At 38.4% G+C, this 129,153-nt stretch overlaps 6 protein-coding genes and 2 non-coding genes across 10 annotated transcripts; 5 read left to right on the forward strand and 3 right to left on the reverse strand.

Moving 5' to 3' along the window:
- Window positions 1-21,841: 21,841 nt before the first annotated feature.
- On the reverse strand, window positions 21,842-24,138 carry LOC121507536 (zinc finger and SCAN domain-containing protein 22-like). The gene is made up of 2 exons (XM_041783950.1): window positions 23,898-24,138; window positions 21,842-23,071 (listed from the first exon to the last, which is right to left on the reverse strand). Exons 1-2 carry the CDS (start codon window positions 24,076-24,078, stop codon window positions 22,155-22,157), a joined length of 1,098 nt encoding a protein of 365 aa, XP_041639884.1. The 5' UTR covers window positions 24,079-24,138; the 3' UTR covers window positions 21,842-22,154.
- Window positions 24,139-25,274: 1,136 nt separating this feature from the next.
- gnl3 (guanine nucleotide binding protein-like 3 (nucleolar)) lies at window positions 25,275-31,236 on the forward strand. Its single transcript, XM_041815983.1, has 16 exons — window positions 25,275-25,372; window positions 25,582-25,640; window positions 25,774-25,914; window positions 26,129-26,248; window positions 26,332-26,412; window positions 26,505-26,640; window positions 26,741-26,844; window positions 28,726-28,876; window positions 28,991-29,078; window positions 29,173-29,350; window positions 29,440-29,582; window positions 29,783-29,919; window positions 30,254-30,402; window positions 30,610-30,679; window positions 30,769-30,865; window positions 31,102-31,236. The coding sequence occupies exons 1-16, from the start codon at window positions 25,360-25,362 to the stop codon at window positions 31,193-31,195; spliced, it is 1,761 nt and encodes a 586-aa protein (XP_041671917.1). The 5' UTR covers window positions 25,275-25,359; the 3' UTR covers window positions 31,196-31,236.
- LOC121507591 lies at window positions 27,052-27,183 on the forward strand. The gene has a single exon (XR_005991741.1). It is a non-coding gene; the product is annotated as a small nucleolar RNA SNORA47 (small nucleolar RNA).
- On the forward strand, window positions 29,634-29,707 carry LOC121507589. Its single transcript, XR_005991739.1, has one exon. It is a non-coding gene; the product is annotated as a small nucleolar RNA SNORD19 (small nucleolar RNA).
- A 186-nt stretch (window positions 31,237-31,422) lies between the features above and the next one.
- Window positions 31,423-35,927, reverse strand: glt8d1 (glycosyltransferase 8 domain containing 1). Its single transcript, XM_041782843.1, has 9 exons — window positions 35,510-35,927; window positions 35,153-35,251; window positions 34,844-35,054; window positions 34,582-34,699; window positions 34,389-34,473; window positions 34,088-34,200; window positions 33,800-33,966; window positions 33,599-33,711; window positions 31,423-32,666 (listed from the first exon to the last, which is right to left on the reverse strand). The coding sequence occupies exons 1-9, from the start codon at window positions 35,523-35,525 to the stop codon at window positions 32,488-32,490; spliced, it is 1,101 nt and encodes a 366-aa protein (XP_041638777.1). The 5' UTR covers window positions 35,526-35,927; the 3' UTR covers window positions 31,423-32,487.
- Window positions 35,928-36,158: 231 nt separating this feature from the next.
- spcs1 (signal peptidase complex subunit 1) lies at window positions 36,159-38,496 on the forward strand. The gene is made up of 4 exons (XM_041782844.1): window positions 36,159-36,330; window positions 36,711-36,770; window positions 36,885-36,971; window positions 38,215-38,496. The coding sequence occupies exons 1-4, from the start codon at window positions 36,295-36,297 to the stop codon at window positions 38,338-38,340; spliced, it is 309 nt and encodes a 102-aa protein (XP_041638778.1). The 5' UTR covers window positions 36,159-36,294; the 3' UTR covers window positions 38,341-38,496.
- A 104-nt stretch (window positions 38,497-38,600) lies between these two features.
- Window positions 38,601-52,223, reverse strand: nek4 (NIMA-related kinase 4). Of its 2 annotated transcripts, none has more exons than XM_041782842.1 (16): window positions 51,943-52,223; window positions 50,425-50,691; window positions 50,121-50,318; window positions 49,925-50,032; window positions 49,573-49,727; window positions 44,940-45,075; window positions 43,075-43,746; window positions 42,943-42,993; window positions 41,658-41,807; window positions 41,162-41,326; window positions 40,865-40,931; window positions 40,618-40,730; window positions 40,433-40,521; window positions 39,580-39,797; window positions 39,362-39,495; window positions 38,601-39,212 (listed from the first exon to the last, which is right to left on the reverse strand). In XM_041782842.1, exons 1-16 carry the CDS (start codon window positions 52,027-52,029, stop codon window positions 39,114-39,116), a joined length of 2,709 nt encoding a protein of 902 aa, XP_041638776.1. In that variant the 5' UTR covers window positions 52,030-52,223; the 3' UTR covers window positions 38,601-39,113. The 2 variants fall into 2 exon arrangements, with proteins under 2 accessions (XP_041638776.1, XP_041638775.1); XM_041782841.1 differs by having other exon boundaries at window positions 40,433-40,524.
- Window positions 52,224-59,266: 7,043 nt separating this feature from the next.
- Window positions 59,267-112,540, forward strand: camk1b (calcium/calmodulin-dependent protein kinase Ib). 2 transcript variants are annotated; one of them, XM_041783688.1, is made up of 12 exons: window positions 59,267-59,367; window positions 67,800-67,913; window positions 95,387-95,518; window positions 101,268-101,342; window positions 105,007-105,145; window positions 105,457-105,583; window positions 105,735-105,810; window positions 105,929-106,041; window positions 107,131-107,209; window positions 108,396-108,483; window positions 109,329-109,398; window positions 109,501-112,540. In XM_041783688.1, exons 2-12 carry the CDS (start codon window positions 67,828-67,830, stop codon window positions 109,593-109,595), a joined length of 1,080 nt encoding a protein of 359 aa, XP_041639622.1. In that variant the 5' UTR covers window positions 59,267-59,367; window positions 67,800-67,827; the 3' UTR covers window positions 109,596-112,540. The 2 variants fall into 2 exon arrangements, with proteins under 2 accessions (XP_041639622.1, XP_041639621.1); XM_041783687.1 differs by having other exon boundaries at window positions 109,329-112,540.
- Window positions 112,541-129,153: the final 16,613 nt, after the last annotated feature.

Consider the following 129,153-nt stretch of genomic DNA (forward strand, 5'->3'; position numbering starts at 1 on the left):
AGAGGTCATGTCTGGACCATACTCTTTGTTGTATTATTTATAGGGAAAGGGTTTAAGAGCTAACCTGACACACCAGATGGATTTGTTTCACACATCCACCTGGAAAACCTCTCATATGCAGCGTTTGGAAAAGGGCAGAGCCTTTGAAAAAAAAACTCAGAGGGTGATTGGATGAACGTTCTGTTTGTCACATCTTCACGAGCCAATCAGAGTAGCAAAACACATGATATCGTAGCTGTTCTTTGTTCTTTCAACGAAGAAATGTTGTCAAGTTCTGATAAAAGTGGCACTTTAGCAGCTCCCACGCTAATGTCTTCCGCCTTAATTGCCTCTTCTTGCTGCTTGCATACATCACTCATGACTCCGTTTCATCTGAAAGTACTGCCCCTCAATGCTGATTGGTCCTGTCACTCTCTAACCGGGCCCAAACGGTTCAGATGGGAGCTTATCAAGATGGATTTGTCAGTAAGAAACAAGGAAACAAGCGAATCCATCTGCTTTGCAAGGTTATTGAAGAGCCCTTTTAGCCAAAATAAATTACACGACAACCAGAAAACAGTGACCTTTGGCTGTTCATTTGGCATGATTATGGTGTTCAGGGTGCCTGAAAACAGATTTTTTTCAAACAGGGTTCCAGAGTCTAAACTGGCAATGGGAAGTTCCCACTGCACATGGCGGGACCAGTCAACAGTCAGGCAAAGGTGTACTACGACAGTGGCTTACGCCTGAGTTCTGTCTGTGCTGCTCATTTTACATTTACATGTAAATGTAACAAACATTTACTCACTTTGTAGTTTAGGCCAAACCTCATCATCTGTCTGTACAGATGTTTGTGAGAAAACCACTTTTTACAGTGTTTCCAGTCAAATGTGCTCTGCCATTATTAAAGTGAATTGTTGTCATCGGAATGCCAAACATTTTGTTAAACTGAAAAATTAAGACAATTTTATTTTCACTTGATCTTTTCCATGTAAACGTGTCCTTATTCGTCAAAGACTATCACAGCTCAAGTTTGGAGGGAGTTTGGGGAAAGCAAACAATACAAATCAGATTAAACACATGACAAAGGCACTATAATTATTTAAAACTCTGTTACAGAAGTATATCAGCTTTCTGTTTATGGGTGAATACGCCTTGGAGCAAACACATTTACTCAGCCTGTTTACGCAGCCTCACATAAACAGTGACCGGCTCTTAGCTTTAACACCAGCTCTATTGTTAATAACAAGCTAGTCAGCCAGTATCCACTGTTTAATTCATCCCTGACTGTTTACCTCTCTGTTTTGTTGTTGTGAAAATGCCCTCTTGAAGTCCCCACAGGCACCGCTTCAACATCTGGAGAAACTCTAGGCCTGGCAGACCTGCTGTGCATGGTTACTGTTGCTAGGCTATGATTGGATAACTGCCATTTCCGCAGCAGGATTTAGCCAATTACATAAGTTTCATAATATATGTTCTATTAGAATTATGTTGCAAGTCTTTGTACATTTAGATAAATACCCATCAACCTTCACACCATTTGTTAATGTTGTGAGGTGTTTAATCACTGCTGTTAAACTGCAGATGCTTTTAGGAACAACATCATGTCATCTGGTGCCTTTTTGCCTTTTGCCTCCTGATTTGGTATCCCTTACAGCATCTTAAAGCTCTGAAGCTGGGTGATTTATCCAGCCACTTACAGGCAGTCACCAACCGTAGTCTGAAAACACACAGATTTCCTGTTTGCCTGGATAGAGGGATCAGAAATATGACATCATGTAATCCTGGAGATTTAAAGGGTTTAGACAGTGCAGGTTCAGCAGGAGGACATCAACATTAAAGAGCCGAGGTGAAAAATGACAGCAGGGTCAGAGGACAAATGAGCTGCAGGAGATAGAGTGAGAGTGGAGGAGGAAGATGCATGGAGAAGGAGGAAAAGGAATGAATAAAAAGGGCATAATTTTGTAAAGAGTATTGAGGAATAACAGCGTTAGATTGAGGGTCAGACTCAGCTTGGACTCAGTATGGTGTTAGGACCAGCTCGTTGTGGGTAAAGGAAGTAACATAAAACCAGATGTAGTTGGTAAATTAAAGGTATTTATTACAAAAGGAAAACTGTGCTTAACAAAAGTGAGGCAAAATGAAAGGGCCGATGAGTGCTGTTCAACTAATAACCAAATAAAACAGCGTCTAACTAGTGTTTTAAAACTAACTGGTGATACAAACTTAACATAACTCCTAACTAACTACACTAACTAAACAAATCTAATAACAAAAGAACAGCACCCCTAAACCTAGTGTGACTAAACAAATAACAAAACCTACATGTGAGTGTGTGCCTAACTAAACTACAACCTGGCCCAGTGCATCAAACGAGTGCCTCAAACAGAATCTTAACAGAAGTTCAAAACACTAAACAAATCAAACACAAAGAAGCACAGTTCAAAACTAAGGTGAAGCTGCGCCCGGACTGAAGGATGGCCAGGCTTTTATCAGGGATGGGCTGATTGGTGCTGTCTTCTCATTGGTTGATTGGTTTTGCTGCAGCTGTTCATTGATCACCTTAGCAGCAGCACAGGTGTCAGGAATCAACCTGGAGGAGCACAATCAGCAGCACCACTCTCACACACACAAACACTTCACAAATAAAATTAGTTGCACAAGGGGGGGGGGGATGAGGCTGTGGCCGTAACAATGGCATACAGCGTATGTAGCCATGCAGATGAAGAATGTCAAGCTACACATGGTTAAGGTAGAATGGGGTGGGGCAGAAACACTTGAAAATGCATTTGTCACTTGAGTCACAGATAGAGCAAGCATGGTGTGGTTTTTGTATGTGGGGGGTGTTATACTATCCTCAGTCCTTGTAATGATAATGTCAGGTTGCAGGATGTTTTAATACAGGTGCCCTTTATCATAACAAACTATATAAAATAGGTTTTAGTATTACATTTTAAAAAGTTCTTATAAAAACATTCACCACCTGGATGTTTTATTCTTAAGTTGAATTTATAAATCAATCCTGGTCAATTTAGCCTTTTGGCAAAAAAATACAAAAACCTTTTTAATATCAGCCTTTAAAGTGACTGACCTAATTCAACAGAGGTCCTGCCAATTGGTGCTAGTAGTCTCTCAATCTGGAAGGTCCAGTCACTGGTTAATCAGTATTCCTGACTACCATTACACCGTGGTGACAAAAAAAACACTCCAAGCAACTCAGAGAAAAGGTTTTTTGAAAAGTATTAGTCAAGGGATAGTACAGATCATCCCCCGGAGTTCAGTTAAATCCAGTTTTTCTCTTACTTTACTCAAAAATGTGTCTATCCTGCACAAATTATTCTCAAAATTCCTCTTAACCTTCATTGTACTATTAAGTGTCCCACTTCTGTTACCCTCTGAGCTGCATCCTCCCCAAAGTGGGCATTAAGAGGAGGAAACAAAAGGGTTCATTGCACTGTTGATGGTATTTCTGACTCAAGACTGTAATCCTATTATGGACAAATTAATTTCCAACAGTGCTTATCATGGATTTTCCGCAAGATTATTTATAGCCTTGTAATTAGTCCCCATGACAAATCATATTAGTGCAAAACCACAAGCCATTATGACATGGGAGACTGTGGCCTGACTTATTAAGGGAGGAAAAAATCAAAAGGAAGAGGGTACTTTGTAATCATTTGTTCTTGGCTTTAATCTATCTTATTTAAGAAAGGATTTTATAGACTTTGAAAGTATAATCTGTCATCATGTGTGTGTGGTTCAAATAAGACAATATTTTTAGTAATAACACTGCATGTGAAGGGTCAATCTCTGTCAGCTTCATCTAAATGGAAGGACTCCAAGTGAACTGGCTGAATACACAGTATTGTTGTAGGTCGTCCTGAGCGTGTCTACATGCCTGAATGCTGCTTTGTGATTGGCTATATATTTGTATTTATGAACAACTGAACAGGTATACCTAATTAACTGATTGGTGAGTGAATTTACATTTTTAATTCAGAGAGAACACTGTCTTATAGTTTGGGCATCAATAGCACATACAGGTGCATCTCCAAAAACAGAAATTTCAGGAAAAAATTCGTTTCTTTCCTGTGATTTGATTCAAGAAGTAAACTTTCATATATTCTAGATTCATCTCATACCAAATGAAATATTTCATGACCTTTTTGTTTTACTCTTGGTGATGCTTAAAACTCACAAAAATTAGCAATCCATTATCTCAAAATATAAAAATATAACAGTAATTGAAAGAGCTGAGTCTTAAGGCGAAGCTCTCAATTTAGTTGATCTACGTTCCTACCCTCACCAGTGGTCACTAACTGTGGGTTGTGACCGAAAGAACGAGATCACAGATACAGGCGGCCGAAATGAGTTTCCTCTGCAGGGTGTCTGGGCTCTCCCTTAGCGATAGGGTGAGAAGCTCAGCCATCTGGGAGAGGCTCGGAGTAGAGCCGCTGCTCCTCCGCGTTGAGAGGAGCCAGATGAGGTGGCTCGGGCATCTGGATGCCTCCTGGACACCTCCCTGGTGAGGTGTGGTGAGGCTTCCCTGCTTAGGCTGCTGCCCCCGTGACCTGACCTTGGATAAGTGGAAGAATATGGATGGATAACAGTAATTGGTTGGAGCTCTTTTTGCACAAATTACTGCATCTATACAGCATGGCAGGGAGTCAGTCAGTCTGTGACACTGCTGGGTGTTATGAAGCCCAGGTTGCTCTGACAGCGGCCTTTAGCTCCTCTATGTCATTGAGTCTGATGTCTCTCATCTTCCTCTTGACATTCTCTATGGTTTAGGTCAGGCCAGTTGGCTGATCAATCAAACACAGTAATACCACAGTCAGCAGACCAGTTGATCTGCTGGAAAAGGAATTCAGTATCTCCATGAATTTTCTCAGCAGATGGAAGCATAAAGTGCTCTAGATCAGTGGTTCTCAAATGGTGTGCTGTGGCACACTGGTGTGCCTTGAGACAAGTCTAGGTATGCCTTGAAAATTCGTCTGACTTTACATAAGTACTACAACTATGCAACAACTAAAGAGACTATAACAAATGTCCTTATTGCGTGCAAGTGTTACACGCTGCATTGCATCATATAGCATTACATGCTCACTGTCCATCTGTTATCTGTTAAACATGCAAATGTAAATTTACATGTAAAAATATGACATCTCATGCTTTTACTTAGAATATCGGAGGTATGGTGCCTCTAACTGCAGTGCCACATAGTTTTATCTCCATGTTAGCACAAGTCAGACCATAAAAATTCATAAATGGGTATGGAGAATATCCATGCAAAACACTCCTCTTTGTAAAACAAGCTAACAAGTTTTGGGAATGAGAAAAGTGGAAGAAAATTAAGAATATTCTCTGGCGGGACACTCCTGGTGTCTTGTCATCCTTTGTGCAACCTCTTCCCTTGTTACTTGTCCATCTTAATAGGAGCACCGAGAGAAAATAGGAACAGGGTGACTGGGGATAAACCTGGGGAGTTGCAGTGCATCACTTGCAGAGTGTCAGGTTGCTACTAAAGGAAACTGTAATCAAACTGATGTAGCTGGCACTTGCTCACATTGCATGCAGTTGGGACTGGGACATGTTGCTACTTGGTACACATGCTAAAGAGGCTATTTTGCAAGGACATTAATATGATGTGCCTTGGGACGTCAGCTTGCTTTTTGGTGTGCCTTTGGCAAAAAAAAGTTTGGAAACCATTGCTCTAGATAGATGACTGACTCTGGACTTGATAAAGTAGCAGATGGCATGGCAACCTAAACCATGACCAAGAACCTTGGATTATGTGCTTCTCTGATCTTCATCCAGGCCCTGGAGTCTTGATTTCCAAATAACATACTAAATTTATTTATATCTGAAAACAGGATTTTGGACCACTGAGCAACGGTCCAGTTCTTTTTCTTTTTAGCCCAGGTGAGAAGCTTATAACTGTGTCTGTGGTTTAGGATTGGCCCCATCTATGTGTGGTGGCTCTTGATCCACTGACTCAAGCCTCAGTCCACTCCTTGTGAAGCTCCCCTAAGTTCTTATATCTGCTTTGTTTGACAATCCACTACAGGTTGAGCTTACCCCTGTTGCTTGTGCACCTTTTCTTACCACACTTTTCTCCTCCAGTCAACTTTCCACGAATATGCTTTGATGCAGCCTCTGGGAACAGCCTGCCCTTTAAGTAATGACCTTCTGTGGATTACCCACCTTGTGAAGGGTGTCAGTGATTGTCCTCTGAGCATTTGTCAAGTCAGCAGTCTTCCCCATGATTGTGGTTGCGTGTACTGATCAGAGTGAGAGAATGAAGGTGCAGAATACATTTGCAAATTGGACTTTTCCACAATATTTGAACGGTGGATTTTTTATTTTCATGAGCTGTAAGCCATGATTACCCAGATTAAGCAAAAAAATGTTTTAAGACATTTTACTTTATACAGGATGAATGTAGAATTTATGAAAGTTTAACTATCTGAAGTTGATCACAGGGGAAAAAAAACCCTGCTTTGATAGGATATTCAATTTTTTTGTGATGTACCTGTTTACTGAAAGGGGACTAGAAAATGAACACATTAAAACTGCTGAGGAGACAAACACTTCCTTCAGGTTTTGTGGGGACAAAAACAGCTTAAGGGATTGAACATTGCACTTTAATTCATGAAGGAGTAAGACAGGTGGTTATGATTTCAGGTCTGCTCTGATGTCAAAATAAAAAAAACACATCCTTTTCAAAATCATGATTAGAAACAATGTGTAGCAGTGTATTAGGGCCACTCTAAAAGGTTTTTTAAATCTAGATGATTCATTAATTTTTTTACCAAAATTAAAAACATTCTGGGGGATTTTTGTGTTTGTTTCTGAGATTATAAAGTCTATGGTTCAAAGAAAACAAAATCATAATTTCAGGGTTTAAAAATGAGTACATTTACAAGAAAAACTCAACATGTCAGAGTTCTAAATTTTGACTTTAAAATCTAAAAAAAAAAAAGTAAATTAAAAATTTACAACAACTTAAAGTCAGAGTTTTACAAGAACCCAAACTGAAAACAGTGATAGGATTTTCAACTTCAAAATAAAAATGACATTTATTTCCTGTTTATGTTTTGTCTAGAGTAGCCCTAATAGACTGTCATAATACTGGATAGTTTATACATTTTCAAGTGCATGCAGGCCTGTTCTGACGGGACTTCGTCATTGAAAACACTTAACTAACCATGACTGATATACCCATAAGGACTTGTTCCAAGTCTGCAGCACATACTGTACAATAGTAGCATTAAAATAGAAATTAAAACTTTAAAGATATTGTTGTATATAGTTGTAGCAAAATTATTGCCAAATTATTTAATTATATAATGATTTTTTAGTTATGTTTGTGTACACACAGGGGTATATTTAACAAGGATAGAGCTTTTTAAACACAGTCCTCCATTCTTATAGGCTGTAGCCATCAGGAGCTAATTATCTGTCCTGCCAAGAGAGACTTCGACGTATAATGTGGTAAAACTGCAGAGCTTGTATAAATCATGCAGTGTAGGAAGCTGCATACACTAAGTATCATAATAATGCAGCCATCCCTGTCCCCACAGCCCGTATCTCTATGTATAGGTTAAATTTACATGGATGCATGTGATGACTGGGTCAATATATAAGGATTGCCCTTTCGATCTGTATAATCAGCAGTTCTTTTGTCTAAGGACTAGACAAAGACTTACTCATTGATTATTAGCCTTCTATTGTATTTCCATGCCTCTGTGCCAGCCAGAGCCACAGCTGGAGTCACTGTGTTTTCAGGTTGTCATCCATGCAGATGTATCTTTTCATACTTTCTTGTGATCCCTTTATAGCTTTGAGAGAGTTTCTTCAAAGTTTGCGTAAATTTCCGCTCTAAATCACGAAACAAACTGATTTTGGAGATGCAAGGTCAAGGTCACTATCACCTCACATTTCTCATCATAACTTCAGAATGCATTCAGAGATTAGATTTTGGTGCAGAGGTCATATTTTATGCATCAGTTTGACCCCCAGACATTTAACTAGATCTGTGGTTAAAAAAAAAAAAAAAGTGTGTTACAAAGCATGCTTCACCACTGAAGAAATAAGATTTCCACCTGTCATCAGCAGTTGTGTATCTCCTGGCAGTATCTGAGATCTAGTTTGTGTTGTGACTTTGGCAGTATTGTGTCACTGCTACATTCTTGCCAACAGAGTTTATTGAGCTGAGTTAAACTGACTGTAGTTGACTCCAACATTGGGTTACAAATGAATAAAATAATCTAAATCTTAATATCCATGCACACTTTATAGACTGTATGCATGTAACCAATGAGGATAAGCTTTATATTTCAAATCAGCCCTAAAATCAAAGCTCCTGCCAACAGACAATATACACTTTCATTTCCACAGAGCTCTGGAGGCTGTGCTGTATCCTGAGATAAAACAGGATCATACAGATACAGGCGTAATCTCACCGCCTCCTCTCTGTGAACAACGGATCAATGTGTCAGAGATCAGTCAGAGCAGAGCTGCAGGAGCTGTGAGGTGTGAGAAACTTATGGCTATTCATTAATTTCCTCAGCTGACACGTACGTGTCTGTGAGTGTGATAGTGGGAAGAATGAGAGCATCCCCAGAGGTATTATTTTTGCCAGAAGTTATTGGATCGATTTAATTTCAGGAGGAAAATCTCATCATCAGCACTGATGAAAACGTACTGATGTGTACCAGAGAAGTCCAAACACCAATCTCTACAACTCCTTTCCAATAATTTTTTTCTGTCAGGTGATATTAAAGTCATCCAGAAACTCCTGCAGCTCCATTTCTGGATGAGTTACAGAAACTATAAAACTAACAAATAAACCTGAATAAAAGCTGTTATGTTCTTTTTGATCATGGAGTTACACTTTTTATGTTTGCCACTCTGATAAAAGACTGACACACACACTTTAACCTTTGTTCCAACTCTTCAGTCAAGGCCGTACTGAGTCATCGGTCTCTAGCTCTAACTTTGAGAAGTGATTCAGTAAATCTAAAAAATGAATGAGCCAGCCAAATGTTAGTTTGAGCTACAATCATGAACAAAATCCAACTATCTGATATTTGTTACAGAGCCCTGACAACACTAAACAGACTCATTTTTGCACCAAATAATTACAGGCCATTTACCACTAATATAGATTTGTGAAAATGATGGTACGTTGGTATTTAGCTCAATGCTACTAATGAAGCATCACACAGTGGGAGATGACAGAGTATCATCTCACTTAAGGCTAATCAATACTGCATCATGAAAGAGTGTTAGCTCTATGATAAGCCACAATGAAAAAAATCATTATAAAACTAACTTACTCTGATGCCCTAATGGTGAACCAAATGTGTTAAATGTGCCCTCGAGGGCAGTGGTTCTCAACAAAGGGTTCGGGACCTCCTTGGGGGTCACCAGACACTGACAGGGGATTGCCTGATGTCCTCCAAAAAGCAAAGGATATTTTTAAATGATTTGAAATTTAATATTTTACCAATTTTTAAACAAATAAATGCATAAGATTAGTTAAATGTAACATAAAAACATGGTCATTTGGTGACATTTATGCTGAAAATAAATTAGTGTTTAAAAAATCCTTAAACTGTAGGTCTGGACATGACTATTTTTGAATGCACATGATGTGTTCAGCTGTGCATCTTCAGGTAGAGTGGGAGTTCCCAGGCTCAGGTACCTTTTTTATGTGGGTCACAGGATGAAAAGTTTGTGAACCCCTGCTCCTGGGCAGTGGTTCTCAACTGGTGGGTTGAGACCCTAAAGTGGATCACAGAGTAGTTTTAAGTGGGTCAAGACTAGGTGTAAAAAAAGAAAAAAAAAAAAAGGTGCTTAAGCCCTTATTGGACATGCATCAATATCTTTGGGGTTTTTTTTACCCAGTTTTAAGGCCTTTGGACACTGGGTTTGTTTATTTCGTCCAAATTTTTAGCACATTAAAAAATAAAATCAAGCTCATGTTGTTCAAATTACAATTGCACACTTAGGCCAAAATTTTTGTCCGTCATATATTTTTTCCACACAGGCTCGATTTTATGCAAAATTTCACATCGGTTAAAGTCATTTAAAGGGGTGACTGATGAATTGCTCACACCCGCCCAACCCTCCTCTCTTTCTTTGTCTCTCTTGCACCGAAACCTCACTTCAAACACCGTAGTTTGCCCGTGAATTATGTGGATGTCAACCATGCAAAAATGACAGATAAAGCCATAATTTGTAACCTACTCACAGGTCATAACAGAGACTGAATTATAAAGTTACTCTCCATTTCTCCAACTTGGATCAGCGCTATGATGCATGAGCAGGTGCTGTATGAAGCTCTCTGTCATGATGGATCCAGCAGGATTTTAAAGGAGTGACTGAGTCACAGGCTTGCAGTGTGAAACAATTTGGCACTTTTTATGAATTTTTGCAGTGAAGGCAAATAAAAACGTATTGGGCCCAGTGTGCAAGGTCCAAGTGTGTGACATTTTTTTCGGATTACTGATCTGAAAAAAATGCATCTGAAAATAACAGACCCAGTGTGTTAAGACCTTTACCGTGAAATTGGGTAAATTTAAATGTTTGATCGATATTAACAAATGTATCTCCTTTTCTTGCAATAAATGGCTACTTTTCCCATTATAGTGAAGTAATTTCACAAGTTCTCTGGAAAACTGGCAAAAATTGACACATAATGATGGGGAAATAGGATATGAAATTTGTCAGTCTTGTCCCTTTTCTTTTTTATATCAAGTATTTTAGTCCAATCGTGCTCCAAACTGCAATACAATTAACTAACTAACCATATATTGTTGAAAATGTTTCAGAAATTTGGGTCAGGATCTATCGTAAGACAGATTGGTGGGTCCTGAGGCCGTACCAGTTGAGAACCACTGCACTGTCCTGTGAGTGTATGAAATGGGATAAAATTACCTCTCGGGTATCCTCTTAGTGGACAGAATGCAATAAAACGCCCTGGGCTTCCCTCTTAATGGACAAGTGTGTTAAAGTGTACACTTAAATGCCCTCTATGTGGACAAAATTTGACAAATGCCCAACAGCGTGCCATGTCAAGGAGCCAGATCTGTTACATAAACACTGATGAAGACTCATTTGAGGTGAAATCCCTGTTCAATAAAGGATTTTAATACATCAGATGTGATTTACAGGGGTTGCTCAAAATCAACACAAACTTTTTGTTCCTCACAGAAGCTTTTATATACGGACTGAAAAATAAACCAAAAGTTTAACTATTTCTCCTTGTTGTCATAATAAACCAAGTGCTCTGTGGAATAAAACAGCTCTAGTTCCAATGGTAGGGTCTCATGTCCTATTGAGGCCCAGAGTGGCGTCCCACTGGGCAATGTGACAAAGAGAAAGCTTCAAGCTCCCTGCAGGCAGCGCTGAAGAAATTAATCCTGCTCCCTGGGAGCAGATGTCCTGATGACTTGTGTATCTGACAATCAAAAGCAACAAGTGAAACACGCAGTACATACACAACCACATCAGGTACACACCGTGCTGTACAATGACAAAGCTCAATGTCAAGCTTGTTAGTGGAGGACCTCCACTGGAGGTCCAGGGAATTTGCAGCTGCTCTGTCAGTCTGTATAATTCACAGTAGAAACCAAGTTCTTACGTCTACTTCTGTCAAAGGAATTTACTACAGAGGCCCTTAAAGGACATTGTAAAATGATTCATCTTGTATAGCTCTTTTCTAGTCATTCATAATCAAAGCCCTTTTACACTGCAGGTCACACTGTCCCATTCCTTTCACATTCACATGGTGGTGGGGGCTGCTAGGTGGTGGTCAGCAGCAGTAGCTAATTCCATTCAAACATCACACACCGCTGATGTGGGAGCAATTTTGGGTTTAGTGTCTCGCCCAAGGACACTTTGACATATGGCTGCAGGTAATGGGAGTCCCTGATCTTTTGGGTGAATGACAGCTGATAATCACCATCAATATTAATCATCAGGTGTGAACCTTTGTCTGTGAGCTCATTGAGAAGGGAAATTACACTGAAAGGGATGGTTCTGACATTCTGTGGGGTTCCACCTTTCTGACGTTAACTCTCTGCTATGTGAGTAATCAACTGAAGGTCGTAGGATTAAAATGCAAACCTCTTTATTCTCAGAAATGTCCGGCTGAAGTTTCACTTCTTGGTTTAACCCTATGCACCTTCTGTGCACATGGCCCTACAGTCGCATGCCCTTAAATGGGCAATAAATGTATTGCATGGGCATTCACCAATGTGGCAGTGGCATTTAAAAGGAACCCTGCATGATCAGCGAGTTTATCTTGTTGGATAGATATTTGTATCTGTAGTATGTATATTGAACTACAAAAATCACTTGATATCTGCATTTTAAAAAATTTGAGTATATAAACTCAACCAGGAGGCTGCCATGTTTTGGTCTGCGCTGGCGCTGTGACGTCACAGTTCTGCAGCGCTCCTCGCCATTCCTATGCAGTAACTGCTGTTTCAGATTGGCAGCCAGTATTAGGGCTGCATCTCAGAAGCGTAGCAATGAGAATTTTAAAATTTTAGGCCGCTCCTATTTTTTATTTGCACCACAAGCAGTTATCTGTATATCTAGACAAGAAAATGATAAATACAGAGCCATATTTACCCTGTGGTAGTAAATATTTACGTCCACAACAGTAGAATATGTTTGAAATCTGGGATCTTGATGAACCAGATGAAGGCCACAAGCTTTAATGCGTCTGTTTAATAAAGTCGTTTCCCAAACTTCTACTCTTTATGAAGCTTTCTGTTTCCACACGGTTCAGGTAAAGATAAACAGAACGAAAGCACTTATGATTTACGCTTTTCAAAGAAAAAGTCCACTTTAGCATTACTTTAGAGATACCCCCTTTGTATGTACATTCTGCTTTTATTTTGAAAAGCTCCCGGCACCTATACACTGAATCCAGTCACTTGTAGGAAGGTTTGTTGAGGTAAAACTTAGGAGGAATGACAGAGCTTTGACAGCAGGGAGACAAAACCAACGTGCAGCAAATTCGTGTCTGGTATGAAAGCTGTTATGGCAGCAACAGCTGCAGGCAGATAAACCTGCCAAAAAACGGTTACTGCATAGCAACGGTAGGAGCGCTGCCGCACTGTGACATCACACTACCAGCGCTGACCAAAACATGGCGGTCTCCTGGTGAGATTATGAGCTCAAATTTACTCAAAATACAGATATCTGGGATATTTAGGGAGTTTTGGTTCAATATACAGAGATACAAATATTTTCCCAACAAGATGAACTCATCTGATCATGCAGGGTTCCTTTAAAAAGCACAGGTATTAACAATCTAAAGGCTGGCTTAGACTTCAAGATTTTGTGATTGTTCACGACGGCACCATGTTAGACTAATTATCGCACGTGTTTGATATTTATGATTCCAGTCCAGGGAGGCTCCAATGCAATCAGGAGTAGTTAAATAATCACAAAGACACATAACACTAGAGGATTATTTGGGTTAATAATTGTTTGTGACGACCCTTGACTTGGGATGGATTAAAAATAAAATGTGTGGATATGTGTCCACTTCGGGCTTCCATACAATATTTCAACTTTCTTAAATTTGATAAAGCCTTGACTGCATGTAAAGTGAGTTACAACTGTTCTTACTCTGAATTGTATTGAGATCTATTTACAAGTGTAATGCAATTCCTTGTGGTGTTCCATCTGCATCCATGCTTGCTCAGACATCTTCCTTTTCAGCAATTTTTAGTGGCCTTTGCTTTAAAAATGTGTACAGCTATTGACCACAAACCAAGCCCATGAAACTGATTATTATGCCAGACTCAGTAGTTATGAACTGCCTTCTTCACTGAATTCTTAAACTGGGGCTCCATGAACATTTGAATGAGATCCCCAGAGAACAATCTCATCTCACTCCGACATTCAATCAATCAGCTGCTGTCAGATAATGAAGCCTGTGTAGTTCATACAATATTAATGCTAGCTTCTATTTTTACATAGAAGGGACACGGTGATTGATCAAGCCATCTCTTTCATTAGAGAAGCAGGAATGTATGCTATGTTTCTGTATTAATCTGGAATCATATTTATCAGACCTTTTTAAAAATGTTATTGCAAAGTATCCAATTATCTTCCCACAAAGAGAATTTTCTAAATCATTGTGTTCATTTTGTTAGTGAAATATCACAATTTAAGGTGAGATGAGAGATACTTCATACTGATAAGAGTAAAATGTATTTGTTTCCAGACTTTAATAAATGTGGGCAGCAAACAAAGGCACTCAAATGAATGCAAAGGATGTCCTAATAACTCCCTCCACCAGGCCTTCATCTGTTTTTAATGGCTGACAGCACTACAAGGATTTGATTATATTACAAGTGAAGGGGTGAAGTAATCATTCGACCACAGAGGAGTACTACACTCAAATAACTTCCAGTTTTATGGTTAATCAAATCTGATGTGAGAAAATGAAATGTAGTATATCAAATCCTGCATCTCCCTCAGTCTCCAGTCTTGTATTACAGAGCCATCCAGCAGAGGGATTCCAATACGTTCTGCCTGCCTGGACCTCAGGATGTGGTGCCTCTCTGCGTTCAAGGCTCCTCTGACGGTCTCCTTGATTTTTTAAATTAGCGTCAATGATATTCATTGCTGCAGGCTGGCATGGCTTTACTGTCAGCGCATAAAACAGAGAACATTTTTATGACTGAGATGAATACAGCGGAGATACAGGATCATCTTTCACATCTAAGGAGGCAAAAACCATGAAGTTGTTGTATACATATTGTAATGTTTCTTAAAGACTGACTTAAATGCATAGTATGTAAATTCCATATAAATATATATATATATATATATATATTAAATATATATGCAGTGGTGGCCAAAATTATTAGAACACTTGGCGTATTTAAGTGTTTTCAGTTGTATTTTTTTAATGGGCAATCAAAATACCCATAAAAACAAATGAAATATCTACGAAGTCACCATTATGCTCTATAAACCACAGAATAGAGCCACCATAAGGAGATTTTGGTAATTTTTCTTCCAAAAAACAAGCCAGGCCTACTTCACTGTCAATGTCACACAATCCTGTTCCTTCACAGGAGAAGCCAAATTACTTGTGTAATCATTGTTAGGTGTGCTTGTGGTTAAATTGGTGGTAATGCAAGAGTCTTAGGGCACAGCTGTTTGATTTTTTTGAATGTACAAGGCCTACCCTGCTCGTTAAGGGATTGGTAACATCAGGGTTTTGTCACTGAGGCCATACCACCAATTGGTATGAATTCAAAGCCTCTAGAAGTAGTCTTAAAACACATGTTGCTCTTTGAACATGGCTAAGGTGAAGAAGGAGCTAACGAGAGAGCAACTGGTTTGAATAAAGGCCCTTTTTGATGCTGGCTGGAGTTACCGCCGAATAGCCAAGGACTTGAGATGCAGCCCAAGCACTGTAAAGTACACTTTGGACCACCATGATGCCACCAATTCACACCAGAACCGAAAGGGGAGAGGTAGAAAAAAAACCTTTCAGACAGACAAGTGAAGCATCTCAAAATTCTCAGTCTTAAGGACCGAAGAAAGCCCTCACAAGAACTGCATGATGACATCAACACCACAATGACTATTGGTGCAACAGTGTCTTCAAGAACTGTGCGTCAGAAACTGGCAGAAGAAGGACTTGTTGGCAGAATAGCAGCAAAGAAACCATTACTGAAAGAAAAAAATAGATTGAAACGCCTGAAATTTGCGAAAGAACTCAAGAAATGGACAAAGGAAGACTGGTATAAAGTGTTGTGGACTGATGAGTCCAAGATTCAACAGTTTGGCAACATGCAAAGAGTATATGTTCGACAGAGAGAGGGGGAGAGAGATAAAAGTGAGTGTCTCTTGCCAATAGTTAAACATGGAGGTGGTAGAATTATGGTGTGGGGTGCCATTTCAGCCTCAGGAACAGGTGACTTAGTGAAAACTGATGGCATCATCGATAAGAAAGTATACCACAACATTCTGGTGAGGCACAGAGTACCATCTGGGATTCGTCTTATTGGGCCTGGATTTATTTTCCAAGAGGACAATGACCCTAAACATTCTTCTAACTATTGCTGGAACTACCTGCAACAGAGAGAATCTGCTGGAACATTGAAAATGATGGACTGAATGTCAGGAAATATATTGACACCATGCCAGAGAGATGTGCTGCTGTAATTGCTGCAAAAGATGGACATACCAAAGATTAAAATTAAAAGTTGATAAAAACAATATGACTTACTTCATCTGATATTTGTTGTGCTCAGAGCAACCATCTGCATGTTTCATGAACATTATAAAAGTAAATCATGTTTTGGATGCAAAAAAAACATCAATATTTTCAGATCTGTCAGGTGTTCTAATAATTTTGGCCACCACTGTATGTATACATTTTATATATATATATATATACAGTGGAAACCAGAAGTTTACATACACTATATAAAAAATTACTTAAATTATTTCTATTTGCTAAATGCCAGAATAATGAGAAAATGATTTTTTTAGACAATTTTTCTTACTTTTCTTCAAAGTCAGAAGTTTACATACACTAAGATTACTATGCCTTTAAACAATTTAGGAAAGCCCAGATGATGGTGTCATGTCTTTGGAAGCCTCTGATAGGTTTATTGACAATATTTGAGTTAATTAGAGGCACACCTGTGGATGTATTTTAAGGCATACCTGAAACACACTGCTTCTTTGTGCAGCATCACGGGGAAATCATAAGAAATCAGCCAAGATATCAGGAAGAGAATTGTGGACTTGCACAAGTCTGGTTCATCCTTAGGTGCAATTTCCAGATGCCTGAAGGTGCCACATTCATCTGTTCCAACAATTATACCCAAGTATAAACACCATGGGAATGTCCAGCCATCATACCGCTCAGGAAGGAGACCGGCTCTGTGTCCCAGAGATGAACTTGCTTTGGTCCTTAAAGTGCATCTCAACCCAAGAACAAAAGCAAAAGACCTAGTGAAGATGCTGGCTGAAGCTGGTAAGAGTGTGTCATTATCACCAGTCAAACGAGTCCTGTACCGACATGGGCTGAAAGGCCACTCTCCCAGGAAGAAGCCATTACTCCAAAAGAAACATAAAAAAGCCAGATTACAGTTTGCAAATGCACACAGGGACAAAGACCTTAATTTCTGGAGACATGTTCTGTGGTCTGACGAAACTAAAATTGAACTTTTTGGCCATAATGACCATCGTTACATTTGGAGAAAAAAGGGGGAAGCTTGCAAGCCTGAGAACACCATCCCAATTGTGAAACATGGGGGTGGCAGCATCATGTTGTGGGGTTGTTTTGCTGCAGGAGGGACTGGTGCACTTCACAAAATAGATGGCATCATGAGGAAAGACCATTATGTGGAAATACTGAAGCAACATCTCAAGACATCAGCCAGGAAGTTAAAGCTTGGGCGCAAATGGGTTTTCCAAATGGACAATGACCCTAAGCATACTGCCAAACTGGTTACAAAGTGGCTTAAGGATAACAAAATCAATGTTTTGGAGTGGCCATCACAAAGCCCTTATCTCAATCCCATTGAAAATTTATGGGCAGAGCTGAAAAGGCATGTGCGAGCAAGGCAGCCTACAAACTTGGCTCAGTTACACCAGTTCTGCCAGGAGGAATGGGCCAAAATTCCTGCAAACTATTGTGAGAAGCTTGTGGAAGCATATCCAAAACGTTTGACCCAAGTCATACAGTTTAAAGGCAATGCTACCAAATACAAATGAAATGTATGTAAATTTCTGACTCTCAAGAAAATAATTTAAAAAATTGTCTAAAAAATGATCTCTCTCATGATTCTGGCATTTAGCAAATAGAAATAATTTTGGTAATCCTAATTGAACAAAAACAGGAAAAGTTTAATCTGATTTAATGTTAGACGGTAAGAAAAAAAAGTTCATGTGCCTTTTTATATAGTGTATGTAAACTTCTGGTTTCAACTGTATATATATATATATATATATATATATATATAGAGAGAGAGAGAGAGAGAGAGAGAGAGAGAGAGAGAGAGATAGATAGATAGATAGATAGATAGATAGATAGATAGATAGATAGATAGATAGACAGACCCATCAACGTGCATGTGTGCAAGTTTAAGGGCCCAATGTCTAAGTGTCCTGAAATTAAGGTCTTGAAATGGTTCCTGCCTAGCTCTGCCTCCTCTGCTCCTTATTTCTCAGTTTTCACTAAGGACTCTGTTGAATAAAAAATGCCCTCCACACAGCCCACTGTTTTGGTTTTATGGATGAAATTCTCTCAATAAGGGGGAAAAATTGTCAACTGTGTCCTCCCTCTCAATGGTCCCAGAATGCTGCAGTTCTCAGCATTAACCAGGAAGACCACTTTTAATAGATTTTCCCCCTCATTATGTAAAATTAATCCAACCAAAGTGATACTTTTTGTAAGAACACCTGGAGTACATTCTTAAATTGAAAACAGGAAGTGAGCATCAGAGGTAAACGGGTGGAGCAGCATGTCCGGACTCTTCTCGGTCTGGAAACAGAGAGGCCTCAAGGTTACAAAGGCTGGTGAGTTCTGTGTTAAGGGCACAAGCTTGACAAAATTTGGCAGAGAATAATCATGGTCCATCATAAGTAAGAAGCATGAATTATATACAGCAACAGAAGGGTAGTTTCCAGTGGCACTTTAAATGTCCTGATGTAATGCTCTTTAGAGTAATATCTAGCATTTCCATGGCAAGAATAAATCATCTGTGTCTGTTGTGGCAGCTGCCATGGTGAGACGTCCCATTACTACTACAAAAATTAAGAATTTCTGGCTTTAAAAAATGTCAGAAATATTTGAGGTAATGTATGCACTCAACAAAAAAAATATACCTTACACAAGAGGGGTAATTTCTAATTAAGTATAGATATTTCAGTGTGAAAAAAAATCAATGTATTGTACCTTTAAACCTTGTTAGATTTCAGTGCCTGTCTCTCCATCTCTTTTTCTCTAAGGATAATGAACATGTTAGATGCCTTATGCAAATACAAGAACTTTTGAAAATATTAGATGTTTAATCTCAAGATGACGAGACCAGAAAAATCCAATATCCAGGTATTTTGATAGATAATCCCTTGTTTGCTTTTCACACAATCTAATTGTACTGAACCTGTAACTCAGAAAAATAAAATCTTGTCTGACAGTCTGAGTTTAAAAATTTCTCATGTGCCTGTTGTAAAATATTGAAATAGAAAGTGCCCCACCTTGTGTTGTATATCATTTACTACAAAGCTCAAACTGTGGACCCTTTACAACTGACATATAATTCAAGATTGCTCTTAATGTTCTTAAATGTTGGATTGATTTTTTTTTTATGCTCAGCTACAAGATTAAGGGTGATAGTCCTCATGCAATTTAAAAAAAACCTATATTCATTTCCTCAAATGTATTTTAAGATGTAAATTTTAAAAATAACTGCAAAAAATTCCAGGTGTAAATGCTGACAATACCATCTGTAAAGCGTCGTTACTCTCTCTATATATTTATATCATATTTTCATTCTTGTTTATTTTCCAGCCATCAGGATAAACCTGATTCTGAGGCTTAGGCATACACATTCTCCCCATAAGTCTTCAATAAAAACTTTATTTCTAGATACAAACAGATTTTCTTATCTCTTTATCCGATCTTGTCTTTTTCTTTGAACACATTTTCTACATTTGGTTTAATCCAATAGCTTTACACTGCTTTTACACTGAGCAATTAATTTTTTACTGCTATCAAGCTCTGAAGAATTATCTGTGTGTCTACATCAGTGGGAAATTACTGATTTTCTGCATCATTTCATGAAAAAAGAAAAAACAATTTCAATGGATATTTAATTTCTACTTTATTAAAAATAACATTTAATACGCAATGGTACAACACTGTACAGTGAGAGTGTGTGCAGAGGGAGAGAAGGTGTCCAAGAGAGAACAGTGAGTGAGGGGCTGCTGTGAGGACGTGCTGTGGTAATTTCAGGCTGCATTCATTGAACATAGAAGCAACACTAGTGTGCTTTTTCTGAGCTTTGACAAAATATGTGAACATATCTCTCTTTAGTTTTGTTTTTCAGTAGGATGCACGATATTATCAGCATGATATCAGTGTCAGCAATTAGCTCAGATATGAGTCTTTCTGTTGATATTTACAGCCAACATATGGGCTGTAAAATATTAGCTGTATGCACTAGTAGGTTTGTTGGGTTTTAGGTAGGACTAACAGACCTAAATCAGCTGGAGTTCTATTATTTGTCTTTCCTTAAACTTCCTTAAAGAAGTGGTTCTCAACTGGTGGGTCAGGAAGCTCCTTTCACTGGGTCACGGTGTAGTACCAAGACAAAAAGTGTCTAGGATGTTAATAAGATCTTGGCAGACATTTTCTCAGTTTATTATCATTTACTCTGTTTTACTGGACAATGAGTAAATTCCAGTTGTTTTTCTTGAGATTTTGACTTATTCATACAGTTATCTTGGATAGAAGCGACCTCAAGAAAGCTGTTTTTTCCATGAACAGGTCGTCATTTTTCTAGATCTTTATCAAAACAACCAAAATCTACATGATCATCACACAACAGAATGAAATAGCATGTTTGCATACGTGTCCTCCTGAAGTTTTGTCTATTATCTTTTTTTCCCAGTAATACAGTTTGCCCTGTCTGGGTTCAAAACCGCCACATCTTCGTGAATTTTTTTTCAGAAATTTGGGTCAAGAAAGCCAGAGCTGTTGAGAAACACTGCTTTCAAGTGTCGTCTACTGACTGAAAACAGCACTGAAATATCCATACCAATGGATCTATTGGCTAAAATTAATTTGTAAATGAAGGATATCGGACATCAGAAAATATCCAAAATTGTGCATCACTACCTCTGAGACATTCCGATGAAAAAAATTTTGTATTGATCTTCCTCTGCAACAAGTTGGGTGAATTTACACAGGAATACTCTCAAACCCTGAGTAAATGACTTTTATAACAGCCATGTAAGTCAGATGTTAATATTTCTGGTGTGGTCTGGTGTTATGAATGCAGCATTGGTCCTGAGAGGAGAAGGGTTCACTGAAGGGTCTACTGTTGGCAGAGGATATACCTGATTCCATGATAACTAACCACCTCTTCTTTTAATTACTGAGGCCACTCTGAAAGTAGCTCAGATGTTTATGACTATTGTGGCAAAGAACCCAGTTAACATAAATCTTTGCAGACCTCTGAAAAAACAGGAAGGTTCAGCTAATACTGAGTGGCTCAAGAATAAAGTGAATTTCTGGGTAATCTTAAACAGACATCATAGTGCATGTCATAAAGAGGACACTAAAAAAAAACTCCTGAATGGGTTTGGATCTAGATGAGTGGTATTTGACCGAGAATCACATCGTTCACAAAATAGTAGAATAGTCTCACAAAAAATTGGTCCATATTTCGTTGGACAACATGAAGCACTGACACAGTGAGATGGCAGTATTTAGCTCTGCAGCAGTGTTAAGAGAATAAATGAACTCAATGTAACTAAACTTAAGATAAGTACCTGGTCAGACTTAATCAAAGTCAAGTCCACAGTTTTTGGGGACATTTGTGAGGGTTAACCACTGCCAGTTCAAACTAAGACAAAACTGGCTTCTTATTCATGTGGTCAATTCACTAGATCATAAAAAAGTAGGTTTTGTGGATGCAGACTCCTCATTTTAGGTCTGAAGACAGTGACAACAACATGGATGTCAAATGTGCAGATTTGAACTCAAACATGGATATGAAGTGACAGGTTGGTACAAATCTAATGACTGTGCTGGACATTGTTGCATCTCAATTTCAAGGCATGTGTGGAAGACTTGATCATGCTAATAATGACTAAGGAGAGGCTAGATAATTCAGGAAGGCTCGCTATAACTAAAACTGTATCTTAGAAGTTTAATGCTCAGTGACAAGTACAAAATTAGGTAAATGACATACAAAACTGGCTAATACAAATTCTAATGAGGGACTATGGATTGGAGAAATATTAGAAAAGAAAATCTCTTAGATTAGCAGAATCCCTAATTCTTGGAAAGTAAAAAAAATCCTAATGGCAGCAATTTTAGCTTTTTGTAGCAAAGTTCCCAACATCATGATAATTCACCAGCTGGGTTGTCTAACAAAACACTGTCATCATTGCCCTGAGAAATAGGTTCCCTCGCGGCTGTGGGTCTGGAGATGTCTTTTAATTTTGTCCGAGCGGCTAAAGCATTTGCCACACACTGGACAACTGTACGGCTTCTCCCCTGTGTGGATCCTCATGTGAACCTTCAGGTGAGCCATCTGTGTGAAGCCCTTTCCACAAATCTGGCAGCGGAACGGTTTTTCTCCCGTGTGGCTACGCTGGTGCTCCTGAAGTCTGCCGGAGGAGCTGCAACATTTCCCACATACTCCACAGCGGTAAGGTTTTTCTCGGGTGTGCACCTGTACATGCACATGAAGGTGGCCAATGTGACTAAATGCCTCTCCACAAACTTTGCAGCAAAAGGATGACATGTGGCCCTGAAGAGGGGATTTTTGATGGGGGCAGTCCACAGCATTAGCAGCTTGGTTACGCATGTGAGAAGGCTGTCCTCTGTTTGCTCCATTCCCAGCTCCCTTTGCACCCATCTGTCCTCCGTTTTCCACCCCAATAATGTCAATGTTGTTCTCATTTGGACAGTTTGGGTTGACTGGTGCAAGGGGCTGGGCGCCACTGTTGGAGGAAGCAGAGCCCCTGTGGCCTCCTCCACTCTCTACCTTTACGTGTCTCGATGAACCTCGAGATCCAGGGTCCCTCTCCCTGTTCTCCACACCTTGACTCTGAGGGTGGTTGGACGTGTGGGGGCCATCCTGGGGGTACTCATTTCCAACACGTGGAGGAGTGAACATGTTCTCTGATGTGGCACATGAGCCATGACCACGGAGTTGATCGTCTCCTTGGTTGCCCCGCAGTTCTCTCTTGTCCTTAATCTGAATAGGGATACGCTCTTCATGCCCCATGCTGGGACTCCACTCACGCCGTGGATGTTCACCATCCTCCTCATCCAACAGTGCCATGGATGGGCGATCTGACAACATGACAAAAGGAAGAGGTACAGAGGAAAATCATAACTTAGGTGATGCTACCAAAATCGTCCCTAAGAACCAGAGGAATGCTATGTGGACAGCATCTGCTTTATGGCACTTGCAGCCCAGAAAATTCATACAACGTGCATGAGAGATAAGTATCAAAATGGGTTTAGACTTCAAATTAGTTAAACACAAGAGATAGAGATGCCAAAGGTGTGGCAGAACCAGAAGTGCAATGAAAATGGTACATGCACTCTATCTTGCATCACTCTTACCACCAACCTTCTTTCAAAAATCTTTGCAATTATAAAAATGAAGAAATCAAGTAAAACATCGGTCCAAATGAGTGCATGACGATTTGAGCTCTTTCCAAATAATGCTATCTTTTATAACACTGAAGAAACAGTCAATGTTGACAGAGTTTAAAAATAGAAGAAAAAAACGAAATTTGGTGCAGCCCATAACATTTTATTTTTATCTTCTTTTATGTTCCTGAGAAACAGACATTAATTTGGCATAATGACTTCATTCGGTGTTACGAATATAAATATAACTTGATCCATGTTAACCTGGCTAAATGCTGCTCGGCTAACGAACAAAGGTTGCTAACACGCTAGCCGCTGCACAACAACAGACCTTAACGTCAACTAGCCTGCTAACAGCTAAAGCTAACCAGTGAGAGTAGGGTCGTATTTTTAAGCCACAGCGTAGCAAAATCTTCTAACATGCAACAAACTCAGTCCCTCTTCCTAGCGCCAACCCACAGACCCAGTTTATAAGGCATAAAGAGGCGCAGCTGCACCGTTTGCCTTCAGCAGCGCTAACCTGGCCATATTTCAATTCCTGCGTCTCTCAGTCTGCGTCTCAGATGGTCGTTCTCCCGCTCTCTGATCGCTATCTCCTCCTGATACTCCAAAATCGTATCCTCGACAGATTTGTAAATCTCCTGCGCAGCAAGCATGAGCCGCTCAGTCAAAAAGACGTTTAAAAACTGCAGTTTGGTCATTTTCTTAGGTTGCACGGAGGTCTTGCTATCATCCAAAATGGACCAAAGAAGATGCTCGACCCTGTCACGTGACCCGCAGATGTTATTTCTTCTTCCTCCTCCTTCTCCTTCTTCTTCTTTACATTAACCCCAAGATTTCTTGAGATGCCAAAAATTCTTATACAGTTACAGCAAATGGGAAACACAATTAATTTCGTAAATTTTACAGAACCAGGGAGGTATCATGTGTATGTTTTCCTTTTTAAAACACGCGCGTTTTATATATTGCCTGCGCATTTAATTAGAAATAATTTGCACGCGGGATTCACATATATGCCTTGTGCCCGTACATAAATTACACAAACATTTTAGTAACCCGCATGCGCTCTTGATCAAATGATAATAATAATATACACACAACGCACGCATGCGATTTACAATAATAGGCGCGCTTAATAAAACACGCGCATTTTCAAAGTGTAAACATATATGTCCCCTCCAAGGCTCTGTATTTAACAGACTGTGACACCAGAAATAGTTGAATTACCTCATGCAATTCATTTTTACCCGGGCTGTCAAAAATACATTTTAATTAACAATCTTAGAATTTCTTTTGGTTAGTTTACTGCGATAATGATTTATCGCATTTAAAATTGCGCTATTTTACCTTAAAAACTGCTTTTTCACATTTTTTGTAATTTATCTTCTGTACAGACCGAGAACAGGCCTGCGTTTACATGTAAAATTAACATAATAACATAACCACGGAGAAAGGACATGAAATAAGGAGACAGTCAAATGGTGGATGTTTATTAACACAGGGTGCACATGGCATGTCTACTGAGCTGTCTTGTCCGCTTTTTTATTTTAAGAAAAATTAGACAAGCATTGTGAACTTATTTTGCATCACTGTGGCTGCAGAAAGACGCTGCTGTGGATCAATCAAAGTGTGTTGAAAGGCATGAGGTTGACGAAGAAAAATGTGGTGCCCTATGGACTCTAATGTGTCGCAGTTAATCTTGACAGCTCTATTTTTTTTACTGAAATTAAATCAGTTGTTTGCTGGCATTATAAATTATCTGATTTGACAGTCGATTTGATTTTTAGGAGAATGAGGATTTTAAATGAAGCTCAATAGAAAAAGTAAGCCTTTTAAACCCAAGCAGCATAAGAGCACTAAGTACTCCAGTTCAGCAGGGGGCGATACTTCACCGGCAAACCGGAAATGACAAAATATCTAGCCTTGCAGTACTCCACGTGCGAGATTGCCACAGTCACATTGGCAGCCCCACAGTCCCCACCATGAAACGACCAAGTAAGTGAACACCATTATGATGTGGAATTTAAAGTATCACAGGATACTTTAATGCGTCAGTAAAGTTTTTTTTGTCTCTTTTTGGTCTGTCTACCAAGATAAAAGTCAACTGTGTGCTTGAGAACGCTCATACACTGTAACCGGTTTGCCGTAGCTAATGCTAACTAATGGTCCTTCAATTTAACACAATTTTCTTCTGTCGTTTACAGAGCTTAAAAAAGCAAGCAAGCGTATGTCATGCGCCAAACGATATAAAATACAAAAGAAGGTAAGAGCCAGTCCTCAATATATGTCACAGTAAACACAAGGCCTGTATGAACGTATGTCAACATGTTAATATTATCGGCCAAATATCACTTGCTGTAATGAACTGATACATTTCATGTGTGATGTTTTTAAAGGTCCGGGAGCACAACAGAAAGCTCAGGAAAGAGGCGAAGAAGAAAGGAGTGAGCAAACGAGTGAAGAAGGACCCTGGGGTGCCCAGCAGTGCTCCGTTTAAAGAGGAGGTTCTGAGGGAAGCAGAGCAGAGGAGGCTTCAGGTTGGAAGTGATCTCATCTTATAGTTAATTTAAACTATTTCAAAGCCTATGTGTTGCTATTAAGGTCTGACAATATTATTTAAGTGTATGCACTAAGATCATCTCAGGTCAGTGTTAAAAAGTGTCATCTGTCCTCTAGACAGCAAGGTGCATGCTTTCCAGCACGTCAGATTTTATGCTCTTTTTTTAATTGATCATTGGTTTTGTCTTACAGATTGAAGAAGAAAAACAGAGAAAAAGACAAGCCAAAAAAGAGGAGCGAGCTCAGAAAAGGAAAAAGGAGAGAGACGATGCAAAGAATGAAACAGAACCCAAAGCTAAGAAGGCTCGTCAGGTAAAAATCACTAACAGAAACGTCAAACAAGACGGGTGTGGGTTTCTTTGTTTATCATCTTACTTTTTATTTCTTTTTAATAGGACAACTCTAGAAAGCAGTCTGAGAAAAAGGGTGGCCCTGATAAGAATTCAAAACAGTATCTTTGCTCTGAATTAAACAAGGTAAAACTACTAAAGTCTAGTCAGTGTTTTACTTCACAAGGGTTTGGCTGATCGGATCACCTTCATCCTGTGCTCCTTTTCTACTTTTTCAGGTAATTAATGCTTCAGATGTAGTGATGGAAGTCCTGGATGCTCGTGATCCACTGGGCTGCAGGTGTCCACAGCTGGAGGAGGCGGTGGTGCAGAGTGATGGCAAAAAGAAGCTGATTTTTCTTCTAAGCAAAATAGGTAAACGGATATTAGGCACTTCATTGTTAATGAATGTGAAACTAAACTGAATGGTGGAAAAATGATCAGGGCTTGAATCTTCTGATCTTCTGTGTTTTAGATCTGGTACCAAAGGAAAAAGTGGAGAGGTGGATACAGTGTTTACAACGGGAGTTTCCAGTCGTGGCATTCAAAGCATCAACACAAATCCAAGACAAAACAGTGGTAGGAGATGTTTTATTTATTTAAGACAAGCTGCTGTTAAGAGGCCTCAAAACTATTTTTTATCACATGTTCAACCCAACTTGTTGCAGGTTTAATTTGAATATTAAAAAAATAATTATTTTAGTGCCATTTGTAAAGTTTTTTTGTTTTTGTTTTTTTTTAAGCATAAAACGCATATGTAAAAATGTCTTTTTTTAAGTTCTAATATGGAGGACTGAGAAGGTTTAGCAGCTTGTAAGTGCTGTTTTAACTGGTTATAACCTCCAAGATTAACAAACAAACCACACCTGTATCTGGCTCTGCCACAAGCTGAGCTGATGTGTGTGTTTGTAACAACACAAACCTTTAATTTATATATTCCTTGCAGTGTATATGCTGTATCACTCAAACAGCATTAGGGATTATCGCCCAGTTAAGTTGTTTCCACATGTTTACTCTTGAAATGTTCTAGCCAATTTTTCAAAGGCAGTCTGTCACTGAACTCTTCTGGGGTGGGAGATATCCCCGTGGAACAGGGCTGTGGGGGCTTTCAGAGGTCAGGACATGATGTTTAAAGAATGACAAGGAAATTGCAGATAAAGCAGCGTCAGATGCTATGATGGCCCTTACTGGTTTTGACAGTGCTATGTGTAGTTTGACGTTCCTAATACCAACATAAGGGTCTGTGTCCACAGCAAGTGCTATAACTTGTGCACAGCCTCAGTTTCAGAGCACTTCTCTCCACCTTGTATTGTTGCTTGGTTGCAAAGTTGGCTTCTTCTTTCCCTTGCAGAATCTATTGCATTTTTTAAATGGTCTTATGAACTTAATATTCTTGTTTTTTCATGGAAATGAAAAAACAGTGTGAAGAGACTGTCCTGGCAGCAGCAGCAGACCTGAAAATGTAATCCCCTAAAGATGAGTCAGATCAGTTTCTCATCTGCTGTCAGTAAAGCTGGTATATTAAGTTTCCCCTCTTCTTGATTTTGATTGGCCAGTAAGGAGAAGTGACGTAGACCAGCATGGCGCTGGTCCAGAAATGAACTATTTTCAGTGGAGTGCTGCGACAAACAGCCAATGCTGATTGATTATGACCTGATGTAAAGTTATTTGTGTCAGTTTATGTTCAGCTCTTGAACACACACTCCAGGTTTATACAGTTAAAGTATTTGTGGGGAAAAAGCACTTTTTCTACACCTGTTTACCGTGTTTTTTTCTGCTTAAATCGCTGACGATATTTTCTGAGTGATATTACAGTGTACAATGTATTTTTCTTAGATACTTGAGGCAGCCTGTATTATTTTTAGATTAAATCAATACAAAAATGTTTGTTCATCAAATATAACTAGTAATGAGGAAATTGGCAGAAAATTTGCACTGCTCAACACTTCAAAAGCAATATTGCTCACATGGTTTGGTTTAATGTGAAATATATTTTAAAAGTCATATTTGATCGAACACAGCCAGAGTCAGGCTGAAACGAGCGAACAGCATGAATGTCATAATGATGGTGAAGTGTCATCATGGTGATGTCAAGGAAATGCACTGTTAAAACAACTAAAATGAGCAGAGATCACACCAGTCTGTTGCTGGTGATGGGATATATATATACACATTATATATACATACATTTTCATCTGTTCTACATGCCAACACAGGATTTTCCTGAGTATTTCCTGCTGCACGTTCACATTAGGCCACCTGGACTTCACAAGGAAATCTTACTAAGAGGCTAATTGGAATCATTCAAGTTTGGGTGAAAATTCAGCTGTAAAGACAAGCAGCTCACTCTGATGTTGGAGAAATTTTCTGGAGTTTGGTATGTGTGTGAAAACCCTGATGACTGTTGTATAGTAGATGGTACTTGAAATTAATTTGACACATCTGGTTCTGTCCCTTCAGCAAGCCAAGAAAAGCCGGATAGTTCCCTCTAATGAAGTCTTAGACAGATCCAGGGGAGCAGCCTGCTTTGGAAACGGTTGTCTCACTGAATTACTAACACGTTTTGCAGCAAACATGGAGAGTGAAGCTTCACTAAGAGTGGGGGTCGTTGGTAAGTACAGCTTTTGCTGTGTGTAAAGTAAATTATATTAATGAGTAAAATGAAATATTGAGTTTAGTTTCCTGTCTGAATTAAAATCCTTGACACGGTCTCCTTTACTCTCAGGTTTTCCTAATGTTGGGAAGAGCAGTGTAATCAACACCATGAAAGGGATCCTTGCGTGCAATGCTGGAGTGAAGAGAGGCCTCACAAAGTGAGCATAAAAACTCCAAACAAATAATATACCATATTGTGTTTTATTTCTCAGCCCCCAAAGTTAAGTGTCACCTTTTAATTCTCCCCAACAGATCAATGCAAGAGGTGCACATCTTAAAGAATGTGAAGCTTATTGACAGTCCTGGAGTGTTGGCTTCTCCGTCAAACCCACCAGCCTCTATGGCTCTAAGGAGCCTGCAGGTGGAGGAAGGTCAGGAGACTGTGCTGGAAGCCGTCAAGACTCTACTCAAACAGTGCGACAAGAACCAAGTATGAGGGGTTTTCATGAAAAGAGAGAGATGACGAGTATTATGGATGTAATCAGATAGATTTAAGTGTTCTTTTGTGATGTATTGCAGATCATGCTTCAGTACAATGTCCCAGACTTCAGAAACTCGCTGGAATTTTTGACCCTCTTTGCCAAAAAGCGTGGGTATCTGCTGAAAGGTGGAGTTCCTAACACAGAGCAGTCAGCCACAGTGTTCCTTGCCGATTGGACAGGGTGAGTCTGTGTTCTTATTAGGGAAAATGGGTAGCTGTTATTTATTTGGTGTGGAAATGAGGACAAAATCACATGTCTGGATTTTTTGTGAAGACTTCTAATCCAACTCTGATCCCAACCATAACTGAAAAAGTCTAGATTACTGAAGCAGATGTCTTTTGATGTTAAATAAAGCAGTATCTGGTTTAATATCTCCTCAGGGCCAAGCTGAGCTACCACTCTAAGCCTCAAGAAAACCAGAGCCTCCCTGCATACATGTCCGACACCGTGATCTCTGAGATGAAGAGTGGATGGGATCTGAACTATCTGGAGACAGGCAACCAGGAAACTCTGAAAGGTCCAGAAATTGAATTTTTGTTATTTAATCTCTGAAAATGTGCTTTAAGAGCAGTTACCTTAATGAGGTATTGCTTCCTTTGATGAAAATGTTGTAGTGTCTGACAAATTACCTGAAGGGTGTCAACAAAAAATTAAATTAAAATGCTCTTGTTTTGTATTTCCTTTTTGTAATTCCCACGTAAAAAATACTGTTTAAGCAATACAGAGCTCAAATATAACAGTAGCAAAGATCAATCGACATTACTTCCCCTATAGGTGGGTTTAACAGTCTCTATCTTTTCTATGTGCTGTAGCTCTTGGGTGCATGAAATGCTTTTCTTATAATTTTGTAGGCGTTAAATTTCCGAGCCTGGCCAGTAGCATAAGCTTCATCTCTAAAGGGCCGACTGCAGGGCTGCTGAGTGTCAATGACAATGCTGAAGACAAAGCTGAAGCTCCGACCACAGAAGGAGAAGAAAAGCAGAATGATGAGAACACGGAGGTAAAATGTCCAAACAGTTGCTGCTTTCATGTAATGTCTACAGTCTGGTCTCCTGGAAATGAGGACAAACATTCAAGTCTTGATTTTCTTTATGAAGACTTCTAATCCAACTCTGATCCTAATGACATGAACTTTTTTTTACGCTTTGTGTTTAACTTGCTCATTGTTGGACTTGAAATATTTGAAACATCATTCTTTTTTTCACAGCCAGAGCAAACTGCTGAGGAGACGAATAAACCCGAAGAAACAGAGAAACCTCAGCAGGCATCATTCAAAAGTAAATTTTGTTAGAATACTCTTGAATAATTTGATTTAAAAAACCCTCATGCTTGAGGTTCTATATTCATATCATGCCTTGTCTTGCAGAAAAAGCAGCCCATGTGCAGTTCCAGTCAGTCCCCACCGACATCAGCCTCTCCACAACTACAACAGACGACGCCTATGATTTCAACACAGATTTTAAGTAAATTTTCCCTCGCTGTTTCGTGTGCTCATTTTGTCTGCAAGACATGCAGACCTGGATTTAGCAGTCAGATACGTTTTCAAAGGAACCACCTGGATGAGTGGTTTCAGGCCAATTTGTCCATTAACTTTACACTCAAAATCTGGTGCGCAGTGGAAAATTTTCCAGAGCCATGCCAACCTTTATTTTGAATGATATATAAAACTTAAAACCATTAAATTCCCTTTTGTCTACAGACGGTCTCTGCCCAGGAAGTGGGCTCTCTTCGCCTGTTTCCCTGTCCCAAGGTCATGTGTAATTATGTTCATGAGGAAAACTGTAAATAAATGACATGCATAAATGTAAATATAATAAACCTCTACAAAACTGAATGTTTGTTTCCCTGCTGGAATTGACACTTTCATTTTCCTTTTCATATAAGTGCATTTCCTTTCTTGCTTACTCTTATTTGGTTCACATCCCTTGCTGAAAGTAATACAAAAACTGAACACATTTTTTGAAATGCAAATCTCAAGAGACAACCATTTCAGATGTGCTGCAAAACAAAACCACAAGGATAAAATGATAAAAATGTAACTTTAATCTCATGGTCTATACAAAAAAAGACATATTTACACCGTGAGGGTAAATGCTTTTGGAAAGATACAAAGATCCTGATGGGGATAAACAGGAGGATTTTGCTCAGTTATGGCAGAAATCTGCTTAGTGGTAGGTTAAAAAAGCAGTTGCACCCATATAAGAGGCAGTACAGAATTGGATTTGTTTAAATGATGGCATAGTCACTGGGTAAGGAGAGACGCAACATAATATAAATGCGTTATTAACCTATAAAATTGCAAATGCTCAAATGCTCTGGATAAAAAGTCCATTCCTAACACTAACCTTCCTGCAACTCTGAACAGGACAATTGGTGGATAGATGACTTGCAGAAGATGATGAAGGAAATGCTGAACTTTGCCCAGGCTACTATTTAAACTTATCAGCAAAGATCTTTTTAACAAGCTTTTTTGTTTTTTAAATTATGTATAAATTAATCAGAATTTTTCCACAGGAAATTTTGTAATGAGGTAAAGATAAGAGGCTTCTGCACAGCTGGTGGAACAGTTTCTTATCAGCAATAATTTCTGTTTGAAGCAGTTCTGCTACACCATAACAGCTGAGGTAACTTTATAAACCCACTGTGGTTGGAAAAAAGTCTAGGAGTACAAAGACAATGGCTTAAGTTATACATGACTGTCTTAATAGAAGCTCAGTAATGCTGAAAGAAACTGGTCTATGTTAGTTTAACCCTTCAGATCAATTCATAGTGCAACAGTCTCAAAATGTTCACTGTGGCAGATAACTGAAAGGTTTAAGAAGCAAGGTCAAATGACTATAGGGCTCTGAGTTTCTGACTGGAGTTAAATATTTGGACTGTTTTAGTAATAATTTGCTACAAAGAGTAAAAAAAGTAAACTAAGTTTAGGGGAATGTGACAGTACACAGGTGTGCACATGATGGGGATGAAAGAAGTGGCAAGTGGAAAGACCTTAAGTTCCTGAGATTTCACAGAGTCTGGTCCTGCTGAGACGGGGCTGGCTTGTCTGGTGAAAAAAAAATACATAGTTCCTGGAACCAAATGTTCAGTCTGAGTGTCTTCTCACGGGGTGAAATTTCCCCATGGGGTCTGGAATGAACCATTTGTCCCACACATCAGAAAAAGAGGATGTTCTCCCCCAAGGCTTGTAGTGTCCATTCCAGTGGAGGAGTTTGGCAGCTTTTACAAACTGGGGGGAATAACGGTTCCCAGCACCTGTAGTTCCTGGAAAAAAACAGAGGTTTGTAACTTTATGATCATTTGTGACACACAGAGCCCAAGAAAAAAAAATACTGGAACTAAACAGAAAGAGTAGTGACAGTAAACTGGACCCAAAGTTTCTTGTGCATTCTGGTTAATTGCAAGAGTATATGCTTTTACATTAGATACAGTGCTTTTAAAAACTATTCACCCCCTTGCATGTTTTATCCCTTTATTGGTTTTATAAATCATTTACGGTCACTAGATAATAGGGGTGGACGAAAAAATCGATACAGCATAGTATCGCGATATTTTGTCTCGCAATATATCGTATCGTCCACCAAATATCAGTTTTTTCAAATTACTTGCTAATATGAACTGAAGTCTTTGATAATGGAAAAATATAATCAATTGTTTGGACAACTATTTGTAGGCAGGTCAGCAGAGATGCCGTTCATACAGCAGGAGAAAGTTAGTACAACAAACATGGCAGTACCAGGAGAAGGACATTAGGAATGCAAGCAGGGCAAGAATGAGATGGACATAACACATGAGGTTTGCAATAAGTGCTACATGAAAATAAAATACTGTGGAAATACGACAAACATGAGGGCAAGACTAATGCTAAATCAGCTTAACAGTTGAAAAAATGGTACAGATCGTAATGCATCGCAATTTTCTGGTATCGCAATACTCACTGTATTGCAAAATGTTTAAAATTGCAATAATATCGAATTGTGACCCAAGTGTCATGATAATATCGTATCATGGGGCCACTGGTGATTCCCACTTAAAGTGTTTCAAAAAGGACTTTTCTAGTAAGATTTGTTCCTCAATAAGAGGAAAACATTTTTAATCTTCAGTTATGAGTAAAACCCATTAAGTATTGTGGATAATAATGTGTTTAGTTTGTGTAAAGTTTAAAATCTTAAACTCTTTAACAAACCAAAACTTACCCAGGTGTCTGACATGCCACATAGGATCGATGCTGGAGTGACGTTTGTAGAAAACTATGAGCAGTGGAGGGGTGGTGATACTTTCTGCTAGTGTCTTACTGTACAGATCCTCCCTGAGGACATAAAAGTATTCTAATCAGTATCAACAGAGAGCAAATTCAAAAAGCCTCAAATACAATTTCACAAGTGTGAGGAACATACTGTGCATTAAGCTCCATCCAGTGCTCCAGCTGCTTGGTGATGTTCTGATTCCTCCACTCTGTCAGGTTGGCAATGATGACCCCAGGGTTAAAGGAGCACGTGTTGGCCCTCATCCCCAGCTTCTTGATTGCCTCCTTCTTAAAGTCCAGGAAGCCGATGTAGTTATTCTAATAAGGGAAAAATATCATCATCACCATTAAAGCAAATCAATGTACCCCAACAAATATTCCCAGTTCTGATGGCCTTTAACAGAAGTGAAAATTGTTCACTCATGCAATAGATGCCCACCTGATTCCCAGCCCCTCGAACAATGCCCTTTGCAGATGCTGAATCACAATCATCTGAAAATGCAGCTGCATGTCCTGGTTTGACATGAGTTTCAAAAAGATCCTGAATGTCTCCTAAAATCCAAGAGAACACGAAAAATTCATCCATCAACACCCTAAAAAAAAGAACCCTTTTCTCATATGAGACAGGTTTCTTTAAAAATTGATGAGCAGCATTTTGTGTGGGGAAAGCTTTTTGGAAACAAAAATTATCCTCACAAGTTTATGCACAGGTGATTATTTTCTTTATGTTGGTGTCTTACCTTGCACAATGACATCATCGTCCAGATAGATAGCTTTCTCTGCCTCAGGTATGTATAGAGGTAGATAAAATCTAGCAAAGGTCAACTGCAAAAAATATCAAAAACATTAAAATAATTTTGGGAGAGATGATTTTAAGTTAAAAATTAGTATGCATTTTTTCTTGCACAGGAACAACACATGCAGTTGTCTCACCGGTTTGACAGCCTCCAGGGTCTGAGGATCTTTTGATATCTTTCCATCGAGAAGCTCGGGCTTAAAAATAACTATTTTATAATTAATTTTTTCGAGCTTTGTCTTACTTAGCCACATCCTGTAATAGAAAAAAAGCCACACCAAACAGTGAATAAGTAATCACATTACATTGCACAAATTCTTTTAAACCTTCTACTAATTTGCCAAAGGCAATTCATGTTCACAATGGTAAAAGCAAAACAGACTTGCTTCTTTGTCTTACTTTAAGTGATCTGCTGTGTCATTTAGAGTCACTATGGTGAAGACAACATTGGCTTTGCTGTTCTGGTAGACACTGTTCATGGCAGCAACCACAGCACCTAGTCTCTCTTCTGCAGCAGTGATGAGAACAGGGATCTCCTCTCCTTTCCGCACGAGCTCCAGTTTGATGTCAGGAGACAGCTCAGATTCAAAGGGAAGAATCATCCCCGCATCTAAATGTGGACATGTTTAGAGCTTCATAAATTCCTGCTTACTTTATCTAACATGCACGATTTAATAAACAATATCTTCCAAAAATACAAATAAAAACCTGGGTGTTCTTTGTGTAAAAAGTCACTTAGGTTGAGGAGATTACGTTGAACTATGATCAGAAAGGCCACAGCCAGCAGCACCAGGATGACTACGTTTACTGGAAGGCACAAAAAGAGACTTATTATTAGTACACATGATGCAAAGGGCATCAGGGTCAGCGTGGGAGCTGAGCAAGCCACATACTTGTTAAAAATACAATAGTAACTGTAAACAGCAGTCAAGTTGCATCATTGTTAACAATCCTGTAAATTGTATTTACCTATATTACTCTCAAAATAAAGAATACTATATCAAACATGATACAGACATCATTCATAAATGCAAATTTGAAAAAACTTTATCCAAAGTGACCCACCTCTCCTCAGTGTCATAGTAACGGCCTCATCCGAGCCCCCAGCACGCCTTATTATTATACAGATAAATCAGTGAATTAAAACACGTCTAGAGCTCAAGGTAGATCTGACAGCAGCCTGATGTGTATTTACTGCTAGCTAGTGGACTGAGATGAACCCAAGTTACTGTTGTACACTGCTAGGCGACCGCATAAAAACACAACGCTACCGTCGTCAAACTTTTGTCTTTTAACTGTGGTCCAAATGCTTGAATTCAAATAATAAAGTAGGTAAGAAAAGCCAGCTGCACGAGAAAACAGACGAAAACTGCAACAGTAATTGACGCTTGAGCCAAAATGCCAACTCAACATCAACAGTTTTGTCTGCTCTAGTCTGCACGTAGTAACAGTTGTCTGAGCGCGTGCCTGATTGTAAAAGAACAGCAGCTCGCTGTTTCCAAGAAACAAAAACAAAATACCTTTGCGAATTATGTCTGTATAAATATACATATATATTCCACATTTTATCAATACTTATACATACATTGTGGTGGCTAAAACGAGCTAAAATAAGTGGCAGGAAGTCACCTGGCCGGCTAAAGACTTCCGCTAATGCTAGAACACATAGCAGAAGAAATCCATCGAGGACACGTAGAGTTTAACCCAATCCCTATAGTGTTTAGTCAGGTGAAGCTGCGCAGCTTAAAGCCGGAGGGGTCCTTCACAACACGACGTATCTTTTTGAAACCGGAAATAGAACGCCGTTGATTTAGTCTGAATCCAGCTAGTTTGTTCTTGAAAGTGGAAATATGTTGTCCATATTCAAGTCCATTCCCACGCATATGGTGAGAAAATACGCCTATCTTCTATTTGCATGCTAACTATGTGTTCATTATTTCCTAGCTAGCAGTACTTTGGAAACAGCTGCGTGCTAACGTGATGATAACAGCCAAAGCCACTACGGATTTATGTGATTCAATTATAGGCTTAACGGAGAAACATGTCACATATGTAGTCAATATTTGATAATATGGTAATTTGTTTACATAGCGATGAGTTTGTGATTGACTGTATGTTTGGACCGTTAGCTGGAGGATGTTTCTTTTTCTTTGTAGTGGCGGATGTGCATCCCTTTTTAGGAAGTGTTCTCATTATTAATTCATTGTTGTTAATGCTGATTTTACTTGTTGCTGATGTTGTTGTTACCCCGTTCCTTGTGTTACAGGATTACAAAGGCCAGAAGCTGGCTGAACAGATTTTCCAGGGAATCATACTCATCTCAGCGGTAACTAGCCTTGACTCATTTGTTGTACAAACCACCACTTCAAAACATGTCAATCGTATATAACTCAGTATTTTGTTGGCCAGGTTCTTTAATATCATGTATTGTTCTCTTTAGGTCATTGGATTCATCTATGGTCTGGTCATTGAACAGTTTGGGTGGACAGTATACATAGTTTTGGCTGGTTTTGCTATATCTTGTGTGGTAAGTTGGCTATTCATTGTTGACTATTTTTTTCTAACAATTCAAGAATAAATCCTGAAGGTTTCAGCAATTTAGGGGGACCTCCTAAAATGTCCCATGTAAATTTATTCCCTCGGGGAATAATCCCCAATATCAACACAAAAGGTTTTTTAAGTCCTAAAAAATCTACATGCAAAATATGGAAAATAACGTGAAAAATTTATGAAAGTGCCAGGGAGAAAGAAAACCCTGAATTCCCTCTGAAATTCCAGGGAAAATTTCAAACTAAAGTCTCTTAATGTGTTGTCTGGAAAATTGCTGACAAAAGTTTGAGAAAATTTAGCCCCAAAAAACCTCAGATGAATATTCACCCAGGTTTTCAACCTGAATTCCCCAACATATCTGGAAAATAAGGGGAGAAAACAAGCTTGTATCATACTTCGTTGATGAGGGTTTCTATATGCTATATAAATCAAATTAAAGAATTTTTAAGACCTTTAATTAAAAAATTAATACCACTTTTTGCACAGTAAACAGTCAAAATATGAAAGGCATCTGAGATGTCTTGGTAAACCAGATCAGGGCTGAATTTTCAGATTTAATGAACTGTTTATGAAATGTCAAATGGTATAGGACAAAGTAAATCTGAGGTCATATAAACACCCAAGTCACTTTGCCATATGGTGATATTTATTATAACACATTTTAGCAGGTGTGTTTAGCTGATTCTAAACAAATGTTCTATTAAAAAGCAGAATAATACTTTTTGTCAGTGAAAACCTGTTAAATAAAAATAGGCTGCACAGAGCTTTTAGTGGGCAACCTGGTAGCCCAGATGTCAGAGAACAAGACTAGAGGTTTAGAACAGTACAGAGTATATTAAATCGCAGTGAGTGGACAAAATAAGAGGGATGTGAGGTCTTAACCCATGAAATTTAGAAAATCCAAAACTGAATTCAAGAGAATATTTCTTCAACATTTTGGAGATTAATATATTTAAGTTAGGGTAGAAAACAAAGATAGGATAAGAGCCTCTATTAGTCAAAGTGGCTTCTAAAATTTAAGACTTCACACTGGTAAAGTCTGATTCATTATGACTATTTAAGGCCTTATTTCAATTGTGCAATTTAAGACAATGTAAGACTTTTCAAGGATCTGCAGGAACCCTGGTTGATGTTGTTGGATGCTATCTATTCTTGTAGAGGGGGCAGGGGTACAGAAAGCATGGGATTTTTAAATTCCTTTCTTCTCTCCTTCACTTTAGCTGACCCTTCCTCCATGGCCTATGTACAGAAAGAATCCTCTGTCCTGGCAACCAGTTGTACCAGAGAACAATGGAGAGCCCAGCCAAAAACCTCAGGAAAGTCTCAAGAAGAAGAAACACAAATAACTCCTCACTCTAACCACCTGTTTGTTAATACATCCTTTTGTAATGGAATTATTTTGAATTTTATTTCACAGTTTGGGAAGAAACATTGTTGTAGTGTTTATTAGTTCATGATGAAATAATTCTTGGTCCAAATAATAAACTTAAATTACTCTGCTCTTTTTAAGCTTTGTCATTTACTCATATTAATGTTTTCTCCCTCTGCATAAAATGTTATAAATGGTAGAATGTGGTTAATATGACAGCAAAAACAGAGAAACAAATAATATTTACAATTTATTAGAAAATTCTAATGTTTATATCTACAACTCATCACATTTCAAGAGTAGGAATAAAATACAGCAACATAAGCAAGATCTATTGTCTTCAAAGATACAGCAAATAATTAGTGAAAATCTGACTCACATCATAAATATAGAAAGGACTATTAATATACGAAAAAACAGGAGTGTTAACAAATCTAAGGATCTTTGCATAGGCTTCATTACAGTTTGCATGTTATTACAAATTCAGATTTAATGAGATACAAAAAAAAAAATTTATTTACAAAACTTGATGTACACATGAAAATTGGTGTATAAGCAGAAGAGAATTAAAACAGCACTGTGTGAACATTCTGAATGACTTCAGCAGGCTTTTGTATTTAAAAGGAAAAATGTTTCTCATGAAGAGAAAGTTTCCTGTTTTAATGCAAGATCTGTCCAGACACCTGCCTCATGTGAACACATCCCCACAAGAAATGTCATAAGAAAGCCCCTAAATATGCAAGATTTCCCCTACACCTTGAAGGCAATATCCTCAAAGAATTTCAGCTGCCTCACCATCACAGCGTAAGTATTGTACTTCTCATCCCCCATCTGATCACGAAGGCACAGCTGCAGTGAGAGAAAGGACGCTAATTGTAATCTTTGTGGAAACCAAAGACTGCTTCATTCATTCTGCTTGAGTTCTAGACAAACTGCATCATGAACAATGAGGGCAAACTTCACACTCTGCACAGACAAGTCAAGTTGTGTGATCATACTTCTCGTTTGGTGTCATCCTCCTCCTCCATTATCTCCAGAGCTCTGTCCAGCAGCTTGACCCCGAGGCCCTTTACCACATCAGTCCTCAGGTTCTCTATGGCTCTCCTTATCTTGGCAGGACCCGATGTGGAGCCTTTTAGAGACACAAGGAAGTTATATGTGAGGACACTTGAACTTCAAAGGTTGACAACAACAAAGTTTGAGTTAAGTATCTGACCTGCTGGTATTTCACCAAGTGACAGGTTCTCTCCTTCCTCCCTCGATTTCCCATGAAGCATCAGGGTGTCTCTGTACTTTCTATTCAGTTTGAATTCTGGAAGTGCAGTGGAGCCCAATCTACCATTTTCCGACCCAGTGGTCCCATCTCTGATATCCATTCTCAAAGTCTGGGTCATCATGTGGACCAAGTCCTGCATGTCAGTGGATTCGTTTTTTCTGCAGATGACACACACATGTGGTTGCAGCGCTTTGGTCAACATAGTCTCTCAAGAGCTTATGATCGGAATAAGACAGAAAGGTGACAACAGACCAAGGTTGTTATAGTTAACTAAAACTAACTAAATAACTAAAGTTCAAAAATCATTTTAGTTAACTGAAACAAAATAAAAACTAAGCTTTACCCAAAAACGAAAAATAACTAAAACTGTATTGTGCGCTTACAAAACTAACTAAAATGAAATAAAAATGGAAACAAATTTCCTTAGTTTCAGACGCCCAAGTCTGGGGAGTGTAAAATTGCCTGATTGGTTAAGACTTCACATTGTGGTAGTTTTATGTCTGGAGTTGTATTCAAACATCACCATTAAGTAAATAAAATGATAAGTGAAGAGTAGCCTGTTTGAATATGTTTTTAAAAATGTATGACGCTCACTCAGCCCCAACATTCATCCGGAAAAAAATAAAACTAATAAAAAACTAAATGAAGAATTTTTGCAAAATAAAAATTAAACTAAACTAACAAACTAGCAGTCAAAACTAATAAGAACTGAAATCGAACACAGAAGCTGAAAACGAAATAAAAACAAATGAACAATCCAAAACTATCATAACCGTGCAACAGACGCTCTTACCTTTCTCTGCAGTCTCCCTCTGAGCGCTCTGTGGAACTTGTGGATGAGCTGCACTCATCTTCATCTGACCTTTGCTCGTGCAACTTATCCTGCTGTAGTGAAACAAAAGACTGTTATGACAGAGCATTTAACAGGAACTTCTGAATTAATTTTAAAAGTATCAGGTCTGTATGGGATGTCGGTACCTTTCCTTTGGTCTCTGTGAAAATATCTGAAGCAGATGTAGAAACTGGGTTGTTGTAGTTTTCATCCTTGGTAGAAGTTACATCATATGATGCCCTCCTAACAACATCAACACCTGCAAAAAAGAATGGAGGAGAATACTGAAGGTAAGTCATTAACTAACCAGTCTTTTAAATTCAATCCTACAGTCACTTTGGTTTTACAGTTAGAACACTATATTGTGGTTTCAGCTGAAAAAGGAATAAATACCTGGTTGGAAGGAAGTCTCCTGGGACTGCCTCAGTCTTCGCCTTTCTCTTGCAGATAGAGGACGGTCCTGTAAAGATAATTAACTCCAAATGAATAGGGTAAAAACTCAAACCGGATTTTTTTTTCTTGCACAAAAAAACCTCACAATTTATTTTTTCAATTCTGAAGAAATGTTGATACAAATCATTATTTTACAGAAAACAATATGTCAGAGGTAGGCCTGGATATTTAGACGTTTACATGTCTTTGCACTGTGCGTCTGCATTAAGTATGAAGCAAGTGAAGAAGCAATCTCACCCTTGGCGGGGGTAAGAATCCATCCTTACAGGAATTCACTAATGTGGAGGCTGCGTCTCCACCAGCTTTCTTGCTCTCTGTGCTCCTCTTATTCCTCTTCCTCCCCTCTACAGCTGAGCTCACAACAGGAGGTGGAGGTAAAGGTCTAGGAGCAGCCACCTTAGACTAATACAATGTAAATACAAAATGAGAGATTTTCTGGTTTAGTTTCATCTGATGGTTTTCATGCTGAGCTTTTAAACAGTAATATTTGGATTCTGTACAAATCCTCCCATATGTTGTTTTTTTAAACACATATTTTGATGGAAAAATATGAATTATCTATTACTAGATATAGGTATTATTAATTCCAAATCCAATCCAATCCAGTCCAGTTTTATTTGCACAACATGTTATGCAATTGTCAAATCAGTGTGCTTTACTTTAAGACTATTCATAATCTGCCACAAGAGAGCACTGTTGGAGCAGTGACAGCAGTTATTGTACATTAACTGACCATGTCCTGCTCTCCATGTGTCCGTCTTACATCCCCTCCTCTGTGCTGCTTGGATACAGAAGATTCTGATGAAAGGTACAGAGGAGTCTGGCCTGGAGAGGTCAGAACTGTCCGACTGTCTGGTAAGGGAGATTCCTCCTGAAGAGGCTCCTAAACAGGTACAATAACACTGTTTACACTATGTCAAGCAATGACAGTGCTTCTCTGTACTCTGTAGCACTCATTTCAGCAGAACTACACATAGAACCTCAAGGTGTAATCTACAGGGTTCCTACATGCTTTTAAAAGTCACATTGAGAAAAAAACTTATACCACTTTTTGCACAGTAAACCTAATTTAATGAACTGTTTATAGTGTATCAGATGGTACAGGGAAAAATATTTTTTGCGGGTCAGAAACAACCAAATTTGATGATTTCTGTCAGATTTAATGCCTCTATTTTATCAATATAAAGTATAATGATATTTATCATAACACTCTTTTACAGGTGTGCTGGGCTGATACTGACCACTTTAACTATTAAGAAGTAGAATAACTAATGCCTTTTATCAGGAAAGATCTGTTAAAATAAGGGTGAGAATAGATAACGTCAGAGAGGGGTCTTGGGTCTTAACCTAGGTAATTAAGAATATAAATATCTAAGACTTCAAATGTGCAATTTAAGACTTTTTCAAGGATCTGCAGGAACCCTGATATGGGTCATTTTAAACATTAAATTAGAAGAAATACAACCTAACTTTGAAAAAAAGCAGAAAAGATAAAAAAGTGAAGTCAAACTCCCCCTGAGTTTGTTGTTCTCAGCTCTGTGTTCAGATAAATGGGACTAAACATCCTTAGCTTGTCTAGCTGTCACTATGAGGCTCAGAAATGTTTTGATTTTTTTCATAGGGGAGAAGAGAAGCCCCACCAACTCAGGGATGCTGTAAGTAGTGACAGAATGGTGGCATTTTGGTGCAAGAATACCATTCAAAAGAGAGCTACAAAACTTTCCACACTGAAGAAAAGACTTCTTTGGTTTACTTTTTGGGGGAGAAATAGAAGAATAAACTTTGGGTTTCATATCTGAATGGAGATCATACTACAGATGGCTGGAACATGGAAGGAGAGTGGAGAAGGAAGGTAAGTACACTAAGGGACAGTGGAAGGAAGGCCGAAGTAAATCTTTGTTTTGAGAGACTGGTATTTTAGTAAAAATCTACTGGACATCTACTCTAGAAGTCTTATATTGTACCTTTCAGGGCATAATAAAAGTACAAAAAATGAGTTCAAGAATTTTGATACTCACCAGTGTTGGATGAAAAGGCTCTAAGAGCTTTTCAGTAGATTCTAGGATTTCCTGTAAACACATAAAGACACATAAACATATACCTCTAAACTAAAAAAGCACAAACACCATTTTTTAGTTAAGAGAGCTTACTTGGATGTCTGAGGTATGGTCTTGTGTTGGAGCTCCCTTGAGAAGTGCAACAGTGTCATTTTTATCATCTGTATTCACCTCCACAATCATTCCAATATTTTCTATATCAGATTTTCTCCTCTCAGGGGTATTAAGAGCCGGCTCCTTCTCCACTTTAAGCTCTGGGTCCTGCATGCCAGCCTCTTTGAGTAACTCCATGGTGTCATTCTTATCATCCACAGGGGACATTAGCCTCTTCGCACAGACAGAGAATGTTTCCCCTGGGTTTGGTTTGTCCTTTGGAAGAATGTCGAACAACTCACTGGCAGACCTTCTCTCTTTTCCCTTACTGCCAGCACCTGATACAGACTTCAGGGGGGGGTTATCGAGGGATAGATGGGGAGAGGGATCTGGTTTCCCTCTTACCTTGTGATCACTGTGGGTACTGCGAGACACAGGTTCATTACCTGTCTGACATGGTGAAGTAACAGACTGAGGCCCCTGTGCCTGTCTTTTCACCAGATCTTCTTCCCGGTGTTGGATATCAATATTGATATTGCTGACTGTTGCCATTGAAACAATGCTGGCTTTAAGAGCATTGGGTGAGGGGGGGTTTGGTGATAGAGGTGTTAGCACAGGGGTGCAGTCTGTGATGCCATTCTTCAGTTTATGATGTCGGGTTTTCTCTTCTTTCTAAAAATGAAAAAAAAAAGTGTAAGAACTTTTGTAAAACTAAACTGACAAAGCTTCAACTGCACATTAATCACTCATTTAAGCTGGACTGTTTATGATATCTGACTTTTGAGTTGACAAAGACATACAGTGCTTAACAAATTTATTAGACCACCACCCAAAGTAAGGTTTATGCCACAGCTACCCTAACTTAACAGCATTGGTAATACCAAAATCATTTTTTATGTTTCTGCAATGGTTAATACACCAATATTTAGAAGCTCTTTAACCCAAATGATATTTTTAATGAAAAATGAGTTTAGTGGTTGAATGTTATGCTTGATTAATTTCTGACTTCTCAGAGAAGCCCAGTGAGCTGGCTCAAATTTGGGTATAAAAAGGTGAATTCAGTTTGAAATTCCTCATTCCTGTTCAAAATGGTAAAACGTGGAGAGCTCACCGAAAATGAAAGAGTCCACATTAAAGCACTTCATGATGCTGTATGGTCTCTGAGACAAATATGACAGGCGGTCTATTAAATTTGTTAAGCACTGTACGTATCTAATGCACATGCTCCATCTTAATATGTAATATTTGCACTTATTGAAGAATAGTCCCCGCAATACATGTGTCAACCATAAGATAATTCTCTGAAAGGTTTGTTGGTTTTTCTGTGCTGAAGTAAAGACATGTATCCATAAAACAAACCTACTTACTATGGCCACACATTTCCCACTAAGGAGATGAACTGTGTGTTTCATTTCAGAGCTATATTAGAAAAACAAACATAACATGCAACCCCAATTCCAAAAAAAGTTGAGGGACTGGATGGTCCCTTATATTCAAAATCAGCTAATATTTTTCACAAAATGGTAAAATGCCTCAGTTGCAACATTTGATAAGCTGTTTATGTTCTATTGTGAATAAAATATGGGTCTATGAGATTTGCAAATCATTGTATTTTGTTTTTGATTGCATTTTAAACAGCGCTCAAATTTTTTTGGGATTGTGGTTGTACATTATGGGATGCTTTTATTCCTCCTCATACTGTGGCTTATTTTAGCAGAACAACAATACCAGCATTTAAGTCTAATATAAGTTGTTTAATTAAATAACAAATCTGTAATTAAATCTGGAAAGACTGAAAAAAACAATCACCAAGTATTGCTGCAGAGTGTGTGTTGAAGCAGCCTTTCCATCCTCTGGTCACTCACCTTTTTCACCTTGGCCAGAGGTTCATGCTGGGGACCTTTTTCAAGTTTAGGCTGAGATGCTGTCACAGGAGACAGTGCACTAAAGCCTTTACAATCACCACCTCCCACAGCTTTCTTTTTTGACTTGGCAGTTTTTCTAATGGAAAAAAGAAACAAGTAAAACCTTTGGAAGAATAATTCACAGCTTAGCAGAAACAGCTGAACACTGTCAACCTATCTCTGCTTCATAGTTCAGAGTCTGACTATGGCTCTGCTTTACCTTAAGTTGGTGTGATGATAACTATATTGACTTCACTGTAACCAAAACAAGAGATATGATCACTGACTTCATCATGAGTATGTCCAAGTTGTAGAAACCTCTGGGAGCTATTTGAATGTAAACTGATGTTTAATATTTACACAGACCCTGCTGTCAAACGACTTTGCTCATTTGTTGAAATTTTTTTGATGTTAACAAGAGGATTCTAAGTAACTTTTTTTGTTCATTTATCAAAAGCCTTTAATGATTTCCTTTATTTCTTGGTTTAATGGATTATCCATCAAAGACAAATAGCCTGAATACTATAGTTAAGATCTGCTTCAAGATCTGTGGAGTCAGGCATTTATACTGTAGTACAATGTAACCTTTTTTAACATATAAACCTCTTTTCCTAAAACAGAATAACAGAATGGCCTTTTTATTTGTTAATGTTAATGATGCAGATAGGCACACTTAGCTATACTATTTGTAAAGTAATGTCAGCCATGATGTGCACAAACATGAGGACGCCAAAAACTAAAGTAGAAGAAACTGAGACAACTTTAAGGGAAAAATGGTTAACTACTTGCAAAACGTGGCAAAAATGAGTTAATAGTGGAAGAAATCGGCAGATAAAAAGTGGTGAGAAGGGGTCAAAAAAGAGATGAAAATGGGTCAAAAGAGGCAAAAAATGTGTAAGTATTAGTAAAAACTGGTTAAAGTGGCAGGTGGGGAAAGGGTATATAAAGTAGTGAAAAGGGGTCAGAAAGTGACAAAAATAAGAAATGAGAAAAATTGGTTAAATATGGCCAAAAGTTAGCTAAAAGGGGCAAAAGGATAGTGAGTGTTATTGGGGGTAAAAACGGGCAAAAATGGGCAAAAAGTGGCACAAATATTTTGGGCATTAGAGCCCAAAAAAAAGGTGACACATTTTTCAGCTCCAAAATGAGGTAACTGTAAGAAAGATGGCAGTACCATTGCTACTGATCCAACACATATACTGATATCAGGGGAGAACTGGGTTGGATGTCACACGGGTTAGTTGTCACATGCATTATATCTCACCACCAGAGGGTGCCATCTCCCAAAATTTGGAATTGAAATTTCCGGAATTGCGATCAGGGCTTATGCATAGTCTTCTCCGGGTAGGGCAACTGAACTTGAGGTGAGAGGACTTTTTGTGTTATTCATGCCAAATTGTAAATATTGAGCTCCTCAGTATTTTTCTTCTAGGCCAGGGCTCACTAACTGGAGGACTGGGGTTCGGGTCCGGACCCAGACGCCATCCAATATGGACCTGGACCCAGACCCATAATCATTAGAAAGACAAAGAGAGCAGACGAAAAGACGAGTGAGCTGAGACAAGGAGTCTAGGGCCCTATGATTTCCATGTTAATGCTGCACCTACAAGAAAACTCATCCGTGTTCGGGTTATTTTACCTCACCACCATAGACTGTAGAAAGAATTGGGCAAACCCCGTGTGACGTCAGTCGTCTGCTTACAATAGGCAGACTCAAACGTCTCCTGAAGCCAATCCGTGGAGGCTTCCATATTGAAATCGCGGTCTCAACCAAGCTTTGGATCAACCTAACGGCCCACCCGCTAAGCGCGATTTCCTGTCAGCCTGCTCGCTAGCATTCCGTTTGACAGAAACGGAGCCTCTGCCTGCCAAGCTCTATGTCAATCAAATGAGACACACCAATCAGTTTTCATCCTGAATATAATCCAAACGATCGTGGTACAAACCCCCCCCATACAGTGGGAGCACAATAAGACACTAGCTAATGAGAAACGTTTGGTGTTTTGAACCAGGCTGTAAACCAGTTTATTTTGCATGTCAAAACCGGCTGTTTAACATGTGTCCAAACGGGACTTCTGGTGTTCCTGCAGCCAGCCTCAAGTGGGCACTTGCGGTATAGCAATTTTTTGCACTTCCGCATGGGCTTCATTTTTCAGGAATGAAGGTTGCCGCTTGCTCACCACACCAGAGAGTCACAGAGAGAGAGGGAGGTGTGTCTGTGCGCGAGGCACACAGCTGAAGTCACAAATTGAAGACCTGCTTAGGCTTCAAACTCAAGTCGGACGGACTCGAAGTCCTATAGTCTAAATGATGTTACATTTGAGTATCAATTAGCTTAATAATTTCTCCGTAGATACTGTAGTTCCCGTTGGTTGCTTAACGAGCCAATACATTTCTGCATTAACGTAGCAGTCTGATATGAGGCAGACGGACAGACAGTGAGGATGGAGGGAGATGATGAGAGAGCCATTACAGTCAGCAGTAAAACACAATGCAGCATCAATCAGCATGGACTGTTACAGACTGAGAGAGACAGAAAAGTTTAGGTAACAGGTTTACTTTTAACCATTTAACTTTAATGTGACCCTCTTAATAAGTCACGATCACTGTGTTTGAGAGAACAGAAGGATTTCTTCATTTACATTATAAACATTAGTTAGGATGTGATTATACACCTGGATGTGTCTTAAATGTTGGACATATCAGACATATCAGCAATGTGCAATATAACGAGGACCTGAGCTCCCAGGCAGCTAGCACTCTGCACTTTAGCATTTGGCACTTTAGCACTATGGCACTTTAATTAGCACTCCAGCACTTTATAATTCACTGTGTATAATTACCATGGTCCCCCAACTCCCAGCCTGTTTTTATCTTTGGACTGTATGTCGTTTGGGTTGTCTACGGTTTACGTATGTTGCTTGTTTTTTTAATACAGTCTGTATTCCTATTATTGATGTTTGTTTTTATTTTATATATTGACACCAACCTGCTAATGGGACAGGGGATGGGAATTAGCCACCAGACTATAATCCCATGTATTTATATGCAAATGTTCATTAATACATATTGTCTCATTTAAAATATATATATATATCTCAAATCAAAAACTCTCAAATCAGACTGTTACACTTGTTCTAGTTATTTTATATCAGGGTTATCCAAACTGTGGCTCTTGTGTTAACTGCAGCCCTTTTTCAACCAAATTAAGGTTATTTCTTCTCTTTTTTAATTAGTGAATATTTTTGTCATTTACATAAACAAGACACTCTTTTTCAAGGTAAAATTAGTGGAATGGTTAAAAAATGGAATTCCGAAAAATTTAAATGGAATTTGGCAAAAAATAAAACGGATTTCATAGGGCATAAAGCAGAGATTCACAGACAGAGAAACGGGTGAGCAGTAGACAAAGAAAAGTTGTTCCGGACCTTTGGTTTAATACATTTTTTCGGACTGGACCTCTTTGAATTTTAGTTGATTACCCCTGTTCTAGGCTTTTACACAGTGGGTTTATAAAAAAAAAACTATTACCACACTTAAGTGTGAAGGGAAAGCCATAGTTTAGATTGTTGTTAGCTAAGCTAGCTAACTTGTTGTTAGACAGTTGTTAGCCTTGATACTAGCGAGCAATTCCACTTCGGGTTGGTCGTCACATTCTCTTTTAGGCTGGCTGTCACTGGGATGGGAGAAGTGTTGGATGTGCAACCAGTGGACACACAAGCTCTGCTTAGTTGGAGTGCACAGAACCTACATTTGCCATCGCTGTAACTCAGATAGCGAATATATGTAGTCTAGTTGAGTAGGCTTTTATTAGTGGGCCTCTTTGTTTTGTTCTTTATGTTGCTATAGGCCTATAGCTTGGCCTAAAGCTGTTCCTGTTTCTTGCACATTTTGTATAAGAAGTTGGGTTATTTTTCGACTTAATGCAATTGAAATTCCAAATTTAGTTCTGCCTTCTTTTTAAGATTTTTCTCATTAAAATAACATTGTGACAAACAACCCCATAGTGTGTGACAACCATTCCCGTGATGGGGTTGACTGTCATTAAGTGTCAGAGTGTCTTTAATCGTTAAGTACCTTTTTAAATAAGTTGGAAACTGAGAGGGATACACATTTTAAGCCAACACCTAAAGCTTTAATCTAATGTAGGAATTACTATTTAATGACACTTTGATGATAAACAATTCACACTACAGTACAAAGTGTGACAACCAACCCCATTATTCCCTACTTTCTTAATGCTCCATATGTATTTTATGTTTTGTAACTTATCTTGCAGACTCTTACTGACCTCTGCTTCTTCATCTGTCAGTGTTGACAGGAAGTTCTGAATGATGGTTATGTGATGTGGACAAAGGTGAGCTGCATATCAATTACCCACTTAGGATGAAAAGAGTAGTCTGAATCTGAACTGCAGCAACTGATAAATGTATAGAAATGAATTTTGTGCCAATACAAAAAGATTCAAATTAAGGAAGACACATTAAGAAATGAAACTAAAGATAAACAATACACTGGAAATGTTTTAATGTTCAAAAAAGCTTAAAAGAAATTATAAATAACAACAGAGAGGTCTGCTGTTAATGCCACCTACTCTTTAGTGGCCTCCAGGAACATGGCGATTTGTCTTTTGATATAGGGCTGCCGGAGGATGAGTTTGACATCAGGCCTGTCCTCAGGTCTCTTACACAGCATGCTTTTGATCAACTCTCCCAATTGGGGATCATACCTGCTGGGCATCTGTGGTAGCTGGAAACCAGGAAAAAAGACATAAATCATTATAAAACCATTTAGCTTTGTCTTTTGGCACTCTTCAGAAATTACAAACAAATTTCTGATTCTTATGAGTTAATAAATCATACTTTTTCTGTCGGAAAGCAGGAAAAACTAACCCAATCAAACTTGACTTTTAAAGATTAGGATATATGTTTAAAACTAAAACCCACCTTTCCTTCCACAATGCGGTAGACTAGTGAGTTCATATCCTTGGCATTGAAAGCATGCTTCAGTGTGGCCATTTCATACACACAGCAGCCCAAGGCCCATACATCTGACTGGAGAAAAAAAAGAATATCCATTTGTAAAGCAGTTCCTATGGGTGTTTATGATAGAATTAGAAAGATGAAGATAGATGTGGCTTACCTTGTGGTTATAAGGTTTGTTAGAGAAGAGCTCTGGACTCATATAGTATGGAGTCCCTATGAGTGTGCTGGCCATATCATTCTGGTTCTCCAACACCCGTGCGATTCCAAGATCCCCGACTTTAATGATGTTGGTCTTTGTCAGGAAGATGTTCTGTGTTTTAAGGTCCCGGTGAAGAATATTTCTCTCATGCAAGTACTAAAAAGCAAAAACACCTCAGCCATGTTAGATGCATTGCCATTTTAAAAGAAAAAAAAATCATGTCCGAACTTATCTTGATTCTATTTTCAATTTCTCAAATTACCTGGAGTGCCATGGCTATTTGAACAAACCACTCCACAACCTGCCTCTCAGGTAATAGTTCGCCCTTTTGCTGTTTAAGTCGATGATAAAGGTCACCACCCTCGCAGAAACCCATCACTATGTACAGCTGGCAGTCATCTCCTTCCCAAGACTCCCTGTATGTCACAATGTTAGGATGTCGCAGCTGGGATAGGAGCTGCGCTTCCTGCTCTGCAGCTCGACGTTCCCGTTTGGAGGAGGTGGTTAAATTCAGCTTCTTAATAACATACTGGTTAAAAAAAGTAAAGCAAAAATGTGCCATCAAATACAGTGAAATTGAAATTAAGTAAAACATTCTTGCTGGGCAAGAAATCAATTAAAATTGCACTGCTAGCTTCCCTCGATCATAAAATTAAAAAAAAGATAATCAAAGTTAAACTTTTACACTGCTGTGTGCCATGTCATTTAGTCAGTAGGTTTTTTCATGTGTGTCATGGTTTCAGTGTTTTATTTTATAGTGTTTTTTGCTACAAGAGCACCACTAGCTCAAAAACACTGTTAATCTAAACCAGTGTTTAATTTTTATATATTTCTACATTTTCTTTATTCTCTATATTTCATTCATTTCTTTGTTTTTATAGTTTTCAGAAAATTCCAGAGTATTTAAAATCAATAAAGCTATGTGATGCAGATGTAAAAACCAGACTGCAACTGTTTAATAAGCCTGATCTAGCCCAAATATCAATCACAAAATCATGATTATGAGTTTTGCCATAATTAAGCCTTCTGTCAGTCTCTGTTGTTAAACATGTACATGTTCAGAAAGCAAAATGCTACAGAAATCAAGCATATGAATGTTAAGAAACTCTGATAGTAAACAAATACTCCCAAATGTCTTTGCAAACTCTCGAAGCATTTCAACAAGACTGTGATTAAACAACTTGTTCAAACTCTAAATCCAGAATATCATTTTAACTGTATTCTAACAGGAGATCAGGACTAATTTACACCAGAAATGTGAGACGCTTTCTGAATCGCTGATCGACATATGAATGGAGAACTTTAAAAGCTCTGCACTTGTATCTCGCAGTGTTTTATGGCTTCTGCTCAAACTACAGAGACCCACTAACAGGTATAACAGCGAAAATGCTGGTCTTGAATATTATGATCATCAACGCTAGAGTGGGTTACGGTAAAGCCGTTAATTTGGCTGACCACTTAAAAACATGCAAGCTTTATCAGATGATAAAGTCGATATTAGCGCCTAGCCCCATACCTTTACTAACATGCTTCTTTGTTTTACTGTCTGTAAGACCGCGGGGTTTAATAACAATGTTTATAATTGCTGCATAAACAACAAAATGATGCAAAAGAGCGTTTACAAATCTGTAAGTTTTTAGCCTTAGCTACCTGTTAGCTACTTCAATCTTAGCGGGGATTTGTACTGCAGAAACTACGGTATAAAATAGGCTAACGGTGTGCGTACCTTGTTCTTCGGCTGTGGAATGAACTGGATTGTCCTAATTATTTTCTTTCTCACCTGTTTTCGGTCTGTTTTGTGTTTCACCAAGTTCACCTCTCCGTAGCTGCCTTTCCCGACGACCCTGATGAAAATATAATTATTCATCCTTCCTTAAAACGCTTCATAAACCATATTCATGAAGCGATGAAACGTTACGAGACAATGCCAGAAAGACCGAAGGGTCCATAACGACAGATGGTTCAGCTTTAGAGCCGAGAAACACGCAGAAAATCTGTTTTAAAACTTCACACAGCCCAGTCTATGCCAGCGAGGAGATTTTTGAAAACGCAGGAAATCAGAGGCAGTAGATAGTTTTTCGTCACTAGGCAACTGTCAGCTCAGTGCCGATGATGGGAAGAGGGGCCAACCGGAGCAGAAACAGCTCCGTCTACAGGACAGCGCCACACAGTGGCACCATGGGGCACAGCAGTTTATCACAGAGGCCATACAAACAGACACCCTCGTTTTCGTGTTTTCGTTCTTGGAGATTTATTACCGTAACCTCTTAAGACCCTTCATGTACACACAAGGACATTACATTCTGGCTTTACCATTAGTGAGATAGTTGTCCAGAAAGTCCATTAAAGTTTGAGGAATGTGCTTCAAATGTTGGGAAAATTCGCAGTTTGGATTTTTCAGGATATTTGCTTGGTATTTTCAAGTTTTTATATGGAAATTATAAGATATGGCTGTGTTTCAGTAGAGGTTTTGGGGAAATTTGCTTCGATTTTTTCTTTTTCCTTTTATCTCATTTGCATTTTCATGGGGATTTGGGAAATCTGTTTGGAAATTTTTTAGACATTCTCATGAAAGTTTGTGACATTGATTCACACATTTTTGGGGAAAATTGATTGGGAATTTGGGGATGGTAAACTACAGAGGATAGTGATGTATTATGTAATAACATTTTGTCTTGCACTATCTTATAAAAATAAGATAAATCAAATTTTGTAACCTCAATATTTATTCTATATTTCAGGTGTTTTTTTAATTAAGATTATATATTTTTATTGCTCTTGTTATTTGGATATGATCTTTTGCTTGTAACCATGTGATTTTTTTTCCATTTCAGAAAAAGACTAGAAAAAGACCGTTACATTGATTTGGGTTGATGTATTAGTTGCCCAAATGCCAAAAACACAATCAATACATTAATATTTTTGTAATGGGCATGCTATGTTCAGTTAAAAAATGATATAAATGCAAATTAAATTCATGCTTTGAGTGGGCAGATTGCCAGTAATGTGGTGTTATCCAAAATTGTTCCACTGAGGGCCACATAAAGAAAAATATAAGGATGGTGGGGCCACTCTGATATACTTAACCCTGAGGATTTTAAAGTATGTGAAACCAATGTGATGTATGTGACTGGTTAGCTTAAATGGCTGTCAAGGAAATAGTAAATCATTTCAAGGATTTTGCCAAAATGTTCCCCATTTACAGTGTTGTCTTGATTTAGTCAAAAACATCAATAAATCCTTCATATCAAAATGTTTGTTTACAGAATTTGTGCAATAGCACTACTTTGTGCTGAAACTCTGAGGAACAATACAATCAAGCACAAGCCTATTGTTCTGATACGAGCCATATTTTATTATTTTCTTTCAGATTTTTTTTTTTTTTTTTTTTTTTTTTTAGCACTGTAGCCTACCAAAGGCTGCATTTGGCCCCCAGGCCATATTTTGGACACTCCTGTAATAACACATAAACATGTGGCTGTCCTGAACATCTGCTATGTAGTTGAAGCCCTTCCACTGTCTATATACTTTCTTAGCAATAAGGAGGTGAGATTATGGAAAATGATTCAGATTCTCAAGATTTATTTGGTTTACATCCTGAAACACAGCAGTATGACTTGATATATTTCAAGTTTCCAACCCAGAGTGTGACATCACATGTTGATGTTGCCACAGTAAGAGTATGGTGCTCAAGACTGAGTACTGGAAGCTGCAAAAGCATGATTTTTTTTCTGGTTTTTCCTCCTGTCAGTAGTGATGGAGAAATTACTTCACACTGAGATGAGAAGAAGACACCAGAGGCTCAGCTTCCTTTATGCAGTTTACTTACTCTTGGAAAGAAGAAGCAGTGACATCAACATACCAGCTGAAATCAGAATTAAATATGTTTACATACTACTGATCTATTCACACTTTACAAGGCAAAAATACAATCTTCATGAAGAAAAAAGCATGCATTTATTTATTAGACATTAAATGATCATGTCAAGCCACTTTCTTTATTATTTCTTGCATAAATTACCATTTACAATAACAAATAACATCAAAAAATGAGCCAAAAAATCATAAATCAAGAAACAAACCCTAAATAATAATCAATGAAAATCAGTAAATCCAAACTCAAATCACATGATTATATAAAAACTCCTGGAATACATATTTAAACCTCTCCTGTGAAAAAAAAGAAAAAAAAAAAACAATGATTAAAAAGTAGTTACTGTAAACTATCATGGACGACATCTTTTTCAGTTGAAAAAGTAATGACGTGATCCAGGCTATGTGACATTTGACTCATCCATCTTCAAAGACTGGTATTTCTCAACAAAGATTTTACAGTAGAGGCTGTTTCAGCCATCAGTCCTTTGTAAGTCCTGTGGTATAAAAGTGCAGGTACATAGAGACATTTTTTATCATTTTATTTTTCACAGATTTTAATCTAAAACACAGTTTACAGTGCATGAAAGTGTTTCAAACTGTGTACTAATGGGTATTTTTAGGCTCACAGATCTTTTATAAGTGTGACACGTGTTTGGCAAAGTTTTTAAAAGTGTTTCATGTACAGCGCTTAATTGTTGCATGTTTATCAGCCTTAAGCCTGGCTCATGCAGGTGGTTACTCCTGAGGAGTGATCTTGACTCCCTTTTAAAGGTGTAATAGTGAGACCCCGATATGATGTTGCTGTACTGAAATTTATTTTTTTGCACAGGCATGTGAACCTTTCTTGTCGTTTTTTTTTTTTTTTTTTTTTTTTTTTACAGGCATGAATTTTTTTTTAATTTCACATTAAGTGTCCGAATGTTCATGTGAACTGGTAAATTATTTTTGTTTACTGTTGAACTACTTTTGAGTAGCAAATATGTATCAAAGGAGCTTTATGGCTAGAAATGTTTGTCTGATTCATCAAGGTTTTATATGTCAGTGTAAGGTGCTTCACAAATCAACATCCCCCTCCTTATCAACAAATCCAGAGCACAGTTATACAAAAAGAGAGGCTCAAATATCTGAAAGCATTTTGATGATATTCTGTCCTTCAGAAAATATTTGCCAAAATACAAACTCACACAAATTGCTTTCATCATGGATAAAATACTCAACAAAGAACAAATATTCAAATTGTATCTTCTATAAAATCTCAAAAAACTGATAAATGGCAGGTGATAGGTTTAATTGTTTATGTAATGATTTTTTTTTTAACATTAGTGCCATTTGAAGCATCTTTTAACAAATACTACCTTATTTTGTCTTGTCTCAACTTATCTTAATGCCTTAAACCAGGGGTGTCAAACTCAACCACAGCAGGGGCCGGGTTCTAGATTCAAGACTAACCTGATGGCCTAACAGGGTCACTTTTTTAACCATAAACTGTCCACCTCATTTTCACCAGAAATTATATATATATATATATATATATATATATATATATATATATATATATATATATATAAATATATATAAATATATATATGTGTGTGTGTGTGTGTGTATATATAGCACTGATGATTAACAATTTTGACATTTAAAAAGATAAAAAGATAAGTTTAAAGGCTCACAAAATGAGAAAAGTAAATGTAGTAGTTCAAACAGGTCAAAACATGAAAGTGAAATTGAAAAATAATGTTTTTAATGGCAAATATATTACAAAGAAGTCAAAATTGTGATTTTAAAAGGTCAAAATAAGAAATAAAATTTGTAATCATGAAAATAAAAGTCAAAATATGATTCAAAACTTTAAATTGAGAGTCTACAAGGTCAAACTATGGGATTATGAAGTCAAAGTCTGGAGTTGAAAATATGAGTTAAAGTACTAAATAATTGGTTAAAAAGGTCAAAATATCACTTAAAAATTAGAATTATGAATCTTAAAGCTCAAAATATTATATGAGAAGTCAAAATTATGAGTTGAAATACTAAAAGTATGAAGTTAAAAGTTAAAATGAGTCCTAACTGTGAGATGCAAAATTGAAAATGTTAAATTAAAACACAAATTAGTTTCTTTTCCCACATTCCTGACTTTTTATCTAAATATTTGTTCTCCTTACTTTTTCTGATTTAACAAGGATATCTTAAATCATCAAGGATACGTTCATATTTTTATACTTGAGGAAATCTGCCGACCTCATACTGATGGGCCAGTTAAAACAGAAATATGAGATCATCTTGCGGGCCTGATTTAACTGTTCCACAGGCCGGATATGGCCCCCGGGCCTTGAGTTTGGCACCTGTGCCTTAAACAATGGGAGTAGACTGAAATGATTTTCATATACTTATTTACAACTTATCCAAATTGTAGCTCTTTCCCATTTTCACATCATTCTGCTGTTAATGTGTTCAAACACATATTGACTTTTTAATTTTTTTTAATGTCCCTTGGGGTTTGAGTTGGCAATAAACACTGCATTTTAACATGCAAACCAAATGACAGATTTTTTTTTTTTTTTTTTTGTGGATATAGTACTTTATTTATATTTACGAATTAAAACAACAACAGCAACAGTTGGTTGGACAGTTCAGACAGAATAAACCCCTCCTCCTTTCACCTACCCATACACATCCATGGGGTTAACAAAACAAGACGAGAGCAGACACATACACAAATAAAATAAAATAAAATTAAATAAAATAATGATAATAATAACAATAAAGGACAAAGGTGAGACTTTCGATGAGTCTCCTCCAGGACAGTAAAACTACATCAAATCCGGGTCTATATGAAAATTGAGAGTGTCCATGTGATCAATGTATGGCTTCCATATCCTGACAAATTGTTTGCATTTTTTGCTTAGACTGTAAGTTATCTTCTCCAGTGGGATACATTTATTCATTTCTGAGAACCATTTTGACAGGGATAAAGTACAGTCAGATTTCCAGGTTAACGCTACACATTTTCTTGCAACTACAAGTGCAACCTTGCTAAATTTTGCTGAATTACTGTTAAGATTGGGATGGGTGAAATTACCGAGCACGCATATCTCAGGATCAAGTGGAAAAGGAAACCCTATGATAGAAGACATGGTATCACACAAATCCTTCCAAAAGTTTTTAAGTTTAATACATAGCCATGTAGCGTGTAGAAAAGTACCTTCTGTGATGCCACATCTAAAACGCTTTTCAGATGCAAATTTGTTGTATGTGTAGTAGAGCTGGTGAAGATAATAGTAGTAGTGAGTTGTTCTGAACCTTGAGTTGATGGTTGCACACACACTATCTTTGCATAGGTCTTGCCACAACAACTCATCTATTTTTATGTTTAGATCTGATTCCCAGATCCCAGATGACTGATATTTATTTCAACCCATTCATAAAAATAGGGTGAACTCAGGTATATTTGGACATCTGGTAAACTAGGGCAGCTTAAGAAAGCAGCATAGTATTTCTGCTCTGAACAGCACGGGTCGAGGCAACACGCGCTCAGACTTTCCTTAGGAAGTATATGACCAAAGACGCATAACAAAACATGACATTACATGGGTTGCATCAAACAGGAGGGTGGCCCCAAAAAGTAGGAGAAATTACATCCTTTAGCTTGATTTTGATACAAGGGTATACATTTTGAATGTATAATTTATTGTAGATATACAGTGCTTAACAAATTTATTAGACCACCTGTCATATTTGTACTCAGAGACCATCCAGCATCATGAAGTGCTTTAATGCGGACTCTTTCATTTTTAGTCAGCTCTCCACGTTTTACCATTTTGAACAGGAATGAGGGATTTCAAACTGAATTCACCCAAATTTGAGCCGGCTCACTGGGCTTCTCTGAGAAGTTAGAAATTAAACAAGCATAACATTCAACCACTAAAACTCATTTTTCTGTTCAGGAATGCAAGTAAATAACTATAATTTGACATATTAATCAAGAAATATTAATGTGCTTTACTTGTTTTTTTTTCTGTTTTTTTGTAAATCAGTAAATTTGAAAATTCATGGATAACAATAATATATTTTAGCATTAAAAATATCATTTAGGTTAAAGAGCTTCTACATATTGGTGTGTTAACCATTGCAGAAACATAAAAAAGGATTTTGGTAATTACCAATGCTGTTAATTTAGGGCAGCTGTGGCGTAAACCTTACTTTGGGTGGTGGTCTAATAAATTTTTTAAGCACTGCATATGATGTGATAGTTTACTGAAATAAAGATCGAATTGAAAGGGTGGTTATTTTTTTTTTTAAATCAAGATATTTTATAGGTGATAATTTGGGACAACATGTTTCAGGTAATTCGGGACTGTGTTAAAAATGCAAATAGAGTAATATGCAACACTAGTTTATTTCCACAGCTTAGTCAAAAAGAGGAACATATTTACCCGCACAAAACCACAGCGATGCAGTGACCCCATACCTGCTGTTTGTGGCCATGCTGTCCACTAGATGGCGCACCAGACCCCAACAAACCCAGATTTTGGGACATGGGACAGGGGGTACACAGAGTAGTCAAGGTGTAGGCATTTATTCAAGCCTTTATTTGTTCAATCAATTTCTGAATTAGTTCAATGTCCTGTTTCTGTCCAGAAATGTCTACATTATCTCAAGGTACATTCAAACGGGTCAATTAAATCTTTTTGGTGTAATTTTCTATCACTATTTGGTCCTTATTCCGTTTACTTTTTTTTTTTTTTTAGATCATTTTCATTTGGCCATCATTGTCATGAGTTTTATGATACGCTTCTGTATATACATAGAGAGATGTGGGACGTTGCTCGTAGCCTTCAGAACAGCTCACCTTCTGTTGTTTGACATTGTTTTTACCCGTTGTCGCTCTACTTTTCTCCGCGCATTTTTATATGTAGGAAACTACTTTGAGAGCTGAGCCTAATTAAAACGTACCATTTCATATCTGGGTTGCATTCCCCGCAATGGTCATGTTCAGCAAGAGAAATGTATCATAGTCTGAGAAAGCAGCACCTTGAAATAACTTGATTAATGTTACCCTGAGAACAGCAACGTTGTGTTGGAGGATAGTCTGTGGGCTGGAGGGAGACAGCTAATCATTTAGAGGAACTGTTTACCTGTTGGCTGCCACTCGTGTGCTGATTGGTTCGTCAGCCCTCCTGGTCCCGCCTCTTGGTGACATCAGGGGGAGCGCTGCTGCTGGTGTGGTTGCCAAGTACAGATTCCGGTGAAAGCGCTCCGAGTTTGAGAGACAGACGAACTGACGGATACAAGACACAGACACTGGACCTTATCGACCACTACATTTCAGGTAGGACTGAATCCCGACACACTGGTAGGAAACGGAACTTTTTATTCTGCAAAATAGACATGCTCGGGCTCTGAACCAACGTTTTGCTTCTGTACGTTAATGGTCGCTTTGACATATGTTCACACTTTGGTTATTGAGGTGTCTGGTTGGGGGAAACGAATTATAAAGGTCTGTTTACGTTAATAGTATTGGTTGTTTAACTACAGGGTGAAACTAAAGTTGTCATCGCGTTATGCAGAAGTAAAACCTCATAAGACAGGCATATAACTGAGGCCCCTGTGATAGAACGACAAGGTAATGGCCACATCTCTATCTGTGTGCTCAGAAGCCCGTAAGCAGGCTGCTTTTAATCAATATAGTGAAACCGACAGAAGTTGAGAAGATGGTCTGACCTTGTAGCCTACACATAACCCCACGCTTAGAGAGCCCCGTCAGTGTTTTGGTCATCTCTACGCTACAAATGGCGGGAAGGTTTTCTCAGTAAACACGAAAAGATGCGAATTTTCCATTCCATAAATATGTTCTTTTTTTATCCTTCCTTTTCTTATTCCTTCCTCTTTTCTGTAACTCTCCCCCTTTTCTCCCTCTCTGCCTCACTTACACAAGAACACACTTGCAGACATGCACACTCGTCCTCGCGCTCCTCTGTCAATGAGATGATGTAAGGAGAACTTAGTCTCCTTATCAATTAATAAGCCCACTTTGAGAAGAGATTTGTTGTGCGTCATTGACACCAGCTGGCCAATCAGACGGTTAGTAAATCTCTGTTTGCCCGTCGGCCAATAGGTGCAGATCAGCTGATTGATAGGGGGGCATGCAGTTTTGGACGGATTAACAGGGTAGTTTTCTGATTCCTTGACAAGATAATATGTTAAGAAACTAACAAGAAAATGACCAGTAAATCATAAACTGCTTCTTCACAGCTTCCTGTAAGAATCTGCTTTTAAATAGCTTTCAGGAAAATGTGTTCCCCCACCATTGCAACAGTTCAGTTCAATTCCATGAATCTCTGTTATTTCATGTGCTAAATGTGTGAATTGAGTTTTGCTGTGATGCCAGCAGAACAATATTTTGATGTGCTCATTGTACTTTGTCTAGTAGCAGAGTTTTTGGGTTCCCTTAAAAACCTATTTAAAGAGACAAGCCATTAAGGTAGATAATAACTAATGCTGAAAGGTAGAAAAGAGGTTAATGTCCATTATTTTGTTTGACATTTGATTCAAATCAAATTTCTTCTGCCTGCAACTCTAACAGCAAAAACAGACCGGACATGTAGACAAGCTTGACCCTCTAAAGACCCTGAAAGTAACAGGAATATCAAATTATTTTAAAACAATCTGACTTCCTGCATAGTGAATCTGCTTAAATGGGACTTAAGCCTAGCCTCTGGCAAGGCTTAAGTCTGTGTCATTATTACTTGGCAGCAGAATTCCTCACAGTATGAAGCTTGAATGACAACCTTAAATGAACTAGGTAGCACTTTTGGAGCCTCTTGGATCAGACATAACAAGTGTTTTTTTTTTTTTTCCAGAAATGCATTCAGTTTGGTTCATTTTATGTTAAACATCATATATGTGGTTTACTGTAACATTTGTCTGACTTTGTGTGTGTTGATTTGTGTCTTGCTGAAGTTTTCACACCATTGCAAATTATATTTCACGCTTAGACACCCTAACTATATGTCATTTGTCCCGTTTAACTCTTGTCGTGTGTATGTATGTTTCTGTGTGTTTCTTCTGTCCACTGCACATCACAGGAATGGGAAACCAGTGAGTACAGCGTCTCTGTTCTGTGTTTAACAAGGGTTAATGCTGCATGTCACGTACTATACTGCAGGAATGTGATGGTCATGGTAGAGTGTTTCTCCCTAACTCAAGCTTCTTCAATCCTCTTGCTTCTTGCGTTTCATGTATTTTGTTTGTTTTTTTTTCCCCAGAAGCTTATCGTTATCTTTTGAAGTCATGTCATAAGTGGACATGATCTGACTGTCTTTGCCCTCGACATGCTCACCTGCATGTGACTCTCCTCTGTAATCCCTCATTTGAAAACTTGCCCCCATCTGCCCCTGCGTTCCTAAACTTGAACCTCGATCTGCTTTTTTTTTGCCAGTTTGAAAAACAGCCCCTTCTTGCTCAATTTTGGAAATACCATTGAAAGCTCCCATACATGAAATGTGTATGTTAAAATGTGATGGGAAGATAGAGCCAGATGTTTGTGAAATCAAAATGTCATAAAGGACATTTTGGTGCATGTTGGTATTTCACAGGTAGCTTAATGTGAAGTTCTTAGATGATCAGTGAGTGACAAGAAAATGTGCTGCATTCACAGGTCTAATGACTTTAATGTTTAAATGACTGATGTTGAGTATCACCCATTCTCAGTGCATGCATTACCATGAACCTCCATGAATTTCCATATGAGCACGATGAGATGCTACAAACAAGCACCATGTGAGGGCTGTTTTTACACTTTGTTTCAGCATCAGTGTGCTAAAAACAGGCCATACTCACGGTTATTTTTAACCTAGATGCTACTTCTCTGAACAAGACAAATGATATTTCCTGTCTACATAAAGCTGGTCAAGAAAGGTTATTGTTGTTTCACTTGATCTTTTTTGATCCATCTTTTCTGTCCATCAGTTCAAGTTTAGTTTTGTGATATGATTTCAACCTTTAATTGCTCGTTGTCAGCAGACATTCAGCTTTGTCCCTTCCCTCTTCTCCTCTCTTTAGTAGGGGTGGGCAAAAAATCGATACAGCATAGTTTCGCGATATTTTGCCTTGCAGTATATCGTATTGTATCGTCCACCAAGTATCAGTTTTTTCAAATTAATTGCTAATATAACTGAAGTCTATGATAATGGAAAATAAAATCAATTGTTTGGACAATTGTTTGTCCAGTAAGGTCAGCAGAGGTGACAGTAATAAAGCAGGAGAAAATTAGAGGAGCACCAGGGGAAGGACATGAGGAATGCAAGCAGGGCACAAATGAGATGGACATGACACATGAGGTTTGCAAGAAGTGCTACATGAAAACAAAATACTGCAGAAATACGACAAACATGAGGGCAAGGCTTGTATAGATTACAATATATCGCAACATATGGTATTGCAATATTCACTGCATTGCAATGTATTGCAAATGTTTAAAATTGTGATAATATCGAACTGTGACCCAAGAATCGTGATAATATTGTATCGGGGGGCCACTAGCGATTCCCACCCCTACTGTTTAGACAACAAAATCACGTGAGCCTTCTGGCCTGAGCCAATCATTCATGTCTATATTGCAGAACGGCTTCTGCTGCATTCAAACTGGATGTTGGCTTATTTTGGCTTCCAAAACATTTAAGACAGTACACACTTAGACAAGAGTCTTAATAATTTGAAATGTGTTCACTGGAAAGCCCCTTGAGATGCAGCATCATTTTCAAGGGGGACCAAGAACAATTGCAAGATATGGCATGCCAGAGTGTGAAACTCAGACAACACAAATCTGTGAGCTAAGCTAAACATCATAGTGATAGCATTATAGCTAACGGCTAAAGTGAAATGAGTGAGTGACTGACTGAAACGAGGCTACTGCTGGTCTCTACTTGTTCAGCCATAATGGGCTATGTGCATGAACTGCTTCCGCATTTGGCATTAGACCGCTCCCACTCTTCCAGTCGGGAGAAGAGAAAGGCGTATGATGGCAAATTCGTTGCGGTTTACTTGCTGTTTGCATGAGTTACCTGAGCTGACTGTCAGTGACAAGTTAAATTTAGCTGAAGATGTACATTGCAGCATGCAGCAACGATGTCCAGAGGTGCTTTTAACCTGTTTTTGAAACATCATTTTAGCATGTTTGGATGCCAAGCGATGATAATAAAGTAAACACAAACAACAATCGAAACAAAAAAACCAACAAAGCAGACAAATTAAGGCAGTATAGGAGGGTTTTAGATTCTGTTTTGGCTTAGCACGTATCGTTGTGAAGCGGCCTTATTTTCCACCAGAAATACGCCACCCCCTGCCATGCATAGAGCCCATTACAAAGTCTGTACTTTGTTTTATTTGTAAGGACCTGTGCTATCTTAGTGTCATTAAGAATGGCGGCTTCCATAAAATGATTAAAACATTGTAGCCTGTTAGGTCATGCCCTCCCCACAACACAGTCCACCAGTCCTTAAAGCTGGGCATGAGGATCAGCGTGTCTCATAGTGTCCCTCCACAAATGCCTTGATATTAAAGGTAAGCATACAAAAGATATAAAGATATAGATATATTATACATAAAACAGATTTAACACTTGCTCTGTACTGATTTATTTGTTTACCTTTTCTTTCAAAAAAATCCTGCAAGCATTTTCATCACAGCAAATGAAGAAAATCCTCATCTTCAGATTGCACAAAGATATTTATAATGTCAGATGATGCTAACCTTGCAAAGCAGATGGATACGCCCGTTTTCCTGTATCTCACTGGCGAATCCATCTTGCAAAGCTCCGGTCTGAACCGTTTGGGCCAGGTTAGAAAGTGACAGAACCAATCAGCGTCAACAGGCAGTACTTTCGGGAGTGGTGGAGTCATGACGTAAGCAAGCAGCGACAAGAGGCCGGTGTAACTGTGGCGGAAGACATTAGCGTGATTGAGTTGTGTACTCACATGTCTACAGTCGCTATGGTTCACGTTATGCAGTTCTTTTTGGAGTTTACTCCTCGGTAGCGACTACGACGTCACGTGTTTTGTTGCTCTGATTGGCCTGTAAAGATGTGACAAACAGAACGTTCATCCAAGCACCCTTTGAGTTTTTTTTTTAAAGGCTCTGCCCTTTCCCAAACACTGTCTATGGGAGGTTTTTCAGATGGATGTGCTTTTTCCTAAGAAAGGACCCAAGAGAGAAGGAAAAAATGACACACTGTTGTAGAAAATCAACATAGATTTTAATTGTTTCACTGATAAAACTTTTAAAAAGGCCTATGCTTTTCTTATCAAAGACCTCTGTATAAACTACTTAATAATTGCTATAGCATGGTTTTTGTGATATATTTTTTGGGGACCAATGTGCTACAGAGTACAGGTCAAGGTTCTCTCTACAAAATTCTTCTTTGGTCCAAAAACTATGGTGTTTATTCTTTTTCATTGTTCCCATGTAGAGCATGGCCTACTCAGTATTATTTTTCAATAAAAACACCAGGGTGAAAACATCATGCTCTGTAATGGATCCTCAATTTCCAGAGAAAGAGACTGGTGTCAAGTTAAAGATGTGGTCAGTACTAGAGTTACAGTCTGCTGTGTATTGTTTGTTTGTCCACTAGTTATTAGACTTGAGAAACAGAGGCTAAAACTACTGATTTTTCAACACAGCTTTTACACATAATTTCACTGGACTTCCTCTTTACTGCTTCCCCAGAGCAGATTACTTTGCATGCTGCTTTTTTCCATCCCTAATTTAGCAATACTTCCTTTTCCCTTAGCTACTTTAAATGGTGTGCAAAACTGAATGAAGGAAATGATGGATATTTTAATTATTTCCAGTAAGCTTCTTTGTATGATTTGGTAATGGTATGTAAATGATCAGATGTTTTCACAAGGTTGTGCCTTAAACCAGATATAAATAACTTTTAAGCCATAAAAAAGCATTTGTGTATTAAAACACCGCCTCATTTTTGTCAAACAGAAGTATCCAGGGTTTGACTGTACGTCTGCTGTATTAGGTCACTGCTTCTTGTGTGTAATATGTTCTTCTAATCAATATTCAGTAGCCATGAACTCTTTAGCATCTGCCTGTCATTACACACTGAGGTATTTCAGACACCCTCAGATACCATGGCTTCTCCTTTTTGGTTTCCATAACAACAGGTATGAAGCAGACTTGTGACATTAGTGATGGCAGAAAGAAGACTACAGGTTTGTGTGTGTGTTAATACTGGCTAGTTGGTGCACATGTGCATAAATCAGTGCTGCTAGAAGAGGCCATGTCCTACTAACATTTATTTTAAGATAACAATGGTGTTCAGCACTTCCTCTATCGCTTAATGCCCCATAAAATTCAGCATATATATTGATTAATCTGTCCCAAAAGGGAGATAATTAAGCAGTGTGATTGCATTGTCTTTAATAAAACAGCTCTTGTACAGTTCATAACAATATGCTACATTATCTCATACAGACAGATTGTGAAGTTTCCAGACAGCAGCAGGGACAGAGGAGGAGGAGGGAGGCATGCTGATATGAACAGAGCTATTTTAGTCCTTCAGGTCCTGAGTTATGGGCACTTTCATGGTTTAGATGGAGATAGCTGCAGATGTAGGATCCTCTTTATGGTGAAGACAATCATCTCTATTTTTACTCCTGCTGAAATAAAAACAACCAAACACTGTAAATCACATTTTCTGTCTTTTTCTCTGGGCAGGATTGCACATCATACCCTGGCTCAATATTTAATTTGGCTCAGGTGGTGAAGCTTATTTTTATCACGTCACTAAAGCTCAGTTAAGTCACGCAAATGTCACACATGAGCTGACGGTTCATAGACTGATAAGCAAATGAATTATGGTTCTGTGACAGTGCGCCTTTCTGACAGATCTAAAAGTTTTTCAAAGTGAGCACCAGGGAAAACCTTTGCCACGTTGTCAGCCTTAGTTACGTGACCAGCGCCTGCAGACTAGCACATAACCAGTGCTTTTAAGCATGTCTGACAGCTCTGCTGTAGCATGAGAATTGGAACCCCTGTCTTTGTTTCTTAACTGAACTTAAAGTTTACTTATTAACCTGGAAGATACGACTTTTAACCCACTCTACCATGAATTCTACTTTTGTTGATCATAAAGATACACCAACAAGACATGACTATTGATAACTGTTGCTCATGAAGAATAGAAATTCTGTACATCGTGGGCAGTTGTTCCACACTATATATGGCAGGATGAACCTTCAGAGAAACCCTAATGTTACTGCAGCTACTCTGACTGATACTGAAATACTCTGCAGTGCTAATGTGAACTCACATGTTTTACATTTAAGTGGACCAAATGCAACCTGAGCCTGCACCTTTATTATGCAATCTGTATTGTGTGTGTTAATTGTTTACGGGAAGAAACAGGGTTTACTGCATTCTTTAGTCACATAAGATGCATGTAACTTCCTCTGTGACAAGCAAAACACATTTTGCAGCAGTTTGTCAGCATGTTACAGTTTCTACAGGCTGTTTGTGAAATGTTCACTGCTTACTGAGATAGAGAGATAAAGATATTCTTTTTCACATGAGGACATTTCCAAAAGTACTCATGATTGATGATAAAATATTAACAGCATAATAATAGAACAGTGGTCACAAAGCGACAGCAGTGTGATCTACCCCTTAATATTAATTTGTTTTTCTTTACACGGTGTAAATTTAATGTATTTAGAATGTTCTCTGTGTTAAAATTGTGCTTTACAAAAACTGATTAATTTGAAGGGGCAGTTTGTAAAATTGGAAATTTTAGCAGCATCTAACGGATTGGTATTGGTATAACAGATGCTTTATTCTAGTGGTTACAGAGGCACCCTGTGGAATTTAAAAAGTGTGTAGCCTGTCTTATTTGGCCTCGCCAGTTGTAGCATGTAGTAGAAGCATGCAAGATGCCAAAGTCCAAGATAATGGAGTATAGAAGGGACTCTCCCTGAGTATGAATAAAAGGCTTATTCTAAGGTCATGTAAATAAACCTCTTTTTATTTATTTAGCTGATTATACACTTACTTATATAGGCCTATTTATAACTATCATGTTTCATTTTTACCAAGTTTGTTCAAGTAAATGCTATTGGAGTAAATATTACACACTTTAAGTATTTTCCTTACCTATATTAATATGAGATGACAATTTTGTTACAGTGGACATGTCCCACAGTGGATTTCATAATGTAGGTCAAAAGTAGTGCTGGGAATTGATGAAAAAAAATCAAGTCAATCACACAAATATGCTGTGATTATTCATAATTAATCTATAATTCCAACATTAACTTGCATTTTGGTTTGAAATAAAAGAAGTACAAGTATGGTGAACTAACCTATAGTTTTTTTAACGTCTCAGCCTAGTTGAAACTTCAGTCCTTTAAACACACTTTAAAAGTTTAGGCATAAGGATGAAAAAAGAAAAAGATTTAAGCTGCTGCAGGTCTGCTGGTCCTGCCGAAAACTCCACAAACATATTCATGCATACGACTGATACTTACATAAATCAGTTGTAAATGTTGGCAGAAATGTCAATATCCGTGCATACTGATAATTAATCTAAGCTAATAACTGCTGATAATATTACACGTCCCTAGTTACTATTCTTAATATCCCATTTAAAGAATCAGTAAATAGCACTGTGGGCAGTTCTTCATTTACTGCAGGTGAGTGAAGGAGGAAGCTAAACTGTTGGTAATAAGCATTTCCTTCTTTCTCTTCTTTCTTCCTCAGCATTGTTTTTGACCGTAACAACAAGAAGATGCCTCTTGGTGATGACTGCCATGCCTGGAAAAAGAAGACCACGGATGTAAGGGATCATTATGACTTCAAAGAGGTCCTGGGAACGTAAGTGTGCCGGTGCCAGCAGAGAAAATCATCCTTGTGTTTCAGCTTTGTGTTGATGACTTCTTTACACACTAGAAAGCACATGGACTTTACCTTAAGTAAAAGGTGTGTGCTTATACACTTTTAACAGGGTATCAAATACTTCAGCATTGCTGTGTTGGGGTCTGATACTATGGATTGTGTTTTTGGATTATCAAGTTTTTGTCACAGAAGTTATAGCTGCATGATGACTGGGCACAACGATGAAACTAGCCTTATGACAAGGTTTCTGTTTGCTCTGTTGGAGTGCCATTACTCAGGTGTATTTATCCAGTGCTGCTTTAGTCAATATTATTTAAACAGGCTTTATGCCTTATTGGACATAGCATGCTTTAATTTAGTCAAGAATATTGAAAGCATGAAAAGGATGTGGCCTGCTATTTCTAAGTGTATTTCTAAGGGCTTATTCTGCTCCTTTATCTATTTCCTTGCTTCAAAAATGTAATAAAACAGCAGGCTGGAGGGCATAGAAGAGTTTCTTTAATACAGATCAGGTGATGCAGTGAATTCAGTATTTGTTTTGGTATGAATCATTACTTAATCCACTCTTTAAAACAACAGAGAAAGTTGCTGTGTGCAGGTAAACATTTGTTCAGTGAACCATTTGGAGTACAGGAGGTGTCTGCAGGATGTGACCTGAACACTATTACAGATCTAGCGACATGTTTGTTTGGGCAGAAGTCCAAACAACCTTTCTCTTGATAGTGAAAAGGTTGTTTTCCCTCAAGTAAACTGTAGGGGTGTGCAGTGTTTCAGTCAAATCTGGTTTAAAGTAAGAGAGTAGTAAAGGTTCTGTGATAGAATATATATTTGAGGCTCGCTATATCTTCTTATTTTTACAATGTGTCACAAACAATCATGTAGAGAGGTCAATAACCCTGCATGTGCATGACTGTTCAGAGCTTTAGAAATCACCTCTTAAGGAAATGCAGTTGCAATTTAACAGCTCCAATACATTTACAGCTGCCATAAAAAGCTATGATGTGAAGTCGAGACCTTTGACACAACATGATCATCACAAAGATTGAAACAGCCTGGCTGCTGGATAAGAGTTCATCAGATTTTAGAGCTGCAACGGGGATCCTGTAACTTTCAAGGCTCTCTCAAAGGACTCTAAAAGACGTCATACTACTAGACTAAACATTAAATGATAAACATTAAACATTAGATGATTAATAATTTCATAGAGAGCCACAAATTTGTCTCGGTGTGTGATGTAACTTGGCCCGTTTCATGACATCAGAAGCATCAGCAGTACTTTTGAAGAGAGGCCTTAAAGAATACTGTAGGGCTATTGTGTCCTGACTTCTGTCAGATGTCCAGTACTTTTTTGTTTGCTTCATTTTTTTTGTAGTGGAATTTTTTTTTAAACCTCTTAACTTGTAAGAATAATGTGTACAAATTTGTTTAAGTCTGAGCGTGTTTGTCTATTGTGTGGATGAGTGTCAAACATTTGTCTCAAATGGGCATGCAGTGGAGTTTCTCCTGTTATCCATCCTCATATGCAACACCTGATCAACTCTTGGACCCTTGTCTCTTCCCATAGTCCAGACTGCCCTCAGAGTGTCCAGCTGTTAAACATCACTTTTAATCCTAGTAGTCATTGTTACTTGAGGGCCTGCCGTCATAAAACAGGATGTGTATTCAGGGTGTGCCACTTTTTACACACACCCACATCCTTGTTGGTCTGGGCTTAAGTTGTGTGAACATCTTGTGAATCCAGCATAAAACCTAAGTTTGTTTTGCAAGTTCATGAAACCAGGGATACTCTTTGGGCACTGAGGCAGAGATCGTCAGATAAAACTGTACTCACATGATGAAATGACTCAAAACCTTAAGAAACATTAACACAATTAAAAACATTAATATAAAGTTAGATGTAGCAGCAGGATGACCTCTACCCTCTTCTTTGTCTCTATCTCTACTGTAAACACTGTCGTAAAAAGACTGAAAATACTAGCTGATCAATAAAAAGAAAGTCAGCTGATTTATACAGGTAAATATTGCAGAATCAAGCCAAATTTAAGATTCATATTACCACCTGAGAGCAACTACTCAATGACAACATAAAAATGTCTTCTGCCTTTCATCCCTCTCATTGTCTCCTCTCCAGTTTTCCACCTGCCCTCTGTCTGATGCCAAGCTTGTTTGTGAGATCACTGCATCACTTAGTTGTGTGCCACATTCATTTGCCATTGCTGGATTGTTGTCTAGGTAACAACAGGAAACACTTTCTATAATGAACTCAAGTAGTCACTATGGAAACAAAGGCTTTTTTTGTAATTTCCTATTAATAATCCACCGCCAGGTTCACATGTGTGCATTGTGCATGGCATCAACCACATCTCTGTTTTGCTAGAAAACAAAGAAAAGCACAAAAACAGGCAGTTTTCCAGAAGTTAAGTCAGATTAAGTTTGAATTTGGCCATGAAGAAATTTAAACAAAGAAGCAGTGAATCATCTCATTGCTGAGTCACATTTTCATCACATCTCCATGTAAAGGGTTTTACTTTCACTTTTTAACAGAAATGATGAATGGTACAGTGAAAAAACTGTATTATGTTTTTATGTTTTTTCCCAACAGCAATAGCTAAGGCAGAAGACATTATGTCTTGGGTTTTCCACTCGTACATCTGTCCATTAGGGCCTTTCTTGTGAATGTGATCAATCAAGAATGCTTTCATGGATTTTCATCAGTCTTTGCACAAATGTTCATCATGACCCAAGGGTGAACTGATTAGATTTTAGTGGTCATAGGTCAGAGGTCGAATGGAGTATTTCTATTGCATTGAGCGGCTTGGCTCTACTTGGTTTGACTCAGCACCACAGTCCAGCACAGCGGGGAATTTGCTTTTCCCTCACAATCCAGCTACCTGTTTGAGGGCACATCCAGAGCTTGTGACACAGCATTTTGAGTTGATGATAAACAGCTGCACTTCAGTAAGCATTGTAAGACATACCCATTGTTTCTACTTCAAAGTTTCTTCTTCTCCTTCTATTGGTAATCCGGCAGGTATTTCAAAGTTTGGTACAGCGGTTGTTACTTAAACACGCCTGTAAGGAGTCCCCAAAATGATGTCAAACCACTTTGACGTCACCACAGGTGCTTGGAGGTGGGTGATTGGAGGAGAAACAGGGTTCAGGATCTCAATTCCAGAGTGCACCTCAACAGCACTTATTGTTGCCATGTTACAAAACATAAATCCCTCTTTCTTCTGTGGAATCTGAAACTTTGTTTTAATATAGCTCTATATGCTTCTTTTTTCCGTATTTCAATGAAAGGAAAGAAAAAGACAGACAATAAAAAGGAATCCTGTCCCAACACAGGCAGCAGCTGCAGACCTGAAAACTACTCTCAGAAAAAGACCAAGAAAGACGATCAGATCAGTTTCTCTTCTGCTATTGTCAGAAGTCCCACCCCTTCTTGATTTTGAGTGTTGGTGCTTTTTACCGCCCAGGGCACTGAGTGCTCAGAATGCTGTACTACCAGTGTTTCCCATACACCTGGCTGCCTGCTTAAAAATATCCATAAATGGACCTCATCATGTACCTCTCAAGGTCAAGTTCAGTAGACATCATGTTCAACCCTTGCTGGTGAATGAGATATCTGAAGAACTGTTTGAGGGATTTTCTTTAAACTTTGCACAGATGTTCACTCAGACTCAAGGATCAATTAATTCGATTTTAAAGGTCAAAGTTCAAGTTAGATAGACCTCATGTTCAACCCTTGCCTGTGAATATAATATATAAAGAACTGTGGGTTTTTCTTCATTCTGTGCACAGATGTTCACTCTCATTCAAGAATGATCTGGTTTGATTTTGGAGTTCAAAGGTGAAGGTCATTAGACCTCATGATTAGCCCTTCGCAGAGGCACATAATCATCAGGTAGTAAATGCATTTTAAATTGCACGTTATATAGCAAATAGTTCTTTTAGTTTCTTTTAATTAAATGGGCACTTACAACAGTTGATTGTGTGGGTTTTTTGCATCGGTATCCCACCACTTGTTTTGTAATCAAAACAGATGGGCATTAATAATGCACAGGGAGGGAACAGCACTTTCACCGCAATCAGCTTAAATCCTCTTTAGCTGTCCTTCTCTTCTCATTTCTGTGACTTGTTAATCTATTCCTCTCTCCCTCCCTCTGTCTCTCTCTCTCTCTTTCTCTCATGTTTTCTAGTTTTTATTTTTATCTTTCCATTCCACCCAAAGCCAAATCCCTGCTGTCAGAAATACAGCTCCATTTCAGCTCCCTGACCCCGTCACCCTGAATTCTTTCTGGTTTTCATAGGAATCCCTGTGAGAAAATAGACTTTATAAATAAAATGAAAGAAGTCTATTCTAAGTTTAAATGTTTGGTGTGAGTAAAATTCTCAACTTCTCGGCAATCTGAAACAATATAAATAGTTTTATGTATAAAATAAAGGAGACATCTCAATAAGAAGCTTCAAAATGTTAAACTCCACACAAAACAGCCATTAACACCTTCCTGCTTGGATTCCCTTAGTTTTCCCAGCATTTCCTTTGGCTGTGTTTCAAATATTGACGTCCCCTGTGCTCTCCAGCATATGTTGTTCAGTGTGTCATCATTCAGGCATGGCTGATTATGGATTCAGTGGCCACATATTAAAAGCATTGTCACTGATATTGCCTTGTAAATGCTGAAATTCTGTAACGTAACACCAGGAACTATTTTAAGCTTTACAGCAATTCTGTTTTCATTTCCTTCCATGAGAGCTTGCATGTCGTTGACAGATGTTCTTTTGTTGACGACTGCATTAGATTGTAGACTTCACTACAGACTACAGCTTTTTCCACAAGCTTCTTTTTCATGGTTCCCACACTCAGATGTTTGTCCTCTGATGACAAACTGCATATATGGGCCATGTCTCTCTGTTTCCTTTCTGTCATTAGAAAGCCTGTTTGAGTTCTCATGCTGAGAGCTGCAATAGAAACTACTCTGCATTTTAGCTGAAACACAGAGTGGATGGAGCAACAAGCAGCAGGGCAGACAGGGCATGTGAGGAAGTAGAGTGTGAGAAAAGGGGAGCTCAGTTTAATCACTTAAAATCATTATGGCTGATGGATTGGCCCCGGCCTGTTTCTGCTCATTCAGGTTGAAGAGTGACCTAGTACCCTGCCCTCGCTGGCTTCATGATGAGCTTTGAGCCACAATTGATTTGGGAAGAGGGGTTCATGTTTGAATGCATGTGCATGAACCAGAGAGAGTTGTTGTTTTTTACTCCACTTGTATATTTGCACATATCCAAATCAGCTTAGTTTTTTAAACTGTCTCCTCTCTCCAACTCTCAGAATGACCCCATAGCATCCATTCATTATCTCATATGTTCTCTTTTTACAAAGGTATGAACCGTCTTGCTCCCAGCCTGATTTTTTTTCTTTTAAATCACTTAACAGCTGATATTTCAACCTGTTTTGGCATTTTTGCCATCACATAACCTCTGTTGTCTTTTTATCCATGGCAATGGTTAGAAAAACACAAACATGAAATGCCTTTTAAGTGCACAATATTTTTAATAGACTTTGCTGGGGCTAATAAAAAGGTTCTTCTGTGATGCTTTGAACTGACTGTAATGGCTGATGCATGCATAAATCACACAGATTTTTTGTTTTGTGACACTCTAATTGTTGTCTGTTTAAAAGAGGAACCTTTTGCTCCACTTGTTCCCTTTACTGCTCTAAAAATGCAGTTACCCTCCAAAACGGCTCTCTGCCTCTGAGTAGAGAAGCAATGGAGTAGTTTACACCTTGCAAAAGCCTCATGTTTGGGCTGTTGGATTAGGGAAGCATGATTTTATCAGCATGATATCTGTATTGGCAGATATGAAAAGTCACACTATTTACAGCATATAGTTTGGCTATAAAATCTGCCTATATCCGCTGTGAATATCATTTATCATAATTTCTTGAATTTTAAAGTAAACGTTAAGAGCTGAAATGTGTTAATTTGTCCATCTTTGAACTTCAGTTGTGTGTTTTAAGGACAGAAGTCTTAGATCTGAACTAGATTTATATATTGGTATCAATATCAGGATTGACTGATATTTATTTTCTTAAATTTTGCGTATCAGATGGCAAAATCCAATGTTTTGCATCCCTAATTTGGATACTAAGTTGACCTCAGTTAGTGGTGTGTTAACAATGCATCTTCTAACAACCTGCAGTCAGATGTCACTTGCACACCTCTTGTTTAGAAAATAGGGATGTATTGGTATCAAAATCTACGAAACAATATCTTGGTATCAAGTCAACTGTGATGTATGTTTTGAGATATCCAAAAAGAACCCATAACAATCAATGAAGACTTACAAAAAGTAACATTGGCATTTATTGGCATTTGTTTCACACATCCATCTGGAAAACCTCACATAGACAGTTTTGGAAAGGACAGAGCCTTTGAAAAAAAAAACTTGGATTGTGATTGGATGAATGTTCTGTCTGTTACGTCTTTACGGGCCAATCAGAGCAATAAAACATGTGACGATTAGAATCTTGCTGAATCCAGTCAGGAGAAGGTCAAAAATATAGCTTCTGCAAAGAAAACAACTTAGTCTTGTTCTCTGTTGTTCTTTGAACAAAGAAATGTCATCGAGTTCTTAAAAAAACTGACGCTATAGCAGCATCCACGCTTATCTCTTCCACCATAATTGCACTGGCCTCTTGTCGCTGCTTGCTCATTTCACAACTCCTCCATGCCCAGGAGTACTGCCTCTTACTCCTGATTGGTCCTGTCACTTTCTTACAGGGCCCAATCTGTTCAGATGAGAACTTTGCAAGATGGATTCACCAGTGAGAAACAGGCCATAGGTGTGCATTAGGCTTAAAATATATATACTTATTCACTAGGGCTGGGAGAAAAAAACGATACAGCATAGTTTAGCAATATTTTGCCTGGTGATATGTCGTATTGTGTCGTCCACCAAGTATCGTTTTTTTTTTTTTTCAAATTAATTGTTAATATGAACTGAAGTCCATGATAATGGAAAAATAAAATCAATTGTTGGACAATTGTTTGTCCACTGAGGTTGGCAGAGGTGATGGTCATAGAACAGGAGAAAGTTACAAACATGGCAGCACCAGGGTAAAATTAAAAAAAAAAAAAAAAAAAACGTGGAAATATGAAAAACATGAGGGCAAGACTAATGCTAAATCAGGTAAACATTTGAAAAAATAGTATAGATTGTAATGTATCACAATATTATCAAATCGTGACCCAAGTATAGGGATTATATCGTATCGTGGAGCCACTAGTGATTCCCACCCCTATTATTCACTTACTCTAAAGCCTTTGTCGTCCACCACTGAAAATAAATGTCTGTCTTTGGTGATATATTCACTAACACATCTTGGGTGTGGGGTGATCATTTTCCAAGTGGTTTCTCATGTTACTTGTATTCCCTATCAAGTATGTCACAGTGTCTGCAAATGTTTTTGTTCTCCTTAGCCACTCATAGTATCCACCATTTTCACACTGTTAGATCAAGCAAGTGAGTGGAGAACAAGGTAACTGTAGTCCCCACTTCCCTTTGCTCTGCTCCCCCAAAATCTACACTGCCCTGAAAACCTATCGTTTAAAACCGTCACGCTACCAGCACCTTTTTAACAACAGTATTTCTAAAGGAAACTGTAGTATGCTATTTAGCAAATAAACCTTGTGCAGTAAATAGGAATGCACCGATCCACTTTTCTTCTGTTACGATCCGATTCCGATAAATATGTGCCGATACTGATACTGATTCCAATATATATGTTATATATATATTTTTAACAATTATTATTGTTGTTGGTATAATGTGTGAGGTTACATGAGGCTGTAGTAAACCACCCAGCTCCTCTTATTAAAAAGCCAAAAAAATACAAAAATGAATTGAATTTAAATGTATTCCAAACAAATTTATTTGAACTACTACTAAAAAATAAATATCAACATTATCCAAAAAACAACAACTGAGTATAAGTTATAAACAACAATGCTTACCCTAAATAGCATAACTCAAGTAGGTTAAACTACTACTTTAACAGTAGGTTAAACTAATTACCTATCATTTTTTATGAACACGGTCTTGAAATCCCAGCCTATAATGCTCTTTTAAACTGTAATGAACCTCCTGCCACTAGAGGCCGCTGTAGCTGCAGTTAATGGCCGCAGCCTTCCTTTCTGACCCTTCACCGGATATAAACAATGAGAAGGCCAGCGGTGGCTAATCTTTTAGCATCTCGTAGGAAGACCATGGTACGACAGTTTTTCTAAAGTAGTAACTACTCACCTGAAGTGAAACAAGGCCAAATATCAAAGCACAATATTAATCTGCAAAGAGGACCGACGGTGCTAGCGGTGCTAGCTTTCAATGCTAGCCACGCTGTAGAGCATATATCAAGCTAACGTCACACCCACTCTTATTTGTGTTCTCTCATCTTTAGACTAGTTTTGACTATTCTAAATATAGATTTACGTTTAATCAACTAGGTTTATACCGCTAAGAACATCCCCAACTAATACTAGCTCAGTTGCACACAGTCTCATTTTAGACTGCGGTGCATTCATGGTGTACCGCAAACTGTAGGATGGATTTGGATCTGTCACTTGGATCGGCACCGTCAGTCAGATATCCGATCTGTTAATTACGTCCATATCAGACCCGATACAGATATTGGATCGGATCGGTCCCATCCCTAGCAGTAATGGTTAAATTGAAACAACAAACTCAAATCAAGACAACAAGTCATGATGAAGACATTTGAGTTGTTTTGAACAAGCACGTTCTAAAAGGCCATTTTTATTTATCGTGTTTTAAGGCAGAGTGTTGGCCTTAAAACACAGTTTCCTTTTTCCATTTTGTTGTTGTTGCTGTTGTTGATTTTGTTGTTACTGACATAACAGAAGCTGAAACGGTATAAGCTGACTCACCAACTCATCCAGATCTTTATGAAGAGCTGTAATTTCAGTGACTATAACTAAAGCTGGATGGACATAACCAAAGCCATGCTTTTTATTTCCTGGTAACTATTTAGCAAACACTACCAAACCAATCTAAATAACAGCATCACGGACCATCTCTGTGTGCAGTCTAAGCTATTGGATATATCATCCTCAGTACACACCTAGCATTAAGGATTACCATGTGGTATCATAATGCAAACAATGGATATTAATCTGTGTTAATGCAAAGTCTAAATGGGGTCAATAACCTCGCTCATCTGGGTGAAAGTCTGTTTACTTTATTATACTCACAGCTAGCTGAGCTTACTCTTAATAAAGAGGGCTAGAGAAAACATAACTTTTAACTTAAAACCACCCTATTCTAGGTTTTCATGACCACTGTAGTTATTCCATGGGGAACCCTGAACAAACAAGCTAGCGCCACCTAACCACATAAATCCTTCTGACATCCTGTGTGCAGTGAAGAAGAGCGAGAGAGAAGTGCAGACTTTGTAACTGCTAATGACTCTGAATTCTTATTGTGAAACTTCATTGCTGTGATGCATATCTCCCTCATCTCCAGATAAAGAGGAGGCAACCTACAGATTTCTAAGTCATCATTCTTCAATGTCACCATGCAAATAAAAAAATCATTGATGTTCAGAAACAGTGGGAAGACAAGATACATAAGGAATTTAGCCCAGGCCTCTTCTTTGGTACCTAATTTTAATGTTTTTCGACATCTAGTGTTTGTACGCTGAGTCAAATTAATTCAAAATGATGATTAACTAAGTAGTTCAGAGAAAAAGGAAACAGCCACCTTTATGGAGCAGATGAGTCTCCCAGCATGGGAGCTGTCCCACTTCATCTATTTTTCATCTCTCGCCATGCTTCTCTTTTGCTTTCTCTGTGCTAACTCTCTCCCTCTCCTTGTCATTAACTACCAGTCATGGTTTTTATCCTATTATATTCCTTTGTCTTTCCTGCTTTGCTTTTCTTAGCACTTCTTTTGTCATTAAGGTTTCAATGTGACTAAGCTGTTGGATAAGACAGAGCTAAGACCTTCCTTCATTATAAAGTGCCCTGCAGATTTAAAAGCACAGGACAACATGTTACTGAGTCTGTCCTTGTAATTCTGTCTCAGCCACAGCTTAGACTGGACAGGACTAATGAGTAAAACCTGTGACACGCTACTCCGTGCCTTTATCTTTTTACTCAGGCCCTCTCTCTGTGTCTTTGGGAAAAGTAAAAGACATACTAGGACAAAAATGAGGCCAGCTATTGGTTCATTATAAAACCAAATCAGATTCATTCCATTACTCGCACAGTCACAGCGATGAGAGTTTATCCGTTCTTTTGAAAAGTGACAACTTGGGACCATTTCCAACTCCCGACCCAATCCTGAAAATCCATCCCCGCTTATGGCACCCTCAGCCCTTCAGCCCCGGTCTGACCTAATTCAAACAGAAGCCTTCATCTCAGCATGGCAGACCCTGCTGTTCCTGGGATACACACATGTATGCTCACTGCCCACTGTCTGGCCCACTTATGAATCTCCATCTGCTCACAGCAACATATCCCCTCTAACAATCTGAAGTACACTCACAGGCTTGTCATGTATTTTCCCACAGTCTTTCTCATTATAATCCCTCATTGCCCATATTCCCCACTCGATTAAAAGTTACAAGCTGTCCCCATATCAGCAAACTGGCTTGAGAACTCTTTGCTTTTTATTTCTAGTTCCACACATCCATGCACATTGTGTTAAGGATGTTGACTTTTCGACTATTTGCAAAGAAATTCCTTTGTGCAGGTGGACCTGAATAATACAAAGTAGCTTCTATTCTCAACAAGCACAGGCATAAATTGAGTTACAGCCAATAAATGGCTAATTTGTTGGCTCGCAGATACTCACAGCCACCACTGAGCAACACTATCCCTTCAGTGGAGTCATGTTTCCGGCTGCCTAACAGGTTTGAAGTCTAACATTTGCTCTGTATTTGGCTGCATTTTGTCCCATCATGTCCCCAGGGAAATATTTGTATTTGGCACACTAGATGTTTTAAGCAGGTCTTTTAGAGATTATTTTGCTGTTTTTAAGCTTTAAAAACTGGACTTCTGCCGGAAACTCTGGGAGCTTTGGGGATAGACTATTGAATGAACTAGATCTAGTTCATAGAAAATGATAGTAAGACAAGTGTTTACTGGAGCTTCTTCTACTTTTAGTTTCCTTTTAAACTGGACTAATGAGGCTTGAAAACACTTTAGATGTACTTTTCTACGATTCCTGTCACATACTGGCTCTAAACACAGTCAAAATCTCTTTCAAGACTGAGGTCACAAATGTAAAAATGTTGAGCACTACAATGAAGATGCCTGTTTTGTTGAAGGTTCATGTTATCCGATGAACACGGATGTGTCTGTGGAGGTTGAGTAAAGAGTGAGAAGACTGCTGGAATGCCAGTCTTACTCTCTTCTTACCGAAACTCATCTGTTAGGATAAAACACAACACAAAAATGGATGATATGAGTTTTGAATTTTGTCATTAGATATTTGACTCATCACTCCAGCTAGTGTATATATGTCTCATATTTCTTTCTGCGGTCCTGACTTTTCCTCTCTGTGAGTACAGTTTCTGAGTTCACTGAGGGCTGCAGTCAGAGGACACGCTTACTGCCAGTGAGTCATAGCAGCGCCATGGCAACACTCTTATAAAGGTATAATTAAGATGAAAGTGAGGCATACCTGTTGAGACAAGCAGATAACTGCTATCTGATATATCTGACAAGTCTTTGTGATGTTACAGTTGTGATATTTGGTTTATAACAGCAACAGTTTTTTAACATTTTAATTTCTGTACTACCAGAGCAATGATCAGCAGTAAAGGATTGTGACTGAAATCAAAGAATTTAAACATAGGCTGAAGGTGCATCCACAGAAATGACAGCAACACTTCGTATGATTTTAATGTTATCAAAATCTGCTTCAATCTGTACCTGAAATGAATCAGTTATTAAAAAATAGGCCCTTTTTAATATCCTGGTCTACCAGTCACTGTTGAACATTTGATTATAATTCATATATTATATTTTCCTATTAGTACATTAAGTAAAAAACATTATTTTTCCCCTCTGTGCATTTAAAATACCAAATTAAGGGTAGATAGAGTAGATAGTAGGCGTGTGTGCTTTGGTAACCATTTAACTTTTTTGCTCCATTTAGCCCTCTGACACTCAGGCCAAAGGGATTCCTTTTTTGCCTTTCTGTTTTTCCAAGTTTTCCCCGTTTAAAAGAGCCCTAAGAATATGAAAATGACAAAGAAAAACGGCAAGTCTGGCAATAGCCGCGATGCTGCTGATGTTGATGTTAGCTTAACACTTGAAGCCATTACCGTGCTGCTGGAGCAGCACTGCAAGGCTTTAGCCACGGTATTTAAAACATCATTCAGCACACTGGACTCGAAACTCAACGAATTTCGGTTCCTGGTCAAGGATTATGGCCAACATGTCTCATCCCTAGAGCTCGCCTCATAGGACCTCAGCCAGCGAGTTATGAACCTTGAGGGCCTTTGCTCCACTCTGCGTGACGATAATGCTAAGCTAAAGGCTAAGGTTACTGACCTGGAGAGCCGAAGCAGGTGGCAGAACATACGTATTCTGGGTCTACCTGAAGCCAGTGAAAGCGGGTGCCCCACAGAGTTTTTCTCAAAGCTGTTGCATGAGATATTTGGAAACAAAACACTGCCATCTCCACCAGAAATCGACAGGACCCATCGCTCTTAAATCTCCAAGCCCCCGGACAGCGGCCGAGGCCAGTGATCCTGCGCCTGCAACGGTTCCAGATGAAGGATCTTCTCATCAGAGACACGGCGTAGAGGGAAACCCGAATATCACAGCCATCCGATCCAGGTTATAGAGACTACAGCCCGGAAGTCCTCAGTCAGCGAACGGAATATAAGGACGTGATGGCAGAACTGTATAAGCGGGGTCCCAAGCCTGCCCTGCTGTATCCTGCAAGGCTCCGGCTAACACTATCCAGAGGAGCAAGAAAGTGGATCAGCTCTGTGGAGGATGCACAAAGGTACACTGACAGCCTTCCCAGGTCACAGAAGGCTCCCTGACGGATCTCTCTTTCAAGTCTCTGGCTAACTTATAGCACAGTCCATTCCCTACCTGTGTACTCACCAGCTGTGAGACTGTTCATTTTGTTTCCTTTCAGACTTTGAATTGTATTTCCAAACAAATATACTTTTATTTACACTCTCTGAATGAATAATTTGCCAAAAACTGCAAGTTTAGTCTTGCTTTTATGCATGATCTGACCCTTATATGAGTCCAAAGTTCTCAATTCAGTTTTTTTATTTATTATTATTTATCTGTAATCTTTCTTTGTTTCCTTGTAATGTGTAATAACTGTTTTACCGCTATACAAATTATAGATGGGAAGCTATTTTAAGGTCAGTCTGCTGATCCGAATGACTGTTTGCCATGGTTTTCATTGCTGTCAAAATCTGTACAACTTTAAAGGACTGGAAATGCACTTTGTGCTCTATAGTCCCAGTTTAGAGGGTTTTCCTAATAATAATACATTCTTATTTATAGGCGCCTTTAAAAACACCCAAGGACACCGTACAAAACAGATAAAAACAAAAAGTGGTTTATAGGCTTATAGACTTTTATAGGTTTCCTAAGTCTCCTTGTTTGAAGGGCTTTATGTTTGGGCCTGAATGTTATGTTTGAGGTGTTGAATCCATTTTGTTCAATTTTGTGTTACCAGAGTAATGTTTAGTTTAGCGTAAGGCAGGAAGAGGTATAACCACAAAATGTGTAGAAGAGCTTGCTGCTTTTTTTGTTTTTTGTTTTTTTTTGCAGCTTTCTTGGTTGGGGTGGGTAGGGTGGGGGTTATGTCACTACCAGTACTTTCATTCAGACTGCTTTATCTAATACAGAGCACGAGTCACTCCAAATCTCCTGTAAGTCAGACAGAGAATATTCCTTTTTCTCACACGTCCATCACACTTACTCTAGAACTGATTATTTCTTCATTCTTCATTCATAACCAACTCTTTCCCCAAGTCCATTCTTTTTCTCATCACAGTATCGTAATTTCTGACCACGCACCTATTGTCATGATAATGTCCCTTCCCGGCCTTCGTCAGAGGAACAGGCAGTAGCAATTTAATTCAACTCTGTTGTCAGATGATAACTTTGTCAATTTCAAAGAAAAAGAAATCCTCTGTTTTCTCACTTCTAATATGGGCACATCTCAAAAAATTTGAATATCATGAAAAAGTTCAATATCTTCTGTCAGTCATTTCAGAAAGTGAAACCCATGTATTATATAGACTCATTACACATAGAGTGAAATATTTCAAGCCTTTATTTCTTGAAATGTTGATGATTATGACTTACAGATAATGAAAGTCCAAAAATCAGTGTCTCAGAAAATTAGAATATTGTGGAAAAAGTTCGATATTGGAAAGTCATGGTGTCACACCCTAATCAGCTAATTAACTCCAAACACCTGCAAAGGTTTTCTGAACCTTTAAATGGTCTCTCAGTCTGGGTCAGTAGGCTACACGATCATGGGGAAGACTGCAGACTTGACAGATGTCCAGAAGACAGTCATTGACACCCTCTACAAGAAGGGTAAGCCACAAAAGGTCATTGCTAAAGAAGCTGGTGGTTCACAGAGCGCTGTATCCAGGCATATTCATAGAAAGTTGAGTGGAAGGAAAAAGTGTGGTAAGAAAAGGTGCACCAGCATAAGGGATAACCGCAGCCTTGAGAAGATTGTCAAGCAAAATCCATTCAAGAAGTTGGGAGCGCTTCACAAGGAGTGGACTGAGGCTGGAGTTAGCGCATAAAGAGCCACTACACACAGACGAATCCTGGACATGGGCTACAAATGTCACATTCCTCATGTTAAGCCACTCCTGAACCAGAGACAATGTCAGAAGCGTCTTACCTGGGCTGTGGAGAAAAAGAACTGGACTGTTGGTCAGTGGTCCAAAGTCCTCTTCTCAGATAAAAGTAAATTTTGCATGTCATTTGGAAATCAAGGTCCCAGAGTCTGGAGGAAGAGTGGAGAGGCACAGAATCCACGTTGCTTGAAGTCCAGTGTGAAGTTTCCACAGTCAGTGATGATTTGGGCTGCCATGGCATCTGCTGGTGTTGGTCCACTGTGTTTTCTGAAGTCCACAATCAACGCAGCCATCTACCAGGAAATTCTAGAGCACTTCATGCCTCCTTCTGCTGAAAAGCTTTATGGAGATGCTGATTTCATTTTCCAGCAGGAATTGGCACCTGCCCACACTGCCAAAGGTACCAAAAGCTGGTTCAATGACCATGGTGTTGCTGTGCTTGATTGGCGAGCAAACTGGCCTGACCTGAACCCCATAGAGAATTAATGGGTCATTGTCAAGAGGACGATGAGAGACACCAGACCCAACAATGCAGATGACCTGAAGGCCGCTATCAAAGCAACCTGGGCTTCCATTAGACCTGAGCAGTGCCACAGGCTGATCACCTCTGTGGCGCACTGATGCAGTAATTCATGCAAAAGGAGGCCCAACCAAGTATTGATTGCATAGAAATGAACATACTTTTCGGAAGCCTGACATTTCTGTTTAAAATTTCTTTTTTTATTGATCTTATGTAATATTCTGTTTTTCTGAGATACTAAATTTTGGGTTTTCATTATCTGTAAGCCATAATCATCAACATTTCAAGAATTAAAGGCTTAAAATATTTCCCTCTATGTGTAATGAGTCTATATAATACATGGGTTTCACTTTCTGAAATAAGTGACTCATTTCATTCTATAGAACACCAAGGCTTTCCAATATTAGAAATGACTGGTGATTAGAATTAAATATCTTAATTAAACAGCTGATTAGTCGGGTTGTTCCTGAGAAAGTCCTGACAAAGTGCTTGAAATAAAACAAAAAGCAAACCCTTTTCTTATGCAAGTACTTAAATTAGCTGTGGTATTCCCAAAACTTTAGTTCTTTTAAAACACTTTAAAGTTAAGGATGGAAGAAAAACTTGAGATGAGGTAGATCCATTGATTTTGCTTTGAATTGTACAAACTTATTTGTACTTCTACTGATATGTATGCCAATAAATCAGCTGTAAATATTGGCATACAGATACCAGTTGCCTGCCAATAGTGTTACATTTCTGGCACTAAAGGAAAGAATAAGAGGAAAATGAGTACATTGGAGCACTAGATCTGGGTTTGGTTTTACAGTTCTGTGTATTTGGATGGCCCACAGAGGAAAGATGGTATTTTTATGTTTTTGGGCCAGTATCACAGTTGGGCATCTCTCAGCTCTGATTGGACCAGATGGTCCTTCCCTATGTCTCATTGACCTTTCCACAGTTACCATTTTGTCATCAGCTTTCATACCTTCTCCACCAACTTCTCAGCAGGACAGATGGCACAGTTGTACAGAGCAGGAGAAACGTGGGATCAATATGTGAATACAATATGTGGAAGAAAGTCAAGAGCTGATCTGGTTTCCTCATTACAACTCAGCATACACAGATGGTTCCCTTTATATAAAAAGTCACTGATGGTACAAAGGGAATGGACTCATCTTAAATGCAAATTTATAAACAGTTGTATGTAAAAATGTGATAATTTAATGGAAAAGTCTGGCAATGATCGTTCAGCACAGGTTTGTGCTTCCTTGGTTTTGTTCAGGTATTCTGAACCGCAGGCCTTTAGTGTGCTCTACTTTTACATGTTAGCAGTAAAGCGTAGAGGCTGTGGCTTTGTACATGTGAGTGTTTGGTTTTTGGGAGTGAGCATGGATGAATGCACGGTGGCATTTGAGCTCCTAATTCCTTGGTTTTGAATTCCTTTGATGCACGGAGTGAGGCATAGTGGGACGCTTACATGAAAAGGTTGATTGTAGTGACAGAAGCTAAGCAACACCAAGCGTGTTTTCTAAGCAAATAGATTATTTAGAGTCTGGCTTTAAGGGAGAGAAAGAACTGGGCTGATATTAGAACTTTTTTTTTTAGCAGTGACATATAAATAGCCCCACTTTTGGGACATGTTCCAGAGAGTTTTAAAAGAAATTTGCATGATAGCATAAAGGCGATCACTGGAGAATATGTTGTTCAATCAGCAGGTAAATATTAGCTCAGTTAGAGTCTGCACACATGTAAATTTTTCTGCTGCGCCTGTCTATATTTAAACCTTGTGTAAAGAATTTGCACAGAGGATTTGTTAGGACATGCTGACTGTTTGGATAGTGGCTGAAAGTGTATCTTTAGAGGGAGTGCAGTGGCTAATAACTGGTGTGTGTTTTTGTAAATGTTTGTACACTTCCTGGACACAGGTCCTATGGTCGTGACAAGAATGTCCTGTTAGGACCAGGAACAGCTCTTTAAACAAAAGTTGTGTACTTTATAATCCCATTGAAACCTTTGCTGGGATTAAGCCCTCCACAAACCCGCTAAACCTCTCAGCAACCATCAAACATTCATCACATTTCTGCTCTTCACATTTTATGATCTGCACGTTGTCAGCGGCAAGGTAAAAATGGACTACTCTTTCTTTCCCCACAGTGGGTACTTTTTGCAATTCTGCTCAAATTTTAGTGGTCATATTGAGATTTTTAAAGATTAAATGATGACTTTTTTTTAACACTGTGGTCAATGGGTAATAGCCAGGGGGGTATGGGGGGGTCCTATACCTAGTAATTTTGTAGTAATAGATTGTAATTATCTTTTAAATTCCCAAGAACAAGGTTGTAATTGCCTTGAAATAAGTTTGTATTTACAGGTAATAACTAAATATATATGGTGATATTAAGGAAGTATCTACCTAGTGATAATGTACTAATTATCAGGTTATTCCTTGTGATACTGTGGCAGTTTCTTTACATTAACCCTAATCTCAACCCCTAACCCCGACTCTAAGCCCTAACATTAACCCCTTACTTGAAAATTATTCAAGAAGGACTTAATTTATTGGGCCAAAATGAAGAAATTACCTGAGAATTATCAAGCAACTTATAAAGAAAACAATCAACTGTTTTTTAAAGAAATTACTCTGTAAAATACCAGAGAATTGCCACAATATTATAATGAATTACTCGAAATTCATTATATTATTACTATGTAAATACTTACTTAATATTGCCAGGTTACTACATGGCAAAATTCCAATTAATTAATTAATTAATTAATTACATTGTATTTATGGTCCACCAAAATAAAGTGTTACCAGAGTTTATATCCACTGAGCCTGGAATTGTTGTTTACAACATGAGACATGTTATTTAAAGTGAAATAACTTCTGAACCATAAATCCTAGCCAATTACTTTTTTCTTCTGAAAGCCCTCCCTTGTGCCGTTCCAGTGACACCATCCTGAATCCTGAATGACTCATAGTAGAGAGAAAGAGACACAGAGAGGCTGTGGCGTGTCCCTCAGAGTCCCTGCAGACAGGCACTGCTTTGAATAAAGAGTCAAATTCACAAATGCACAAGGACTTTTTTACAAATGTGACTATTATGAAGATTTTTTTGTCAAAAAGTGATTTTTTTTTCTTACTTTTTGGCCCCCAAGAGATGAAGGAACAAATTTGTGCAAAAATCCTTGGTCATTATTGTTTGCTGTGTGTATTACATAAAAAGTCTTTGAGTTAAATTTCTTTTAAGAGTGATGTGATTGCCTCTTCATTAGTGACAAATCTCTATAATTGTGTGATTTATAACTTGGATTGAAAAACTGCAGGTTATTATTGTCTGCAAATGTTTGTGGTAGTAGAACAAAGCAGACTAACAGCTGCTGGTAGTGATATCATTAAAGCTTTCATGCCTAGAATATATATCGTCTTTGGCAAGGGGGGCTATTTTGTGTTAAAGTCTTGTAGCTTGTGGAGTTATCCTGTTTGCAATGGTTTTGACACTTTTCTCAAACACAGTCAGAGTGTAACCCAACAGAATATTCAGAAAAAAAGATGAAGAGTTTCATGTCATTGATGGGAAGTAAATGGGGAGAGGCTTCTGTTTTTGACAGGCAGCTTTAAACAGGCCTTATCCTCAGCTCAGATCAGTAAGGGTTCTTTTTTATCCAAGATGGGAAATGATTTTGAACATTCACCATCAGTAATCTAATATATGAAGATTTAATGCCACTATTCTCTTAATTTGTTTTTTCTATTATTTTTTTGCCATAGAACTGCTGTAATGCTGAACTCCAACCACAAAACTGTGTGGAAGTTCATAGTTTACTGAAATCTTTTATTTTTAACCTCATGAGCAGATACAGACATGACATAAAAACAGAGATGAGAACTGAGAACCGGTTCCAGTTGAGTGGCGGTCTCAATTGGTTCAATCATTCAACATTATTTATATTTATATTTAATCTTAACAGTTTCCTACAGTTCCTTTCTCTCTTCAGCTGTCCTATCCAAATAATGGCTGCGGCCCCCAAATAATCGGAAAAAACCCTCAAAAGCAATAAGGTCATCCAAATCATATCAGGTCTTGGGTTAAAGCACGCCAGTATCTCATCCTGTTGTAAAGGTATGTATATGCAACCGCTGCACCGAGTCTATGAATTAAGAAAATAACTGGTTTTACTGAACATTTTTATGTAAATGATCAATCTGTTAACCTGTGAATGTCAGTTGGGCTAGCATCAAGCTAACAAACTCAGATGTACATCCTGGTCTCTGTTAGAAGTTTAAGTTTTCCTTGAATAATTGCAGTGGCTTTCTAAGCGTAATATTCCTTGAAATGCTCACTCTTATTGTTTAGAATATGTCCCCTCCACTGGAAGGGATTTTCCTGCAGGACAACAAGCACACAATGGGACTATCCACAGTCAAAGACACTAAGTGTTCTTGTATTTTCCCAGTGTTTGTATGAACCACTGTGTGACACCTCCCCAGAGCCCCATGCTCTGTCAGTGGGTGTATGGAGAATGTCAACGAAATCCTCCAGATACTGCAGAGGAATCTGGAGCACAGAAAACCTCCTCAACACAGCTGGATTTCTGCCAGAGTAAATGGCTTTTCTCTCCTTGTCGCAGTTTTTACTGTCTTGTTTGGATGTAACGCAGTCTCACAGGATTAATGTAACTATGATGAAGAATGGGTTCAGAGTTCTGATCACTTTGAGGTTAATAACACCACAGAAGATCACTTTGGTTTAAGAGTTTAACTGATGTGTCCTTTGCCCCTTCGTTCTTTGTACATGCTCTCTAATGGCATCTAATAACCATGATTTGAGTTTGTTGATCTTAAGTTGGGTCCCATGACCCCTAATGACCTCTGAGGGGAGACAGGGGAAGACACTTGCAGTGCCCATGTACTGATTTCTTAAATATTTTTGTTTGCCCAATTGAAATGCTCAAAAATAAAGTGGCAGAAAAGAAAGGTTGCACAAAGTACAGCTGTAGATGTCTAACTGACCTTAATTGTTTGCTCAGGGAACAACTGTAAATACCACAGCAGTGTAAGTGTACACAGGGAAACCTCATACAGTTTGTGCTGAAATAAGTAATCATGTGCTGTGTGCAAGTGGCATTCCAGAAAATACAGTCTGATTTTCTTGCAATAGTACTGTGAGGGTCTGCCAAAAGTTCACTTCCCTGTAGGGATGCTTCGTAGTACTGGGTGATTAAGTGAGCTTCAATTACCACTACAGTTTTAATTTCCCATGATCATAAAAAAAAAAGATAATCAAAAACAAGAAATTACTGTAGCACAGCAATGATGTGCTCATAATGTGTAGTAGACAAAGCACATGCATCCTCCTTTAAAGCTCAATGAGTGCTTGCACCATTATGCCTGAATGCAATAGAAGTCTGTAGTGAATCAAACAGTTCAGTTTGCACATCATCAGTGACATTATGAGCTTAACTCAGTCTGAACCACAGAGTTAAGTGTTCATGCTCTGTAAGATACGGAAAGATGAAATCTGCTGTCTGCCAGAGCTCATTTATTGTAAGCATCCAGCCTGTCATTACATCTCTGGTAAGAATGTATGGTACATTAACACTTCCAAAATACATCAAAAGTAAAAGTGCAATCCATTTTTTCCATTATAAGACTACCCCTGTTTTTAGACAATACTTTCATTCTGATTTGGTTTCCGCGTAGTTAGCGGAGTCACTTTGCAGAGCTGTACCACCCTTCCGATAGGGTCATTTACACACACTATTCTAGTCATTTAAATCATCAGGTTAAAGGTGATATTCATGTGAAATTTCCCTCTAGACCCCCCTCTCTTACTCTTGCTGTATATGCAGTGTTTTTGTATTATTCTGATATTATTGTGGCATAACAAGATGTCAGTATCTAATGTGTATCTGTTGTGTCAAATGAGAGATTTGTTTTCAAGATTTAATTGTGGGCTTTTTGTGTCTTTATTGACAGTGGATAGAATCAGAAACAGGGATGGGAGAGACATGTGGGAAAGCACCACAGGCCAGATTTGAACCAGGGTGCAGAGGGTGCGCCTTAAACCATAAGGTCACCTGCGCCCCAAATGAGGGATTTTTTTTTTTTTCCTGGGCAGAAGAAGTCACCTGTTGAACAAAATCTGTTTTCATGGTCAAACACAATAGAAAACGTTTGATAAGAACGGTGCTGACACAAAATATTGACCAATCCCTAGTATATGTTTTTTTAGAAAGGATGTTTGTTGTCAAATAACATCCTTAGTTATCCACTTCATGAATTAACCTCTCACATCCATGGCATCCTGTCACATCTGTGACCCTCTGACTGATGACCGGTGACTTGTGCCTTTAGTTTGGATGTAATGTTGAGATTTTTATGAGATTTACAGTCTGGAGTCTGTGTATTGCACTGTATTTTGTGGATTGACGCATGTTTAAAGCATCCTCTGCTGAGAGTAAGCTTGGCTCTTGTCTCTTGCAAAGCAGAGTGGAGTCTGGCATTTTCGGTGGAACTGCAAAGATTGAACAAAAGGGACTGATTTGCTCAGAATATTTTTCAGGGAACTGCACATAGTATATAGAGTTTGAGGGTTACACCAAAATAAGTGATGAAAATAAATATTGTCGCTTGCAATCAGTAATCAGTTAAATTGTTATTGTAAACATTATATCAGTCCAAATTTTCACAATCTTCACATTGCTTCAAATGATATGGATCTTTGCATCAGTAATAATCTAATATAGGCAGCCTATACATGCTGCAGATTTAGAGATAACAAAAACACTCAATGTACACAAAGGAGCAGCTTCCATGTTGTTTGTAGCAGCATCTACTCCTGATAGAAGAAATTGTACATAGAGTAGCTGTGATCTCCAAGTCACTTTCTTCTTTAGCTGCACTAGCACAGAACATGTCAGTCCTTCCTAGTTTGTGAAGCTGATAAAGTATCAGCACACCTCATGACTGGAAAGTTATGGTTCCTCTCTGCCCACACGTGAAAGCTATATATGGCTGAAGAGATACTGTAAGGCACAAACTGACAGCTGACATTCAACCTGCCACTTGCCCACACTCACATGAGTAGTACCGAGACATTGTTGTATACAGTAATCTTGATTATGAGTTTTTGTAATTACAATGATGTTTTAGGGCCCAGCACTGAGGGTGCGAGGACACTGTTGTTTTGAGTTTTTTAAAATTAGGCAGCCTTAACATATCTGAAAAGTCTTGAAACTCAGCACATGCATTGGGCCTGGCGAAAAAATTGATATGATTGATTTTAATGGTATTCGACTCACTAGCGCCCCCTAAACCAAGCTTAAAATTCAGCCCCTCAAGGCTATTTTATCTAGAGAAATGAAATTTTGTAAACATAAAGGGAAGGAAAATTGAGTGGGTTTCTTCCATTTTCAAGATTCCTTTGAGGATTAACCTGTCCAAGGGGTTTCATCCAATCAAGATGAATTTTGTTATACAGCTAGAGTGCCGCTTGCAGCCCTAAATTTGTATAACAGTTCATGTCACAGCTTAAACCCTTTTTTTACTTGGTATACCAAATGTATTGGGATGCTTAAACACAGGGATACTGCCAGGACTTATTGGCTGCACTGTTGGTGAACTGATTAGATAATAGTTGTTCCAAAACAAACACTCGCTCATCACGAGTTGATGTAGAGTGAAAGACAGAGCATTAGAGGAAGTGTGAGTATAATCTGATAGGCAAACATCCCTTCAAAAACAGAAACTACACTCATGAACAAATGTTGTTCAGTTTAATGGTTTGTGTGACACTACAGCCATTGTTTGAGCGTTTAATGAAGAGGAAGCAAAGTTCATTATTGTCTGCTTTCAAATTGATTTTAGAGGAAGCAGGGATGTAACACCACATCAGTTCTTTAAAAATATCCATACAGCACATTATTCTATAGGACTTTCCTGTGAATTTACATTTACATAAAATGTATTGGCCTTCTACTTTACAGCCCACACATTTTACTCACTTCAGCATCTTCATGTCAGCCAACAACTGAAAATATTATTTAAGTCCTTCATATATTTCTTATTCTTTAAAGTGTAAGACCACATTTTTCAGCTGAAAAGCAATGTATATTTGCATTTTCTGTGTTGATGTAGAATAATTAAGATCTGACTCCAAAGTCTACAAGGTAATTAAACTGTATATTTTGTGTAATAAAAGTGCATTAGAACTGCCCTCCACAGGTTGAAACCTGGCTGCTGCAACTACTTTTTTGCTATTGGCTAATTGTTGTAAAATGCTAAAGGTGTAAAATAATCTAAAAGTTGTCTAAAGGCATTTTTGACATTTCACTGTAGATGAACGTCAGCCAAAACTCTTAGGTTAATTCTCCCTTTAACCTCAAGGGATATTTCAGTATTTTTGAACTTGGATTGTATGAGTGACTTGGCTGGGTCATATAGTGCCACACATGGGAGTAGTTGCTCTGTGTAATTTAGCAAATTTTTAGGTGAAAATGGACAAAGAAAATAATGTTGGGTCTATTGCATGCCATTTCAAAATTCTTTAGGAGCATCTCATTTTTCACCCAGAAAGCCTCTGTGTATGGCACTATTTTGCAATGTATGCCTCAGCTATCATCTACAGGCTCTTCTACCTCAGAGTATCAGAGAGGCTGTTTGCATCTAGAGGCTTTGTCAGAGAAAAAAAAAAAACATCAAATCAAGCCCAAGCTAGTTATTTATGCTCAGTTTTCCACCTCAACAGCTGACACATTGTTTTCTGAAGGTAAACATATCATGCTGACCATAGCTTGTCTAATTGTCAGCCATTAGTGTAGTAAAGTAACAGTCATAAACTTAATGTGGATGACAACTTCCTTCTGTTTATCTCCAGAAAGTTGGAGGTCAGTAAAACACTGGCAGTAAGGTGGGGAACTCTGTATGGAGAGTGATGCAGGCTGCAGGTCTTAGGTAAGTTAGATAATTGTTCATTATGCACGGCCAGCTGTGGTTGGAAGCACAGGGATCATCTGCAAATTTCAATACCATGAAGATGGGGTACAAAAAACATAGATTACTTAACTCTACGTAGGCGTTTGTTAATAAAATCTCTTAATTACCTCATGTTGTTTAAATACTACTTTGGCACTACTGTGGTCCAGTACCTCATGCAATCCAACTTAAAAAAAAAAAAAAGAAATATCCCTTTAAGTTGTTTCATGTTTTTTTTTTTCTTTTAACGTTTTTTAATGCATGGTGCTTTTTTTACTTAGCATTCCTTGAAGAGCTGTTGCATTTAGTCATACTTTGTTTTATGAAACAGAAGTAATTGGAGTAACACAGTGATGTTTATGACAAATGTTCATTTTACTGAAGCAGAATTATAATGTGTCAATGATTAACTGAAGGCCCTGTCATATCCAGCTTGTTGCTTGATTGTATGGAAAACCAAAACAAATAGAGATGTCAGACATTAGCCAATTCATATTAACTGTAAAGCTCACAGGGCCATGGCTGAAATAAACACCTGCAAGTAGTAAATATGAGCCTCTTTGTCTATGGTTTGAAACACAACAAAGGTCTTGTTTATCAGATACACAGATGTTTGTTATTTGAGGCTGATTACTGGAATGCACAAACACACAAAGTTTTCCTACTTCTCTGTCTTCATCTTATGACTTTAGTCCATGATAAAAAGTGTGTGTTAAGAAGCAGAGCAAGAAGACCCCAGTATGTAGATGCAAGCGATGTAGTGCTGCTGTTCCCTAACATATAGTGTAGCACAAACATGATATTTAGGATAGACTGATGCACCAAAATGAACCATAAAAGTGAATTTAATGTAATTCATTTTCTCTATTAAGGACTTCAACTATAAACCAGTGTTAATTTTACCATCTGTTCTAAATGTAATCTTAGTCCTAGTCTTTAGATTAGAATCCTTATGAGTTTTTATCACATTTTAGTAATTTTCAATATTTAAAGTTTTAGTGAAGTTGTGGACAATATGACTCAAAAATATTGTCAAGTTTAAGACAATGTAAAGGGACTGTTTGGGTCATTCCTTTTGTCAAGATATTTACCAAACTGTTCAATTGATATAAATATAAAACACCCATACTCATGCACTAAAATTCATTTAATTCAAAATAGACTCCCTGGGCCACAGTGGTTGGTTTGATTTTGAGATTTGAGTTTGTTTGAAATAGACAAGAGCAAATTCCTGCTACACTAGGATTTGATCTCTAATTTTATTTTATTTTAGTTTTTTAAAGACAAAATTAAGTTTTAGTTTATTTAGTTAGATTCAGTTTACTAAAATAATTTTTGTCAGTTTTAGTTAACTATAATAGCCTTGTATTATATGTTGAAAATCTATATTTTAAACAAAATTTCCCCAGTTTCTCTTCCTTTGTTCACACTTTCCCCTTACATTCCAGTGGGTTAATGTACAGGAAAAACCTAAAATGTGGGCCCTGATACTTGTTGTGATGCTTAAGATCTCAGTAAAAAATCTCTGGACCTTATCCAAAACACCAGAGATCGTAAAAAACAGTCTACATCTGCTGTTAATGGGTCATGGGAAAATACTTGATTTTTCCTTGTGGTTCTAGTTCTGTGCTTGGTCTGTTTTCAATTATTGACTTTATTTGATAGTGAGGGAGAGAGAAAAAAAAAAACACATGAAAAGTAGCTGTGTATTTATAATGGTGTTTAGGTAGATGTAGTTGCTGCACATACTTAACCTTTTGAGCCCTGAGCCTATTTTTCTATTTTATGGTTTCAGCTCAAAAATGGCATGCCCATAATAAAATGGGTATATCTCTGCAACCACAAGGTCTATTTCAATAATTTTGGTGTCATAGTAAAGGGAACACTTGTGAGATTTGTTGAGATGTGTTAATATGAGTACATGTGATACTGGTAAAGAGTAAATGAAGATGGCACACAGCAAGAATTTATCACCAAAGTACAAAAACTAGAACAAAAAATGCCAACAAACTCCCAACAAACAACGTGACACAATGAACAACGCAGCTTGGAGCTAACGTTAGGCTAACCTTAGCTAACGTTAGAGATGTTAAAGATAACTTTATATTTCTTTCCAGCACAGTGACAATATGCTGCCTCAAATACGATGTTGGCTTACCTTAGAACAGATGTAGACATGCATGTTAATTTTATTCACACTGAGTTGATGTTGTGGTCTGCGGCACAATTATATCCACAGAAGACACTTTTCTTGGTTTAGATGTGGCTTAGGAAAGGGTAAAAAATACACTCTGTCGCCCAGCCTCTTAGGATACCTTGTGTTGGAGTTGCATGTATCCCATGAACACCGTTTGACCATTTTTAAACTGAAAATCTCAAAAAATCTCATAAAACTGGACGAAAACTGACTTTCTCCAATTCATTTCAATGTACATCCAGGCAGCAGTTGTCTGAGTGTATGGAATGGCTATAGGCACTGTGATTGGCTCATCGCATTTGATGGCAAGACTTAGCCATAGGTCAATTTGATGTGCAACATCACTATGTTCTTTCGTGATTAGTGCATTATTTCACACTGTGTTTGCCAATGTCTCTCAAAGTCCCCCAACTGGGGGACCTCTGGGTTCACAAGGTTAAGCATGTTCAGAGGTCAACTGTTTTGTAATGGCACAACCACACATATAACACATTTTTGTAAATACATGTTACAATTCTGTATTATGAGTGAAGCGAAAATGCTACTCTCCTGTTTCGTCATACCGTTGAAACCTACATTGATAGTTGTTCATACATCATCAAAATTGATGTAAAATATTGGTGTCTCTAAATGATCCCACTGAGATATTCCCTCTGTGAAATCTTAGATAAGCAAAAACATAAAGACCTCAGGAGTTGTCTGGGGTTAAAACTCAACACAATCTGAAATCAGTAGTCTTAAACCACTACCGGCACTTAGAGTACACAGCCAAGTTAACAAAATAATTTCACAAATTAACCATCAAGCATTTGTTTGCGTTTTCTCCTTCCACAATGTCACAGATGCATGTACATAACAGTCCAACACATTGACCTGGGTGTTTGTGTTTCAGGGGGGCGTTCTCTGAGGTGGTCCTGGCCGAGGAGAAGAGAACCCAGAGGTTGGTTGCCATCAAGTGTATCCCTAAGAAGGCAATAGAAGGCAAAGAAAACAGCATAGAGAATGAGATTGCTGTCCTGCACAAGTAAGTGGACTTTTAACCATCTATAAACCAGTCTGGATGTAACCACTAACCTTTCTATGTTTAGCCATCTACATTTGAAATTCTAGCCATAAGGTTCAAGACTGTAAATTTTTTATCACTGTATCTCCATTACTGTTGTGTAAATATATCACCTTACAGCATATCACACACAGTTTATGATATGTACTGTTGTAATATGATAACTACGAGTTACATGCACCACATTTAACTTGATCCACCTAACTGTAAGACTGTGACTCATATAGGACACATTCTTTTTCAATGATTCAGAATTCACTTTGTCCTTTGAAAGTTCCAAAACAGTTTTTTTTTCAGTTTATCTGGAAATACATAAAAGCTTTTTTACTGGGAACTCCCCAAACCTGATTTCTTCTGAAGAAACAGTTTCAGTGAAAGCTGTCAGCATGTTGCTTGGATTAACCTGACCAGCAGCTCTGAAAAATGATTAATTTTTTTAAGATGTGAACATCATTAAATGTACAGTTTGTTAATGCCGCTGCCAGGGAGCTCTCAGTCAAACAAGTAACAAAAGATGAGTGGAGAACAACTTCTCAGGTCTGCCCACTTCCATTGCTGGTTTTTGAATTGAGGACCATTCTCTTTAAAACTACATTTATAAGATGTATCCACTGGTAGCAAGCCCTGGCTCTTACACATAGCTACTAAGCTACATCTCAAAAAAAAAGTCCAACCTTCCTAATGCAATGATAAACATTGAATAATGAAAGAAACAAGAAACTGTGGTTGTCATAAGCAACATAATTCTGACTTTCACTAACAATATGTAAGACAACACAGCATCACAATGCACACATAGCCAGGTGACAGACTTAAGCGCCATAAACAACGAATAGTGACTGTGACTTTATGAAACTCATCACCACAAATTGTGTTTATTATTGATATCAAAGATTGGCACAGCAGCCATGTAAAAAACAACTATTTTGAAATAGTGTTAAGATTTTTTTATCAAAAAAAGGGCATCCTTCATGCAGAATTAAAGTGTATACTGAGCACTTACTTTGTAAATAACTTTGAGAATAGTATTGATCTAGTTACTAAAAGTAAATAGCACAAACAAAACTGCAACTTCCCGTAACAGTTCATGCTTCTTTATGTAGCAGTCTTTGGAATACAGTAGCATCCATCCTTTCCTTGGTATCAGTAAACATGAGGAGTCAGTTATGAAGAACCTGTCATTACAGCCACAAACCATTACAATTAGAAAATCAAGATTTTTTTCTGGCTCTGGAAGTGTTATAATATTTTAGGAAATGTAAATACCCAACTGAAAATATATATGTAACATAGGTGAAGTCTTTCTTAAGCAATGTTGAAATTTCAATGCAAAAATTCTTCATATTGTACCTTTAAATCAAGCTCAGTACTATTCATCTACATTGTTTTTGGGATGACATAATGTTGCCAGTCTTTTAAATTCAGCAAAAAATAACGATTTACTTTTGAATGCACTATTTTTAACAACAGCCACATTTGAATTATTCTTTCATTCCTTTTAAGATCTTTGAGGTGAAAATGTAAATTATTTTCTTGATTTCTCATACACCAAGCTGTGCTTAGTCCTTAAAAATAATGTTTTGCCATCTCAGGACACAACCTGGACACTATGACAATGCTTATAATTGTTGAGCAGTAAAAACATTTCTCTTTGCATGTGGGGGAATTACATGGTGAAAATGGCTGATCTACACTGGGTCCCAAGTTATTTTTAGAGCTCTTGTTGCCTGGGTTACAGAAGACACAACTCTGGCCAATATACAGCTATGATCCCTCCTTAGGTGAGGATGATGGAATGAGAGCAGGGTCTGAAAAACAGAATAGATGGAGGTAAACGTGGACAGAGAATCAGGCTTTAGTTGCTCTGTTGAAGTGTGTATGCAGTCAGTAGTCATTTCAATTTGTCAATTTGTTTCAACAATTTGTCATTTACTGTCATCATTCTCATTTCCAGGAGCATTTCCAAGCAGCTTCAGACAGGTGTGGTTATGAGCTAAGATAATGTAATATTTTGAAATTTTATGGATTATGATTTAGCTTTCAAGGTCATGAAATCGGATAAAAAATACATAACTTCACTGTGCAGCAAAGTGTCTTCCTCACTCCTTGCTGTTCCAGTGTAGCAGCTGGATTTGACTATTAATCTGTCCTAAGTCAATTTACTGTAATAAAGGGAAACATAACACCATATTTTATGTGTTCCCAAATTTTCTAAACATAAACCTGTCTTCTATAAATTTTTCCAGCCCCTGGAAAGCTCTCTTCCCTGTTGGTGGAGCAGGCTGTTCATTCTCTCCCCAGTTTATCTACACCAAATATTTACTCAAATACAAACAATGTTCATATACAGTGACTAATCACGCTCCTCTAAGTCATTTGAAGCTGTGCCAGTCAGAGAAGCTACTGTTAGGTTCTTTCAAGAACCTAAATAGATTTAATTACAGGTCTGCATTACCTACAAAAAAGCATGTCTTTAAGCCAGGAATGTCAGGTGCATTCATCTAGTTTATCTTATTGCTGATTATATGAAAAAAAGAGCTGCTTTTTTTTAAATAGACATATATGTTGTGGGATTTAAGACAGTTTGTTATTGCTATTGTATACCCTTCTGTAGTTGTATAGGAAATTTAATCAGCTTTACAGCTGCGGAAGAGATAAATAAGATACAAATCAATTTTATTAAATGTACTCAAATATGATGGTATTAAAGGACAGTTTTTGATTTTTTTCAGGGATTGCTTGGAATTTATCCAGATGGTTCCATCTCTGCACTTTGTAATTATCTTCATTTCAACAAAAAATAGATTTAAGGATCAGTACTTCATGTAGCCCCTCCCTGTTGTCAGATGTAGTCATTACTTGCTAAAGGGACAAACTCTAGTCCCTAATTTGCTGACTTGTATGTTCTGATGAGCTGTAAGAGCCTCTGCTCATGACAGGGGTCAGAAAATGACTCACCAACCCTCAGTAGACATTCAGCTCTCTGACAGTCCTCATCACCACAAGGTCATCATCCACTCAAACTCACCTGCACAGGGAGTAAATGCAACACCTCTGCTGCTTTTTTGACCTTCTGCTGTTGTGTGTAAATGTGCACGCTGGTCCTTAAGCGCTGTCCCACGTGTCTGCTCACTCTGCAGATTTAATGCCTCATTCACCCTTCACTGGGTCAATCCCTCCTTCCACACTGGGCTAAGCAGATGAATGAAGGTGTCCATGCATTGTTACAAGCCAGATAAGAGTCATTGCAGTAATCCGGCATGAGCTCAGGCTGACGCAGACACAGTTACCTTAGGTACAGCTCAGACACATGGCTTTATGATGCTTCGTTTGGCTTTGTGTCATCTTTGTCTACCTGAAAGTCCACTAAAAAAGATAATCACTCCTGTCATTGTATGGACAGGTTTCCAGGTGCTGAGGTTAAATAAGTCAAAACCTATTCCTCTGGCAGTCTCTTATGTAATAAAGAATCAGCAAAGACAGGGAGGGACATGCCTGCTCACAATCAGATGAAATCAAATCAAAACATGAGGTTTTGTAAATAAAACAAGTTTTTACTAGTTTATATTGCTGCTTTTTGGTTGCTAATGAGAAAGAAAATGCAGACAGCACCTATGCACCACAAAGAGTGTACACTATTCCTAATAATAGACAGTTAATGTAAACATAACTCTCTGGGTGGATTTTTTTAAATTGACCCTTTATATAACAAAGTCTTTCCACTGAGATACAAAAGTTTCTTACAAGAGAGTCCTGGCCAAGACAGCAGCATATGTAACAGTCTAGCTGCAGACGTTCATATCTGATGGCCACTCTCACAGACCGTTCATCTGAGACGCTGCATGTCTGAGAACAGAAACATGCACTGAACTTTTCAAAATAAAATCAGACTAGACTTCCATTTAGGGTAAGGGGAAAGGTTAAGGTCAAAAGATTAAAATCAAGCCTGCAAAATCTGATTACAAAATGTTAAATAAAGCAGAGACAACAGTCTTCTTACAGGAAAAAGCTCTTCCTCCATGAAAGCACTTCAACGCAGCCAGTGTAGTTTGCATAGCTCTGTTAGCTGTGTAAGTTACATTTATAACAGAGCTGCGTAGCAAATGGAACTGAAGCTAAACTCACAGAGCAGCTACAAAAGTTACATAATATGCGTAGCTTAATTATCTTTAGCAATGTTGGCTAAAGCTAACTTAGCAATAAGAAAATGAAGCTACATAGCTACCACAGCTACTTAGCTAAGCTACCAAAGCAAAGCTAAAAAAGCAAAAGCTCCAACCTTTTTCTCTGTTTTATTTGTGAAATCCACCAACCATCCACCTCCTCCATCTGGACTATCCAGGGTTCCATGGCACTCATGAGTAAACAAGACTGTTTTAAAATTAGCCTTCATGTATTTCTGGGCCCACTACAACCAGGGCTCACCTGGCAAACTAATTATCGCAGGTGTCTGAGATTGATTTCAGTGATCCAAAGAGCCCTGAGACACAATACCATCCATGATTTTAATTGAAAAACAAAAAATTTAACGTTTATGACACTAAAATTTGATTTGTATAATAATTTGGAACACAGTTTAGGCTGGCCTTCAATTGACATCTGACACTTGTATTGATAGAATATCTGAGCTTTATTATGAAAGAAAGTCTTGCTCACTTTCTACCTTAACATAAATATTGACATATTTCTATTTAAACTGTATGCATTTGTGGGTTTGTTTTTTCTGACAAGCAACAAATCTAAACCCTTGCACTGTGTCATAAACTTGGGTAAAAGAAAACTGTGCACAACTTTCAAGATATCGACTATTGTTTTTTTTTTTTACAAGAGCAAATTTAAGAAAACAGGTTCAGCAGAAACTTGCGCTGCTACTCATTATGCACTGCAAACACCAAGAGAAATTTTAAAAAACAGTTCATGGTGAGTAGACTAAAAGTTTTGCAGAACTGCAAAGTATTTAGTATTTATGGCTTGGTATACTATTTTTACTACATTTGACAGGTTTTTCCTGACTCAGAATGAAGTGGTGGTCACACCTTTCTTACCATGTTTATATGCATGTTTTGTGTGCATACTGGCTCAACCAAACACTTTTTAATTGTGTTATGGAAAAATGGCGTTTCTGTTTTACTTTACAAATTCACCACCGCCACATTGGCTTATTGCAGTCAGAGATGTCAAATTCATCTAATGCTACACTTGGAAGATGGTATTCTTTGTGTCAGGAAAGAGCTCACTCACTGATACTAAATCAGGCAGGGGTGGTCAGAAAAACCCAGCACACAAGATAAAGTGGTCACTTTATTATGCAACCTGTTAGTTTTCTTTATTGCAATAGATCGTTCAGGTGCAACACAGTGAACACTGACAGGTATGGTAACACTACATTCTGGTAGGCAGAGAGGTACAATAGCCAATCTAGATGTAGTGAGTCATAGTCACACCTCTGTCACTGCACCCACGGGTCCCAGGGGACAGCAGATCACAAAGTTCAGCCAATTAGAGAGGTGGATGCCACTATATAGTGTACCCTTCTCTCCTGTCTGTGAGAAACACATGATGTGACTGGGGCAAAGGTCAGATGCTGACCATCCCAAACACACCTAATGAGGAAGATTTTGAAAAATACACAGGCTGATACTTGTAGAATGACAGTATTTTAAGAGGAATAAAATAGTAACATCTTTTTTTCTTCTCTCCTTCCTCACAGGATCAAACACACCAACATCGTTTCTCTGGAGGAGATATTTGAAAGTAAATCCCACCTCTACCTTGTCATGCAACTGTGAGTATTCACATGTGTGGGTTTGTGTGATTTGCTCATGTTTGCTCGGGCTTTACTCCCACACCCTACAAGTCACATGCCTTTAATTTTACTCTGTCACTCTGGCTGGCATGTACATGAACACGCTGCTGTAAACACTGCTGACTGCCTGCTCATCAGCACCAGTGGGGTGTTTGCCCTCACACCTTCAGCCTGCCAGCCTCCCTCCAACCTCAGCCAATGAAATCTCACAGCAGAGAGGGAAAATAAGAGTGAAAGGATGGATCAGGATCAGGAGAGCTATCAACTAAGGCTCCAGAAAATTCAAACAATGAATGCGTTGGAAACAGTCAATGATAAATCAGAGGGATTAATGCAAAGGGAGAGAACATGTTAATTAATTCTGTTGGAGACCTGTGTTTCAACACTGGAGTTCCCTAGAAGCATATGTTTATCATTTCTTAAGCCCTTGTAATAAATGTTGCCATTTCATTCCTTTTCAGCCATTCATAACACAGTGCTTCATTACAGTAACCCTTTCAAAGATTCTTTGAGATAAATGTCCCATTACTTTCCCTGCAAGAACACCTTAATGCCCATGGACAGACTTTTATAGTTCTTTTGTTTAATGGCTTTTTTTTCCTTAATTTTCTGTTTCTCTCACCATCTCGGCATCTTTTTTCCCCAACATGTGCGTCCCTGTGAATAGTTTGGGCTTCAACTACCAGCTTTTCTGTAGACGGAGTGACGTCTCCACCTAGTGGCTTCAAAGTCTAATATAAGCAGTATCATAGTGGGAATATTCTCAAACAACAGTAAAATGCCTAGGCTTTTTTAAGCAAATGTATTTATTAATTTGGGACAAACAATGTGGTACCTTCATAGAGTACAATAAGATTTATTTAACCCTTGATATAATTGTACAGATTTCCTTAATCTTTAATGTATACAGGTAGGGCCATATTAATGTAAACAGTGACACTTTTAATGAATTTCAAAATACAACCACAGTGGATTTAAAGTAAAAAAAATATTCTGTGAATGAAGTGTATTCCTTCTGCTTTAATTTAAGGGGCCATTTGAAATTTACAGTTATTTTTAAAGGTTTATTTTTGGGGCTTTTAAAGCCTTTATTAATAGAGGAGAACAGTGGAAAGAATCACAAATAAGGATGAAAGAGTGGGGGAGAGACCTGCAGGTAAGGAGCAGTGGGCTGTATTTGAACCCGGGCCACCTGCATTTATGGGACATGGCCTAACTATAAGGCCATCTGCGCCCAATTACAGCTATTCTAGTTGGAATTCCTCCATTATCAGAGGCTCATAAGTATTTGGACGGAGTAACATGATTAGATTCAGATTCATTAAAAGAATCCTTAAAATTATAACCACAGTTTTTAGATCCTGGATGTAATTCTTTTACAGTTAAAGGGGACATATTTCACCCCTTTAAGAAAAGTTTATATTGTTCTCAGAGGTCCCCAAAACGCGCCTGTTAAGTTTGTTTCTGGAAAAAACGACCCAGTATTGGATTTTTGCATGTCTAAAAAAAAAAAAAAAAAAAACCTCTGTTTCAGCCCTGCTCAGAATGAGCGGCTTCTGTATCTGTAGCTTTAAATGTTAATGAGCCGTCTGCTTCTGTCCCTCTCAGGAAATGGAACTTTCTTCCAACCAGGGAGGTCCAACTGAACCTGGGGGTAGTGCTAACTCCTTACATGTCATCATGAGGAGGAAATCTGAGAATGGCCTGTTTTAGCACACATTTTCTGAAAGTTGGAGAGGGGGGGCTGGATTTTTCAGATTCTTGGGGGGATTGTGGACAGGCCAGGGGCACATGTTATTTTCATGCATTTTATTATACATATGCTTTTGTAGGCTTTTATTGTAGCAGCAGTTGCTGCTTGTTTGTAGGTCCTAAGTTTTGTCTTTACTTCTGCACTATCTGGTTGAGATCAAGTGACTGACTTAGACATTGAAGAATATTTAATTTCTTTGCCCTCAAAAACTCATGAGTTGCTTTTGCAGAATGTTTTGGCCCATTATCCCTCTGCACTGCACCATCCTATCAGTTTAGCAGCATTTGGCTGGGTGTGAGCCGAGAGTATAGCCCTATACACTTCCAAATGTATCGTTTGTGCTTCTGTCTGCAGTTAAATATCTATAAACACCAGTGAGCAGCCATACATAGCCATGCCTAAGCACTGCAAACAGCATGTCTGGCAGATCCTGTGGTATGCTTTGGATCATGAGCTGCTCCTTTCCCTCTCCATACTTTTCTCTGCCCATCATTCTGGTACAAGTTTAATTATGGTCTCCTTCATTTGCTGTACAGCTTCCTTGGTCTTTATTTTGAGTCCAGTCAAACAGCTACAAATGGCCAACTCCTGAAATTATCTCCAGACCTCGTATCTGCTTGTGTTGAGCTCATGGGTAGCAGACCACGTTTCTCTTGGAGGCTGCCTTTCAGTTAATCGTCCAAATACTCTTATACTTCTAAAAGTGACTGTACTCCAATTTTGATGGCTGTAGTTCCTAATTTTTTTTTTTAATGATTTTTCTGAAATCCTTTAGATTTAAGCTGAATGGCTCAGATGGCAAGGAGGAGGGCAGAATAGGATTGTTTGCCCTTAATGTATAGAGGGGAAAATTACATGCATATCTTTTGATTTATCCACCGTTTCCATTCCGATTTTTCCACTATAGGCAGTAAGTTGTTTAGAGACCTGGGTTCTGAGCAGGTTCGGGTGACGGCCGTTAGGTCCATCAACGACTGTGAGGTTCCCTAGGTCCACAAGGTTCTTTTATGATTCTAGAAGAATTAAAAGGGCGGAATGGTATAAGGTAGATATTATTTCTGATAAGTCTAAATGACTTCGCAATTTGTAATTAGTTATATAATTCAGGAAGTTCTTGTGTAATGCACAAAAGGTAACTCAAATTGATGATCATGCAATGTCTCTTATTACTTTGATGATCATGCAATGTCTCTTATTACTTTGGTTATGTAATCATGATATCATGCATCATGCGATATTTCTTAGTGCCTAATCTATTGCCTAATTTATGCTACTCTGGACTGAGTAAACTGCCACGTGTAAAACTTGCCTTTGTTGGTCACATTGTATATAAGCTCATGTCACCTTGTAATAAATCGAAGAGAATCATTGAAGCACACATTCGTTTGTCGGTCATCTTTCTCTTCCCTCTGAATAGAGCTGTTGGCAGGGCCAACTTTTGCATGCAGGGCAGGGCCCCCTCTTGAAGCTAGGCTTCAGTTGAAGTATTGCATGTAGGGCAGGGCGCACTCTTGATAGTTATCTAGCAAGGTTTCAGTTATAGCACTGTACACTTCACTAACATATTAACTGTTTTATGTCATGTTCATTGTGGTAGTGGATAGAAGCACTGTTTCATACCTTGTCTCTCTCAAACCCAGGCAGCCCTTTGGTTTGTTCATAAACACTTTTAATTGACAGATGGACCATGTCTATTTATCTTTGACTGCTCTCTTGCTTCTGTTATCACACGCTACATTTCTTAGCTATAGTATATTATAGGCAAATGAGCAACTCTCTCATTAGTAAAAAATGTTTCATTTCAGTCTGATTGCTTTTATCCCTACTATTCTAGATGTAAAAAAGCTCAGCCTCCCTTCAGCAAGTCCATCTCTCTCCTTCTTCATTCAGGGTGTCAGGCGGGGAACTCTTCGATCGTATCATAGAGAAGGGCTTCTACACAGAGAAAGATGCCAGTAAACTCATTCTGCAGATTCTGGACGCTGTCAAATACCTCCACGACATGGGCATCGTTCACCGAGACCTCAAGGTTAGTTGGAACTCACTCAATGGAAAAGTCAGCGTCAATGGAAATTTTGAATCTTAGGCAAAAAAAACTAATAAAATTCATGTTTTTTCCAAAATGGAACTAATCTTCTAGCTCTCTGGAATCTTCCATTGGATTATAGCTTTGCTAATAAAAACAACAGTTGACTTTAGTCTAATCCCCTTTGGTATAACCAGAAATCCCATTATGGTGATTAGCTGTGTTTGCATGCAGTGATGGAACTGTGGGTACATTTGTTTTTCATGATTTTGTACTAAAAAAAAGACTTTCTGGTTTTGATTTTGTCCTGGCAGCCAGAAAACCTGCTCTACTACAGCATGGACGAAGACTCCAAGATCATGATCAGTGACTTTGGTCTGTCTAAAATAGAAAGCAGCGGCAGTGTGATGTCCACAGCATGTGGGACACCAGGATATGTCGGTAAAGAAACCAGAAACTGTTAAATGACTAAACTCTAATTTATTAGTTTTGCATGATTCATTTTTATGTACCATCTTGTTCAGATATGTGTCAGGCATAATAACATTTTTATGTGACCTCAATTCTGTATTATCTGGTTTTATTCTCACAGCCCCTGAAGTGTTGGCCCAGAAACCCTACAGTAAAGCAGTAGACTGCTGGTCTATCGGTGTCATAGCCTATATTCTGTGAGTATCCTTCTTAATTCAGATGCTTTGTTGTTTTAACCTCCTTGGGTGCTCTGGTAAAAAAGTTGTAGGAGGTCTGTGAGGAAACATGACTTCTGTGTTGTTCTTTGTGTGTCAGGTTGTGTGGTTACCCTCCTTTCTATGACGAGAATGATGCCAAACTGTTTGAGCAGATCCTGAAGGCAGAATACGAGTTTGATTCCCCCTACTGGGATGATATTTCTGATTCAGGTACAGTAAAAAGCCTCTCTCTATAGCACAGTGTAGATTTTTAATAGTGGCACAGCTCCCATGTGTAAAACACTGTATGTGTTTATGTGTCCTGTTGTTGTTCAAGCTTTTTTAAACCGTCATTAGACCTCCTTAACAACTCCCCTGAGTCGAACCTGTATAATCCTTTTAGATAGTTAAAGTTTACCCTGGCACCCATACCTCTGTCTATTATGTAATTCTTTTATTGGAGTTCCAAGAATATTGATTATCTATAAATAAGATTCTTGTGAGTCTAAATCACTACTAGAAAAAATACAAATGTTTAATGTTAAATGGAATTAAATACATTTAAATCACTGTCACTTAAGCACTTAAAATATAAAATTACATGAAGTGTTTTTCATCAGACATGTGCTGACATCATTGAATAAAACATTTCATTTATCTCCCAACGATTTCTATTCAGTAGATTATCAAAGGACTAAAACACTCATATGAAGCACATTCAAACACAGACGAGTCTTCTCCTGAAGACTCTACAGCTTTATGGCTCATTGATGTGCAATAACAAATCAAACACAGCCGCTCCCAGGCAGCAGGACTGACTTTAACATTGACGTCCTCAGCCAGGGCTTGTTATCGGATGCTGCTCACCTGCAGCAGATCATTCATACACACAGACCAACTCCTATTCAAGAGTTTGTCTTCAGACAAAGTCGAGCTCTTTCTCATAAAGAGAGACTGATGTCTCAAGTTTTCCCAGTAAATATTTCTATTCTATCTTTCCAATCCTGTCCTGTCACCTCACAGGTGTTCAGTCCCTCAAGCCAACACAAGGATCCCATGTTGACTTTAATTTTCCTCATTCTGGTTCTTGGCCTGTTTCCCTTTTTCCCTGCCCTCAGCAACTTTTAAAACAAATTATCCAATGAAAATTAGATTATTCTAGGTTCATGATTCATTTTCTTTTGTTTACACCAGTTATGTAATTTCCAGTCTTAAACTGAAGTTGTAGCCTAGCCTGCATAGATAAATAGACTACAGAGTATTGTTGCCACACAGTGGGCCATTGCAGTATCAGCTAACTTTTCTGTTCTTTCATTCCAGCTAAAGACTTCATCGTCCACCTGATGGAGAAAGACCCCAGCATACGTTTCACCTGTGAGCAGGCTCTAATGCATCCCTGGTACTGATCCCGTTCTCCTCCATTATGAAGCTCTCACAGTGAAAAGATCATTTCTGTTGTCTGACTCAGGGATTCAGGGCTTTTAAGTAACCCAGGTTGATAATGTGGATAATGTTATGTTGTCTCCATTAGGGCTGGGCAGGTGATATAAATTTAGATTAAATCACAATATGGCCTGCTGCTATTTAAAAATTGCAGAAGGTGCAATATTTCTTAAACCTGAAATATGTGTCAGAATACCAGTATAATACAATCTTTAGCAGAAATGTTATGCTCTACACATCATGAAAACATTCAAGTGTAATTTTTTTAGAATAGTTTACTAAAAATCCTACTTTCCTCATGTTTGAATGTGTTTTTCCTCATCAAAAGGAGAATTCCTTTCAATACAATTCATATCAAATTTGCAATTTGAGTTAAAATGATCACAATAAGATACTGTCAAAAAAAAAAATCAGCCCTAGTTTGATATTGTGTAGGTTATAATACATGAATGATATTCGCTTGTGCTTGTTGAAATGCACGGTGCTTAACAAATTTATTACCACCACCCAAAGTAAGGTTTATGCCACAGCTGCCCTAAATTAACAGCATTGGTACTTACCAAAATCATTTTTTATGTTTCTGCAATGGTTAATACACCGATATGTAGAAGTTCTTTAACCCAAATGATATTTTTAATGCTAAAATATAATTATTATTGTTATCCATGAATTTTCGAAATTACTGATTTACAAAAAAACTGAAAAACAAGTAAAGCACATTATTATTTCTTGATTGATATGTCAATTATAGTTATTTACTTGCATTCCTGAACAGAAAATTTAGTTTTAGTGGTTGAATGTTATGCTTGATTAATTTCTGACTTCTCCAAGAAGCCCAGTTAGCCGGCTCAAATTTAGCTGTAAAAAGGTGAATTCAGTTTGAAATTCCTCATTCCTGTTCAAAATGGTAAAACGTGGAGAGCTCACTGAAAATGAAAGAGTCCGCATTAAAGCACTTCATGATACTGAATGGTCTCCGAGACAAATATGACAGGTGGTCTAATAAATTTGTTAAGCACTGTACATTAAAAAAGTTGCAATTATTTCCCCACAATTGTGTTTTGATTGTTTTCCCAAATTGTTCAGCCCTGCCTGTGAACATGACTGTGGATTTACACAAATGTTTCCCTTCTGCTCATCAGGATTTGCGGAGATACTGCTCTGGACAGGAACATCCATGAGTCTGTCAGCGCTCAGATCAAGAAGAATTTTGCTAAAAGCAAGTGGAAGGTAAGCCAGACTGTCAGTTTGTCTCAGATACAGTTGGCTTTTTTCTTACATGCTGGTTTTATTTTCCCCTGAACGTGAAAAGAAGGGAAACTACAATAAAAAGAGTCATTTTATCACCTGATTTGAAAGGAATTCTTTCAAAGTACAGCTCTGTTTGATTTAACTAGCAATGAGACTGCCACAAATCTTTAGATCAATAGGCATTAGAGGTAGATGGATTATCAGCTTGACCAATTATTGAGGCCGATATTTGACATTTGGCCCAGTTATCAGTATCTGCATTTTATTTTACAGATAATAGATAAAGTTAATCAAAAAGTACGCTACTTTGGTTCCACTGCAAAATGTGTCTTACCCTCTGGCTTCATTATCAACCGCCACAGTCTGAATGTCCTGTATACAACACAATCTAATAGGCTATGCCACATTAGTACCAGCCAATCAACACTTAAGCCTGGGTGCGACTGACACAGTGAGCATACAGCATCACCTCCTATTTTCGTTGTTCTACTGTGTTGCTCTATGCCATTCTCATGTTGATAGAGCAAAATTATTTACCTTCATTTTTCACCATGCAATTTTACTTTTGCCACATAAAGTACATTTTGTATGTCATAATAAGGGGTATCGCTTTCTTGGCTCATGAACTACTAATAATCAGTATCAGCCCTGAAAAAACAGTTTTGGTCGACCCTTAGTAGATATTATCCTGGGACTCAACACCCTCTTAAACTTTGGAAATCAAAGAGTGACAGTAGTGTAACGGCCCTATTATGTCAGCTGTCAGAAAAAAGAAATCCTACAGTTTTCCTGGTTAAAATTGTTTTGTGTCTTTTCCTCTGCAGCAAGCATTCAACGCCACAGCAGTGGTTCGTCACATGAGGCGTCTTCAGCTGAGTACTGGTCAAGATGCAGGTACCAAAGTCATTTGTTTCTCTCTTTCACACACAAGGTTACAACATGAGCATTCTGTAAAGTTGGGGCTTCTCTTAAAAACACACTGTCTCTCTTCTGCAGAGGGGTGTTGTGAAGAGGGGTGTTCCCAGAACCACGATGGCGCTGACCATCTGTCTAACTGCACCTACCACTGCCACCCAACTAGCAGGGTGTGATCCTGCACCCCCTCCACTAACCTGTCTAATCAATCCCAGCGACTTTCCAATTTTAACCCCCTCGGTGGAACCAGAGGCACCATCTCCTCCCCTCACCTGGTTAGGAATACAGCGTCATTCCAGCCTCTCGCCTGCAGGGGGAGCAAGACTGTCCAGCCTGAGAAGGAAGGCATAAAGGGGATGTAAGCTGGAGAAAGAGGAAGACTTGATGATCATGATGATTTTGATAATGGTGATGATGATGCACCTTGAGTGGATCAGTTTTACAGACTGAGGTGGTAGTTTGAGGGGAGTTGAAATTGAGAGAGGGGCTACGAAGGCAGGAGGGGAAGATGACCTCCTCCACCAGCATGTCAGGGGGTTTGTTTTTTGCAGAAGCAGGTCAGACCTTGTTGGACTCTGTTTTTACTCATCATCACTGTTTCAACCTGTAACTTTGTTTTATTGTTATACATATTTTTGTGTTGTCTTTTTAACCTTCCACTTTTAGACTTGGGAGTGTAAATCCTTAATTATTAGCTGCATGATGAGGAGAGAGTTTCCCCCAGTCATGTCTTACCTTTGAAGTACACCTTTGCAGAGCTGCAGCATTGCAGTATGATGCAAACATTGAAGTATTGTGTACAAACTCAGAGAGCATTTTTCTAAGTTGCATATTGACATTTTTATGAAAAGAATATTTTAATTTTACAGAACTGCATTCCTTCTAAAAGTCCTGCTTTTAGACAATCAGTTACTGAAGAGTTTATGCAATGAAAAGTCCATAAATGTAGCCTTTTATTGTGGGGATCTCGTGTGTCCATGCAGTGGTTTTAGGTTTTTTGCGGGGAAAAGTTGCCCCATTCTCTTTTTTATCCCAGACCTCCAACTATTTGAGCACAGGGATATATCTTTGTCTAAGGTGCCTTTAGGATAAACTATATTGTGATGGGTTTTTTTCTCCGTCTATCTTTTGGAATATTGTCAACATAGTTTTGCTGCAACTTCATGTTTTGTATGTTTTTACATTTCCAGCTATAAGATGCAGTTTAATGCTTTTGTGTCAAAGTACTGTAACCTCTGAAGGGAGGCCTGCCCATATTAAGTACACTGCCCTTATGGTCAAGTTTGTTTTCTTGTTGTTTTCATCTTAAAACCCAAATTAAAATATACGTTTGATCATAAAATGGGGAAAGGAATTACTTTAAATGACAAAGATTTATGTATAAAGTACATTTTTCTACAAAGTCTAGCATTTGTCAACAACAAAGACGTATTCTGTATGCATGATGAAGACGGGTTAAAGAAGGAAGAAAAAATATTTTGTTTAATGCAAACAAAGGGAGAGGTATGTGATATGCATCTGTCACCATGTACTGTAATCATGCCGTCATTACAGTCCTTTTTTACATTATTTTCAGTGATGTGTGCTTCATGCATCACCTGTTTGAAAATGAAGCAGATTAAAGAATAAGGACATCCATCAGATTGACTCACTCCATCTTTAATGTTCAACCATCAGTACTTTTGGTCTTTGTGCACAGAGTATCTCATTCATCTAGCTTTTTACTCTCCTGATAGTGGTCCTTTTTACTAGACCTTTTAAGGAATGTGTAAATCATTACAGGAAAACTTTTGAGTATTTGATGCTGAAGATGCTGCACGTTATTTTAAATCCTTTGTACTTCACTGTGTGGCCTGTCATGGTCAAGAAGTGAGGGGCAGTCTTACCTGTCGAACAGTGTCTTTAAGCTCTGAAATGGTAGAGATGATAATGTGATGCATGATGTGGCTTGAAATGTGTGATCCAACAATGAATAGCCTGTACATAACTTGTGGTGATGTAGCATTTGCCAAGGGAAATATTTCCTCCTCACGAAGCTCAGAATTGTTCGAGAAATTTGTTACAAAGACAAGTAAGAAGCAACAAAATCTATAACACATCTACATGTTACAGAAAGTTTAATGTGCTTCTGCAGAAGTATTTCAAGCTTTAATCTGCATTTCTAATGAATGGGTGTTGTAGTTTATATGGGAAGTAATGTTTCAAGCGTTCAGATTTTTGGCTGTGAATAGTGAACCGTCTGTACCTGAAGAATTCATGTGACAGGTGAAGACCTAAACAGGCACAGGAAAGTAGGATAGTGAGGCCCTAGTCTTATTAATTTTGGCTGAGTGTGAACATGACGATTCATCTACTGTTACTGAAAAATATGGTGCTAATTTAAAACATCGCCACAAACGCTGTCAGACTGATTAAGCTCCTGTACCCTGCCAAATGATGATGACTAATTGTTAAAGTATAAATATACAAAGGTTTTAACCTCATCCAGCTTTGGCACAGTCAGTCCCAAAAGTGCTCATTAAACCCCCAAAAATTAAATGACACAAAAAATGACACAGTTTCTATTATGAAGCACGGTGGATAGTTGTTAAAATTGAGTGAGATGATTAGGCAATGAAGCAGGAAAGAATTCCAGTGCAATGAAACAGGTGATGAAATGCATAAGCAAGTAATATCACATTACCTCACCACTCAACCACCTGGGTTATTACCAGCATGGTTTCTTAGGAAGTAAAACTTGCCCTGACAAGTTGTGTGGATAAATTGCTTCAGGTTTTGCATTATCAATGATCATATTGTCAACACTTACATGTCGGTCATGGAGTTTGCAGATGGATATTAAGGTTCTCCTTTGATAGCTCATTAACCCTTTATATGTTGAGAATTCCCAGGATCAGGATCTTACAAGAACTGTTGTACTGTAACAGTGTACAATTAATATTTTGCCTTCAAGAAATGCTGTCAGGGGTTGCAACAGTGATGTTAACATAATGTACACCGGTGCAATGCATCATGGGTTGTAAAAAAGTGTCTACTCAGTGTGAAAGTCAGTGAACTTGTGCTTGGAAAAGATTTGTAAGTGAAATAGCCAACATTAAAATCCTTGTCTATGCATCATGAATCTGTGTGAGAGCGTTTGTTACAGGAAAGACAGGGGTAAATAGTTTCATGTCATGTAAAGGTTGAACAGCTCCGAAATAAAAAAGTTTAGCAGGAATAGGTGATAGTGTAGTTTCTACTGCTAGCTAGCTGTAGGACGAAAGCTTTTCTTTAGGAAGCTAAAAGGACATATTTTCATAATGGCATTTGTTGAAAATGTCACTATTTTATATTGAATCTAATACATATCATTTCTTTTTGTTTTATTACATTTGTTATGTGATTTTAAAATGTCTTAAAGGGGACGAAGACTGCCTTCTGATGCTCTGCTATGCTAGGCTAGTGTCGCTGTGTGTTTCATTCACAAGGAAACGGTATTTTGGGAGGCCGTAAATGCTACTTTTTGAAACTGGGTACCAGAGTGAACAAATCTGTAAACTCTTAACGTTTCGTCTCCGTGTGGACAGCTAACCGCTTCTTTCTTGAAACAATTAAGTATACATAGCATAGCCCACTAAAGCCGCATACACAGGTCCAGCCAGTGGCGGATATTACATATTGAAATGTTATTACCTTCGCCAAGGAGGTTATGTGATCGGCAGGGTTTGTTAGTTAGTTTGTTAGTAAACTAACTTAAAAAGTTATGGATGGATTTTGATGAAATTTTCAGGAAATGTCAGAAATGGCATAAGGAAGAACTGATTAGATTTTTGGAGTGATCCGGATCACCGTCTCTTTACAATTGGGAGATAGGGCTAATGGCGGAGGTCTGTGCTTTCCGAGTGCTTTTCTAGTTTACTATACGTTACATTTCCCTACCAGGAAACAGCTGTAGGAGGTCAATATATTTAACTGAAGCTAATGCTAAGTACAGTGCCTACTCAAAGTATTCACCCGACTGGATGTTTTATCCTTTAATTGACTTTAAAAATCAGTAATGGGAATTACATTTTTGTTTTGTGACCAAATATAAAAAAAAAACTTCATTAAATGTCAAGATGAACACAGACTTCCACAGAGTGATGTCCATCAAATGAAAATATGGAATTTGAAATTAGTGACTGCATAAATATTCTCCCCCTTTAAAGTGACGGACCTAATTCAACAGAGGTCAAGCCAGGTGGTGCTAGTAGTCTAAAAATTAGTGAAATGGGGATCGGCTGAACATCCCCAGAGTTTAGTTAAATTTGTCATCACAAAAAGGAAAGAATATGGCACATGTGTAAGGAGTTACGAACTTAAGCAGCTGAGATGGGAGAGACTGCATACAATAACTGTTGCCCTGGTTCTTCAACAGTTTGGTGGACACCAAACACTGCACATCACCACAAACACACCATCCCCACTGTGAAACATGGTGGTGGCAGCATCATGCTGTGGGGATGCTTCTCAGCAGCCTGCCCTTGGAGGCTTATGAAGGATGAGTGAAAAATATAGGAAAATCCTGGAGGATAATCTTATTCAGTCTGCAAGAGAACTACAGCTTGGATGACGATTTATTTTACAATAAGACAATGACCCAAAGCATATAGCAAATGAAAACAAACAGAAATGGTTTAAAGGGGTGCGGGTGGCCTAGTGGTTTAAGGCGCGCCCCATCTACATGGGCGGCCTGGGTTCAAATCTGGCCTGTGGCTCTTTCCCGCATGTCTCTCCCCCACTCTCCCATCCCTGTTTCTGATTCTATCCACTGTCCTCTCTATCAATAAAGGCACAAAAGCCCAAAATAAATAAAAAAGAAATGGTTTAAAGGTTGACTGTTCTGGAGTAGCCAAGTCAAAGCCCAGACCTCAATCCAATAGAGAATTTGTGGCTGGAATTGAAAAGGACTGTTCTCGCCCGATTCCCATGCAACCTGACAGCTTGAGCAGTTTTGCAATGAATAATTATATCTCATCTAGCATGGGAACACCTTGGGATCCCCCAGGAGGAGATGTAAAATGTACCTGGGAGGAGTGATGTACTCTCCCTGCTTACCCTGCTGCTAACTGTGACCCAGCCCCAGATTAAGCGGGAGAAAATAAACGGAAGGATAGTTTTTGCACATGTATTTGGCTCAAGTGGGCAAAAGATAGTCAAATAACAGGTATTATCAAGATATACTTATCTTTTTTTCTCTGAAAGCAAGCCTTATATATGTTAATTATTTTATATAAGTGCTATCTGTCCTTAGCAATTAGTTTCTCTGAAATTCTGCAACTGTTCATCCTTCAAAATAGTTTTGTGGCTGGGGAGGTTTTGTCATGAATGTTAATTTTATAGCGTGCAGCACAAGGCCCCTCTCGTCTTCTCAAAGGAATGCTGGGTAATTGAGGCTTGTGGTTTGGCTGCAGGAGCACCGTGATGGAGAAGACCAGAGAGTAACGCAAGAGTGGGAGTCTGGTGGTTGACCTGATTTAAGACACTGTAGACAGAATAAAAATGATGTGGTTGAAACAGGAACAAGGGACTCATTCAAGATAATAAGAGGAATTGCATGGATCACAAGTGGTGTTTGGGAGTGGATGAGTGGAAAAAAGGTTAAACACTGCCAAGTGTGAAACTCTGCACCATGCAGGACACAACAATTAAAACAGTGATGAGACCAGAGGACACTTGTCTCTTTTTGAATCATTGCAAACAGGTTAATTCTTTGTTTTGAATTCATTTTTGTGAGAGAGGAGGGTCACATTTGTCTCCACATTTATCCCTCTACATTTCATTGTCCATGCTTGCATGGAATTTGAGATAGAGACTTGATTCAATTACAAACCAAAAGTGACTCGCATTGGAATGACTGGATTCATTTCACTGGTTCATGTTGAGTTCTATAAGCAGTGTCAGTAATTGAAACCTTTAAAGATACTTTAGACAAATGTGCTGATCAGGAAGTCTGAAAAGATTTATTGTCTCAACTGCCAGGCACTAAATCTCTAGAGCACTTGCTGTGCATGCTGGAAGCTAAAAACAAGTCAACCCACCAAGATAAACAGCTTCTGAAATCATTTAATCTAAAGCCTGTAAGCCTATTCAGTATCTAAAGGCATTTGATAAAAATGTATGATAATTCACAAACATCCTGCACGGGATTCTCTGCCATGTTAGCGCCAGCTAGACTAATCTATAGTAACATAGTGCTTTGAGACAATTTTAACATTAGCACAAGTACAGAAAACGGCAGTTTAACAACTGATGTTAGTATCAGCAAATATTTTCAGAAGAATTATTCACGTTAAAAACTTTAAAAAAAGAAACGGATTCACATGCTATTTTAGCATGGTAGCATGCTAATATTTACTAAGGACAACATGCCTCATATCTTGATCAATAACACTATGGAGACACTAAGGTCACAAAGGGTGTTTTCACGCTTGAAAGTCTGGACAACGTTTGTGTTCAGTTACACTGTATATATTTGGTTCGGTTGGTTTAAGTTTCACACTGTCATTGTACATGGACAAACAGACTTTTCATGACAAACCTACGTTATATTGCAATCAACTACATGGGTTGTGTGCCTCTTGTTTACAATGATTGGTTAGTTGGCCAGCAGGCGTCAGCTCACTGAATAATGCACATAGCTTGTATGTAGAAAAATGAATTAAATAATCATTTTCACCATCATATTGTTGTTGATCTAATATTACCAACAGTACCAACTTAAGGGGCAGAGTATATGGGTAATGTGAGTTCGCCTTATGAGCTTCCTCATTCGATGACAACTTGATCATTGTCAACAATGTTAATAAGATATTTGGTTTCCTCCTCTCCCCATGTGATTCCACGGCTTATTTTGTTTTGGTGTCTGATTTCCTTTTCTGGTCATCATGCCATAATTTCCTGTCAGTGATACGGAGATTTGGGCCTTTCAAAATAATGTTTTCACACTGTACATGAATTGGATGGTGGTTCAGTTTGGCAGTGTTAATTTTGACAGCTATTTAAATTTTAATCTCGATATTGCTCTTTACACTTAAATGCCTTTTAGTTTTCATCACATTTTGGTCATTTCTACCCTTTTAGTTGTAGTCTAGTTTTAGTCCATAAAAGGTCCTCACATTTTAGTCCAAACATTTTTTCTCTTGTCTGAATTTAGTACCAAATCAAGGTTGTATGTTCTATGCACCCTGCAAAACCTGGGGTCCCTGCTTTCTACAGCTGGGAGGCAGAAGAGATACAAATGCATTGTATTTTGACAGATGTACCCACAGTAGAGAAATATCATAACCTTGCAAAGCAAATGAATCGCCCATTTCCGTGCTTCTTACTGGCGAATCCATCTTGCAAAGCTCCCATCTGAACCGTTTGGGCCCGGTTAGAAAGTGACGGGACCAATCAGCGTTGAGGGGCAGTACTTTCGGGCGTGGCAGAGTCGCGACGTATGCAGGCAGCAACAAGAGGAGTGCAAGTATGGCAGAAGACATTAGCATGGATGCTGCTAAAGCACTAGTTTTATCAGAACCTGACGAAATTTCTAAGAAGAAGATTAAAAGAAGAACTTAGAACAGCAGTGAGTTGTTTTCAAAAATGACAAAAGTCATGTACTGACATGTCTACAGCCATCAAGGTTCGCAGCTATATCTATGTAGTTTATTTGTCGGTAGCGGCACACCTTGGTTTGGGGCTATCGCATCATGTGTTTTGTTGCTCTGATTGGCCCATAAAGATGTGACAGACAGAACGTTTATCCAATCACCCTCCAAGTTTTTTTTGAAATGCTCTGCCCTTTTCCAAACACCATCTATGGAAGGATTTTCAGATGAATGAATGAATGAATGAATCCATCTGGCGTGTCAGGTTAGAAATATCATGGATTTTTAGTCTCATTTTAGTCATCATTACGAAAACTAAACTTTGTTTTAGTCATCAAAGATCTATTTTTGGCTAGTCTTAGTCTAGTCTTTTTCATGGAAGAAAGGCTGTCCACGAAAATTTTTAGTCATAGTTTTAGTCAATGAAATTAACACTGCAGTTTGGTCTGGACCGATACCACCTATTTTGGTCAGACCAAGGTCCGGATGTTTGGTCCAGAGGATATTTCATACCTGTCATTTAGCCTCGAATCAATCTGAAAAGTCCGAAAGTCCAGACCAGACAACATAGGTGTTAAAGCACCCAAAGACACACACCATGAATCAAAGTGCACACTCAGAGGAGCAGCTATGGGTTGCACCAGCTGTGCATAAGTTCAAACGTAGCCTAGTTTGAAGGTAAGTTCTTACTTATGACCGAGTTTACACTCTCCTAACATTAAAGGTGTTGCACCAGCTGTGAAAGTTTCATCGTAAGCGTAAGTTATAACTTAAATCTTACACCTACCCCCTACTTGGTGTAAAGTCCTCGGTAGAATATGGCTGTCATAGTGATAGCTCCAAGACGTGATAACCTGGAGGGTGACGAGGAGTTGAGGATTTTACCGGAAATTTGGTGTCAGCACTGCATTCTCCTTGATCAATAACTGTTGTTCTCCATGGGCAGAGATCATTTCCGCCATCCACCGTTAAATTATCTTGTGTTATGAGCAATTTCACCACTTGATATCAGTGTTGTTATTTTATACTGGATCTAGGTTTAAGCTGTAGGCTTTACAATACTCACATAGGTAAAATGCCTTGTCATATTTTTCATCTACGCTGGATGCTGTTTGATGATTAACGGCAGTTAGCAAATGCTATTTTTAGCTGTTAGCATCTGTAGCAAACACAGGGTTAAAAAATGCTTTTCAGTGATTGGTTAAAGTAAGAGAATACATCATCTGCAACAATATTTTGGTTTGTTTGGATGCATATCTCTACTAGTTAAGATCAACCTTGCGTCTCTGTGGTGCAACCGAACAATGACACAACTTAAGTAAGAACTTCACTAGTTTCAACGTAGTTTGGACTTTACACCATAACTCAAGGCAGAACTTACACGTAGTTGGTGCAACAGGCTGCTGGTCATTAGCTATAAGCCCAACATCCGATATCGACAAACCCAGGAGCACACGGTCCAATTTTCACCATAACTAGACAAATTTTAAGCTGCATGACTCACTTGGAAATTGAGCCCACTTTTAGTGTGTCCCACGTCATAAGGCATAAGTTGTTCAACCTCTAATCATCAGATACTGCAGGTTTTTGCAAATTACTAGTTGGCTTAAGATGGCCTTTTTGTTTTCAAGGTGACCTGTTTCACCTGATAGTAAAGTGTTGAGTTAAGGTTTGTATTAAACCATGTTGCATGCACAGTGAAGAGCGAGCACTCGCACTCCCCTCATATCTGTCACCAGAATTCTATTGTGCGTCTGTCTGTCAGTGTTATTAAGAGTGGTTTGTGTGCCTATTTTGTTCTTTCACAAGAGAGCATCATGAAAAGTTTTCACTGGTTGTTTGAGCCCTTCTTTCTTGACCTGCTTTTAATATATACTTTTACCTTAATGGATGGAAAAATTATGCCTAACTTTAGGGTCCTTAAAAAACATTTCTAATTAGTCTGTTAAATCCATAATGGTTTACTTACAGTAAGAAAATTTAGCTGTTTTTTTTTTAACTCATCCTATGTTCTTTTAAAGGGCTTATATTTTTCTTTAAAACTATGCACTTATGTGTTGGAAGGAGTTTAAAATATTCACATTTCAGGGAATGCATTTCTAAGTGCCACAAACAGGTCATTTGTGCATGGTTTCGCATATAGTTGTAATTGCAGAGTGCCTTAAATAACTGTGGCATTTTATGTCAAATTGTGCATGGAAAAACAGCAAATAAGGAATGTTGAATAACAAATAAATAGTTTTACAGTGTCTCTACATGAATGGAATGAAAGCAAGAATTGCATTTTAGTTACTGTGAGAGACTTATTTTATAACTTAAGGTCTCTCTCCACAACCTTTCTGTTCTTCTTTTGCTTGCAGAGCTCATTTTCAGTAAGAAACCAATGCTGTTCATCATTTTTAGTGTTCAGCATCCTGAACGCAAAAATACCCTAAGCGTCAGCTTTTCAAAAAATATATATATATTTTCAATTTTCAAATAAACATATTCTACACAGACATGACACTTAACATACACACTCATTGCTCAGTGCAGAAAATTAAACAAAGGGAAAAATATTAAATATAAAAACAAAATAGAAGTACATTAGAACCACACGGACAACAGACAAGCTCAGCCTCCTTACTTTCATTAACTTATCATAACTCAAACATCAATGATACAGTAAATTAAACATGTGTCGGCTTTTTTGTTGTCTTTGTTGCTTAGCACTCTCAGTTGAAAAGAGTTCAATTTTGGAACAGCACCTTGCCCGTCATTATTACTTCCCCCTCACTGGCCAATTACAATCAAGAAGGGACGAGACTTATGATACTGGCTATATGAGCAGCATTGGCAGAAGAGAAACAGATCTGACTCGACCTTTCAGGGTCAACATTGATCATCTATCTATCTATCTAACATTTCCAGGCCTGCAGCTTCTGCAAATGTAACAAGACAAGATTCCTTCGCAATGTTTTCAGGGAAGTAGCTGAGGATTTTGGGCCCCAAGAATTAAAATTACAAAGGTTCCCCCTTCCCTTGCACGGCAAGCACAAAATATTGCAATGTTTCATTAATATCTATGCAATTTCATTACTGAGAAATATTTTTACTATGGTAAAATAAAATTTGTATGTATAATTTTATTCACAGTAGTTTATGTTTATTATCCTTATCTTGCTCTCTGTCCCTGCTCTCTTCTCCTCCATCATCCTGATCTTGCTCTCCATCCCTGCTTTTATTTCCTCCATCATCCACATCTAGGTATCTATCCCTGCTTTCTTCTCCTCCATCATCCTCATCTTGCTATCCATTCCTGCTTTCTATTTCTCTGTCATCCACATCAAACTATCTATCCCTGCTTTCTTCTCCTTCATCATCCTCATCTTGCTCCCTATCCCTTCTCCTTTCCTCCATCATCCTCATCTTACTGCCGTTGCACTCTTTTTCTACACCATGTTGGTTGTCTTGGTCTCATCCCTGCTTTCACTTCCTCCACCATCCTCATCAAGCTCTCTGTCGTTGTCTTCTTTGCCTCCATCATCCTCATATTGTACTCTGTCCCTGCTTTCTATTTCCCCATCATCCTTATTCTGCTCTCTGTGTCCAATTTCTTCTCATCATGCTCATCCTGCTCTCTGACCACGATTTCTTCTCCATCATCCTCATCTTGTTCTCTGTTCCTGCTTTCTTCTCCTCTGTCATCCTCATCTAGTTCTCCTTCCCTTCTTTCTTCTATTCTATCATTCTAATCTTGCTCTCTACCCTGGCTTTCTCTTGTCCAATGTCCTCTTTTGCTCATGACCTCTGCTTTCTTCTTGTCCATCACCCCTGCCTTCTCTCTGTCCCTGCTCTTTATTCCTTCATCATCCTCATCATCCTCTCGTTCCCTTCTTTTTCCCTCTGAAAGCAGAAATTGACTTACAGAACCCAGTAACAATGCAGTGCTATCACAGCAGTTGGGGTAAAACAAAATTTTGCTAGTATGGCCACACTGGACTTCTGCACATCACACTTTTGCCATAATTTTGAAACACGTTCCTGATCCACTTCAAACTGCTCCATGATCCACTGTTAGACCCAAACTTACTAGTGAAGAACCACTGTTAGAGGAAAGAGGATGGAAGCATCTTGATCTTTTTTTGTCTCTTAACCCATGGCTGAACACAAAAGCAAATGTCAAGAAAATTAGTGCAGAAACATCCAAATACACAAGTGGAAACAGATCGTCCTCAGTAGATGTAACAACAACTCAATGACATGCCATGTCTACTCGGATGTGCTGTTTATTTTTATTGAAATGATATCTAAAATTTAATCTCATGATGCAGTCACTGCCCAGCCCTTATTTAATGTCACATGAAATTGTGACTGGAAAAAGTTGGGGTTGTGCAAAAGATTTACATCATTTATTAGACTTTGAAAATACTAAAATCTGTCCCACACACACATTACAGACTGTACTGAGCAGGGCAACACAAATGCACACCATGGCATGCAGCCTTGAAGCTTAACTTAGGTTAACAATAGCTGTTTGGATAGATTTAGACTGGCTTTATGAACAGTTTACCAAATAAATACACACTCATATTTCCCTCTGTGCTTAATTACTTGGATATTTTCCTTGTTTCCTTGTTGCTTTGGAAGCAGCGTTAGATAGCTCAAAGGATCATAGCCAAATGTTTTTTTTGGACCAAACCACGGAAAAACAGACAAACATCATTAAGGTATAAAAAAAGTTTTCCAGTTCTCCTCAGCTTTGTGGCCACACATTGTTTGAGGAGTGAAACCAGGTTGTTTGAGTTGAGAAAGTCAGAGTCCCTGAGGTGTTGGAGAACAGTGGAGGTTGAGACACTGACCCTTTCAGTGAGATCACCCTGCTCTTAATGCTCTGGGGATGAGTGACGTGTATTTGTGAACTATTCTTAATCCGTGAATGACTCATTTCAGCAGATCTGAGTGGCAGAGACTTTGTGAAAGTCTTTCATATGTTAGTTCTTCAAATCTGAACTTGATCTGGGTTAAGTTCAAAAAGACGTTCACAGTCTTTTCTGAAAAACATGGACTGAATCCTGAGAGAATAAGTATGTAGCGTTGCGCTAGAAGGATTGCAGACCCTCAGCGTCCTGCATGACTGCACAAACCACAGTTGGTAATAATAAACAGGATGGAGAGCAGGATGAAGAGTATCTGGCAGCATCCTAAGAGCCCCTAATTTTCCACTTCTGGGAGAATTCAGCCTGCAATTAGGGTCAAACATCGCCAGAAACTTGACATCCATGTTACTTACATCAGTAATACATCTGATACTGGTGTGCGCAGGGAGTTAACCCAGAGTCGAAGCATGAGACGACACAGCCCCAGATGAAAAGGAAACACACTGCGAGGAAGAAAACATGAGAAGAGCAAGAGAGATGGAGAGGAAAATCATGAAAGAGTGCTGTTTCCACACCTATGCACAGCCAGAATGGGATTTGGCAGATTTTGTGGGGACAATGGATCAAAGCAGACATCAGACAGGATACGGAGAGGAATTCTGGGTCGTGTGAGGTCGCATCAGGTTCAAAGTCGCCGACAGAGAAATGTGTAAAATGTCAGAAATACAAGTGTCAGTGTGGACGACATCCCAATAACCCAGTTTCTTTGGGCCCCTCATTTATTCATTCATACACTTTCACCAAGTCCACATTTGAACAGCAGCTACTTTTAGAGGATGAACAGTGCCTATAAAAAGATTTCATTTTGTAAAATAAATCAAGGTCAATATAACTTCGCTTTTTTGACAAAACATTAAAAAAAATCTTTTTAGAGTCAAAGTGAAGACAAAGTAATTTCAATTAAACAAAAACGTAATATAAAATAAGTGATGCATAAATATTCACCCCCTTAAAATGACTTATAAAATTCAGCAGAGGTCAAGCAAATTTGTGTTAGCAGTCTCACAGTCAGTAAAATTAGGACCACCTGAGTGCTTTGAATGTGTCTCAAGTGGTTAGACACCTGCGTCTGGGTTGGTCTGGAAGGTCCAGCCACTGGTTAATCCATATTCCTGGCTACCATTACACCATGAAGACAAAAGAAAACTCCAAGCAACCAAGAAATGTTATTAAAAAGTATAAGTCATGGGATGGATGGGAAAAATGGTAGCATCATGCTGTGGTGATGCTTCTTGGCAGCCTTGTAAAGGTAGATGGTAGAATGAATGGGGCAAAATATAGGAAAATCCTGGGGAACAATCTTATTTAGTCTGCAAGAGAACTATGACTTGGAAAAGATTTATTTGAAAGCTACACAGAAGTGGTTTATAGACAACAAGAATGTTCTGGAGTGGCCGAGTCAAAGCCCAGACCTCAATCCAATAGAGAATTTGTGGCTGGAATTGATAAGAGCTGTTCACACCTAATCCCTGTGCAACCTGACAGAGCCACACCTTTGAATTAGATCAAGGATACAAATGGCTCCAGCCTAATACTCTACTAAACTGTTCTGTTGCCTTCCAATTTGACGTAAAGCTGCTGAAACACCTGAAAAGATGAGAACCATTCCTGTTTTCTTGTGTGCAATTAGGTCCATCTCTAATTTTATAAGAGGTTATGAAAAATTGTTAAAATACAATCATGCTCTATTTTCCTTGTTTTCATCATTACACATGCAACAGCTTTCTAGAGCAGCTGGACAATCTTTAGAGACACATTAGGGCATTGTGACAAGGAATTTAACTTATCCAGCCAAAGATGAAAATATGCATGGACTAGTTTTTTTCTGCTGACAAGACTTGGCTGATTATTGTGATGTTACACTGATGGGAAACTATTTCCACAGACATTTTTTAGAGTTGTAGTTGGAGGACATAGTCAGATCATGGCTGGCTTTCAGATTAATTACACTGGTGCTCAAATGATGCCATCTAAGGAAGCTATATCATTAACATAAACTTTATCTTATTGATGTTTAGACCCAAGCACAACTTATATTCAATAGCAAACATTGCTGTTCAGGTATTTAAGTCTTTCAGATATGCTTTGAGTTTAGTTAACTAATTGGTTTCAGTGTAATTAGATGTCATCTGCATACGAGTGAAATGGTATGAGGTGTCTCCTGATGGTATTGCCTCAGGCCCACCCACAGAATAGGCCGGGCCCCTGAAAACCCCAGAGAATGAGCCCTCCCCATCTGTGATTTATTGATGAGGTCAGTGTTTGTGTGTTGGATCAGTAGCATTGGTGCTAGCCTGGCTAACAGTTACTTAAATTTGGGCTGAAACATTTGCAAAGCTATAATTGGGTTCTGATATTGACATTATGTATTTGTTCTACTTTTTGACCCATTTCACCTCTTTTTCCACCCATTTTTTGTCGCTTCTTGTTGCCAATTTTAACTAATATGTGCTAGTTTATGCCCATTTTACCACTTTAATCCTTTCATGCATCTTTTCAGCATTTTTTACCACCCATTAAGCAGTATTTCCCCCCATTTTGGCCACTCCATTTCAGCCACTCATTTTTGCCACTTTTAACCCATTTGTACCTCTTTTTGCCCATCATTGCCACTTTAGCCCATATTTGCTACTTTTTCATTCATGCCATTTTTTGCCCATCTTTTCAAATATTTAACCCTTTTTTTGCCACTTTAACCCTTTATGCCATTTGCTGCTCCCTTTTGCCACTGTTAACCCATTTTCGCCATATTTTGCCCATTTTGACTGCTTATAATCCATTTTTGCCACTTTTCACCCATTTTGCTTCTTTTTCTCCCCCTTTAACCCATTTCTGCTACTTTCAGCCACTTCTTTATGTAACTTTGAATTGCCAATTTTCACCCTTTTTTTTTTTTTTTTACCAAATTTTGACCCAATTTTGACACTTTATGCCCATTTTCACCTCTTTTTAAATTTTTCCCATTCCCAAGTTGTCTCGGTTTTTTCTACTTTATTATCTGGCATCCTGACATTTGTGCACGTCATGCTTCGGTATGAAGTCTTACATTACTTTCCTAATGGTTAAATTCAATTCCTGTCAACACTGTTAACATCATCAATAAAAAGATAGTTCTCTTAAAGAAAGGGGGTTTACATTGTGAAAAAGGAGATATTGTACTACTGCACAAATTTACAAAGATATTTTTGTTGCTTTTATAACATTGGCTATTATTAAGGTGAAAAATAATTTAGGGAAATCACAGCCTAACTTAACAATGGACTAGGATTTTTTCCTTCCATTTTAATCCCCTTAGCCTTGTATAACCTGGAAGATGCATATAGGACTAGAATAGGATTTTAGAACTCTTTTGGCATGCAGATAGGACTTCTTGTTAACTTTTACAGACTGTCATTGGTCTCATAGTGTATTCATGTTCTGTAAGGCTTTCCTTTGTTGTGTTTTTTTTTTTTTTAAATCAGTTTAACCCCTGATTAAAAACAAAAACCCTCAAATAGAATATTAGTAGGAAAGTCACACAACTGATTGACAACTGGTTTCCTCTGTGATTTTTAAAAGAAAGTGTCTGTCAGACAGGTCCGTAGGTTCAGAGTCTAAAAATGTTTCACGTCCACAGACATAAAGTATATCTTGGGGATCGTTGTTGAAGACAGTTTGGTTTTATATAAAAAAGACAATGGGCTGCACAGTGGTGAAGTGGTTAGCACTGTTGCTTCACAGCAAGAAGGTTCTTGGTTCGACTCTAGCGGCCTTTCTTTGTAACTTTGCAAAGCAGATGGATTTCCCCTTTCTGTGTTTCTCACTGGTGAATCCATCTTCAGAACCAATCAGAACTTGATGACATTTCTTTGTTAAAAGAAGAACAAAGAACAGCAGTGAGTTGTTTTCTTTTAAAAAACAACAAAAGTCGTGTACTGACATGTCTACAGTCACCATGGTTCGTGTTACGCAGCCCTACAATGAGTTTACTCATCGGCAGCAGCACACCTCGGTTTGGGGCTACCACGTCACGTGTTTTGTTGCTCTGATTGGCCCGTAAAGATGTGACAGACAGAACGTTCATCCAATCACCCTCTGAGTTTTTTTTTTCAAAGGCTCTGCCCTTTCCCAAACGCGGTCTACGGGAGGTTTACCAAATGGATGTGTGAAACAAATCCATCTGGCATGCCAGGTTACATTATCTGTGGTTCTACCTCATGTTCAGGCCAGTTAAGCTCTAGAATACAGATAATGGTTCTGATCGAAAACCAGGAAGAGAAGTAAAATAAAAATGTGTTTTGTTTTGTTCAATTCAACCACTTTTCTGTGCGTGTAACACCTCAGTGTTACACAAAAAGTAGCATCCATCATGCAACTGGTTTACCAATTTTCAACAGTGAACCCACAGCAGGATGCTCTTGTTCCAAACAATGTAAAAACTGCATATGCGGTTGAGAGTGAAACACAGAAAGCCTCAAATCCTTGACAATGACTCAAAAATGTTGTAAACACGTGGGATTGAAAATATAGCAACAAAAACCCAAACAGCCTGGCCATTAGATAGAGAAAACAGCCTGGCAGTTCTCACAAAAAACACATTAAGTTAAATTCTTCCCACTCGTCAGAAACTTTAGAAAGAAAAAATAATTACAGTTTAAAGATGGAGGAAGAAAGAAGAGAACAAGAATGTGAAAAGAAGTGTAGCAGCTTTCCATTTGCCAAATTGGATTTTAAACCATAATTTCAATGAGGGAGGAACACCAGCCAAAAAAATGCACACTAGTTAGTATTTCCAAAATAATTTCCATTCTAACAAAGTTTATGTGTCCTGGTCTTTAGTCAAGAATAGTGTGGACATGAGAAATTATTTCACTGAGTGAAAGAGCAACAGTGAAATCCAGTTAACCATGGGATTTTGTGTGCCATAGCTGGTCTGTGGAATTTAATCTGGTGCTACAACCATTATTTTAGACTGAAAAAAGAAAACACTGAGCTCACTCTTTTTGGCTTTCCACGGTTCTTATGCTGCAATTCTCCAATCTTAGGTCTCAAGAGAGACTAAAGTCAGCTTCCAGTGCACGGCTGCAGCTCAAAGCACAGTATTGCGAATTTCGTTAGACTGGAACTGCAGAGGTCTCTGAGGGAAAACACACACATCAGTCATCCTTATTGAAACAGACGCAGACAGGCAACAATGAAAAATCGACTCCTTCTCACCAGAATACAGCTGGTTTAATGTACGAAGATGATGAGGAAATGTTTCCACTCAAATCAAAGCCATGTTTATGGAGGTGCTGGGTAATGTTCTCTTTGTGAGGCAGAAAACTGATTGACAGAGTTGTAAAGAAGGTGCAGATGGAGAGAAACGGTATTATTAGCTTACACTCAGAGAAAACACAATAAAACATCTCTGACAATCCTGTTACCAAAGTACAAATCCATACCCTATTACTTTACATTTTCCTTGTTAGCCATGCTATGGCAGGATCCTAGATTTTGTACTTTGTTTTGTGACCCCCCCCCCACACACTTTTCCTCTTATGCCATCTGCATGCTTGAAGAATTTCAACAAATCATAGTAAGGATTGTTTTGACTTCTTGAAGGTTGGTGAGACAGACTTACCTTGCAAAGCAGATGGATACACCCAATTCCTTGTTTCTCACTGGCGAATCCATCTTGCAAAGCTCCTGTCTAAACCATTTGGGCCTGGTTAGAAAGTGACAGGAAAAATCAGCGATGAGGGGCAGTCACGGGGGAGTTGTGACGTAAGCAAGCAGCAACAAGAGGCCGGTTCAATTATGACGGATGACATTAGCTTGAATGCTGCTAAAGCACCAGTTTTATCAGAACTTGACGACATTTCTTCATTAGAAGAAGAGCAAAGAACAGCAGTGAGTTGTTTTCTGTCGAAAACAACAAAAGCCTTGTACTGACATGTTTACAGTCGCCATGGTTCACATTATGCAGTTCGGTATGCAGTTTAGTCTTCGGCAGCGGCTATGTCACGTGTTTTTTTGCTCTGATTGGCCCGTAAAGATGTGACAGACAGAACGTTCATCCAACCCCCCCTTCAAGTCAGGCCAGGTTAGTAAACCAGTTTATTTCTAGTGTAAATACCAGCTTTCTAACAGGTGTCCACACGGGACTTCCGGTGTTTCTGCAGCCAGCCTCAGTGGACACTTACTGTATTGCAATTTCTTGCACTCCCACACTGGCTTCCTTTTTTTAGGACCAGAGGTTGCTGCTTGAGTGGGACAAAGCTAACCAGCTGTGAGTGTGCATTTAAGCTCACTGTATTACATTATGCGTAATACAATAACAAAAGTATGTGATTTGAGACACTGCAATATGTCCAATGTTCCACACTCAATTCTAGGGCAGTTTTGAGTATGTCAGTGGTTTACGGCATTAGATATTTTCTGTTTAAATGCACTTTGGGCACTTCTGTACTTACAAAAAAACTAATATTCAGTACAGATGTATGCGATTTGGGACTGGGGTTGATAAAGATATTAGGTAGTCTTTTTATACACCATGGTATGATGTTATTAAGTATTTCAGCACATTCTGTTAAGAAAAAACATATTTGCGTTTACATATCTTCAAGCTCACACTAGCTAATTAAAAATCAAATACATTGTTTTATCTTGAAATTTAGCCTACTGTCTGTCCTAATTTTCAATCTTTGGGTGCACTCACACTAGGCCATCAGTATTGTGCGTTTCAGCCTAAAGCCATATAATCCTGCTCTGGACACATGAGAGCTTATTTTTTGCAGCACTGAAAGGCATCCAAAAATACACAGAGAGATGGCACAGTTCATGGTACATAAATGAATGCCAGGGGGATTCAGATAGTACACAAACACGCACAGTAATGACTGTAGGGGCTCATATGAGTTAAGAAGTCCGGGTTTCATTCAGCAGAAGTGCTTGGAACTCTGATCAGGCTCAAGATTATATGCTGGAGAGCGATAACTCTGCTATGAACCACTTTCTCTCTCTCCTTCCTCACTGGACTCTGTATAGTTAACGTAGCCTACTGATCCCAGGTCAGCGGAAATAACGGCACGGTGCATATGGCCTAGTGTGAGTGCACCCTTCGTTTCATATTAAGTGGTGCATTTTTCTTAGAATTTCTTGCTTCCTGTCTCCGTGGCCAAACAGTTTCTTGTGTCTGTTTATAGGCCGTGTTTAATCTTTAGTAAAGCACATTTCTGCCACCC

Source organism: Cheilinus undulatus, linkage group 3 (assembly GCF_018320785.1).
Source record: "Cheilinus undulatus linkage group 3, ASM1832078v1, whole genome shotgun sequence".
In the NCBI taxonomy this organism is placed as follows: domain Eukaryota; kingdom Metazoa; phylum Chordata; class Actinopteri; order Labriformes; family Labridae; genus Cheilinus; species Cheilinus undulatus.

Excerpts from the sequence above, each read along its gene's own strand:
- LOC121507536 (XM_041783950.1), bottom strand. The coding sequence starts at position 24,078 with ATGACCAAACTGCAGTTTTTAAACGTCTTTTTGACTGAGCGGCTCATG. Across the intron at positions 23,072-23,897 it reads AGGAATTGAAATATGGCCAG|ATCGCCCATCCATGGCACTG; the intron begins GTTAGCGCTGCT and ends TCATGTTGTCAG.
- gnl3 (XM_041815983.1), top strand. Across the intron at positions 29,583-29,782 it reads TTCCTTGCCGATTGGACAGG|GGCCAAGCTGAGCTACCACT; the intron begins GTGAGTCTGTGT and ends ATATCTCCTCAG. Across the intron at positions 30,680-30,768 it reads TCAGCAGGCATCATTCAAAA|AAAAAGCAGCCCATGTGCAG; the intron begins GTAAATTTTGTT and ends CTTGTCTTGCAG.
- glt8d1 (XM_041782843.1), bottom strand. Across the intron at positions 33,712-33,799 it reads TGGATGGAGCTTAATGCACA|GGAGGATCTGTACAGTAAGA; the intron begins GTATGTTCCTCA and ends TTATGTCCTCAG. Across the intron at positions 32,667-33,598 it reads GTGGCATGTCAGACACCTGG|GAACTACAGGTGCTGGGAAC; the intron begins GTAAGTTTTGGT and ends GTTTTTTTCCAG.
- spcs1 (XM_041782844.1), top strand. The coding sequence starts at position 36,295 with ATGTTGTCCATATTCAAGTCCATTCCCACGCATATG. Across the intron at positions 36,331-36,710 it reads AGTCCATTCCCACGCATATG|GATTACAAAGGCCAGAAGCT; the intron begins GTGAGAAAATAC and ends CTTGTGTTACAG. Across the intron at positions 36,972-38,214 it reads GTTTTGCTATATCTTGTGTG|CTGACCCTTCCTCCATGGCC; the intron begins GTAAGTTGGCTA and ends CCTTCACTTTAG.
- nek4 (XM_041782841.1), bottom strand. The coding sequence starts at position 52,029 with ATGAATAATTATATTTTCATCAGGGTCGTCGGGAAAGGCAGCTACGGA. Across the intron at positions 50,692-51,942 it reads ACAAAACAGACCGAAAACAG|TATGTTATTAAGAAGCTGAA; the intron begins GTGAGAAAGAAA and ends TTTTTTAACCAG. Across the intron at positions 43,747-44,939 it reads CTCTGGCCAAGGTGAAAAAG|AAAGAAGAGAAAACCCGACA; the intron begins GTGAGTGACCAG and ends TTTCATTTTTAG.
- camk1b (XM_041783687.1), top strand. The coding sequence starts at position 67,828 with ATGCCTCTTGGTGATGACTGCCATGCCTGGAAAAAGAAGACCACGGAT. Across the intron at positions 105,584-105,734 it reads TGGGACACCAGGATATGTCG|CCCCTGAAGTGTTGGCCCAG; the intron begins GTAAAGAAACCA and ends TTATTCTCACAG. Across the intron at positions 106,042-107,130 it reads GGATGATATTTCTGATTCAG|CTAAAGACTTCATCGTCCAC; the intron begins GTACAGTAAAAA and ends CTTTCATTCCAG.